Source organism: Dromiciops gliroides, chromosome 5 (genome assembly GCF_019393635.1).
Source record: "Dromiciops gliroides isolate mDroGli1 chromosome 5, mDroGli1.pri, whole genome shotgun sequence".
NCBI classification, from domain to species: Eukaryota; Metazoa; Chordata; class Mammalia; order Microbiotheria; family Microbiotheriidae; genus Dromiciops; species Dromiciops gliroides.
The window spans coordinates 217,764,566-217,873,738 of record NC_057865.1 but is presented as its reverse complement, the minus strand read 5'-3'; the positions used below and the strand labels follow the sequence as shown (position 1 = coordinate 217,873,738).

Below are 109,173 nucleotides of genomic sequence, written 5' to 3'. Positions count from 1 at the left end.
GCCTCTGCAAAAAGGTTTATTTTTATTATGGTAGCGTAAACAAAGCTTGATGTTACTACCCACACTCCGGAGATTAAATAAGGATGGACCTAGAATACTCTGTTTGAGATTGGTGCAGAGAGACTTGAGTGAGGTAAGAATGTATTCTTTGCCAAAACAGGAAGTGGCTCCAACACCCATTTTCTACACTCTAAAATGTTATTTATCTTTTTTTTCCTCCTGTTTATTTTATGATTTGTTTTTTTTTTAACCACTCACCTTAAAGTTTCTTCCCTTTCTTCCTCACTCCTTTTCCTTAACCCATCTTACCTTTAAACTTCTAAAGTTACCAATTACCTGTATAAGATCTCTATTTATAAGATTAAGTGACCATATCATGTTATCTTGGTCTTTCATTCCATTTCCTGAATAATTCTTTTTATCCCAATTCATTTTTTTCCTTTGACAATGAATATAGGTTTATTCAGAAGACCTGTTTGGTGGTGTGGGGAGAAGTAGATGTGGATCTGTGATTCCATCCATCCCTGTGAGGAAAATTGATGTACCCATGCAGAGATCAGTACCTGCTCTGTAATTTAGAGCCTTATGGGGCACTGAAAAATTAAATGACTTGTCCAGTCACACTGCTAGTATGTCAGAGGCAAGGATACAACTAGTTTATATAATTTCATCAAAAAGTGTTATTAAATGAATTCTAATAATCATTCTATTTTTTATCTTGTATAAATCTGTATTTTGTTTGGTTTAGAATAGGAATTCCTTGTCTTTTTGTCTTATGGACCCTTTTGGCAGTCCGGTGAAGCCTATGGATCTCTTCTCAATGAAGTTTTTAAATATATAAGACATAGGATTGCAATTATAGTGAAACATAGCTATCAAAATATTTTTTAAAAGCAAGTTTAGGGTGATTGACTACAATGGCAAAACGTATGGTACCTACTCTGCTGGGCTATTGTGAAGAAAATTCTTTATCAAGTTTAAGGTACTATATAAAAGTTATATGAACAGGATGCTATCAGAAAAACCTGGAAAGACCCCACATGAACTGAGGCAGAGAGAAATGTACTATGTACAAAATAACAGCAATAGTGTAAGATGATCTGCTGGGGAGCACATGGTTTCATAACTCTGAAGGACTTATGAAAATTGCAGTATACCTACAGAGAAAGAACTGATGGTATCTGAAAACAGACTGAAACACTTTTTTTTTGACAACTCCTTAATCTGAAGTATTGTTTTTATTTGTTTTCTCTCACAACCTAGCTAATGTAGAGATGTTTTCCATGACTACTCATATTTAACTTATATTGAATTGCTTGAGTTCTTGGGGTGGGAAGGGAGGGAGGAAGAGAAGTTGGAACACAAAGTTTTTAAAAATTGATGTTGAAATTTGCTTTTACATGTAATTTGGAAAATAAAATTCTAAAAAAATAAAAAGCAGGGGCAGCTAGGTGGCCCAGTGGATAAAGCACTGGCCTTGGATTCAGGAGGACCTGAGTTCAAATTCAGCCTCAGACACTTGACACTTAACTAGCTGTGTGACCCTGGGCAAGTCACTTAACCCTCATTGCCCTGCCCCCCCCCCAAAATAAATAAAAATAAAAAGCGAGTTTAGGGGGCAGCTAGGTGGCATGGTGGATAAGGCACTGGCCCTAGATTCAAGGAGTACCTGAGTTCAAATCTGGCCTCAGACACTTGACACTTACTAGCTGTGTGACCCTGAGCAAGTCACTTAACCCTCATTGCCCCACCAAAAAAAAAAAGCAAGTTTATAAGCCCCAGGTTAATTCTTGGCTTGGAGTAATGTACATATACTGTTGTTTGTTTGTCCTTTGTTCTTGAAGAAGACCATGACATCAGGGTAATGTCATGCACTTGCATTGAATTGGATTTAAGTGAGGGAGGGCTGTGCAAGGTCACCCAAACCTCACTCTCTCCTCTAGAGCCATCCGGATCCAGTGGCAAGATAGATAGCAGGACAACTGGTGACAGCCCTGGATGTTTAAGGCAGTTGGGGTTAAGTGACTTGCCCAGGATCACACAGCTAGTAAGTGAGATTTTTTTGGATTTTGAGGTGAGATTTGAATTTAGTTCCTCCCAACTTCGGGGCCAGGTGCTCTATCCACTGTGCCACCTAGGTACACCCACTCACATTAATTACTGTAGACTTACCTCTTTTCCCCAGGAACTGACTTTTGATTTTTCATTTAAGAATAGTTAATGGTTTTTTTCCTCAGGATTCTCCATTAACTTTTTATTTTACCTTTTCATCAACTGCTTGAAACCCCCTTTCCCTCACCCTACCAAGCCTCATCTTCCTATTTTTCATAGTCTAACAGGATCTTATTCAGTCTTTTGATAACTCCCTCTCTGGAGGCCATTTAGTGTGGCTTCTCCAAATGATTTTTTTTTTGGCCTATCTCCATTTTAAATGTGTGATGATATAAACCCCCTTTTCCTCCATTAATTCAGCAGTCACTGACAACCTTAAGGATCCTTGGCCTTACCAGCTGTCCCTCTTCTACAACTTCAGAACTTCTTGGCCTTCAAACGAACTTTCTTTGTATTGTTTCCCCCATTAGAGTGTGAGCTCCCTGAGAGCATAATAGAGGGACACAAAATGTTATCAGAGTTCATGGAGGGGATGAAAGAAGGCTTTGTGTAGGGTGTGGCATGGGGTATTAATAGGATTGAGTCCAATGTGATATGGACAGACTGTGTTCAGGGAATAGCAAACATACTTCAAATGAAGTGTTGGATATGTAAAGAGCACTAGTGTGAGATAAAATAGTCCTACCCTCCTGTGCTAGGTCCTGAATGTCGAGCTAAGGCATTCAATAATAACAGTAGCTAACATTTATATAGTACCTTCTATGTGCCTAGCACTGTGCTAAGCAGTTTACAATTATTTTGTAATAGGTATTAGAGAATTGTTGAAGGTAATTGGACAAGGAAGAGATGACATCTATGACAGAGAAGCACCTAATCTATAATCAAAAAGATCAGCTAAAGGTTATTATAGTAGTCTAGGTAAGAGGTACTGAGATTGTAGACTAAAGTATGGCCCTGTGTGGGATGCAAGAGATAGTGATAGAATTTGGCAGCCAATTTGATAAGAGCCAAAAATGGTTCCGTTAATTTACTAAAGTCAGGGGTCAAAAATGGCACCATTTCTGTTCATACCATTTAAATCTTGTTGTCTTAGTAAATACAATAGAATCATTCTGATACCTTACCTTTTCCCTCCAAGTTGCTCAAAACATATCAACCTTTATCTCATTTGTTTTCACATATGTGTGATTGTATATTGTCCGTAGGTTAAAAAATAACAAAAGACTTTGAACATCTGCTAAAAGCAGAGCATTTTGCCTTTCTGGTAGTTAGTTTCATTTTCATAAGGCTGGGATGTTTATGAGGGGAGCTACCATTCTGGACCTGATTCTGACCAGAAAAGACCAAGATCAAGAGAAATGACTGGAAACTTAGGAGAGGAGGCAGTGACTGTGCCATCTTGGCACTTGTAACTAGGGAAGGGAATGTTGGTCATTGTCTGTCATGTGCTTTAAGGAGAGCTGATTTTAAAAGAGTTCAGAAATGGGCCAGGTATCATTCCATGACATGAAATGATACTCCAAAAGAGCAATTGGTAAAAGGGATGGGAAACACTCAAGAACAAAATTTTGGCAATTTAGCTGCAGATAATTCTGATCAAGAGATAGTGTGCAAAGAAACTGATATTCGGTGCAAAGGGGAGCTCAATTAATTTGAAATTATAAGAGATGGAACCAAAGGTAGGTAACAGGATTAATTCAGAAGGTGACCAAAGTCCCATAACAATGTCAGAAAAACTAAAATAATACAAATTGAGGCTTGAAATAAACGTATAGAATAAAAAGAGTTCTGTGGGTTGTTTTTTTTATGCTATGATGGGAATGGAGAAATTCAAGGAAGGAATAGCATCCTACTTGAATTCAATAGACATCCTGCATAATAAGTAGAGAATGGAATTACTATTTTGCTTGTTTTCCTTACCAAAGAGAATGATCTTAAGACATAAGGGAAGATGTTTAGTGGAATTAAAACTCTAAATAAATTAGACCTAGTTAAGGGCACCTAGCTTCTCACAAAGAGTTCAAGTCGCCTATCCTAGATGAATTATATCTTAGAATTTGTGGATTTCATTGCTGAACTTTGAGAAGTTGTGATGGCCGTATTACAGTAAGCAAATATCCTGATTTTCAAGTCAGTCAGAAGAAGGTAAGTAGTTCAAATGTGAGGCCAGTGAGGCACATTTCCAGTATCCTAATACAAATTGAGATACTTGGTTGAGATCCTCAGATGAATCATGTTGGGGCCCGTTAATAATATAGTGATAAACAGCCTCTTTTTTAATAAACGATTATTAAAGAAAGGCATTTGTATAAGTTTCACAATATCCTTGTGGACCAGTTGAAGAGATGGTCTGGATGATAGTAAAAATTAGTTAAGTGATTTCTCGTAACTTGGATTAGAGCATGCTTATCAGATACGGGGAAGACGTGAAGTTCAGGAGGATAGCCGATTCTTTGGATAAGAGAAATCTGCCCAGCGCAATAAGGATAAGTATAATGCTTAGCAATTAGTGCAGCTATATGTTTTAACCAAAGTACAGACTGGGAAGTGATAGTAGAAAACAAGGTGAAAGAGACCTAGAAGTTTTGGTGAATTGCAAGCTTAATAGGATTAGGAACACCTTTGGCCACTGAAATCGCCAACACTATCTAAAGCTTCTTTCTTAGTGGTGTTGACAACCTAGGAAGTAACTGCCCTACTATGTTGTTTTCTGATAAGACTCCCGCTGAAGTACCATGACCAGGAAATCCCATTTAGAAGGGAGCTGGGGCGTGTCCCGGAGGTGTATCTTAGAGCTGCTTAAGGGGCTTGAAGCCATACATTAAGCTTGGAGAAGAAAATACTTAAGGGAAAAGATAGTTCTTTTCATATTTGAGGAGTTGTCACGTAGGAGAGGGATTAGATTTCTTCGCCTTGCCACTGGAGGTAATAGATGGGAATGATAAGGAAGTGGGTAACTACAGCTGGCCCAATGCGTTCCTCCACTACTTAAGTTCAAGTGAATACTGGAGGGCATTTGTAGGAGATGTACACCGGCATCAGACTTGGGGTAGAGGTCGGGCTCTTTGTGGCCACTTCCAACTTTAAGATGATATGGGCTGAGGCTGCCTCTTGTGCTGAAAAGCCTGCAACCGCAGCAAACTCGTCTTCCCAGAACCCCCTGCGGTTTAGAATCTATTTCCGAAACTCCCTCCTTCATATTTTATGACTAGTCTGCACCTTTTGCAGACTCCAACTCCCAGCATTCCAGTCCTGAGTAGCCTCGGAGCAGACTGCATCTCCCAGCCTGCCCCGGGGCTCGGCGGGACGTGCCGGCGCCTATAAGAGCGGGGGCACAGCGGCCGCAGCCTATTGTTAGTTGGAGCCGGGGCGGTTCTGGGTACTCGCAGTCGAGGGAGCAGGAGCCGCCCGCCCCCCGCCGCCGGCCGGCCCGCCCGCCCTCCCTCCCTCCCTTCCTTCCCCCGCCGCCCTCGGAGCTCCTGGACCCGTGGCTACGGCTCCCGGGGCTCGCTTTCCCCTCCCTCCCTCCCTCCTCCCCACCCCGGGCCTGGGCGGCGGCGGCAGCGGGGGCGGCGGAGACCTTCGCGGGAAGCGGCGGCGGCGGCGGCGGCGGCGGCGGCGGCGGCGGGGTCGGGCGGTAATGGGCCCGAGGGCTGCAGGGAGGAGCGGGCGAGCGGCCGCCGGGCGCGAGAGCGGGAGCTGGGGAGGGGGCGGGGCCGGCGGGCGAGAGGTGGGTGTGGTGGGAGGGCAGGTAGGGGTCGGCGGGCGTGGAGTGGCGACCGGAGGGTCCTGCGGGCAGGGAGGACACGGGCCCCGGACGTGGGGGCAGGCACAGCCCGGCCCGGCCCGGAGGAGGGAGCGGGGTGGGATCGAGGGGCCCAGCCCTGGGAGCGGAGTTGGGGGGGGAGGGGGCTGAGGGTTTAGGGAGTGAGGTTTTAGAATGAACAGGAAGGTGAAGGGGTCATCGGAATGCCCATTGAGGCCAGTGTCCATCAGTTAGCCAACTAGAACTGGTTCAGTGCCCCCTTACTGTGTGCCACGCACTGGGCTAAGCTCTGGAGCGCTACGTTTTCCTAGAATGAACTGAATATGCTTCCAAGTGAAGCTGCAATATTCGTTTTCCTAGTCTGTAGGTAACATCAAGTTGACCTGGTTATTAACATCATCTTTACCCCCTTCCCTGCTTCAGCCAGGGTTCTCATCATTCCATCTGTGTCCACCGAAGTCTCTTGTCCTCCCTTTTTTATGACTTATAAGAATACCAGTTTCATAAATGAGCTGTTGAAGTTATCCTCGTGAAAAGCACAGCCTTTGTGCTGTAATTGTTAGTTAGGTCAAGTTAAAGCCACAGTTGACAGGGATTCCCCTCCTCCTGCCTAACTGCCCATCTTGCAAGGCCTCGGAGCTAGACTGTTGTGCTGTGCCATAGTTAAGAGTGGGCCTTGAGGCTTTAATGGTTTCTGCAGGAGCCCACCTCAACTTTCCCACGAAGAACCTTTGCTCCAAAGACTAACCATTTCAGAGATAGAGATAGAGTTCCAACTTTGATTTAGAGTGGAGTGAAAGAGAATGACCGACCCCTAGCTACAAAGGGATTTCAGTTTGGAAATGAGAAGGAATGAGAATAGATGGTTCCCATTTAAATGCCCAGTTTAGGCAAGGGAAGAGAAATGGTTTGGGCGTCCAATAAGTCACCGGGGCCTCAGTTTCATTTTCTGTAAAATAAAAAATTAAATGGTTCTTCCAGCTCTGTCAGTGATTTAGGATTCTTCTGGCTCTGAATTTCTGAACATCATTGAACCAGAGGGGCAGGTAATCTTCAGGAAAGTAACAATAGGTTGAAAGAGAGTCATCCGGCTTCTAATTCTAGCTGGAATAAGGTCTCAATGAATGCTTTTCTGGTGCCATGAACTTTAAACCGAAAGCTCATCACCATCCAGAGACTATCCTACAAGGAGCAACTTTCCTTTAAAACGCTGTGTCTTAACAAGAAGAAAATTCTTGAGGGCTTTGTAGCCCAGAAATAGGTCAATTGCTTTCCTGATTAGGTTTAGTTTTCTTAAGAGAGCCTCATACATCAGTCTTAAATATAGCATTTGTTATCTCAAAAAATGTTTTCCTCAGCATCGCATACCCTTACAAATCCATGTCATATACTTAGTGGTAAGGAGTGAGCTTCAGAAGCCTGAAAAGGAGTATAGTCCTTTTTATATTTGAGTCTTTATTAAAATTCAGACATAATGAAACCCTGTTTTTATTTAGTTTCAGCTTCTTTCAGATCTCAACCTGTGCTGCTTCATGCAACTTAGCAATTAGACTGGTGGGAATTTTTGTCATAAAAGATCTTTAAAAGCAACATAGAGAGTGGCAAGCATTTATACCAGTTGCCCTGTTAGTTTGTCTGCCATTTTAAAGTTCCTATAAAGAGTTTCAATGTTTTCGTCCAAAATCATTATGTTTTGGGATTCAGTCATTTTGATATTTTAACAGACTAATAGGTCTTATCCCTGCTGTTGGAATTGAAATTTATTTCCAATAGTACACTGACTTATTTGGGTAATTGAATTTGTATGTGTATGTCCTGAAGAAGGCAGGAAGAGACCGAAGAGAGATGGATTTCTACATAAGGTTTAGAAAGATGAATTTGGTGAGGTTGAAAGGAGAATTTAGACCTTTTCTTTGCCAAGTAATGCAAAGAACACCCATTTCAGTTTATTTGTAGAAGTGTCAAGCTCTGAGATATTGGATTGGGAAGATTTAGTGAAAAAAGACATGGTCAAGATGTGTTGAAAATTAAGGCTGCAACTGGTTTTAGTCTAGGATAGACAAAGTCATTAGAATTAGTTAAGTAACCAGGATAAGATAAAAGATTTAGAACAGCGTATTTAGAATTTTACCAAATACTTCCATCTTGGTGTATGAAAATAGTTTAAAATACCAACGGTTAATTTGCATATTGTTTCGTTTTCAGACATTTTCAAATAAAATGTTGTTGCTCCTCTATAAAGTTTTCTCCTGTCGAAATTGGCTCAGAAAATCTTACTCTGGAAGTATATAACAGAAAAGAAGAAATACTGGCTAGGGGAAGAAAAGAACTTTCTCCCCACAATTGCCACTTCCCAATCTAGATAAAAATGACCTGAAGAGATGAGCCACAAGGGTGGGTGGACTAAGACACCGATAGCTTTTTGAGGATTGCATGGAATTCAAAAGTAGGCAAAAAAAGTGTAGGGAAAGACCCCTCACCTATACTGCAACACCCAGCAGAGTTTGCTGTGAGTAAAAACCTCCCAGGCTTGCTGTTTAAACCTCCTTTCAGAGGAAGGTGAGGGGGTTTCCATTTAATTTGGTTTCTCTTGTAGGCGAGACCTGGCATTTATTGAATGTATCAGGAAAGAAAAACATGATTAGTTTCCATTGACAATAGTGTTTCTTGTCTCATCCTAATATGTTCATGCATGCTTTGAATGTGAAATTTTTAGTGTACTGTTGGTAATAGAGTGGAAATGGATGCTTAGGCTTATGCTCAGAGCTGTCATAGGATCTCAGATTTAGATCTGAAGAGGGCCTCCAAGTCCTGTGTTTTTATAGTTGCTGAAATGGAGGCCTCCGGAGGTTAAATGAAGTGCCCAAGGTCACAGGGGTCATCAATGGCGGAACCAAGATTTGAGGTGAGGGCTTCTGACTTCAGTCAGTCTGCTAGCTGAAATTTTCTTAAACTCATTTATTCTTTCCTGTGTCTTAGCCTTGGTAGATCTGGTGACATCTGAAATCTGAAGAACAGGGTTAGTAGGACTGTGGGCTATACTTTCATTTTAATTAAAATTCTTGCTCATCTGGAGCCTAATTTTTTTGCTCCTAGTCCAGTTTCTTTAGGCATGTGCTCATTTTATTGGTATACCTGAGATGCCTGGTTAGCTGAGGGTTTCTGGGTGAGCTCTACGTATATTTAGGGCTCAAGTCCTCGCGAGAGAGCACGCAGAATTTTGATGAGGCCTGATCAAACCATAATAAGCGCTCTCTGAAGCCTTCTTCCAATATAGAACCTACCAAACAAAGCTGGATAGATGTTTAAGCTAGTCCCTCCCTGTCTGTGTAGGAAAGTGTGTGCGGGCAGCTGGAAACCGAGCACAGCATTTCTTCTTTTCCTTAGGGACCATCAAAAACTTGTGTGGGCTTTGGCGTTTGTTGGTAGGGTCATCCAGTAGGTAGCCCCTCAGCAGGAATCCCTGATGCCACAGTGTGTGCAGCTTGGTCTTTCTGGGCACAGTTGTTATTTCTGATGCATAATTAGCAACTAGTGAGATCACAATATGGACAGTTTGGGCATTAGTGATTCAAAGGCCTCGGAGAGCCCGTTCCCAGGCTCTGTGAAACAAAGTCCCATCTTCCAGGAAATTGGAATCCAGAGCTGGAAAGGGAAGATTATTTGTACTCTGGAGGTGACTGATGCAGCCCTACTTTTCTGTGGAGTGCTTGTGTGCTCATGAGACAAGATCGTTTCAGGCTCTCTTGATGTGCTCTTTTCCCATGCTGGTTCTTTCTGGGTCTCAAAGGATAGTTTTGTGCACAGGGTGATAAATTGTCGTGATCAACAAAACATTTACGAAGCACCTATTTGTAGGATACTTGCAGATACAATAGCCAAGAATGAAACACAGTCCCCTGACCTCAAGAAGCTTTGGTCCTCTCAGGGGGGGAGGACATTGATGGAAAGTAACTGGGGGAGCTGTGGACGACTGGAGCTGGCACTTGAATCTTGAAGAGTTTATAAAGCTGGAGAGAGAGGTAGCCTGTACCAAGCCCCTGAGATGGCAGGGTGAGCATGAGGGAAAAGTAATGGGGGCAGTTTGCTGAACAGTAATGTTGTAAAGGGGAATAATGGGTAATAGGGCTTGAAATGTAGGTTGGGACAAGACTGAAAAGGGCTTTAACTGCCATGTGGAAGATACTGCAGTTAATAGAGAATCATGGAGGTTCATGGTCAAACCTGTGCTCCAGGAAAATCACTTTGACCTCTGCTGGGAAGATGAATTGGAGTGGGGAAGAGATGAAGTGAGGCACCTCTATTGCAGTAGCCTAGGGAGAGGTATGAGGTCCTGAATAAGATGGTCACTGTATTAGCAGAGAGATGGGGAGATGCAAGAGAACAATGGAATGACAATGCTAATGCAGAAATAGGAGTGTTTAGGGGAAGAGGGAACCTGATTCTGTTGTGGATGTGGCTGAGTCTGACATGCAAATGTCCCAGAGGACAGCTATTAATACAGGACTGGTCCTGTGAGTTCAAACCCGCCTCAGACACTTTCTAGCTGTCTGACCCTGGGCAAGTCACTTAACCTTGTTTGCCTCTTTTCCTCATCTGTTCAAATGAGTTGGAGAAGGAAATGGCAAACCATTCCAGTATCTTTGCCAGAAAATCCCCAAATGGGGTCATGAAGAGGTAATACACAACTGAAATGACTGAACAACAACATTGCCCAGACACTGTGCATCTTGATCCCTACGTGGGACCTTGTAAGAAAATCTGACCGGACCAAGGAAAGAACATTCGTGGCTAGTAGCATCCCAGAGAATCGAGAGCCTAAAAAGTCCCCTGGGAAATATTCAGGGACAAATGAGGGCTACACCAAGTCTATTTCTGGCTTTCTCTTCTACTATCACATGTAGTGCTGACCCAGAAAGGGTGGGGCATCTGACTTGAAAACATTTAAACTGACAAAATTTCTGACTCCAAAAGCCAAGGAACAGAGGCCCTAAACTTTGTATTTCTGGAGAAGCCACTTCGTCATTTCTAAAGGGCAGTGGCTTGAATTCTGGTCCTTCTGATCATGGGCCTTCCCTTTGGTGGGGGCCATGGGGCTGGTACTTGTGGGATATCATAAAAGATTTGTACTGTGGAGATTACTGACTCAGGCTTCATTGTATGTCAATGTGTATATGAAATAGTTTGTGCTGCTGATGTGATTAGAACAGAATTGTCAACCTGTTCTGTGTCTCTGTTCCTATTCCAGTATTTTCCATAAGGCAAAATATATGAGGCTGTGGGGGCTGAGGGAAAACACAGAAACAGGAAATCGTGTGGGATATTGGAGAACAACAAGGAAATGAATGGCCTAATCTTTGGTGACCAGATTCCATTTCTGTAGAGAAGATCATGGAAAGAAAAGGGAGTTGAAGGGGCTTTTGATAACAAATGGAGCCATCTTAAACTGGTTTAGGTCAGACTCGAACCCTGCCCATTTAGGGGCCTTATACTTTTTATCCATTTGGTCGAGGGCGAGGGACCCTGATATATGACTGGGTTTCATAAGAGGAGTGGTGTTAATCCCTGTCTCTCCCCCCTTCCTTTCTTTCCAAGCAGAATCCTCATGAGTCTGTCTAGCTGGTGGTGAATGGGGGCTCTAGGGCCTTTATAGTAGGCTCCCCAAGGAAGCCTCTTCAAGACCAATGGATGCATTCACGAGCTCGAGTCTCAAGAGGAAGTTTGAAGATGTGGATGTGGGCTCTTCCATTTCTAACTCAGATGATGAGATCTCTAGCAGTGACAGTGCTGACAGCTGTGACAGCCTTAACCCTCCTAGCACTGCAGGCTTCACCCGTGAGTGTGCCAGCCCTTCTTTGGACCTAGACTCTGCCCAAGCTGTAGAACCAGGGCAGGTGATGGAGGGAGCTCTTGGCATTCTGTGGGCCCTTGGGAAGACAGCCTCTGCTTAGCGGCAGCTCAGTTCCACACTCATTCAGCCCCATATACAAGATACTAGACTCAGGATACAGAAATGAAATCGTTCTTGCCATTCAGCAGCTGACTTTCTAAAGACAGAATTAATGCCAAGTAATTGGATGATGGAGAGAGCACCATTCAGGCCTCCCTACTTTTTTGTCACACAGTGTCTCCTAAGAGATGTGTGAAACTCCAGAATTCACAGTGTTTTAGGAATCTGCAGCTGTACCAAGATGTAAATGGTGTCTGAGTGACTTGTAGAAATACAAAGTTCCTTGTTTATTATCCTGGCCTCACTTTAAAAAAAATAATAATGAATTGAGTAACAATATACAAAATAATATCCCAAATAAAATGGTAAAAGTTATTTAGGTTTTGATACTTTAAAGATAGACAGTTTTGTCAATGCGGTTCTTCCCTCCACTGACACAAGTTAGCAGCACTTTCTCTTCACTATAGTCAATGAATTTAAATTATTGTAAACCAAATTTCCAGTGATGAGCCTCTCTAAATTTAGCTAGGATTACTGAGCCCATAACTAAAGGCTGTTCTTTTGGGATAGCCTTTGAAAACCGTTGCTACAAATAGGGCATTGGAATAGGATCTTCACAAAAGTTAAATTTTGATGAAAGAAAAACATACTTGAACAAATTTATAACAACTTATTTATTCTGTGATCCATTCACAACTCTTTTTGTGTACTAAAACTCATGTTGCTTAAGTTTTTCAATTGTTTTTTTTCACATGTTCCATTTTATGATTCAACATTTTATTATATTGATAAACTACAATTTATTTGGGGTAGCTAGGTAGCGCAGTGGATACAGCAGTGCGCCTGGAATCAGGAAGAACTGAATTAAAATCTGGACACAGATACTTACTAGCTATGTCACCCTGGGCAAATTGCTTCACCCTGTTTGCCTCAGTTTCCTCATCTGTAAAATGAGCTGGAGAAGGAAATGGCAAACCATTCCAGTATCTTTGCCAAGAAAACCCCAAATGGGGTCATGAAGAGTGGAACATGACTGAAAACAATGCAGTTTAGTTACAATTAATCATTAGACATATTGACTGTATTTTTTTTATTACAAAGATATGAATGCTTTTGCATGGATTTTTTTCTTTTAATAACTTGATCTCAGACAAAAGGCCTAGAAATTGTAAGGGTTTTTCTTTCCTTTTTAATAACGTCCATAGGATATAATCGTGACATTGGGATCTTTAGGTGAAATGGTATAATCGCTTTTGTAGCTTGCGAGGTTGCCTTCCCAAAAGATTGTTCCAGTTTACACTTATATCAAATGTATTGCATGCCTCTTTCCTATCTTTGTTTTACCTTTTTTTTAAATTTGATGGAAATAAGGTATTAGCTTAAAATTGCTTTTGTATAACTATTAGAAATCGAACAGTTTTAAAACACTCTCAACTGTGTATTTCCTATTTTGAAATTGACTGTTGATATCCTTTGAACATTTTAGAAGAGTTGAGAGGGTTAGTGGATGGGTGTTCACCTCCAAACAATATTCCAAGCAATGAGATGGGAACTAGTAATGAAAGGGTAGACACTTAATTAATGATTCTGGGTTGATTGCACACTGTGCTCTGTCCTTTCCTCTCAGCCACATCTATCCTGAAACGGCAGAAACAACTCCGGAGGAAGAATGTGCGCTTCGATCAGGTGACGGTGTACTACTTTGCCAGGCGCCAGGGCTTCACCAGCGTGCCCAGCCAAGGCGGGAGTTCTCTGGGCATGGCCCAGCGCCACAATTCTGTGAGAAGCTACACGCTCTGTGAGTTTGCTCAGGAGCAGGAGGTCAACCACCGGGAGATCCTCCGTGAGCACCTGAAAGAAGAGAAGCTGCATGCCAAGAAAATGAAGGTGCTCAGGGGGAAGGGGAACAGGGGACAGAACTTGAGCAGGTCATTGCCAAGGAGAAGGGAGAAAGACATTTGGGTCCTTTGGTTGTGGCTAAGCCACTGTCCAGTTCTATAACATAACAGTAGTAGAGTGAGGAGCTTTGCAAATAGGTTGACAAGTCTACCTTACCTTCCAAGAAGGAGCTCTTACCTTCCCTGTCCTTTCTAGTTGGCTTACATGTGACCTGGCTTGACAGAATGACAGCTCTGTCATTGTTTAAATTTGTTTTCAAATTTATTGTCTTTGGCCTCATAAAACTGGGTTTTTTTTCTTTTGGCACTCCCTCCCCCCGAAACAACCCCTTGTTTGGTTACTCAAGTATCACTGTATTATTACTAAATTCATTTAACACTCAAATAGCTATTGAGAATACCATAGTTGTGCTCTCACACAACAGAACTTCAAGACTAGGAAGAAGAAGGACCGTGGCAGACCATTTCACCCAGCTCCTATATTCAGATGTTGGCTGCCAACACCAAAACATCTGGGGCTTTGCACTTCCAAGTACAGAATCATGTCTTTGGGATTTCCATCTTAGTTCCTAATTTGTGAAACATTGCTTTAGATACAGTCTAGTTTGTTTTGGGTCCACATGACTTCATCAGATTCAGAAACTCAGTGGGAGGAAAACAAGAAGTATGGTGGGACCAGAGGACTTTAGTCAGCAATTGTCTGTAGGCCTCATCTCGTTTCTAATTCTATGTGAGAGCTATGAGTCTGCTGCCTGCTCGTCCCCCATTCTGACAGGCACAACATTCAGTAGTATTCCCTTGCTTCTAGATGTTCAAGAGCTCCATCCTTGGCCCCATAACTACAATTTGGCAAATAGACACTGATCCATTTGCCATTCAGAGTTTATGGGCTTCCTCCCCTCTCTCCCTTAGAAGAAATGTCCCGGCTCCTGAACCTGGCAGAGGGATGCCCTGCCAGAGTGATTCCATCCTGACCCTAAGGGAGACCCTGGCCCCTGTAGGAGCCCCCAGGGCGAAATCAGGTAAACCTAAGACTTGTTTTGAGAGTTCCGCTTGTTTGCAGGAAACTGAGCCAAGAGCAACTAATGCTGCATCCAATAAAGATTCATACATCAGAAGAGAAATTCTCATCTTTTGTTTCCAATTTGCTCCTTTTTCAGGGGTTTTCCTTCCTTTGGCTTTGTTAATAACAATTTCATATTACAAAATACTTTGCATCTGTTGTCTCATTTGAGCCTCAAAACATCCTTTTGAGACAGGCAATAGAGGTTTTATAGATGAGAAAAGCTGAGTCTGGAAAAATGAACTGACTTCCCATGTCATAGGACTAGCAGGTGGCAAAGCTGGGGGGTTAGAGGTCAGATCTTTTAACTCCCAAGTCTCTCATTAAAAAACAAAACAAAACAAAACAAATTTTCATTATCTTACTCGTCTCTTCTTTTTTGAGGAGGTTCAGTCAGAAACAGTCCTTAGACCTGTCCTGCTATTGGTCTTTGATGTTTAATGTTTTATGGCATTTGCACATGTGGATAAAATCACTGCCTTGAGTAGTAGAATGCTCCCCCAGCTTAGTGAAGCATCCTTGGGACAGCTCCAGGAGCACACAGGACGCAGCAGGGATTATAGACACCTCATCTCGTTCCCACCTTTCTCCTCTGAAAACTTCCCCTTCACGTAGCTCAGAGGTTAGGAGTACTTGGTGACATGATGACATCTCTCAGGATGTTCTTGAGTTTTTATAAATCATTTCTGTTATGTGATTGGGTCTGTGCTCGTGCTCTAATCCTGGACATTTTATCGCTGGACTTTTCCAGGATGCTTTGAGTTTTGTATTTGTAGTGTGGGGATTCTCCAGGAGTCAGTCCCTAAAAGAAAGTGAGCTTCTGATGCATGTGATTCTAGCCATCACATCGTGCCTTGCTGGGCACTCTGTAGAGGCTACGTTTTTATAGCCTGCAGCGACGTGTTGTGGAGTTTCTGCCATTCCATATGTAATCTACATTGAACCGTAAGTCCAAATTCTTTAAGGATAACCCCTCTAAAACTCCTGGTCCACCATCATAGATTCCTCCGCATTCCCAATTCTGCACTACTCAGCTGTGTGTTCTGAGTTCACACAGAAGCTGCCACTGGGGACCTTTTGATTTCATCTCCGCATCTTAGCCATCTCCTATGCTCCGTCTTGAGGTTGTATTTAACAAATCCAGTGGCATATAGTTATCAGTCGTGACTATTTCTGCTTCACAGAAAGTGTATCATCAGTTGGAGTCCGAGCTACTTTAAGAAGGTACACCACTCCCCTTCTTCCTGTTTTGGAAACCCGGTGTTTATCTTTCTACAGCTGCCTTAGGGGAATGGGCCCTGTGTTTTGTTAATATTGTACAGGTCAGGTTTTCGTAAAGTTCTTTCCTGATCTCTAATGGTCCATTTTATAGTTCTAAAAGTGTACAGACATTAAGACTGCTGTTGCATAGGTGTTGTTTTCCATGTATTTTTCCAATTGAGCTTTGATTTCAGGATGCCATTAAGTCTCTTGACGTAATAGACAGCCACAGCCTTCTCTTTGATAGCTTTACATTCACAATATGTCTTGCCAAGTACCAGAGTATTTGTGGGTATTGCTTTCATCCACTGGTTTAATGAGACTTCCAGATTCAATTCAGTCATTAACTTTCCCTGGCATACAATAAGAATTTATGCTTATTGAGTCCGAATGACATTTTGATATCATAGGAGGAAGATTCCACAAAATGAAGGAGCTACTTAATGTACTTTGCACGTAGCAAGCGCTTAATAAATACTATCTCTTTATCTGATTTGCTTCTCTGTAGAGTCGTTTAGCTTGATTCCTGTATCCTGGCTGATTAATAAGATGTTTTGGTTTGACTTGCCCTTTAATATGGAAGCCATACTTAATTCTAATTAGGAGAGATGATTGATACTGAGTTTGAAGTTAGACAGGACCAACCATAATGGACTTGATTTAAACGCCTTGAAAAATGCCTTGTTTTTCTTGACAGTTGTATTGGTGATATGCTTCAAAAGAGAACAGTTTTCCATGTAGATAACAAATGCTTTAACATTCTTACATTACTTGAACCCATTTCATATATTTGCAGTATGTAAACAAGGCATGAGTGCAGAACTGAGTCAGGCTTTGACTCAGTCAATAACAGCAGCATAAACTTTGCAGCACTTTCAGACAGCTTGCTCAGTGATTTCCAAATTAAATATAAGTTCTTTATCCCAATTTTTTTTTTGGTTCTTAGCTGATATATTGTTTTCTTATGTTTATAGATGTTTTGTGTGTCTATAGGCTATGCATGCTTTGTATAAAGTACATAAATAACTGGCCTACATTTGGGAGTGTGGCTGGTGTTCTCATCTTGTGTAATAGTGATGCCTTCTGTTAAGAAAGGGAGATAAGGGGGGGCATCTAGATGGTGCAGTGGATAGAGCACCAGCCCTGGAGTCAGGAGTACCTGAGTTCAAATCCGGTCTCAGGCAGTTAACACTTACTGGCTGTGTGACCCTAGGCAAGTCACTTAACCCCAATTGCCTCACAAAATTAAAAAACAAAAACAAAAACAAACAAAAAAAGGGAGATAAGGTGTATGTCTCAGAGGAAAAGCTGGCGAGGCACCTTGCTAGTAATTCATGTGCTGCTGTGAAAGGCCTGAATGACTGGTTATGGATCTTCATTGGTTTCTGCCTTGACAGTTTAACAGAGAAGCTCCTATTTGTCATCTCCGTTGCTGGGATTGTTCTCTTGTTCACAGTGTTGATGGTACATAAGCTTGCTGTTTCTTGGTTGATCCATTTGTGTTGGACTTCTTTCAGTCATGTAGATGATCAGAAATTCTCCTCCTTTAGGAAGGTTCTCTCTCACCTCTCATTTCTTTACTTCTCAAGAGTTTTTGATTGATGTTGAATTGTTTATTTTCTTTGTGTGGCTTTGACTCCTGGTGTTGCCTTTCCTTTTTGGTTTCTGTTTTCTGGTACTGATGAAGGGAATCTAGAATTTCTGGATTTGTTTTTTGGATTTCTTTCTACTTTGTTGTTGCCTTTAATTAGGGTTTTCTACTATGCATAATTGGCTAGATAGTGACATAATATACAGTGCTTTTCTACAGATTTTAAGTAGCTCTCACAAGCTTCATATGGTGGGAATTGATGTTTTTCTTCAGGAGATAGTTCTACCTTTCTACCTGTGTTTCTTAAATCTACGGCAGTGTCAACCATATATACTGCTGTGTGCAAATCATGAGTTTTGTTTTGTTTCGTTTTTTGGGTGGGGCAATGTGGGTTAAGTGGCTTGCCCAGGGTCACACAGCTAGTAAGTGTCAAGTGTCTGAGGCCAGATTTTAACTCAGGACCTCCTGAATATAGAGCCAGTGCTTTATCCACTGCACCACCTAGCTGCCCCAAATCATGAATTTTTTAAAACAAATTTTGTTGATATGTGTGTGTGTAAATTTTTTACTTCACCAGCATTTTCCACTGTATCCTATTCCTTACCCCCTTTTAAGAGCACTAGTAACATCAAAAAGATCTGATGTTATATATAGTGTTCCATATCCCTAGTCTCCTACCTTTTGCTAAAAAGAGTGAAGAGATGTAGGCTCATTTCTCCTTAAAAGTGAAGATTAGTTATTATAAATACATAGCATTTGGCTTCAGCTTTGTTGTTATATATGTTGTTTTGCTGGTTCTCCTTGTTTCACTTGTCATTTCTTCATATAACTGAAATGTTCTTATAATTTCTTTCAAACACTGTGGAAGAATGAATTCATTCATGATGGTTATAACAGATACCACCATTTCATAATTACTGTTTGTTATACTTGGTCAGCTGTTTGGATTCTTGCCTTAAAAGTAAAAATGAACTTTCAGAATTAGTCTTAAGTATGTCCATCTCATTTTCAAAATCATTTGAGATACCAGTGTTGTTTTTTGTCTGTTTCATTATTAGGTGTAATTTCCAGATTTTCAATGACCAGGTTCTTCAATTTTTCTCTCTTCAAATATTAATTTCTCTTTGATGTTATCTCTTATTTAATCTAATCTATATTTAGGAATGGAGCTATTTTTTATGATTGCCCTGTACTGATCAGCAGTATATGCTGAGATCTGTTTCCAGTTTTGTTATGATGTACAATGAAAGGGTTCCTGTTTTGAGTTCATTTTGTTTATACTCCTGGTTTTTAGTGGTCAGAGTAATATGAACTGAAGCTGTTCTAGCAGATAGAATATTTCTATTTCCAATTTGTTCTAGTGTATCTTGCTTTCTTGTGGTACTAAAATATGAGTGACTGCCACTCACTCTACTGTTCTCCGTGTTGAGTGGATCATTGTCTGTTTTGAGTGGGATGAGCCAACAGCCCTGGGCTGCCCTCTCTCTATTTCTTTAACTCTTAGGCACAGTTGCATCCACTGGCAGGGGTGCCAACCCAGTGAAAGCCTCATTTGCCATTGTTTCAGAGTTCTTGCAGGGCCTTCACAAGAGAGCTGAATACTGACTCACAGCTCATGAAATACATGACTGCCATGTCCCCTGTTCTGCCATTATTCTGTCTCACATTGTGAACTTTGAGGGGGTCATTGAAAGTACTGCATTTTTTACTCAGTTCCACACGCACATCTTATTTCTGTACTGCAGACATATAAAATGGACACAAGTAGATTAAGAATGCCAGAGTATTTGCTATCCGCATAGAAAAGTGTTCTCTGTGTAAAAGATGGCATCTTTCAGGGAGATAATTTAAGCCTATTATGGTAATGCTTAGCCTGAAACCCATCATTATCTCTCCTAAATAGAACTAAGTATGGCTTCCAAGGTAAAGAGGGTATATTACCAAAATATCTTTTTAATCCCTTGATGTACATAAATGATGTCAAGTTATATGACTCCACAAAACAACAACAACAACAACACATTAAACAGCTCCTTCATTTCATAGAGTCTTTGATATCTGATGAGATCACTATGTCATTTGGATTCAGTGAGCGTGAAATTCTTAATGTACACCCATCGAGTGCCGTGCCCTTCTCAGAGAACAGCAGGCTTGGTGCTTCCAATCTGGAGGTAAAATTGAACCATTAGATAAAGGCAGTGCAAGCACTTAGGTCTTGTAAAGCTCTTATCAGAGAGAAGGCTGTGTGTGGCTGTGTATGTCTGGAAACTAAATGGAATCCTGAAATTAAAGCTCATTGGGAAAAACAACTTCAAAGCAATTAACTCATCGTATGCTTTTGGAATTGTAAAATCACCATAACAAATTGGGAGAAAATCCTTGAAAAGTTAATATGGTATGAAGGAAGCACAGCACCATCCTCCTGGGGCAGCTGTGGAAAGAGAAACCCTTTCTTAGAAAAGTAGACAACTCTTCCCTGGGCAAAGGTGGAAGCTGGCATGGGGTGCCCACTGTTGGATTCTTCAGATGTAGCTGGAAGCAGCTTTCCTCTTTGTGGAGCCCATAAAACAACTTAAAGTCAAGAATGAATTCCAGCAGCCCTCAATGGGCAACATTCACATGTAAACGTCTCATCATGTAGGTTTGTGAATAGAAACATAGGAGTTGGTCTTGACAGCCATCATCATGAAAAATTACAGAAAGTTTTTTCCTTAATACTAGTCTTATTGATCAGTGCAGATTGTACAAGGAGACAGTAGAAAAATCACAGCAGATTGAAAAACTACCTATCAAATACCTAGCGAGATACTGCCTGCTTGTTGGAGTTATACATCAGCAGCTCACTGTTTTTTCATGGACTGACAGATGGCCAATTCTAATACAAATACAGACCTGAAAGTATCTGTCAGTTCAGCAGAACTGTAAAAGGAACATTATCACAGACAGAGCTATATCATTGATCATTAAAATGTACATTAAAATGTATCTTAATAGATACCACCATACCAAACACTCACAGTCTTCAGGGGATGTTGAACAAAAAGCTTTCAGAATATAGATAGCGGAAGAAATCAGAATCACGTGGGAATAGGATGAAGCATATATCCCCTTTGTCCTGACAGCTACTGGAGTTCTCCCAAGGATGATTTCACCACGCCTATAGAGGATGTTTATATAAACTTAAAGCTTTTATTCAAGTACAAAAAGTGGGGCTTTTTTTAATCAACCATTCAGTAATCTGTAGAATATTAAATATTTAAAAAGCAGAATAACCTCTTATCCCATTACTATCTGAACTCCTTTGAAGTTGAGAAGAATAACAATAATATTTTAAATCTGTTCACTACTAATGAAACACAGGGCTCATCACCCTAAAGCAGCTACAGAAAGATGAACGTTTCTTTGCCAGAAAGGAGGAAGAAAATTATGTTAAGTAGGTCAGAAACCTACAGAAATACTTTCTGGCCTATGCAGACGCTATTTCATCAGGTAGCACATTTTTTCTCAAATATATCTGGAAGTGCTTTGCCTGTGAAATGGCGGATATCCAAGAAAAGAATCAAAAGACCCTCTCTGGGTGACATCTGCATGACTTCAATTCTAATTTTTGTTGGGGGAAGATAAGCATTTATAAGCACCTGCTCTATTCCAAGGCCCTGCAGGGCTAAGCATTTTTTCCACTTAACTCATTTGGTCCTCATGACAACCCTGAGAGAAAGAGGCCATTGTTATCTCCCTTTTTACCGTTGAGGAGACAGAGACATAGAGGTTGTGACTTGGCCAGAATCTCACTGGTAGGAAGTGTCTGAGGCTGGATTCGAACTCAAGACTTCATTATTCCAGGCCCACCTAAAGAAGTGGTGAACAGTTTGCAGGTTTGTGGAAATGGAAAGGTTTATTTATGATGGCCGTTTAAGACCAGGCCCTTGCTACCAGAAATGACAGAAGGATTATCTCAGACTTGATGTTCAGGTGTAGATTATATAAGGAAACAGTAGAAAGTGTACAAGGGTCATTACAGGCTATAAAAAAAAATCAGCATCCACAAAATCCCTAGTGGGGCATGACCTGATGGCTAGAATCATATAACATAGCGTAACAGTGATCCATAAAAAGAACATTTCTGACAGACGCTCTCATGTTGCCAAATATTCATGACCTCCAAGCCGTGTGTATGTGAAAAGAATTTCAAAATATAGAGAGACCAGACAGAGGGGATGAAAATGAGATGGCAACAGGCCGTCTCCTGCTGGAGTCATCTCCAGGAGGCTCTAGCTAAGCCTGAGGAAGATGAGTTGATATCCCAATACTTTTATTCCACTACAGAACACTAAATATAAAAGACTAATGGGGTAGCAGTGTGAGGTAACAAACCTTTCTTAAATGCCTTCTGTGTGCCTGGCGCTGCTGCGGTAGGGATGGGGATACCAGAAAAGGCAAGCCTGCACGGTCTAAGGAGGGGAAACAACCTACAAGCTACATTTGGGGTAAATTAGAGATAATTGGTAAAGGGAAGACCCTGGTGTTAAGTGAGGAAAAGCTACCTGTAGAAGGTTATTGTAGCTGGGCTTTCCAGGAAGGCAGGAGGCAGAGATGAAGGTGTGCAGGAGAGGCAGAAAGCACCTGGAGTCAGGAGAAGGTGGTGATTTGTTCCAGGAATAGCAAGACCAGTGTCACTAGATTTCAGTGTAGGGGGTGGGGTATGAAGAACTTCAAATGCCAGAAAGGATTCTGTTTGATCTTGGAGGTAACAGGGAGCCACGACGATTTATTGAGGAGGAAAAGTGACATGATTGGATTTATATACAACCCTTGAACCCTTTCTTGGTTCTCCATGGTCACAGGGAGCTGGAGCATTGAACTGAGTCCCTTCCTGGTGATATGACCTTGGACAAGTCACTTAACTACCTTGAGTCCTTATCTGTAAAATGGGGCTAATGTTCTTGGTTTGTTTTTCTTTTCTTTTTTGTGGGGCAATGAGGGTTAAGTGACTTGCCCAGGGTCACACAGCTAGTAAGTGTCATGTGCCTGAGGTTGGATTTGAACTCGGGTCCTTCTGAATCCAGGGCCGGTGCTTTATCCACTGTGCCACCTAGCTGTCCTTCTTGGTTTATTTTTCAAACTGCTATCACCACCCACCATTCAGTTGTAAATGTGATACACCTTTGGGCTTTCTCCTTCTGGATCTTAATCTGATAGGAAGGCAGAAGGGGAAAGTTGGTAAGGCGTGGGCCCACTTGTGGGTCATTTGAGTAAGATAATTAGGAATCAATAAACATTTGCTAAGCCTGGAGATACAAAAAGAGGCAAAAGATAGTTCCTGCCCTCGTGGAGTTTACAGTCCAACTGGAGAGATGATATGGAAACAAATGTATACAAAACAAGCTATATACAAGATAAAATAGAAAATAATTAAGAGGGAAGGCACTGGAATTAAGAGGAGTTAGGTGGCATAGTGGATAGAGTGTCAGGCCTGAAATCTGAAAATTCATCTTCTAATCCAACCTCAGACACTAGTTGCAAGACCCTGGATAAGGAAAGGGCAAACCACTCTAGTACCTTTGTCAAGAAAACCCCAAATGGGGTCGCGAACAATCCCACGACAGAGGAAGTGGGATTTTGGTTGGGACTTGGAGGAATAGGCCCCCATTACCAAATAGCTACCATTTGAGTCTTTGTGACCTCCACCACCATCTGGACCACAATTTGAGAGACATTGTTAAGCGATAGCAGTGGCATGGTGTGGCTTTGTTACCCTGGTATGGTAGGCAGGCTGACCTACAAAAATCACTCAGTGAACTCTTCTTTCTTTTCTTCCTCCTCAGTCCCCACCCTTGTATGGTTCTTTTACATCTGTTGCAGCATCTGTTCAGGGGTGTGTTTTTTGCCTGGACTCCTATGAAGTCCTGATAAAATAAGTCAACTACTTAAGTCACTTGGCTTTCATTATGACTGCCACCTCCAGGGCACTTGGTGTTATTTGGATTTTATTTCTTTGCTTAGCTAGCTATGAATTTTCAGAATTCACTGCCTCTCAGTTTCCCAGATCTCACTTGTTCTTAGATCAGAGAATCCAAGATACCTATAACCAACACATTCACAGTGTGCCATACTCCTCTTTCGCCAGGTAGATAACTCTTGAAAATTTATTTTAGTTTATTTTAGGCCAGAGGTTTAAGTATATCCTGTAATAGCTATAGCTCATTTCTTTTCTCTCCCTAATAGAAGGAAACTGCATCCATGTGTGTACATCCTTGATCACACAAAGGCACTCAAAATATATCAAAGGGGCCCGAGGTTAGATTTCTGCTATACGTCAATATGTAGTCCGCCCAATTCTGAGTGAACCCTGGTTAGATCTCATAAGCCTGCCCTGGAATGAATTTGAGAAGTTCCACTCACAGATAATGTTGCCCAGTGGAAGTTTGGGGTCTCCACTGAACTGTGGATTGAAAGATCTTTTAGAAGCTTATCTAGTTTTGTACTCACATTGATCCCTTGCAAGAAGCACTCAGTCACTGCAGTCCCTTGTCCACCCCTCCACATTTCACAACAAGCAGGAAGGCCAGAGGGCAAAGCAATCCTATGTTAAAGGAGTTTACTCGGGTAGTGAAAAGTGTCCACTAGATGGGTCAGTATCTTTCCTGTCTCTTTCCTCTCTGATTCATCTTTAGCCTAATAGTTGAACCACTTCTTTTTTTCCCCAAAATTTAATTGAATTTTTAAGATTCTGAATTTCAAAATGCCTAAAAATGAGCATTTCTTTACATGCAACAAAATATAAAAAGGGAATTGCATTTGAAACAGTGAATCTCCAGTTCATATTACTTGCTTTGTAAATATACACATGATTAATTCCACATGTTACTTTCAAAACTGTCTTGCTTGTCTGTGCTTCCTTTCAAACCTCCATTTGTATTTTTTAAAAGATGTTTCAAAGGCCTTTTTTTTTAATGGCATCCACATCCTCTATTCCCCATTTAAAACCAAGAGAGAAAAACACTTGTAAAAAATAACCTATGCCAAGCAAAATTAATCCATGGTGGCTATATCCTTGAATCCATCGCCTCTCTGTGAGGAGATGGGTAACATGCTTCACCCTAACTCGGCGCGCTGATTGTGCCCACAAGACTTTCCCGGCTGTTTTTCTTTGTGGTATTGTTATCCCTGTGTAAACTGGTCTCTTGGTTCTTCTTTCTTTGCCCTGCAAGTCTTATTGTCCAAAAGTTTCTCTTTTGTTTCTTGGGGTACGGTAATATGTTGTGACACTGCTTCAGCCCCTCCCCAGTGGATGGGCGCTTTGCTTTGAGGTTTCCCCCTTTCATCCCCACCTCAGGATCAGAAAGTTAGTTTGTGTTTCGCTGTTCTTTCCCCAGCGCCCCATCCCTGCTTTCTTCCCTGAAGAGATGGATGTATTTCTACACTAAACTGTTTGCATGTGTGTAGTTAAACCACCTCGCAGAGGTTGACAACTCATAATAACCGATTACTCAGTATGTTTTCCTCTCTAATGTCTTTTCCATTTCAAATTAAGGGAAGAAAGGAATCGGGCTTTTGAGAAACTAACAAGGCGGGGGGAGGGGGGTATGTGAACAGCTCGGTCACATAGGCCACTGCCACCGCCACCGCCCTGTTCTGGACTTTGCCCAGACCCTGCTGCCATCCTGATGGTTTTGTTCCCTGGTACTCCCCATAAGGTGACTTTGCTCATCTTTTGGCAGCTGACCAAGAACGGCACCGTGGAGTCGGTGGAGGCTGATGGCCTGACGCTGGACGACGTGTCCGATGAAGACATCGATGTGGAGAATGTAGAGGTGGACGATTACTTCTTCCTGCAGCCTCTCCCCACCAAGAGGCGCCGGGCCCTGCTCCGGGCCTCCGGTGTCCACCGCATAGACGCCGAGGAGAAGCAGGAGCTTCGGGCCATCCGGCTTTCGAGGGAGGAGTGCGGCTGTGACTGCCGGCTGTACTGCGACCCAGAGGCGTGTGCCTGTAGCCAAGCGGGGATTAAGTGCCAGGTGAGTGGGGGGCCGGGTGGCATCTGCAGCACAAGCAGGCTACCGTTGGATATGGATAGATCAAACCCACCTAAGAATGGGAAATGTCCCCTGAGGCCTGAAGCTCCCCGCAGAAGCAGGCTTTGAACGGCGCCCAGGTCTCTTAGGGTGACGGCAGTAAGTGAGGAGGTAATGATGTCCAGCATCCGTTGGTTGCTCAGAGACTGTTGGGATGCTGATATCTTTCTTCCCTCCATGCTTATTGCTGAACACCCGGATATTGTGGCGACTGCAGCCCATTGTATAAGGAAGACTGCCCTGGGGTAGTTGGTGGCGCAGTGGATAGAGCACTGTCCTTGGACTCAGGAGGACCTGAGGTCAAATCCAGCCTCAGACACTTCCTAGCTGTGTGACCCTGGGCAAGTCACTTCACCTTGATAGCCTCCAACAACAAAAAAGAAAAGAAATATTATTCATCCTCTCTAATAAGAGCAGAAGCAACGTGTGCCCTGACTGAGAGCCCAGGAAGACCTTCTTGAACCTCAGATTCTTCATCTATAAAATGGGGATAATCATGCCCGTAATACTTGGTTAGAGATCTCTTGTGAGGATCCAATGAGAATGATGTCTTTACAGAACTTCAGAACCCTCTCTATGACAACAGCCTGTCATTGTGGAGAGAAAACTGGCTTTGGGCTCAGAAGATGCTGCCTCCAGGCCCACCTCCTGCCTGGTCCAGTATTGTGTGTGATGCTGGAGGAGTCTCTTCATGCCCCAGGCAGCTAAGACTAGAAATTACAGGGCACTTGCAGAGCTGCACAGATAGGCAAAAGTTTCCTTACCCAAACAAATGAAGTCATAGATTCAACAACTCTCCCCTATCCCCACCCCCACCCTCAAAAAACCTCCTCATGTCAGCTTTTGTAGTTAGATGACAGGGGAGACAGGTGACAGGTGGTATCTTCCTTTGGGGAAGAAATCTTTTGCCTTGAAAGGGCCATTTCTTACCTTATTACCAAAAAAAAAAAAATTTACTATAAACCTGTCTTTGCAGAGTCACGTTTGACTATTTGTAACCCATGTTGGGGTTTTCTTGGCAGAGATACTGGAGTGGTTTGCTATTTTCTTCTCCAGCTCATTTGACAGATGAGGCAACTGAGGCAAGCAGGGTGAAGTGACTTGCCCAGGGTCATACAGCTAATGTGTCTGAGGCCAGGTTTGATATTCCTGACAGACACCAGACCCAGTGTTCTAGCCACTGTGCCACCTGACTGCCTCGCAGACTATATCTTTGTCAGTTAATCTACCTAGCTGCCCCCTCCCTGTGTATTTTGGGGGCCTTGGGTCTCATCTTTTGCCCTGTCCCTTCTTTTCCTTCCTCCTCAATTCCTCCCACTCCTCACAAGGTGGATCGCATGTCCTTCCCATGTGGCTGTTCCCGGGACGGTTGTGGAAATATGGCCGGGCGTATTGAATTTAATCCAATCCGGGTGCGGACTCATTACCTGCACACCATCATGAAACTGGAGCTGGAGAACAAGCGCCAGGTGAGCCGTCCTCCAGCCCCAGAAGAGGAGCTGCCTCCCGCACCCAGCGGCGACTCAGAGACGCAGGACTTTCAGGAGTTCATTGCTGAAAATGAGACGGCCGTGATGCACCTGCAGAGTGCCGAGGAGTTGGAGAGGCTCAAAGCAGAAGACTCCAGCGGCTCCAGTGCCAGCCTGGACTCCAGTCTGGAGAGCCTGGGTGTCTGTATCTTAGAGCAGCCCCTTTCAGTCCCTGAAGAGCTGTGCCCAGGCCTTACTGCCCCCATCCTCATCCAGGCCCAGCTCCCCCCGGGCTCTTCAGTCTTGTGCTTTGCTGAGAACTCTGAGCACCCAGCCGCCCCGACGGTGAATGAACCCCCTTACTTGAACAGTGGCCCTGTGGTCTATTACCAGGTGGAGCAAAGGTCAGTCTTGGGAATGAAGGAGGAACCTAATTCAGAAGCCTCTGAAATTCCCCCTTCATTTCCCATAGACAAGGATTTGAGTGTCTTTTCTCTCCCTGCTACCTCATTGGTGGCCTGTAGCCCCACAGACCCAGCTGCCCTTTGTAAACCAGAGGTGGGGAAAGCGCCCATTTCAGAATCCTTACCGCCAGATAGCTGTAACCCAGAAGGGCCCGACTGTGAGGATCTGCGCCCTGCCTGGTCCCCCCCAAACCTTCCGTTCCACACAGACAGTGAGGAAGGCTGTGGGCTAGATCAGGCCTCAGACGGGGTCTGTGATCAGGATCAGCCTCCTAAGGACTCTTCTCTGGCACTCCCTCTGCCGGTGTGACCCGAGGGACACTGTCCCTCTCCCAGTCTCTATTTATTCACTTCTTTTATCTAATACTATTTTAAAACAAAACTGAAAGAAGCCACTGCTGCTCCCATGTTATTTTGTTGGGGTCTGTGGAGGATGGGGGTGGAAGGGATATGTGGGGGTGGGGGGTGGGAGATGGGGTTTGTACAGATATTTTAAAAGACAGACACAAGGAGACCAAACTCCAGCTTTTGATCCCTTGAAGGGTCTTGGTGCCCAGGGGACTGTGCTGTCTTCCAACTCTGAGATTTCTGGGCCATTGGCAGGAAGAGGCTGAGATGTCCCAGGAAGGACTAGGTTACTCAAGCCCCTCTTCTTTCTGAGGGGATCTTGGAACAGCCCCTTCCCTTGAATTTCCCTTCATCCCAAGGGGGCCAGATAAAAGCTCATTTCCATCCATTGTTGGTCCGACACTTCTTATACAGGAGCCTGATATTACTGATTTGAATGTCGTGTGGTTCCCCATTCTAAGAGAGGAAAGGGCCAGAGTGGGCCTTCTGCTGTAGGAACCTCCAGCAGCCACCTCCTCCCCAAATTGGAGATCCCTGGTCCCTCATTCGAATTGTTTTTCCTGTAGGTCCTAGAGGGGAACTGACGTTAGGACTTTTCTGTCCCTGCCCCACCTTTTCTCGGGAATCCTCTTTCCTCTTTGTCTAACGCATAACTTTGCCAGGAAGCGTTAGGTTGGGCACCTTTGTTTGAGGAGGTCTCTCCTGTTCCCCTGAGCAGCAGGACCAAGCAGTTAGTTAGGCGCTTTCTGCATTCTGGAAGAGCAATGCCTGAATTTGTACTATGCTTATCTACTCGGTCAGGTTTTTCTTTGGGGAATGTGGTGCTGTTAATGGAGCGTAGAATGTGGCCAGCAAGGTCTGCAGTCAGTTTCCATTCCCCCTTTTCTACAAATAGAACACTTGCCCATCTTGGGATAAGGGATGAGGAAAGAGGAAAGCTTTTACACTCCAGTCCCGTCCCCCCCCCCCACACACACACACCCCCAGGGATTAAACTTCAACTGTCCATTAGGCTTAGATGCTACTTTAACTCTTTTTGTAAAATCTCAAATGCTAATAGTTCCAGATTTGAAAGGATTGGAGTTGGAGACATTTTGTAGAGTTGTCTCCTGAGATCTGCAGAGTAAGGCTTAAGTTAAGTTAAGTTAAGGTCCCTTGCTGAAGCAGAGGATGAAATGGCTATTTCTGTCTCTTTTGCTCCAAGACCTGCTCCTTAGACTACCAATGAATCCTCTTTATAAATGATAATTACCTCTGCTTTCTTTTCTTAAAGAGTAAGAAATAAAAATATTACTTTGGGCTCAGTTATCACCTGTTCCCCTAACGTAACCACATAAGCAAAGGAAGAGTATGAAGAACATGCCACACACCAAGTTTTGTCTGCCTGTCTTCTTTCAGGGGCTGGTGGTTTCAGTGGAATGTTTATCCACAGCATTTCAGCTGTGACCTCTTACTTTGGCTGTTAACTGAGTCTGAAGCACCTGAATTTAATAATTCTGCGCATTTCAGCCCATTCTGCAATTTTCTACAGTCTTCATTTTTTCTGCCTGGTCTAACCAAGTGTGGCATTCCTTCCCCGAAAGAGCATTTCATCTCCTGGCACATTTTCCCCTCACAGAGTTAGGCCTAGAGACTAGCCAACCTTGAGCTCCTTTCTCCGAAGCCATTGATTTACTGGGTCACAGGTAGAATTTTCTATCTCTAGAAAAAGGATCATTCTGTAATTTCCAATGCCAAGTTTAGGAGGCAGGGATCTGGAAAACGGTTTTTCATCGAGATGCCAGTCCAACCCAACCTGCATCCCAGGGCTTTTATCTGGAAATTCCTTCTTCACGCAGTCCCACTTGTTTTGCCCTAAACCAAATCCTATCTTCCTAATCCACGTCGGCCCCTTCACTTTTGATGGCCACATTAACTGTCTTGCTGAGCAGTGAGCCTTGTCTACCAACCAGCCCATCTTGTTTCTGGTGCTACTTGAATTGAACAGAACAGCTGTGGCTCACGGTTGCTAGGCAGCTAGGTCACTGACTGCAGAAGCAGATGGCTTCCTCTCTGCTCTGTCTTTACCTATTCTGAAGAAGTGACTCTGCAACCCCCCAATGATTCTTTTCAAATTTTCCCCCTGTATGCAGGTAGTATTTTCAATGTGAATCCAAAGCAGCTTGTCTGGTTCTTTGCATTTGGGGGGGTTGGGAGGGGAGGAGGGAGAACTTTTAGGTTCTTTACATTGTGATAATGCTGTATTTAAAGAAAATATTTAAATGTAAAATTAAAACAAATGCTCAAAAGAGTGGTGTGTGATGCTTTTTCCCTGGCAAAATTCAACTCCATTACTTTCTATGGGGAAAGAACACCTTTCCGGAGGCTCTCTTTGTAGAATGATGGTATGAGAATTAAGTTAATGTCAAGACCAGGAACATTTTACAAGGGAAAAATCCTTTATTCTATTAGAGCATCAATTACTATTGTCCTTCCTCTAATTTAACATGCATATTGTCTTTTTAGCTTAAGTTCCTGGGCCTTACATTGTTTCCTTTCTTGGGATCTTTGTCCAGCTGCCATTTGTTTTAGTTCTACAGATTTATTCATGAACTCCCTCTATCCACAATCAGGACCCTGAGAATTATTTTTCTTAAAGCACAATTTTAGTCTGTAGCTCTTTTTCTACATCGTAAGTCACAGAACTTATGACAGAGCAGTCTCAGTTATAAAATGATTACATTTAAGTAATTTGTAGCCATTAGTTTAATTAAATCTTTACTTGTGCTTGAACATGTTGGTTCATGCATTTACAATAATTTACAAGTCACTCACATGTACACATACAAACCAAACCCAATTCACAGACCTTGGGTGCAGACCTTCCCATGGATGGATGCACTGAGCCAGGCACTAACTGGTATTTTCCTGGTGTTATCCATGGCCCAAACACACGGCCACTGTGACAGTGATAGGTGGCTATCAGCAACACAGTGGGAGAGCCAGGAATCTTAAGATCCACAGGGGCTACAAGCCCAGAAATTAAGACAAGGTAGGTGAATCTGTAAACGTGTGAGGGAGAAGGGCAGGACGGGGGAGACATTCACTTCAAAGGAAATACTTCCCTTTTTCCTTTTCATTACAGAATCTCAGTTAGAGTTATTGTGAGGGATAAACTTAGAAAGGAATAGGGAGAAACAGTGTTCTTCTCTGGCTACTTTAGAAAGGGACAGAAGAATATTCTGGGGCATAAGTAAGTGCTTAAGTTTAAGTAGTTTTGTTCCCTATACGGTTTAAGAATTTAGTTCATCGGAAAACCAGCCAGAAAGAATATAGCAGCAGATAGGTACTTAAGGAACAAGAAATAGGCTGTGTCTCCTAGGCTCTGAACTTGATTACAATCACAAATGGGGGTCCAATGCCCAGGGCTGTCATCAGAAGATACTGATCATGGGATGAGCCCCACAGCACTTCCATCACTCGAATGGACTTTCACTTCTAGCTGGAAGGGAAATAATAGCTCTTCCTCCTACTTCAGGTACCACACTGCAAGGCCTGCAGCATTTTTTCCTCTCTCTGTGGGTCCGTGGCTGATGTGTGCTGTGTGGTTCCAGGCGGCATCTCCAAAAAAGATATGGGATAGTCTTGTTCTTTCTAGCAGCTCCTTCAGTGCCTTGTCCCAGGGAAGTTGGTGGAAAATAAGACCACGGCGTGCAGCAAGAAGGACACATCAGCATCTGAAAACGGCAGTATTGGTCCTGCAGTAAGTTAAGGTCCTGGCCCCAGGAGCCACAGCTTCCTGGGGTATGGAGTGGAAAGGATAGGAGGTACAGCAAGGTATATAAACTGATGTCAGAGACCCGGAATAGGGGGATGAATACTAGTGGTTTGAAATCAAAGGTCCCAGGAGTTTCACCCACTCTTATGCTCGAGTTTCCTCCCATGCCCTAGATTTCTTAATCTAGTGAGATAAGGAGAAGTTTCATTAATCTCTTGGGATTCTGCCAGTTCTTGAATTCAGCAGCAGACACCAGGGACATTTGTGGCTTCCCACCTGACACTCAAGGGCCAAGGCAGTTCAGAGCTGCAGAGTCCCCAGCAGACCCCACACTAGGGGAGTTGAGATCATAGCACTCTCAGCAGAGTACATAGAGAGATGTAAGTCTTACCCGTCAGACTAGAGGAAAACTGCAGCCATTCTGCTAGCCATATTCGGCACCAGTCCTCAGGAAGGTGGGTGGAATCCAGGCCTCGGAGATAGCAAGCCTAAACTCGCCCAAAGAAGAGTTTCTCAGTAGGCATGGATGGGGGCAGAGAGAACTGGGATAATGGAAATGGGTGATGGATCTGAGAACCTCCTTTTAGTAAGTTAGAATATCCCCACAACACACCTTTACCAGAGCAATTTAGTCTGGTTTGAGTTTCTCACATGCTGGTTGAGGAGCCAGTGAGGGAAAGCTGCTAAGAGGAAAGACAAAGGAAAGTCTGAACCCGGGGATATATAGTACATCGTCTTCAGACCTGGCACCCCAAATGTCGTGCCCAGTTTGTGCACAGTCACAGCTAAAACAGGAATAAGGGACTACTCGAGTATGGTGGTGATAACAGCTCCCCAGTGGCTTAGGGTGATCACTAAAACCCAGCTCTCACCGATTTTACTTCCTGAGCAGTCAGCTGGCCAATCCCCAGTCTTTTCAAAGCTTTGTCTAGCTGGTGAAGCACAGTGGTGTGTTTATTCAGACGGTATCTCAGCAAAACAGAGGGTAGGTGAGGTGTGAGAAGCATGGCCCGACTCAAGGCTTTCTGTGACACGGCAGCACACAAGGACAGGGTTCAGATGTCAGTCTACCAATTAGGAAGGGAGGTTCAAGGTAAGTAGGGGTTGGGAGGGAAGGAGAAGAAAAGATCCAAAAGACTTACCACGTGTGGAGTAGAAAGATGAGACATGTCCAGGGGATAGACAGAAAAACACTTCTTCAAAGGCAGCAGATCACCAACACTTGGGTGAGCACCTTTCTGAACCTTGCAAAAGCAAGAGATTGGTGGTGGTTAAATTCTGACATTATACCTGGGAGGAGAGAAATGGGACCCTGAGTGACCCCTCCATCCAGCACCACTATAAATCTGCTCTGTTTGGCAGCTGTTTCAGGGAAATTCTTGGGGTTTGCTCCTAAGGAAAGGTAAACCTGGAACACACCTTGGTGCACAATGATGTAAAATGCCGTTGGAGAGCTGCATTGGAGAGCAAAGGTATGGCTCTTTCCAAGCAGTCGAGGATCTCTGGATGGGACTGCTTTCGTCGTGCATGGTAGATGTCCAAGAATTCCAGCTGCTGCTTTGAGGTCCAGAAATGATGGATCAGCAGTTGCCGGGGATATAAGTACCTAAAGAAAAAAGTATTTGTCGGTATCAGCTTTTCATAAACTAAAGCTTTTGGAAGACATTGATACTAGGAAATGGGAGGGGATGCTTTATTTCCTTAACTGTTCCCTTCTAGATGAGTTTCTGACTAAGGAATAAAAAATACATTGAAATAAAATTTCAAGAGTAGTAGACTACTAGCCTGACACGCAGCAAACAAATGGAGTGAATTTTTTTGAACCAAGATGAAAAACATGAGTCAGAGTTACAAATGGTGGTTGATGCTGCACAGGAGAGCTGAGGCGTCCACCTTTAGGAACCATGTGTATGCACACAGCATAGAAAGAACTGCTGGGTTTGTGTATCAGTTTTGAGAGTCATTCATCCATATGTATGTTCTTCATTAACAGTGGCATCTGATTATAAAGGACAGCGATAAAATAAATTTATCAAAAAATGCAAAGCATAGTGTTTTCTTGGGGGAAATGGCCCCACATTGCTCTGCCTCTTTATGATTAGGCCGCTGCCTCCAGAACAGAGTCAAGTTGCTGCTCCATAAAACCCTGCTCAGCCCATCCAACCCTGCTTGCCTTGTTCTCTCAGGGACCTGCTGAGGAGCTGAGGCAACCTTCCAGAGGAACGAAATCTGAAGTGGCTACTTACATAAAATACACCAAGATCCAGAAATGAAATGCTTTTAAGTTTTTCATCAGAAATTGTGGGGTATGTTATATGGCATAAGAAGCAGCAAGGAAAGAGTACTGGATTTAGAATCAGAGGTTACGGGTTCAAATTCTACGGTCGGCCACTTGCTACCTAGATGAACTTGGGTAAATCTTCTCTGGGCCTTGGTTACTTCATCTGTACAATGTGGGGAGGAGAGGAAGGGAGGTTCTGCACTAAGGCATGGTATGGAAGCCCCTTCCAGCACTAAATCTATGACCCTGTGATCTCTCTAAAAATGCTGAGGCAAAGAAAGCCAGAGTCTATACTCACATCAACAGGAAGACCAGGTAGTTGGCAAAGGGTGGGATGGAAATGATGCCCAGGAAAAAACACTTGGCGACATCTCGTCGAAACTAAGCAGAAAGTAAACAGAGCTGCTATTTCTGCTTAGGAAGAGCCTTCCTACAGTGGGCTTCCCCCATCCCACTGAAGAAAGGGCTCCTCTCACTTCCCAGGAAGGCATCAGATGCCTTAAACCATCTCAGTGGATGTTGCTCATCTTTTGCTTCAAGGCTATTTACTAGTTTACTCTTACAGGTGTCTTCCTTTGCTTTGTATGTGTAGCAAGCCATTTGGATTTTAATGTTTACTTTTGTTGTTGTTGGGAAAATGGAGGTTAAGTGACTTGCCCAGGGTCACACAGCTGGTAAGTGTCAAGTGTCTGAGGTCGGATTTGAACTCAGGTACTCCTGAATCCAGGGCTGGTGCTTTATCCACTGCACCACCTAGCTGCCCCTCTTGCTGACCTTTTAATCCCTTAAAACTATCGGTGGAGGGGCAGCTAAGTGGCGCAGTGGATAGAGCACCGGCCCTGGAGTCAGGAGTACCTGAGTTCAAATCCGACCTCAGACACTTAACACTTACCAGCTGTGTGACCCTGGGCAAGTCACTTAACCCCAATTGCCTCACTAAAAAATAAATAAATAAATAAAAAGAAAACTATCGGTGGATAGAGCACCAGCCCTGGATTCAGGAGTATCTGAGTTCAAATCCAGCCTCAGACACTTGACACTTACTGGCTGTGTGACCCTGGGCAAGTCACTTAACCCCCATTTCCCCACCAAAAAAAAAAAAAAAAAGAAGGCAGGCCCTTCTGTAAAGAAAGGTTCCTAAAGCTCCAAGGAGATTTGCCCTAAAAAATAACTCTGACTCAGTCCACCCTCATCTGAACAGGAATGGCAGACTGCTGGTCTCATGGCCAGAACAGAAAATAAATCGTCTGATCTGTTCTTTAAGGAAAACCGTATGGAATATATTCCACCCCATGCAGCACAATTCTCTGGCCCCTACCTGTCTCAAATGTTCCATGTCCCGGTATGAGAGTTGGTGATACATTAGTTTTTTCTGGTTCATAAATGTCTTTATTCTTCTGGCTTTTTTTGCATCAGCCAAAAGCATCTGAAATCCTGCCTCATTAAAAGAAGAGCACAGAGCATAAGGTTATATCCAGGTTGGAATCCTATCAACCCCCTACTTTACATATATATTTACCCTTTATAACCCTATCATCCTATATCCAAAAAACAAGTGTTTAAAAAGGGGGGAGGGGAGGCAGCTAGGTGGCACAGTGGATAAAGCAGCAGCCCTGGATTCAGGAGGACTTGAGTTCAAATCTGGCCTCAGACACTTGACACTTACTACCTCTGTAACTGGGCAAGTCACTTAACCCTCATTGCCTCGAAGCAGGAAAAAATCCCACCTTTGTTACTAACAAAAAACAAGCGTTTATTATTGAACCCTCTTTTAAGACCACCCTAAATCTCCTCTCTCATCCTTTACTTTCCACTAGCAAATCCCTTCCTTTCCAGTCAGACTAGTTCCGTGACTTCTGCACCATGTCCTGGCACAGCTTGCTTAATTTTGTCTAATGAACTTTATAGGTTTTAATTTAAATCATGACCCATGGGCACCTTGACTTTTTTGCCCCATGATGTCTCCAGCAGTCATATTTCTGTCGACCGCGCCTATTTGCTGTTGTGCTTTCCTAGAGGGATCATGCCTAATAATCACTTCCTACCAAACAAGTACTAAATGCCTAGTGGACCAGCTTCAGACCTGGGCTAGAAGCTGGCAAGGAGATGTGTGTCCTCAACAGACAAGGCACAGAGTCTGAAGAACACTATCTCGTGTGTTACGGGGACTCTGCTACGATCCGTTTGTGTGGCCAAGAAAAGGACTTTAAAAACGGGAAGCCCACTTGTGTTGGAGGCGTGGCTGCGCATTTCCCCACCAAGACGCTCGGTGTCTGGGTACCTCTGGGTCCTGGAGGTCCTCCTCGGGGGCATTAACTTTGCTCGGCAGGCTCTCCTGTCGGTCTGACTTCCAGGGTTCAGCCTGTGGCTGATGTCCCTCATTCTTACCCTTGGGCGGCCGCGGCCACTCGCAATCTTGCCTGGTTTTTACCTTTAAAGAAGAGCGAGTACACCGCGTAGAAGCGGGGGAAGCGACGCTCCAGGAAGCGATTGTATTTCTCATTAACCACCTTGGTCTTGGCCACAAAGGAGGAGACGAGGCTCTTCACGTCTCCCTTTGGGGAGAGGTGAAGCCGGGAAGATCTGCAGGGGGGAGAGAACGCAGACTCCTTTTAACTGCGCGAGGTCCGGCCTTGACCAGGCTTCCCTTTAGCTGTCAGGTAACCGCCGGGGCCCGGGAGGAGGGGGCGCTGGATACCTAGGCAGAGGCCAAGGAAGGGGAGCGGGTCCAGGAGGAAGGGCGCTAGGGAGGCGGGGGGAGGGGAGGGCGCTGACCACCCGGGGCCGAACGGTTGGAGCGGAAGGGGCTGGGGCCGAGAAACTGAGCGCGGGAAGACGAGGCGGGTAGGAGAAAGGCCTCGGGGCGCTGGGAACGGAGGAAAAGTTGGGGCACTGCCCGGAAGCCGGGCCTGGAAGGAACAGGCCCGGGACCCGACGCCCGTCAAGTCCCTCACCTAGGAGGCCCCCAGGCCGGGCTCCGACGCCCAGGCTGTAGCCGCAGAGAGAGGAGGTGTCCTGGGGGAGCGCCCGCACCGCCCAGGGAGACGCGTCTCCAGTAGACCCTGGACAGCGCCATCTTGACACTGCCGGAGGGAGAAAAGAGGCCGCCGTGGGGTCAAAGGTCACCTAGGGGTCGCGAGTCTATTTGCGCACGCGCCTCCCGTGGGAGAGGATTGGTGTCTCCAGTTCTCCCGGCGCTGGTCCCTTAACCCGCCAGGCTCCAGTCCAAGGAGAGAGCTCGGAAAAGCTAGAACCTCGAGAGAGTCAGGACTGGGGCTCTCCGGGAGGGAGGGGAAGGGAGGAAACAGCCTTTCGGAAGTGCTATAGTTTCCGCAGGCAGGAGTGCAAGCGCAGTGGTCAACCTTAAGGGCCCTAGTGCTCCCGGAGGGCAGCATCTTAGGACGCCGCCCGGTTCCAACATGGCAGCTGCCAGTACTTTGGACCCGGGGCGCTCCCTGGCGACCCCTAGCGGACCACCTAGGTTCTGCGTGGAGATGGGGGCTGGAAGCGTCGTCAGCCTGTCGCTGCGCCGCATTCACCCTCAGTTGGTGGCCGCGACCCGGGCTTGTGACGAGTGTAGCTTGGATAGAGCTCTGGGCCTCGAGTCAGGAAGACCTGAGTTCAAATTCAATCTCAGACACTTCCTAGCCGAGGGACCCTGGGCAAGCCACCTAATAAAAAAAAAAAACCTGCCTCAGTTTCCCCGTCTGTAAAATGGAGACATACCAGCACCTACTTCCTAGGGTTGTGTGGCTAAAACGTGATAATATTTGTAAAGCGCTTAGCAAAGTGTTCTGCACATAGTAGATGCTTAATAAATATTTCTTTCCTGGAACAAGTCCCTGCCTCACTTTGGGCCTGAGTTTCTCCCACTGTACAACGAAGGGGAGGAAGAAGAATAAGACAGTGTGATTTCACTGGGATAGGAAACTCCCGGGTGAATAACTCCCTCTGCCAATGCAGCTCTGAACCTTAGCCTAGCCCTAGAACACCAAGAGGCCAGGTGGGGACCCAGGGTGGCCCAGGCAGGACTCAGTGGCTTGGAGGCTGGTTCTCTATACACTACATGGCCCCTACTCCAAGTAGCGAACTTGTACAAACACATATACAACCTCTGACTAAATCCGTGCTCTTGCTGTTGGTGTTGGAATTAGGATCCCAAAACAATCTTGCCAAGCTGAAATGGTAAACCAGAAGGCATAAGATTAAATGTAACCTTAAATTTTAAATGTAATTTGATGTAATTAAAATATAAATAAGGTCCTACGCCTAGGTGCCAAAAAGAAAGAAGAAAAAGAAGAAGAAGAAGAAGGAACCACCCAACACTCCTGAATAGACAGGATGGATGGGAGAAGGACCATATTTGTGATCCTTTATATAAAAAAGTCTTAAGAATTTTAGTTCCTTTATAGCAAGGTCAGACTATCCCGGAGATAATGGGGAATATTTACACTTGCCCCTAACCTGGCTATTACTTTCCTACACTCTTTCCAACAGAGATGGGAGAGAGTCATGGTTTGCACATCCAGCCGTTGCTTATGAGTAGGGTTATAAGTGAGTCTACTAGCTTGCGGTTAGGGATATTTTTCCAACCTAGCCCTCAAAGGAATCCAGGAGAATTTCTTTCTAATAATCTCTGAGGAAAACAGGTGGTTGTTCTTGTTGTTTTTAACCTCTACCTCTCCTCCCAGACTTCAATTCTTCTTTACTTATCCCCATTTTTCTCCCCATTTGTCCCTGTGTGATATACCTTTTAAAAATTAAATATTTTACTAAAAATTTATCAAACATTCCTTCATTCTCCCAGAGATTTGGGGGTCGGGGAAAGACAATATTTTACAGAATGTGATGTCTGTTTTCTGGGTGAACCATATGTATTGGTTTTGTTTGTCAGACTCCCCATTCCAAGACTCCATTTTACTATTAGGAAAACACTCTGTTTTCCAGAGCTATGGCCCAGCAAGCAAGCTGTGCCCCTGAGGCTTGGCATAACAACAGTCCTTTGAGCTCACCCTCTGGATGAATTCAGCCACAGCAAAATCCCAAAATTGTTTCACACCAAGCACCAGGTGGTCCCTGACCTTGGACAAGCACCTGCAGGAACCATGTTCCAATCATGAAGCCCTGCTTTAAATCAAACTTGCCTCATTGTTGTTGTTACCCCATCATTGCCATGGCTACAGCTCGATGTGTGTTTGTCTAGCCACTACTTATTTGGAGATGGATACTATATGTCAAGGCTGAGCCTCACTGCAGTGGGTCTCCTTGGGCTTAGAGGACATCCTGGCACATTGTCTAGTTTCTCTCCTCTAACAGAATAAAGAATTTTATTGCTTATAACCACTGTTAGCTCTTGTTTTATTTTATTCTATTTTATTTTTCAGAATTTTAACAGTTGGTATATAACCTCTGTAGTACTTTGTTCATTTATATTCTGGGGTTTGACATGCTAAATGTTTTTCTTCATTAAAAAGGAGTTCAGGTGGAGGAGCCATTAAGAAAAAAAATACTTTGGGTGTAAGAAACAACAGATATTACATAATTTTTAAAAATATGTTTATTAAATGCATAATAAGTGGGGCAGCTAGGTAGTAAAGTGGATAGAGTGCCAGGTAGAATCAGGAAGACTCATTTTCCTGAGGTCAAAACTGGCCTTAGACACTTACTAGTTCTGTGACCCTGGGCAAGTTACTTAATCTGTTTACTGTCATTTCCTTGTATAAAATGAGCTATAGAAGGAAATGGTAAGCCACTCCAGTGTTTTTGCCAAGAAAACCCCAATGGGGCAACAAAGAGTTGGACACTGAAAACAACTGGACAACAACAAACATAATAGGGCTACATCACCCCCCCCCAAAAAAAACCCCAAACCAAAACAAAAATCCTCAGTCATGGTTTGGGCTGGGGCTAGAAGGGAGTGGGGATGGGGAAGAATAACTACCCCCTGTTCTAGGTACTCTCCGGGTTCTTTTTTGTTTTGTTTTGTTTTTTGTTTGTTTTGCAGGGCAATGGGGGTTAAGTGACTTGCCCAGGGTCACACAGCTAGTAAGTGTCAAGTGTCTGAGGCCGGATTTGAACTCAGGTACTCCTGAATCCAGGGCCAGTGCTTTATCCACTTCACCACCTAGCCACCCTCTCTGGGTTCTTACTCCTAAACTACAACTCACACACACATACATCTTTACCTTTAGTCAGCCAGTAGACACAGTTAGCTCAAAGCAAAATATTTACTCAAATGCCATCACAAAAATAATAGTAACAAGACATTCTCCCCCTAAACCTAGGGCTCATTATCCCACAAATACTGTGTGAGTAGGTAAATACATAGAGTACACTGGTAGTAATGAAGGTTACACTTGTGGAGAATCCCCTACCCCTACTATACCTCAGCTACACTCCCTCAGCTTGCTCCCATCCACTGCTTGACCCCCAACTAGCAGAGCTAATGTTCTCTTGAACTCATAGCTGACCCAGCTGCCCTTCCAATGGTCATGCTCCTCTGAGTAGCCTCTGATCCTTAAGATGCTAGGAATAGTGTCTCCTATTAGTTGAGTAACTCTATTGCAAGATGTCATGCCCTATGGTGAGGTCCAGGGGGTAGTTGTTTGTCCTTTGTTCTCAAAGAGGACCAATTACTTTGGGGTGATGTCATGACTTGCACTGAATTAAATGGAAGGGCACCAACCTCCCTCTCTCCTTCAGAGCCATCTGGGTCCCAGTGGCAAGATATTATATCAGGAGACTGGAGATGGCCCCGGATGTTTAGGCAATTGGGGTTTGTGACTTGCCCAGGTCACACAGCTAGTAAGTGTCTGAGGTGAATTTGAACTCGAGTCCTCCCAATTTCACCACCTAGCTGCCCCTTGAGGGGCTTAGAAGTATGGAAAAGAAGCTCCCCTTCCCCCAGCTGCCCTCTGGTGGAGGGGCGATGGGAAAGGCAAAGAAGATGCCCTCTCAAGAGTTCTTTCTTCATAGCTGGCTTGGCCCATAGACTACCAAGGGTCACAGCTTCATCCTGCCAGTCTTAGACTTATCTTTGTACTTAATTATCACCTACAATCAACTTGAGAGGGCAGGGAAAGAGGAGAGGAAATGTTGATCAGGGTTTCTTGACTGACTTCCCTGCTCAGCCTCACACACACAGTTTAATTTTTTTTTAGAGATATCAGAATATCAATATAAATTACTAAACTTCATCAGTAGCTGTTTATATTATTTCCAGCATATAAAATACCTTGATTTGTAGTTACTTCTTCTAAATGCCTGTCAGGGGATTTATTCATTGTCATTTTTTTCTCTCATGGTAGTATGTACTCCATAGTTTCGCTGTATTTACATCAACATAACATAAAACAAATATGAACAAAACGATAAAAAGATAGAAGAAAATGGAATAAATTTCTCACTTATGGATAAGATTAACTTTTGATTCAATAAATAGAATGATTAGGAAAAAACAGCTCTGTTTGACCACATTAACATAAATTTCTATGCAACCAAAGCAATATAAAAGAAAAATAGCAGAATGACCAAAAAATTTACTGCAAATATGACAGATTAAAAACTTGACATCTAAAATTTATTATAAGGCACTACTAAGAAATAACAGAGGGAGCAGCTAGGTGGCACAGGGGATAGAGCACCAGCCCTGGATACAGGAGTATCTGAGTTCAAAATCTGGCCTCAGACACTTGACACTAGCTGTGTGACCCTGGGCAAGTCACTTAACCCCAATTGCCTCACAAAAAAAAAGAAAAGAAAAATAACAGAGGCAATATCTGGTCCACAATGGTTGTATGGTCAAAGATTATAAACAGAATTTAAATATATACACACATAAATATGTATATCCTAAATGTATATATATAAGAAACTTTTCATTAAACATCATTACAAACAATTGTACTTATTCAATAAATAAATTTGTTTCAATACATAAAGTATCAATCATTTTAAAAGTTTTCTGACAGTTTTCAAAAGGGGTAATAAGTTGATAATAAATATTTGGGAAAATATTCAGCCTTTGGGGGGCTCAGGGGAAGGTGTAAGGTGTAAGAAGACTGTAAAGATTGGGGTGGCAGATGATAGGGAGCCAATGGAGCATAGTGTCAGGGAGGGACTGGGGTAGGGTGGGAAGATGTGTAATGTGGTCAAATCTTCTACTAATAGGTTTTCTGATCCATCAAGGATCAGGCCAGTATGAGCTAAGGGTTGTTGTCCATTCTGAAAGAAGACCAAAATAATAGCACTATGTTAGAGTCTAGTTACAGTGTGTCCCACTGTGGCTGATCAGAACAATGCAGGCTTCAAATGCTCCACCACAGGCATAAATAGTCCATGTGAACATTTGGGGTGGATTCTCTAAATTTGCACCTATCAAGTTTCTTTTGAGCTACTTGGCACATCATGCCACTGGTCCTGTGCCGGTGTCTCCCAAGTCACACAAAATCAATTTAGGCCAATATGGGCTAATAACATTCAAGTTGAAGAAGTTTGAGAGGTTTCCTAAGGGTAAAACACTCAAAGTTAACCTTACTGAACAATCCACGTACTTTGAAAGATATCATCCCATCAATCAATATGGCAACCATCAAAAGATCATTTGTTAAGTACTTACTTACATTCTGTTCACTCCTAGGATTCTAAATTGAAAATCGAGGCTAAGGTAGAACACAATTGCTAACATTCTATGAATGCACAATTTAAGATCCTGTGACATGGACAGATAAGGCAAATTGCATATTGTAGCTAATAAAAGTCTCAGTACTGCTGGAGTATAGTAAAGTATTAACATCAAGCACCTGCAACCTTGGGGTGAGGGTAAGTTTTATCATTATCAGCTTCGGTAGGATCATTAGGGCTATTCTAAGCACAGGCAGGACAGGGAAATCCTGACTTGATCAATCCATGAATCTTTCTTTTGACAATTCCTCTCCTTCACTCCTCCCTGAAACCAAAGGTACTACTCCGCCCCAATTACTGACCTCACCCAGGTCTCATAACTTTTTGCCAAGGCCTGAGATCAGAGGAATTTTTTTCTCCATATGATGCATCGGCTCTAAATATCTGGACCTTTACCCAGCATTGGCTTGGAACTGACTACCTTCAGCTACAACTCAGTTGTGCAGGCTGGCACGTCCACAGCAATTATGTCAAAAGAATAGAGTTTTAAAATTCTACAAAGGGCAGGACTTTTTTTTTTTTAAGTAACACCTATAGATAGCCTTCTTAGTTTTTACTACCTGAATTATTAATATTCGGCACAGCACAAAGAACATTATTTATTTAGAATGACCCCTGTGGGCCATTACCCCACTCTCCTTTTTTCCCCATCTTGACCACATGATGAACCAGTTCAGCTCTACAATGTCCTCTTCTCTTTGACCTTGACCCCTTAATGAGCAAATTTGCCCTTCAAAACTTCAGCCTTGGGGCAGCTAGGTGGGGCAGTGAATAAAGCACTGGCCCTCGAGTCAGGAGGACCTGAGCTCAAATCCAGCCTCAGACACTTAACACTTACTGGCTGTGTGACCCTGGGCAAGTCACTTAACCCCAATTGCCTCACCAAAAAAAAAAAATAATAACTTCAGCCTTGGATCACTCCCACCATTACTTCACTTCTATACATGTTCTGCTGAATAAAATCACTTCTCCAACAACCCTTTTACTTCTCCCTAATTAATTCACTATCCCATTTAACACAGTTGCCCTTCTAAACCTTTTCATCCCTCCTCAAACCTCACATGCTTCCCCCTCCACCCATCCTCTAAGCTGAGGACCCTACCTCATATTTCAATGAAAAAACCAAAACCACTCACCAAGAATTCCCTCTTCCCCTCCCTTTTTCATCTATATTACCTAACTACTGCCTTCTGCCACCATTTCCTTTACCCCATCTCAAATAATGCCTTGCTAAGGCAGACCCATCTGCATGCACAAGTGATCCTATTCTATTTTCATGTTCTTCATATGCCCCTTTCTAGCCTCCCATTCTTTCACTTATCTTCAATCTCTCTCTCTCTCTCTCTCTCTCTCTCTCTCTCTCTCTCCCCCCCTCTCTCCTCCTGCCTACCCCACTGCCTATAAAGATGCCCATCCTCAAAAACTTCTCACTTGATCATTCCATTCCCAATAGCTATCATTCCATAGTTCTCTTCTCTTTGGTGGCTAAACTCTTTGAGATGGCCATCTAGAATAGATGTCTCCCCTTCCTCTCTTTTTACCCTCTTCTTAATTCTCTATAATCCAGTTTTCAATCTCAACACACACACACACACACACACACACACACACACACTCACCTTTGCAGTCTTTTTATGTCATACATCCCCACGCTCTATTGTACTGGCCTCCTCACTGCTCCTTGAACAAGATATTCCATCTCCAGGATCCGGGTATTCTCACTAGTTGTCTCCCCCATGCCCAGAAGGCTCTCCCTTGTCATCTCTACCATTCAGCTTTCCTGACTTCCTTCAAGTCCCAGCTAAAATCCCACCTTCTGTAAGAAGACTTTCTCAATCTCCCTTATTTCTAGTCTCTTCCCTTTCTTGATCATTTCAGATTTATCCTGTATAATACGGCTTAACTGGGGCAGCTAGGTGGCACAGTGGATAGAGCACCAGCCCTGGATTCAGGAGGACCTGAGTTCAAATCCGACCTCAGACATTTGACACTAGCTGTGTGACCCTGGGCAAGTCACTTAACCCCAATTGCCTCACCCCCCCAAAAAAAATTTAAAAATAATAATAATATGGCTTAATTGTAAATAGTTGTTTACATGTTGTTTCCCCGTTAGACTGTGAGCTCCATGAAAGCAGGGACTGTGTTTACCTTTCTTTGCATTCCCAGTGATTAGTACAGTGGCTAGCAAGTAGTAAACACTTTAAGTAATGTTCATTTGACTCACTGTCTAGTACTAAATAACTTCAGAGAAGACATAAGAAAAGTTTCTCAAGAGCTCCCAGACAAATGAAAGAATATCATACACACAGATGAAATATAAAAATGCAAAGACAAAAATTATTCAAATTAACAAAGCAAACTCAGGCATCCTTTGAGGCAATTATAAGCTAGCATACCACAAAGAAAAAATGTTGTGTTTTTTTTTTCTGAAATGTATATGTATACACTTAAATGTTTGGGTTCTTTGGAGCCTTCATTTTTGTAAAGGCAAGGTAAGATGATAATATAAACATAAATCATATCTAGAATGACATTGCTGAGGGAAGCTAGGTGGTACACCAGCCCTGGATTCAGGAGGACCTGAGTTCAAATGTGACCTCAGACACTTAACACTACCTATGTGACCCTGGGCAAATCATTTAACCCTTATTATCCTGCCAAAAAAAAATCATTAAAATGACATTGCTTTCGAGGCAGCTAGGTGGTACAGTGGATAGAGCACTGGCCCTGGAGTCAGGAGGCCCTGAGTTCAAATCTGGCCTCAGACACTTAACACTTGCTAGCTGTGTGACCCTAGGCAAGTCACTTAACCCTAATTGCCTCACCCCCCAAAAAAATAAATAAATAAAATGACATTGCTGTATGATAACTCTGAAGGACTTGTGAAAATTGCATTCCATCTACAGAGAAAGAATTTTTGAAGCATATATTTTTTTTACAATTCCTTAATATGAAGTTTTGTTTTTGTCTGCTTTCTCTCACAACCTAGCTAATGTGGAGATGTTTTCCATGACTGCTCATATATAACTTACATTGAATCGCTTGAGTTCTTGGGGTGGGGGTGGGAAGGGAGGGAGGAAGAAAAGTTGGAACACAAAGTTTTCAAAAATTGATATCAAAATTTGTTTTTGCATGTAATTTGGAAAATAAAATTCTTTTTAAAAATGACATTGCTTTATTTGAGCAGTATGAAATTAAGAAAAATAGAGGTAAGTAAATAGCAAGCTGGACAGAGCACTGGCCTCCAGGGTGATGAATCACATCCAAGTCCACCTAGTCCATTACTCTTGAGTTCCCAGAGCACTTATTATTCAGCAAGTTATCCCTTGAAGGTCTAATTAGTGCAAGTTGATGTGTTGAAGATAATACAATCATGTCTCTTCCCAGTCACAGACTCAGCAGGAAGTTTCTCCCTTTGGTAGTTTTCTAGTAGTTCCCAGAAGATGGTTTGTGTTTTTTTCTCTCATCCATGGCTACCTTGGAATGATCCTCTCTCCTGTCACTATAACATCTGCCCTTTCATGACTTGTCTCTTGTCTACCTCTCCTTTCTAATAAGCTTCAGTGGTCTGTCTCCTGGATCTTCTGATTCCTTCCGGTATTAAATTTCTCTTTGCTTTCATAGTTATCTTTTGACAAATTTCCTCATCTGTAAAACGAAGGATTTGAATTAGATGACCTCTGAGGCAGAGAATCTATGATCCCTGCTGAGATAAAATCATTTGGTTAATCCTTCAGAATATTTGGGTAGGTGTGATACAGGGACAATGAGCTTGGCCCAGAGTTGAACAGGTAAGAATATCAGCATGTGTTGAACATGGAAAATGGAAAATTTGGAAATTTGCTTACAGTAACCCCAAGTTATTCTTTGCCTTGAAATCCCACCAGATCTCCTAGTGATGCTATATGTGAATCATGAAAAGATATGGAGAGGGTTCAGGCTCGACCAGAAGAGAAAGGACGTATGTTGATGAGAGTGTGGATTCATCAAAAATATCAAAGTCATGTCTTTATTCTTTTCCTATATTATACAACAGCTTTCCTGATGTACAGAGACCCTTTCTCCCCTTCCTCCTTAGTGTGAATATTATCTTAGTTCTTCATCAGCCACTAATAATAATTAATAATAATAAGATGGTATTTATAAAAGTGCTTAGCATAGTACATGGCACATAGTAGGTGCTTAATATATGTTTGTTCCGGGGGCGGCTAGGTGGCGCAGTGGATTAAGCACCGGCCCTGGATTCAGGAGGACCTGAGTTCAAATCCAGCCTCAGACACTTGACACTTACTAGCTATGTGACCCTAGTCAAGTCACTTAACCCCCATTGCCCTGCAAAAAAAAACCCAAAAACAATATATGCTTGTTCCCTTCTCCCCACCCCACCCCCACCCTGCTGCCACTGGTTTTGTTAGAATTGAATCTTTTTTCCATCAGAGGGTGATCTTGACATTGTCTAGTAGAAAGACTGCTGGCTTCATCTACTATCTGTGTGCCCTTTGGTAAGTCACTTAAACTCTTTGAACCTCTGTTTCTTCAATCTCAAAATGAAGTCATTGTCCAAAATGACCCTGGAGGATTCTTGCATCCCTAAACCTATGTTCTTATGATCCCTCCCTCTTCTGATGTTAATAGTGACGGTGTTTTAGGGTCACTGTCACCTGCCCTAGTCATGTGGAATTAGAAAAACAAACTAAATCCTTCTAGCAGCCTTAGTAATAGTAAGTAGTAGTGCAGCATTTGGGTCCTTGATTGTCTGGGCTGGCTTAGCAGTGGAAATCTACAGACCACTTTCAAGATCAGCTATTTCCAAACCACATGTCTGAAACAGACGCAGAGTCTGAATAAAACACATACTGTTGAACCATAGGAAATGGTGAAAAGGATGGATTCAGAGAAACCCAAGAGGATTTTATGAACCGATGTAGAGTGAAGTGAGAGGAACCACATGATCACAACATTGTAAAGGAAAACAAGGGAAATAGCCAAGAACAATAATCACGACTTCAGAAATGATGATGAATCATTCTTTTATTCTCTGTCATTCAAAGCCCTTCATAACTTAGCAGCCCCCTCCTAACTTTCTAGGCTTCTTACACCTTACTCCTCTCCCCTCTATTCTTCTATTCACCGACACTTCCCTCGTGACTATTCTATGAACAAGATACACTATCTCTTAGCTGTGGGCTTTTTCTTTAGCTGTCCCTTATGTATGGAACACTCTTCCTCCTTGGATCTGACTACTGATGTCCATGGCTTCCTTTAAGTCCCAACTAAAATCCCATCATGTTGGGAGTCAGTTAGGTGGATCAATGGATAGAGCACTGGGTGGGGAGTCAGGAAGATCTGAGTTAAAATTCAGCCTCAGACATGTACTAGCTGTGTGACCCTGGGCAATTCACTTGACCTCTGTTTGCCTTAATCCACTGGAGAAAGAAATGGCAAACCACTCCAGTATCTTTGCCCCAAAAAACCCCAAATCCATGGACAGTAAAGTCCACAGGGTCATTGTGGAGAATCAGGCACAACTAAAGAACAACAAAATCCTACCTTCTACAAGAAGCTTCCCCTAACCCCTCTTAATTTCATTGCCTTCCCTCTTTTTTTATCTTTTTTTTTTTTTTTTTAGTGAGGCAATTGGGGCCAAGTGACTTGCCCAGGGTCACACAGCTAGTAAGTGTTAAGTGTCTAAGGCCGGATCCGAACTCAGGTACTCCTGACTCCAGGGCCGGTGCTCCAACCACTGTGCCACCTAGCTGCCCCTGCCTTCCCTCTTTTAATTACCTCCTATTTATCCTGTATAGAACTTACTTTGTATAAACTTGTTTGCATGTTGTCTCCTCTATTAGACTGTAACCACCTTGAAGTCAGTTACTGTCATTTGCTTCTTTTTGTGTTTCCAGTACTTAGCACAGTGCTTGGCACTTTAATAAATGTTTATTGATTGATTGATGATTGATTGATTGATTGATTCTACCTTCTTGACAGAGAGGTGATGAACCAGGAAGAATAGAATGAGATACACAGTTTCAGGCACAGCTAATGTTTTGATTTATTTTGTGGGACTATTCTTATTTATTACAAGGAAAGGTTTTTACATTTTTGTGTGTGTGAGGGGGAAAAGCTATGAAGAGAAGTGTGAGAGTAGTGATAGCAATGCCAAAAATAAAAAAGAGAAGAAAGAAAAAAATCAGTGAAACATTTAAAAAAAATAAACAAAGCAGAAGGAATTTCAGAAGGGGACATAGGTGAGGGGGACAGTGCTGGTACTTCTGAATTAAAGGTGTCATACACAATCTACATTTCCTCTTCTTTATATAAGGAAACATTCGTTATTGCTGATATTTATCAAGTTTTATCAATAAAAACACTTTCACTCATTCTGTATAATTCATAAATGTGTGTATGTCTATATGTACACATATGTATATGTCCATGTATATACCTACACACAAATACATATATGCTATAAGGAAATGTTGACAGTAAAGACCAAAAAAAATGAAAAAGTGTCTTTTCTCTCTCTCTCTCTCTCTCTCTCTCTCTCTCTCTCTCTCTCTCTCTCTCATTCCTTCCCTCCCATTGATAAAGTGAAATTCTTGTAAACTTTGGAAGGTTGGAATATCTGGAGTTCCTCTGTAGCAATATCTCCTGGATCCAGTAGCAATGTCCCTGGATCAGCAGTGGCCAATGGCAGCATCTACATTGGAAGCTGAGAATCACATTGAGAACAAATAGGAAAAAGTAACTTCAGGAATAAAAGGGATCTCCCCGAGAGCTAAGCAGAACTTCATTAGGACTCCATGAAATGAAAAAAAAAAAAAAACAAACCCAACAACTTCCAGTAAAGGAAGGCTTTAAATTCGAGCCCATTCTCCCCAGTGACCTTGTGTGTGTTCAAGTAGAGAATGCACAAGGTTTTATTTTGGTGGGGGGTGGGGGGGTGGGGGGGAGGGAATGTTTCTGTAACAACTATCCTTGCTATACTTCTTTAGTAAATGCCTTTTCCAAAAGCTAATCGGCTGATAATCAGTGGAAAGGGCACCAATGGGGTTTTTTTGAGCCACACTACCAGGAAACCTGGCTTCTCATGTAGTAGTAGCCAACCACCCTCTGGGTATCCAACGTTTCAGTGTGAGTAAGAATGGGAAAGTAGCCCCATAGGGTACTTTTAAACCTGTTGTCTTCTTTTAGAATGTAAGCTTCTATAGGGCAAGGACTGTTTCATTTTTGTCTTTGTATCCTTGGCTCTTGGCATATAGTTTATTGAAATGTTTATTGATTGGCATAAAGTCAATTATTTGTTAGTTAGATTGATGCCTTAAAGTATGTTTGTTGGATTACATGAACAAAAGAATGAATGAGTGAATGTATTGCAACTCTTGTCTTGAACACAATGGTAATTCATGAAAGGAGCCCAGAGAAAATTCGAATGAGCACCAGGTTAGAGCTGATGATTTATTGATGCTAGTAGGGAAGAAAATCTAGCCTTTTGGAGTACTCTTTCTTCCCCCCCCCCCAATCTTAATAATATTTTTTCCAGTTACATGTAAATATAGTTTTCAACATTTGGTTTTTTTTACATATAAGGTATTTTATTTTTTCCATTACATGTAAAGATAGTTCTCAACTTTTGTTTATACAAGCTTTACAATTTCAGATTTTTCTCCCTCCCCCCTCCCTTAGACAGCAGGTAATCTGATATAGGTTATATCTATATACATATATATATATACACACACATATATATACACATAATAACATTAATCCTATTTCTGCATTAATCCTGTTATAAGAGAAAAAAATCAGAGCAGTAATGCAAAACCTCAAAATAGGAAAAAAAACCAATAGCACCCAAAACAAAAGAAATAGTATGGTTCAATCAGCATCTATACTCCACAGTTCTTTTTTTTTTTTTCTTGGATTTGGAGATCCTCTTCTATCATGAGTTCCCTGGAACTCTTCTGTACCATTGCATTGGTGAGAAGAATATAGTCCATCACAGTAGGTCAACACTCAATGTTGATGATACTTGTGTACAATGTTCTTCTGGTTCTGCTCATCTCACTCATCATCAGAACATGCAAGACCCTCCAGGTTTCTCTGAACTCCTGCTCATCATTTCTTTTCTTTTTTTTTTTTTTTAGTGAGGCAATTGGGGTTAAGTGACTTGCCCAGGGTCACACAGCTAGTAAGTGTTAAGTGTCTGAGGCCAGATTTGAACCCAGGGCCTCCTGACTCCAGGGCCGGTGCTCTATCCACTGCGCCATCTAGCTGCCCCCCCCTCATCATTTCTTACAGCACAATAGTATTCCATTGTATTCATATACCACAACTTGTCCAGCCATTCCCCAATTGATGGGCACCCCCTCAACTTCCAATTTGGAGTACTCTTTCAAGGACTTTCACTTTTCAAACCAACTCTGCTGCATCCCATAAGGCTTCCCATTACCTCTGATTTGGGGGATCCCCAGGGGATCAATAGGTGATGATCTTCCGTGTCCTTAGATCCCACTAAGAATTAATTAATTCAAATTGAATTAATTAAACTATCAGCATATATAAGTTATTTGAATTTGATTTCCTTAGTGTGAAATATTACTTGCGGGAATTCCAAGCTTATGGAACCAAAACCCCTTCCTAAGTCACCACTCTCCACCCCTACCAGGAGCCCCTTACCACTGATGAACAATAGATAGGTAAGCCCAAGGATGATGGCAACAGCATCTGCTTAGCACAGTCTTTTGCACTTAGTAAGCACTTAATAAAGGCGGTTTTTGTTTATTCATGTGTATCTTCTCCCACACTTAGAGTTAAGCTCTTTAAAGGCAGGGACTATTTTGTTTTCATATTAGTATCTCCTGTGTGGTGCTTGGCATATAGTAAGAGCTTAATACATGATTTTTTCCTTCATTTATTTATTTATAGGAACGTAAACAACTCATTCACTAATGCTTACTAGAAGCATTAATGAAAGCACAAGGCAAAAATTAGTCAGTTGTCAAGAGAACACTAGACCTGAGTCCCAAAATCCTCTTATTTACTAGGTGTGTGACTAGGGTAAATTACATCATCTCTCTAAAGGCTTACTTTCCTTATATGTTCAATAGGTACAATGTATTTGCACTAGCCTATTGCATCAGGTTATTCTGAGGAAAACACCATCAAAAATTTTATATCTCTATATAAATGTTTTAGACATTTTTTTTTTTAGTGAGGCAATTGGGTTTAAGTGACTTGCCCAGGGTCACACAGTTAGTAAGTGTTAAGTGTCTGAGGCCGGATTTGAACTCAGGTACTCCTGACTCCAGGGCTGGTGCTTAATCCCCTAGCTGCCCTTTAGACATCTTTTGATGCCTTAGTTAAATAACTCTAAGAAGAGTCGTTTCAGTTTTAAAATAATGTCTTTGCTCATTATTCTGCACTAGAAACCCAGGTATAAACCCTTGATAGAAACATAGACGAAGGACTAAGCTCGGTGGTGCAGTGAATAAAGCACCAGCCCTGGATTCAGGAGGACCTGAGTTCAAATTCGACCTCAGATACTTGACACTTACTAGCTGTGTGACCCTGGGCAAGTCACTTAACCCTCATTGCCCCGCCAAAAGAAAGAAAGAAAGAAAGAAGGAAACATAGATGAAGAAAATGCAGACCTAAATTTAATGAAATACCTATGTTGGTACCAACATCTTGGCTTATATTCAGAGAAAAGTAAGTGGTAGGGGCAGGGGTAGGGGCAGGGGTGGGGGTGGGGGTGGGAGAGGCAAAGATTTGTGTGATGTGGATTTCTTAAACCAAGAAGACTTTGTGGAAGACTTGAGTCAGGTTTGAAAAGAAGAGAGGTAACCGGAATATTGTTCTTGCAAGATACGAAGTCATGGGACTGGGGAGAGGAAAAGAGGGATGGATGGAAGTGTCCCATGTGAAGACAAGGAAAGACACATAAGAGAAGGAAGCAGTGGGGTGTGGCATAAACATTCCATTATGAGTAACCTATAGTGTCTCAAAAATTGCTTAACTTTCCTCCTTGGAGTCCTCATTTCCCAAATGGCTTCACACATATAAACATTACCTGGAAGAGAACATTCCCTGTTTGGTATAGCAATGGTTCCACAAGGGTTCAGAGCAAGACCACGTGGGTGGTTGAAATAAGCAGGTCCCTGAGTTTAATGATTTAGAATTCTACTTAATACAGGGTCCTTGGATGGAGTTCCCTGGGCCCTTTTTAAAAACCCTATGGCAAACCTGGCTGGGAACAGTAATAGGTCTTCCTGATTAGCATAACCTGTTTGATCACTAATTCATAATATATCGCAACTGTTTGTTGGGTGCAGTAGAAAAAACATTGGAACTAAACATCTTATGACTTGGGGCTGCCATATGGCATAGTGGATAACAGGGTGCTGGTCCTGGAATCAGGAGGACAGACCAGTTCAGTTGCTGTGTAACTGGGCCATTCACTCAACCTGTTTGCCTCAGTTTCCTCAACTGTAAAATTGTGGAAGGGTTGTTGTGGGGAATCAAATGAGATAATATCTGTAAAGTGCTGATCTGGGGGATCATTTGGCAAGTCAGTTGGGCATCAGTTTCCTAATCTGTAAAATGGGGCTTTTGACCAAATGACCTCTAAAGTCCCTTTTCCAGTTCTATCTCTATGATCTTAGGAACTTTATCCTGTGCGGCTTTCCTACATGCCTTTGCTCCCAGAGGAATTCCCAGGGGCACTGATTGCTTTGGATCTCCCTCCAGTGGCCAGTGCAGGGCTCTAGGAGTTTTCATTCGACACTGGCTGACTAAAAAAAGGGGACAGGGCTTCATGATTTGCTTTTTGACTATCTAAGTCACTTCCCTCTGGCCCCTTCACAGCAAATCATATCTTCAGACTTACGTTGAAAGGCACTGCCTATCACCAGAGAAAGAACTGGTGAGGTCTGAATGCAGATTGAAGGGTACTTTTTCACTGATTTCTTTATTTTTCTTGTGTGTGTGGGTTTTTTATGGTCTGTATTTTCATTCACAGCATGACCTACATGTATAAAATCAAATTGCTTGCCTTCTCAATGTAGGGGAGGGAAGGGAGGGAGGGAGAAAATTTGGAACTCGAAATTTGAAAAAAAGAATGTTAAAATTGTTTTTTACATGTAATTGAGGAAAAATAAAATATTAAATACTTTTTTATCTTTTATTCTTCTTGAAACTGGAGGAAACCCCTCCCCCCAAATGCTGCGTTGGCTGGGGGAATGGCAACCTCCGTGTTCTCTTTCTGCATTCTCATGATTACAAATCTGGGCTCTTAAGAGATATGTGGCCAGAAAGAAAGCTTACAGATTGATACCTCGTAATTTTATCAGTGATCCACTCATCTAATGGAAAATGCAAGTCGAGTACCTGAGGTTAATTATCCCTAACTAACCTTCTTAGGAAACAGAGGTCTAATAGAAAACCCTGACACTAGTGACAGACCAGTCACTCTTCAGTGAACCTAATGGAGGGTTGTTTCTAATCCATTAACTGTGATGCCGGTGTTGATTCAGAAGGAGAGCTCCCGCCCCACTCCCCACCCCACACTAGTGTACACGTCCCGTTTCAACTCTGGCCAAATGGCACAGAAGATGACTTAAGAATAAAGATTTCTTTACCTAATTAATAGCTCATTAATATCTAAAGATGACAGGTATATGATATCTATCTATTTTTCTATAACAGGTCAAAGATGAAATTTGATTGTGCTTGGGAGCCAAAGAGGGTGTGGGTCAGTTTTTTGAATTCACATCTTACACTTTTCTGCCTAAGGCTAGAATCTGAAGTGCTTTTATCTTATCTAAGGAGTCGGCTCAGGTCTTATATAGGTGGAGGAACACTCGTGAGAGAGCAAACCAGTTCTGCACCATGGGGAAGAAGCAGGCTAAGAACGAGGCTGCTCCCAGCTGTGAACTAAGTAAGTAGCAACAGCAGAAGACAAAAGACACTCCTAAACTGAACCGGCAGGAGTGGAGGGGGAGATAGATTAAATCTTTTTTCTCTGTTACCTCCAGTTGGTTTTGGGTTCTCCTTTCTACCTCAATTAGACATATCTGAAGAAAAGGCTCCTATCCTAGGAAAGTTGAGGCAAACTTTTCCTGAATCCCAGATGGCTGCAAAATTTTCCAAATCATCTGATTTCTATGCTTTTCTCTTTTCTGATTTCTATGCTTTTCTCTTCTCTCCAGGAGAAAATTATTTTGGAGGCTAAAGTAGTCTTAAGGCTAATTGCGGGGTGATTCGATTTTGTTTGTCTGGTCTGCTCCTTTTTTCCCCCTGCTTTACTGCTTCCCTCCCCTCTCCTTTTGAGGTTCGTTCCTAACTAACGATCTTGCTCAGAGCACTTTGTGTAAGGCATACCAAGCAACAATGAACAGAAAATGGAACAATTCGATTTTTCCTGCAATGGGTATGCCTCCAACCTTCATTTTTCCTTAAGTTCTCCCCTCCCCAACAAATAATGCTTTTTAAAAATCCTTAAAGAGAGCATGTTGAAATTGTATTTTATTAGATTGCTTATTTACTCGTCCCAAAAGATGACCCAGAAACCAGCTGGTCTCTGCTTCCCGCCCCTCTCCCCAATGTTTCTGGGTTCACTTCTCCGTCTTTCCACTCTCAAAGAAGAACCGGACAACCGAGGTCAGCTATCGATGGAGTGAAACTGAATATTGGAAAGTAACGAGAATAGGGGGCATTGTGTACGGGCGAGGTGCAGGAGTCCGGACTAGTGAACAAAACAAGAGGAGGGGGCCGAAGTACAGGTGCCCGGTGCGGTACCAGATGGCTTGCATTCCTCTCCCGGGTGGTGGAGGATGACACTATGAAGTGGCAACACTGACGATTAAGGCAGGCGGGAGAGTTGGTTTGTTTGTTTTTCCACCCTCTTCGGATGGAACAGCAAGAAGTGGCGTCTTGAAGACATCCCTGTTACCAAAGTTCACCGAAGTGCTTGCAGTGGATGGAAATCCAACGTTTACGGTGGAGTGGGGACTCACCTTACTCCCAAGGAGAGCTCCGGCCCCAGGAGAGCTCCCGCAGGAGCCCGCATATCCCCAGAACGGATGCTCACCCGGAGAATGCCCGGACCTCGGGCGCTCCAAAGCCGGCTTTTAGCGCCGGGCGGCACTTCACTTGTGCCTCTTCCCTCCGGACGCAGCGGGGCGCTGCTCCGAAGGGCCACGCGTTGTGTCTTTCGCTTCGCCACGCTGCACAGCTAGGAGATCCGGCCAATGAGAGTGCGCGTTCGCGGCAGCGCCGACCAATCGCACTGGGGGGGCCGCGGGGGGTGGGGGGGAGAGGGACTGTCCGGACTTTGAGCGTGCGGGCTGTAATGGAGATACCGGGCCTGGGAAAGCCTGTTTGGAAAGGGCAGAGGTGCAGGTGAGTTTCGGATCCCTCGGCCGCCGCGAGGTCAGAGGTCAGGCAAGGCTAACGAGGCCCAACTTTACTTGTTAAACCTTCGTGCGCCCCTTGCGGCTCGTGAGGGGCGGGTGGTGGGGTGGGTGAGGGGCTCCTGAGTTTCCCGGGAGTTTTACGGGGCGGGGGGGGCGGAGGGCGGAGGTAAAGGAGGGGGTCTTCGTCGCTCCCCTTTTTCTCCCCCCGCCAGGGGGTACGCGCGTACCCCGTGACCCGCAGCCTGGCGCCGCCGCAGTGGATCTCGGCCCCGGGCAAAGTCTCCAGTTTACAGAAGCCCCTGATCCGGGCGAGCTCCGCTGCCCCGGAAACCCGGCCCGCCTCGAGGAGGTGCGCAGACAGGGATGCGGGCGGGGGGCGCGCGGAGCCGGGGCGAAATCTCCCCGTGGCCTCCGGGAAATGGGTCAATAACTCCCCCCGCCTTCCCCCGAAGCAGTAATGGTAACGATAATGGCAGCCGTCATCTGTATAACGCTTTGAGGTCTGCAAACAATTTGCAAAAAATTATCGTTTTATCCACTCAAAGGGAAGCCTGGGGGGGGGAGGGCGGGGGGAACCTGTTACTTTCCTCATTTTACAAATGAGGAAATTGAGGCAGGCAGCGGTCCGGAGGTCGGATTCGAACTCGGGTTTTCCCTCGGCGCCGCCTAGAGTCTTAAGAGCTGGGAAGCACATGAGGCACCACATCGAGGGCATTGGGTTCTTTTCTTTTTGGCGAGGCAATTGGGGTTAAGTGACTTGCCCGGGGTCACACAGCTAATAAGTGTCTAGTGTCGAAGGCTGAATTTGAACTCAGGGCCTCCTGAATCCTGGGTCGGTGCTTTATCCACTGTGCCACCTAGCTGCCCCTTCTCTTTTCTTTTTTTTCTTTTTCTTTTTGAGGGCATTGGGTTCTTAATCACGGACGATATGATAGACCGAGGCCCCGGGCTTCAGTGTCCCCGTCGGTGAAATGGCAAGCTCGAGGACAAGAAAAGCTCTTTGAGAGTTAGTTCTTGTTTGTTTGTTTTAAAGGAAACTACAAGAGAAAAGTTACTGATTCGCTGTTGGGGAGGGTTTGTTGGAAAAGGAGTTTTCTTTGGCTCAAGAGGACAGAACCTGGAGGGCATCAGTGGAAATTTAGAGGAAGAACATTTACACCCAGTAAAGGGGAAATAATAACTGTCCAAGAATGACATGGGCCACCCCGGGGAATGGCTGTTTCCTGGTCATTGAAGGTCTTCTAGTGGAGGCTGGGGGGACTTCCTGGAGGAGAGGGTTCCTGCTAAAGTGGGGGAGGGGTTGGAATAGAGCCCCTTCCAAGGTCTCGTTCAGCTTCAAGGTCTTGTTACGTTTCTGGGCCAAGGAGGGTTTGACTTTGGAACATCAGATTACTGACCTTTCCTACATCCGCTTAGTCCCACTCCCTTCACCTCCCAAATGAGATAGTTCGCAATTCTGGCTTTTCTTTTCATTTTAGTAGATCTTTGAGAGAGACCTTGGGCGGGAGATTTTCCTGGGTGTTTGATTTCCTTTGTTCCTTGTTACTGTAAATTGATCTGAGTTGGTCTGAGCTGCGGTCACCTGTACTCTCACCCTGGGTTTCTGTCTTCTCCCTTGATCTATTTTGGGTAACTAGCCTAAAGCGTTTCTGGGCCCTTTGTTTCTTTATCAGATAACATCTGCACTTGGTTCTGTTCCACACCTAGGTAGTTTCGGATGGAGGAAGAAGAAAAGCCGGGATTGCAGGCTGTTGTCTCTTGTGTTCCAGGAACTACTTGCTGGGAGTTGAGATTTCCTGGAACAGTGTGACAACATTTCTTAGACTCTGTAGGGGGGAGACTCGGTAGAACTTGCATTGCAGCCCTTTGGATATTGTGTATGCTGATGGGTAGGCCCTAAGAGGAGTGAAGGTCGAGGTAGGATCAGTAGATGTCATCCACACAGTGGAAATAATGTGGCTTTACCCTTGTGTCCCGATCTCCAGTTTAAAGAGTTCATTGACTCATGTTTATCTCATTTGATTTTCAGGGCAGGTAGTATCATTTGTTTTAAGAATTGTAGCCAGAAACAACTGCCATTTATCTAGTGTATTCAGGGTTGCAAATTGCTTTGCATGTATCATCTCACTTGATCCCTTCAAACAACCTGAAGAGAGGCCTTTTAGACATTACTCACTATGCTCATTTTCTAAATGAAGAAATAGGCTCAAAGTGTCAGGAGTGGGATTTGTACCCAAGTATTTCTGCACTTCATGTCCTTACACCAGGTAAGGAAACTGAAGATGAACCCAGGGGTACACAGACCATCAACATGGGACTAGACTGCTTCAGACTTGTGATCCATCCACTTCTGCCTGTCATAGGAAGTGAGGTTATTGACTTGAAGTTTCACATTAAGAGCCATGGGGTAGATGCTCCCTTCACAAAGAAACCTCTTCCTCCCTTCGATATACGCCATCCCTTCTGGGAAGTAAAAAACCCTCTTCTGACCCCTGAAACTCTGAGAGGCCATAATGAAAGACCATTCTGTTGCCTGCTTTTTCCTCCTTCCGAGGAAGTTGCGATTTATATAGTTAACCCCGACAAGAACTAATCCCTAAATGGGGAACTTAGAATTTGTAGAGAACTCATTGCTTACTTGGGCACTTTTCACTGAAATCCACATAACCACGTGGAATTTAGTTACTTAACTCTGGAATAAGGCAGGCAAACTAAATTCTTATGACTAAACGTCTGCTGACTAGCATGATGAGATTGAAAAGCAGTCTCTCCCTGAAAGACGTGGGTGAAGAAAAGGGACACGATCTTTAAAGGGTTGAGTTTATTTGAGGTGAGGTGGAAATTCATTGTAGGCTGCTTTTTGGTGCTTTCTTTGTTCTTCCCCCTTAGACTTTTGTGGTTTGATAAAGGTAGTTGGAAAAGTGGTCAGCAGACAGGCAAAGGCAGGAGCCAAGAGAGACCTCTCCTCAATGGTTTGTCAGACCTCTAGTAAGCCTCCATTTGTTCTGCTGTAAGTTGGGATATTATAATGTAAAAGTGCTCTATGCCTAATTAAACCTTTCAGTTGAAACTGGAGTAGAAGTGGAAAGTGTAGGAACGCACATCAGAACATCGAAGTGGTTTTTGACTTTTTTCTGGGAATGATAAAAATCTAATTATAAAACCCTTGTAACAAATATGTGTAGTCAAACAAAATAAATTCTACATTGACCATATCCTAAAACGTAACATATACATCCCACCCAGATGCTCCTGTCATCTGCAAGGAATTTTCCTTATAAATAATTCTATGTGTGTGTATATGTGTGTGTACATACACACATGAAACAAAAGAGGGGACACCAGAAAGGAGGAATGAGGAATAGAAGGGATAAAGAGGTCAGAGAAAGAGACAGAAAGCTGAAGTATTTCAAGCATCATTTGCTTTTCCAACTCCAGGTCCCTCTGCTGTGCTAGCTAACTGCCTGGGTACTACAAAAGATAATGTTCTCTCTGATGACTTGTTTGTGCTGCAGAAGAGAGGCTCGGCATTTGAAGAGGCAGAGAAACATGTTCTAAGAGAAACTAGCCCTTATTAGGGGACACTTTATTTTCCCCATTTATTCAAATCATACAGAGGAAAATATGTAAGCAACATTGTTAAGGTCAGTTTTGTGCTAGGGGAAGAGAGCCTTTTTATTTACCCCATTTGTTTGAAAGCAAGCTAAATCGGAGAGCCTGTTTGCATGCCAACCTTGGATGGCACAGGTGGGAAGACCTAAGTTCAGATGTGTTACCAAACATTAGCAGTGTGACCATGAGCTTCTTTAACCTTTGCTTGCCATAGTTTCCTCAAAATGTGAAATGGAATTAATAGCCCCTACTTTGTGGGGTTGTTGCATTAAATGAGATGAAGTATTGTAAAATGCTTAGAACAGTGGTAACAGTTAGACCATGGTAAGCCTGCTAGAAATGTTGGTTATTTTTGTTTTTGTTATTCCTATTTGAGAATGACAAACTCATTTTGGTAGTTGAGCTGATGTCAGGGTCAGCTTATTTCTTCTTTTTTTTGCAGGGCAATGAGGGTTAAGTGACTTGTCCAGGGTCACACAGCTAGTAAGTGTCAAGTGTCAGAAATCAAATTTGAACTCAGGTCCTCCTGACTCCAGGGCCGGTGCTCTATCTACGTCAACACCTAGCTGCCCCTGGATCAACTTATTTCTGAAGACAAGGGAGTGATTGGTCTAGGGCAAAGGTTTTTATCTTTTTTTTTTTTTTTTGCAGGGCAATGAAGGTTAAGTGACTTGCCCAAGGTCACACAGCTAGAAAGTGTCAAGTGTCTGAGGTCAAATTTGAACTCAGTCCTTCTGAATCCAGGGCCGGTGCTTTATCCACTGCACTACCTAGCTGCCCCTAGGGCAAAGGTTTTAAAAAAAAAAAAAATACTTGTGACCTGGACCCCTTTGGTCATGTGGTAGAGCCTGTGGACCCTTTTTCTGAGTGTTATGGTTCTTTTTAATGTGTAAAAAAAGATGCAGAAGAATAAAAAGGAAACCAATTATATTAATTTTTTTAAATTTTAGATTTTTTAAAACATTTTTTGGCAGGGCAGTGAGGTTTAAGTGACTTGCCCAGGGTCACACAGCTAGTAAGTGTCAAGTGTCTGGGGCTGGATTTGAACTCAGGTCCTCCTGAATCCACTGCAAGCTGCCCCCAGGAAACCAATTATATTGAAATAAAGATATAATTTTCCCTCCATCCAAGTTCATGCACCCCCTGAAATCTGTCCACTGACTCCTTTTACATCTGTGGACTCCAGATGATCAACATCTGGCCTAGAGTATACTGGTAATCTAAGGAACTTCTGGTTCCCTTGGAATCCTGTCGAATCAATCAGCCCTAGGGGAAGGTCTTGAAAGTTGGATTTACAGCCTCTTTGCTAGGATAGTTCAGCAAACCTGGCTATTCTCTAGCAGGAAAATGGTTCTGGTTGGAATGAAAGTACAAGAGGAAATGCATGCTGTGAGGGCTGGGATGAACAAAGCCCTGGGCTTTAGCCAATAAGAATGTGACTATTGCACCGGGAAAGGGAGGTTTCAGAAAGGTTGGGATGTGGTCATGGGCTGCAATATGCCACAGAGGACATGCATAGAGCTTTCGACAGGTACTGGGCCTCTTCATTTGAAGACTCCTTGGTTGGCAAGTGATATTCACTCCCTTTCACCTGATCTGGCCTCTTTCCCCCTACTTCTGACATCTTTGTTATCAGCCACCCTTTCCAGGCACATTGCTTTTGTCGCCCAGCCCTAAGTTCATTTATTTTTGTTCTTGGACTTTTTCGGGGTCAGTTTCCTTGTCACCACTCAAGAGGATAGACTTCTGGCTCAGGTGAGAAACGGGGTCAGCTGTTGGAAGGAGGTTTTGTTTACCAGCTAGGCTGGTAACACAAGTGGTTAATGCAACACAGTAGAGCTCAAGTTAGCAAACCTAAAGAAACTGGCTATACTTGTATCCTAATGACCAGTTGTGGGAGAGAGTGGGCTGACCTTAGCTCCAGCTGCTGTGGGAGGGACCGGCATCCTTAAGGACGTTGTACAATAGCTGGATTGTACCTGGTGAACAGGGTGTGTTTATGTGGCTGTGGGTCTGGGAAATAACTGGTATTGCCCATGAATAAGTGATGCTTCTGCCTTGGATCGTTTTCAGAATGTCATTCTTGGCTTGGATAAGCGAGAGAGTGCCTCTTCCTCCTTCTCCCCTTCCCCTTTTTCCAGTAAGACGAACATATGGAACCCCTGATTTCATTTAGCTATTTTATATCAAGGCTTCTTGAAGAAGAGGAAAATAGAACACTGAAAATTTAACAGACTTTTTAACTGGAAATTTCATGCGGCTTTTCTAGCAGTTTTTGCAAGTGGTCAACTGAGTTTTGGAAAATCTTAGTCTGATTACTTCCACTGAGTATTTTATAGATCCATGACAGAATCAATGGAAGTAATTAATTATTCCTAATAAAATAAAACTAGTTAAGTATTCCTACTTAACAGTACAGGGCACAGAAAACCAGTAATTATTAACATTAGTCCATTGTGCTGCTGAAGGCTCTCTGAAGGAGGTACCTTAGGCTCTTAGGGGCTCAGAACTGTCCTTTATGGAAAACACTTCAATAGATGCCAAAGGCTTGTGAAGGAATAAGATCAATTTCTGCTTCTGAGAATAATGTTTCAAAAGAGGAATGCCTAAAACACAGTGTGTTCTTCAAGGTCAGATGAAATCCTTTTACAGGCAGTCCCTAGCATGGATCTGTGACTTCCTTCTTACAGCCATCATGGGCTCATTGGATAAATTACATGATGGTAGGGGCAGCTAGATGGCGAAGTGGATAGAGCACTGGCCCTGGATTCAGGAGGACCTGCGTTCAAATCCAGCCTCAGACACTTGACATGTACTAGCTGTGTGACCCTGGGCAAGTCACTTAACCCCAATTGCCTCACCCCCCAAAAAATAAAATAAAATAAATTACATGATGGTAACAAACATGTCAGCTAGGCGGCTCTTCCTAAAAGGTCCCCGAAGTTCTATCCTAATAGTATAATAATAATAATAATAATAATAATAATAATAATAATAATAATAATAATAATAATAATATCCTCCTGTACATTATGCCCAAGTCTCAAATGGTCACAAAGTCCAAGGAGCCCTCCTCAAACTGCCTTAGATTTTATTTTATTTTAAGGCTTCGGGAGAGAGAAATAATCTAGGAAGGAACAGCAACTAAAAAGACTGGACAAAAAGAGCAGAACCAAGTGGCTTTTATTCAAATTGTCACAGCTGAAGTTGTTAAATCTTAGAATCAGATATTATAATCTCTAGATTAAAAAAATGTGAGCCTTATTTTGAAAAGGGCGCTAAGGTCTAAGGTGATTTGGGATGATTTTTAATGCCTTTACTAGAAACAGAAATTTATCTTGAGAAAAAGAAAGGTATTGGTTTAGACTTCTAGGCAACTTTTGAAATAGACATGAACCATCTAAATTAGACCCTCAAGTTCTTTCTAAATTCTAAGAAAGCAAGTAGAATTATTATTTAATGTTCATGGTAACTAGAATATTAATTTTAGACTAGTCACATTTATGATACAGTATATTGTGTCAAGATAATGGAATGTGATAGATGAGATTTAGCAGATATTCAGGGGCCCACCTGGAGACTGGTTTAAACTGATTGAATTGGATAAAGTGACTGACTGGATTACTGGTTTAATTCCATTTTACTAGATTGTAAACACATCCGGCTGGTACTTAAGAAGGTAATTATTCTCAGAAGCTAAAAACTTTGAACGTTACATCGAGACCACCAAATAAATTTGGTCCAGTGAACCAATGAATTTGAATGACACTAGCCAATCAGCTTGAAGAACTTCCCATTTCTGGGAGGGGACCGTGAAGCAGGAAGCAGACTCTGAGGAGAGAGTTCTGCGCTTTTTGGTACAAGAGGTCATTGTGGTGAGCAGAAGACTTCAGAAGTGGGAGCTTAGGAAGGTTAGCATTGCCAAGTTATAGGAAATCTGTTCTCAATCTTTCTCTTTCTTTTACTATCTTTCAATAAACCCTTAGAAAACCTAAACTCGTTCATCAGTGATTTAGTCAGTTCCCCCCAAAACTGGGGGGAAAGATTAGATCCCACATTTAGAATTTTAAATTACACAATAGTTTTATTTTTATGTGCTATTATATGTCTAAGTATAAAATAGAAAAACCACAGTATCTTCTGAAATAACTTTTGCCCATTTTAAAAGATTCAGGGCGTAAGTTACATTGCTCTTATAATTTTGTATATTTTCCTGGTTTTGCTTACTTCATTCTGCATTGTATCATAGATCTTCCCATGGTTATTTATAGTCTTCATATTAATCTGTGCAGTTGGTTTAACTATTCCCAAGTTGATGGACCTCGACTTTGTTTCCGTTTCTTTGATGTTTAAAATATTTTGAAGTATATGGAAGCTTTCTTTTTATTTTTTACCTCCATGAGATATGGGATCTCTGGGTCAAAGATTATGGTCATTTTCATCACATTCATAGCACAATTCCAATTTGCTTTCCAGAAAGTTTGGACCAATTAATAGCTCCACTAAGTGTGCCTATCTTTGCACAATCTCTTCATCACTGACATATCATCTTTGCTATTTTTCTGGGTGTGAGGACAAATCCCTGTGGTTTTAATTTATATTTCTTTTTAGTGGCTTGGAGTAAATTTTATGTGGTTGTTAATATTTTGCACTTCTTTTGAGAACTGTTCATATCCATTAGGGGAGCATTTATTTTCTATTTTAAATGATAGACGTTTAGAGTATTAGCTTTTAAAATTTATATCAGCAAAATTCTTCCACAATTATGACCCCCCCTCTACCTTCCCAGAGAGCCATCCCATATACAAACATTCCTTTTAAAGGAAAGGGGGGAGGTGTAGTAAAAGCAGTTTGGGCATTGAAAAAGTCTGACCACTGAGTGGCTTCTCACCTCTTCAAAGGACTTGGGGCAAGGAGGGTCTACCTCTTTCTTTTCCATGTAGTCATGCTTGTTCTCTAATTCTCTAGTCTTCACTCTTGTTTTGTTCTTCCATTTACATTTTTGTGGTCCTTCTATGGTGTTGTGCTTGTTGTTTTCAGGTCTCTACCTACTTCACTTTGCATCAGATCATGAACATCTTTTCATGCTTCTCTGTATTTATTATATTCATGATTTCTTCCCACATTCACGTACCATGATTTGTTTAGTTATTCCTCAGTCAATGGACAACCACTTTGTTTTCCAATTCTTTGCCCAGTTTTGTTTTAAGTGACAGATTTTTGGTTACATTTCAGACTTAGTACAAAATTCCTGATTGCAAAATTGCTTTTCTGGGAAATAGTTGATTACACTTTTCTCTAGCAGTTTATGGTGTACAAAATACTATTGTTTTTATGGCAAGTTTTATTAAGAATGTCACAAAGCAGGGACAGTGAATTTTTTCTATATCTATTATAAATTTTCCTCAGAATTTTCACAGCTGTGTGACCTGTGTTAATAAATGACAAGAGCAATGGTGTCCTGAGAGTCTTGGGTGTGCCTAAGTATGCATCTCTTCTGCACTACAGATAAGAGAAGTAGGTTTCATTCACACCCATAATCATGTTGTCCAGACGGATACATACACCAATTTTTTGACCACCAGATGGGTGGGGAGGCCATGAAAAGTTCTTAGAATTCACTCTGACCATTCAAGGAACCTCTCTGTGAACTCTCTCACTCTCTCTTTTCACTCTTTCTCTGTCCCTCTTTTTGTTTTTCTTTGTCTCTAATTATATGTTTTTTCTATCATTCATTTCTGAATATATTCCACCATCAACCCCTCTTCCCTTCCTAGGGTCTTTCATTGTAATAATCATTTAAAAAGAAAAAAGAGACAGGAGGAAAAAAGTGGCTCCATGAGGTAGTGGCAGAGCTGACTCTGAAGTTCAGAAGCTTGGGGTTAGTATTTCAGGTATTGGAAAATATCTCGATGACCTTGGGCAAGTCAGTTTACCTCCCTGAGCTTCAGTTTCCTCCTCTGTAAAGTGAGAGTTTTGTGCTAGACAGGCCTCGCCAGCTCCAAATTTATGTGATTCCAGCTGGGTCTGATAATATATGCCATATTCCTTACTGGGACTTCACCTTGGCAATGAATGAAGAAACAGGTTCATTTTGTAAGTCTTTCTTTGGGGACAAGCTTGGTCATTATAATTACACATATATCACACATTGTTGTATTCTTCTTGTCATTTATCTTCTGGCAGGTTTGTGTGATTTTTCTGCTTCTTTGTACTTTATCCTTAATAATTATATCAAATTTTAAAAGTCCTTGTGTGCTTAGAAGGCACATGCTATGTTACATGCACGGTACTAAGTGTTGGGGACAGGCAGAAACAGTCCCCGATTTCCAGGAGCTCACACACAGAGGAAGAACTGATCAGTTCAAACAAGTCTTCCCACGTTGCCTTTATTCTTACTCATTATTGCTTATGGCACAGGATGTTTACATGCCACATGAATATAAACTTCAGTTTAGCTATTTTCTTGTCACTGGATCGTTGTTTCCAACTCTTTGCAAACACAGAGTGCTGCTATGGGTATTTTGGTGTGTATGGGACTTTTGTTTTTTATCTCTTTGGGGTGAAGGAAGGAGGGCAAATAGTTCTAGGTGTAGGATCTCTGGGTCAAACTTTTTATATGTTTTGTTCTTTTTAACTTAATTCCAAATTGTTTTTCAGAATGGTTCACAAAACCACCAGCAGCGGGCTGATCTTGTGGCAGACCACCCAGTATTGCCAACTTTAATCATCTCTGCCTCTTTGCATGTGAAGGCACCACTCTATAATTGTTTTAATTTGAATTTATCTTCTTATTAGTGATCTAAAGCAATCTTTCATGTGATCAGTTAGCATTTTTTTAAAACTGTTCATATCCTTTGACTACTTACTTATCTATTAGGGAATGGTTCTTGTTAATTCTCTATAGTTTTTGTAATTATCCTTACCAGATTTTCATGGTGGTGGTTGTTGTTGTTTCTCAGGGCATTGAGGATTAAGTGACTTGTCCAGGGTCACAGAGTTAAGTAAGTGTCAAGTGTTTGAGGCTGGATTTGAACTCGAGTCCTCCTGAATTCAGGGCCAGTGCTTTATCCACTGCGCCACCTAGCTGCCCCTTGCACTGAGTCACCTCTCTCATCAGGAGGTGGTGGGTAGCAGGTTCCATCATTAGTCCTCAGGAATCATGATTGGTCATTATGCTGGTCAGAGTTCCTAAGTCTTTCACAGTTGTTCGATTCTGCAATACTGTTGTCTTTGTATAAATTGTTCTGGGTTCTGCTTACTTTACTCTGTATTGGTTTGTAGAGGTTTTCCCAGTTTTCTCTGAAATCATCATTTCTTATAGCACAATATTATCCCATCTCATTACATACCTTAACTTGTTTGACCATTTCTCAGTAGACTGGCACCCTGTCAGTTTCTAATTCTTTCACCATACAAAAAAAGAGGTACAAATATTTTTGTATATTCTTAATCTGTTTTTCTTTTTCTTTTTCTTTTTCTTTTTGGTGAGGCAATTGGGGTCAAGTGACTTGTCCAGGGTCACACAGCTAGTAAGTGTTAAGTGTCTGAGGCCAGATTTGAACTCAGGTACTCCTGAATCCAGGGCTGGTGTCTATCCACTGCGCCACCTAGCTGCCCCATCTGTTTTTCTTAAGATCAATTGTTCCCTTAATCTATTCTCCCACAAATTCCCCCTTCCTCTTCTTTTCTTCCCCTCCTATTTCTCTGCTGAATGAAATGTATTTCTATAGCCACCTGTGTGCACATAAATTCTTCTCGAGGGTCAGCCTTTCCCCCACCCCTTCCTCCCTGTTTGTATAGCTATATACTTGCTCACCTTGATTATGTGAGATAATTTCCCCCTAATTTTTCTTCTTTCTTTCCATTCATTCAAGATCATTGTGATATGACAGAATTACTCCGAGTCATCCTGTCCAATTAACTTTTCTCTATGACCATTGATCATAATGGAATTCAGAGGGGACACATATTTCCCCATATTAGAATGTAAAGAGTTTGTCCTTTTGACACTTACTAGCTGTGTGACCCTGGGCAAGTCACTTAACCCTCATTGCCCAGCAAAAAAAAAAAAAAGAGTTTGTCCTTGTTTAGTTCCTTGTGATTGTTCATTCATCTTGACTTCTGTGTTTGTACTTCAGAGTTTTTCTACATAAATCAGGTCTTTTCGTTGTGAATGCATAGGAGTCCTGTTTCATTAAAAGTCTGTTCTTCCACCTGTAGGATTATCTTTAGTTTTACTGGGTAAGTTTTTCTTGGCTGTAAGCCCATCTCCTTTGACTTCTGGAATTCCACATTATATTCTAAGCTTTCTATTCCTTTATAGTGTTGGCTGCTAAGTCATCTGGTCCAGACTGTGACTCCTTGGTACTTGAATTCTTTCTTTCCATCTGCTTGTAATAGTCTTTCTTTGACTCAGAAGTTCTGGATTTTGGCTGTGATGTTCCAATGGCTAGTGGACTTTTTTCCCTACTTTGCCTGCTGATGCTACGAGATCTGGGAGGTTTTCTTTTATAATTTCTTTAAATATGGTATCTAGGCTCTTTTGGGGTGACTTTCAGGTGATTCTTACTTTTTTTTCTCTCCTTAATCTATTTTCCAGGCCATTTATTTTTGCTGAGATACCTTATTTTTTTCCCATTCATTCATTTTTTTCATTTGTTTTAATATTTGTCATCATCTTCTATTTGGTTCTTTTTGATTTTCAAAGTTTTTGTACCTGTTGTTCCAGGTTGTTCCTTTTCCAATTCTTTCTTCCATAGCTCTCCTTTTCATATTTTTTCCCTCTAATGCTCTCACTTTTCTTTTTTTTCTTTTCTTTCTTTTTTTTTTTTTTTTTGGTGGGGCAATGGGAGTTAAGTGACTTGCCCAGTGTCACACAGCTAGTAAGTGTCACGTGTCTGAGGCTAGATTTGAACTCAGGTCCTCCTGAATCCAGGGCCAGTGCTTTATCCACTGTGCCACCTAGCTGCCCCTCTCATTTTTCATTCATAAAAACATTTTAAGTCTTAAATTTCTTTACAAATTCTTCCTTTATCTCTTCCTGGAATCTTAGCCAAATTCTCACAGATTCATTTTTTCTCTGAAGTTTTGCTTAGAGTATTTCTTTTTTTTGGGGGGTTCCTTGAGCATTCCTGCCACCACATGATGATGATGGCACTCTTTTTGGGGGTGGCAGGAAAGGGAAGGGGAATAAACATTAAGCACCTACTATGTGCCAATGTGCTAATAAGAAGTTAAGTACTTTACAAATGTTCTGTCAGTTGTACCTCACCCCAGTTCTGAGGCAGGTCCTATTATTACCCCCATTTTACAGTTGAAGAAATTGAACCACCAAAAGATGAAGTGACTTGCCCCGGGGTCACACAGCTAGTAAGTGTCAAAGATCATATTCAGACACAAGTCTTCCTGACTCCAGGCCCAGCACTGTCTACTATATCACCTTTATGACTTTAGGGTGAGAATCTCTTTTGGTCATTTTCCTAACTACTTCCTGACTCTAGACTTCAAGAGACCCAGGCTCTACACACTTCTAGGGGGAATGGCTCAGCTGCCTGCTGTTGCTTTCTTGGGATGTTGAGAGTTGCGTTATTTCAGGATCTCAGGGATAGCTCAGGTTGGTGGGGATCCATAAGCTTTCAACTTGATCTGAGCTCTGGGTTTGGGTCTGAGCAGCAAGCCTGGAGGCTTGCCTTCTTTGGAGCTTCAGTAGACCCTGCTGGCCCCAGCTAACTGTAAAGCTCTACCAGTTCTAGCAGAACCATAGGCTCTGAATTTGTATCCTCACTCCTTATAAAACCTGGGTCCTGTGCACACTCCTTAGTCCAGAATCCCACCTCCAGGTATGGGTCCCACCATCTGTGCACAGTGTAGATTCTCTGTCAGTTTCTGGGCTCCTGGCCCCAGTGGCCACAAACCTTCCTCCCTAACCCAGGACCTTTTTCTTGGATTTCCTCATCGGGATTTAGGCTGGTGCATTTTCTAGGTTTGGGATTGAGGGGGAGGAGGGGAGACGCTCTCTGTCTGTCTTCCTGATATTCTTTGTGCCTGTCTTGGACCTTTATCTATTGTCCTCCTTTTATATTTGAGTTGGGTGTCCTTTTAGAACTTATGGTAAAATAGGGTGTAAGATACTGCTTTAAACTGATTTTTTGCCAAATTCCTTTCCAATATTTCTAGAAATGTTTGTCAATAAGGACTCTTTTCTCAAGTATTTTATATTCTTGGGTTTATTTAAACACTGGGTTATTGACTTCATTTTCAAAGGACATTTATTAAACATATCTGGTATATGCAAAAAAACCCACTAAAAATTAGAGGGAAAGGAATTTCCATAATATAATTCCAGATTATGGCCTCTGGATTCATTCCCACTGGGTACACGTAGACTAATCTTTTGATTTAAGCTTAACAAATGTCGTCCGTTTAGACAGTTTTAAGAGCTTCAGTGATCATTTACATAGAGCTTTATTAGAAAGTTGAACTGACCTTCCCAAATCTTAGCCTAGTAGCTCCTGATGTGTTCTTTTTCATTTAAAAAAAGCAAACAAACCTTTTGCAATCTTGGGGATAAAGTTTAATGATCCCTCTTTCCCTACTTCCTTTTTATCTAGTGTGAACAAACCACCTTTTAACTTTTGGACAGAGATAGGAGATAAACTAGTCACATTAAACCTAACCTTAAATTGTTGTGTTAGGATTACTGATTATAGAGTAATATTTTCTTTTAGGGGTGGAGATGAGAAATGCATTGATGATGGATCCAAAGATCAAAGCTTTTGAGTTAAGAACTCACTGTTTTACAAAAATTGCTGGGAAAATTAGAAAGGAGTTTGGCAGAGGCTAGGTGTAGACCAATATGTTACACCATCCACCAAGATACGGTCAAAATGGGTACATGATTTAGACACAAAGGGTGATATTATAAACCAATTAGGGGAGTATGGAATATTTTACCTGTCAGATTCCTGGATAAGGGAAGGACCAAACAAAATAGAGAGAATATCAGGAAGTAAAATGGATAATTTTGATTACATTAAATTTTTTTAAATTACATTAAATTTAAAAGATTTTACACAAACAAAACTAATACAGCCAGTATTTGAAGGAAAGTGGGAAACGGGGGGGGGGGGGGAATTTTATAGCAAGTTTTTCTGATACAGGCCTTAGTACTTCTATATAAGGATGATGTTGTTTAATTGTTTCAGTCATGTGTGACTTCTTCTTGGCCCCTGTCTGGGAGTTTTCTTGGCAAAGATACTGGAGTGGTTTGCCATTTCCTTCTCTAGCTTATTTTACAAATGAGGAAACTGAAGCAAACAAGATGAAGTGACTCTCCCAGGGTCACACAGCTAGTAAGTGTCTGAGGCCAGCTTTGAACTCAGGAAGATGAGTCTTCCTGACTCTAGGCCTGGCACTCTATCCACTGTGCCACCTGACTACCCTTTAAAGATATGTTTTGACCGTTGATCTATTAGGAAATTACTCTTATTTTTATAAATGACTCTGCTTTCTATATGTGGGGTTGCTAGATGGTGCAGTGGCTAGAGTGCCAGGCCTAGGGTCAGAAAGACTCCTCTTCCTGAGTTCACATCTGGCCTCAGGTGCTTACTAGCTGTGTGACCCTGAATGAGTCACTTCACCCTGTTTGCCTCAGTTTCCTCATATGTAAAATGAGCTGGAGAAGGAAATGGCAAACCACTCTAGTATCTTTGCCAAGAAAACTCCCAGTGGGGTTGTGAAGAGTTGGGCACAACTGGAAAATGACTCAAAGCATACGAACAGGCAGTTTTCAGAAGAAGAAATCAAAGCTATCTATAGTCATAGGAAAAAATGTTCTAATTCACTATTAGAGAAATGCACATTAAAACAGCTCTGAGGTATTACCTATCATACTGACTGACATGATAGGAAAGGGAAATGACAAATGCTGAAGGGGATGTGGAAAAATAGAAATACTAAATGCACCGTTGGTGGAATTGTGAATTGGTCCAACCATTCTGGAGAACAATTTGGAACTATGTCCAAAGGGCTTATAAAACTGCGCACACACTTTAACCCTGCAATACCACTGCTATATATCTGTATCGCAAAGAGATCAAAGGAAAGGGAAAATTTGAAACTCTTATGTACAAAAATATTTATAGCAGCAAATAATTGGAAACTGAGGGGATACCCATCAGCTGGGGAATGGCTGAATAGGTTGTGGTATATGATTGTGATGAAAGACAATTGTGTTGTAAGAAATGAACAAGGGGGTGGTTTCAGGAAAACCTGGGGCAACTGATGCAAAGACTAGGAGAACATTGTATAGAGTAAACAGCAATATTGTAATGATGACAAACTATGAAAGTCCTAACTACTCTGCTCGATACAGTGATCCAAGACAATTCCGAAGAAATCCTGATGAAAAATGCCATCCCCTTCCAGAGAATGAACTGAAGAACTCTGAGTACAGATTGAAACGTTTTTTTCAGTTCGTTTTTCTTTTCCTTTTGGGGGGGGGGGCGGTTGCAATGTGGCTATATGGAAATATGTTTTGCATAATTGTACATTGCTTATCTTCTCAATGGGTAGAAAAGGGAGAGAATTAGGAACTCAATTTTTAAAAATTAGTGTTAAAAATAACTATTTTTTTTTTCTGGGGCAATGAGGGTTAAGTGACTTGCCCGGGGTCACAAAGTTAGTAAGTGTCAAGTATCTGAGACCAAATTTGAACTCAGGTCCTCCTGAATCCAGGGCCGGTGCTTTATCCACTGCACCACTTAGCTGCCCCCAAATAATTCTTTTAAAAAAGAAAAATGCACAGATGTTTTTGCTAGTTTCTAGCTGTTTACGGAAGTGAATCTTGAGCTGGTAGTTGGGACTGTCCCACTGAACAAAACTGTGCAATATTGAATGACTATTTCCTTGTAACCAGATTTGATGGAGGTTCAGGTAGCATTCCTAACTAATCTGCTACTTTCTCCAGAACCCAAAGGATGTAGTTGGGGGATTAATGACTTCAGTGGTATAAATTATAAGTTGTAGTCCAATTTCTCTTCTCTTCCTTCCTCTCCCTTTGAATATAGGAGGGCAATAGATACTCAACCTTGAGTCTGAAGAGAGAAGACCAGTCCCTTTGTACTCTCTTCCACCCTGGTCATAGTGTTTTCTTCTTCTCATAGATTTTTAAATTGTTACTTGCTAAGCTAGTACACCTTCCCAGATGCTGTTTTTGCTTTCTAGTTTATAGAAAAAGCAGAACCTCTGTTATCCAGAAAAGAATATGCTGCTGTAGTTGCCTGTCTTTTCTTCAGTGTCAGTGTTCCTATAGCAACCACACTTTCTGCTGTTTTTCATCTGCCTTAAGATTGGAAATCAAATTAGGAAATTTATTAGAACTGTTATGTAATAAAAACATATGTTCTGAGGGAGGGCCTGTATGAAGCACCTTCTGATAAAGTGCATGAGCTTTATGACCTGTCTCTTTGCACTGTCCAGAGCTCCTTTTTCTCTTTTTAAACTTATTTCCTGGTTCTGAGCTCTGTTTTGGATATGTGAGATGCCAGATAGCTAAAGATAGGTGAGCTGTTAACTTTAATAGACTCAAGACAGATTGGATCTCATAATTCATTCTTTTTATTATTATTATTACTTTTTAAAAAAGTAATAAACATTTTTATTTATAGTTTTGAGTTCCAATTTTTATCCCTCCTTCCTTCCCTCCCCAATAAGCAATCACATATGGGTTATACATGTATGATTATGTAAAATATTCGTCATTCATTTGTAACAGCTTTTTAGAGTTCAGGTCATTTGGCTGAGCACTCTTATTCAGCGGCTGGGCACCAAAATGATCATATGATAATTATTATATATGAATCACTTTGGTGACGTTGGAATGACGGCCCAGCTTAGGTCTGCCAAGGTCACAGAAGATGTAAATAGGGTAAAAAAAAATCTTGTGGCAAAGTAGAGAACTTGCCTATCAGAAACGAGGAAGCTGTCCCTAAGAGAGCTACATAGTGTCAGGGTGGAAGAACAGAACTTGTGAGAGGTCCAAACAATTTATTTAACCTGAAGAAGGAGGGACTAAAATAGGCTGCGCCACACTGGGAGAAGGGAATGCTTAGCAGTGGCCCTTGGCCTCCCAGGACTGAACAGAAGGCAGGAAGGCAGCAGGAACCTCTGATGTAAGAACAGATGTAAAAATCTTGACTGCTAAGAAGGATTTACATGCTGGTGGAGGCAGCCATCTATTTTTAGAGGGGCTGGATTTGGGGAAAGGTGGCAGCTGTACTATTTAAACTCTGAGAACTCTTTTAGATCTATACTTCTCATGTGATGCATGTTTTCTTGCACAAGGAGCATTGTTTGTTTTTTGGTTTTTGTGTGTGTGGCAATGGGGGTTAAGTGACTTGCCCAGGGTCACCCAGCTAGTAAGTATCAAGTGTCTAAGGCCGGATTTGAACTCAGATCCTCCTGAATCCAGGGCTGGTGCTTTATCCACTGTGCCACCTAGCTGCCCCCCATAAGGAGCATTGAATAAGATCTTTTTTGTAGCACTGCAATTGTATGACTCTGGGACTCCAATAATAGAAGATAAACTTGCCCCTTTGTGATCATTCTCTTTACTTCTCCAGGTTGTGAAGCCTTGCTAACAGAAAGATTTCTTACAGAATTTAAACTCCTCTTATTTGATTAGATACTGGTTTGATCACAGTCCAAAAAGAGTTTTTAAAACTATCTCACGTTTGTCTGTGACACTGTTCATGAAGTGGGAGTCACGCTGAATTGTAAGAGCGGGAATGTTGACAAGTGCTGATCCTTTGCTTGTGAATTTATTCTTGTTCATTTTCTCTCCTTGTTTCTAGAATCCTATAAGTCCTCAGATGTGCCTGCATCCACCATGACGTTGAGTTCTAACCAGAAGATGCCTGCTGGTAATGTGAAACTTTGTGTTATTTATTGATGATGTTCTAACCAGCCTTGTGAATCATCTCCTCTGTCCCATTCCAGAATTTTTTCTTCTTGATATAATAGTGATGTCCACAAGTTTACTCTGCTTTTAGGCATAGCTAGTAAATTCCTGAGGAAGTATTCAAATCAGGCAGGTCTTCCTGAGTTCTAGCCCAGTGTACTTTATCCATTCTGCCACTCAGAATGAGAGCTTTTCCTTAACTGCCTCCCCCACCCCCCAAAACCCCACCCCAACCCTCGAGGTTATAGGGTCACAGCTGTACTCCAGGCAAACATGTGGGCATGGTGGTGGCTTTGGGAGCCTGGTCTTCTTATGAATGGAGTGAGCTGATTGTCCCTATGCCCCCTCCCCACCCCCCCAGCCTCTGCTCCCTCCTCTCTAAGATAATTGCTGAATGGGGAAGGAGTATAGATAGTAACCTGCTTTGAACTAGCCTGTCCTGAGGCCTTGATCAGCATGTGACTGCCTAATGGTGACTGAGTCAGGAATAAAGGGGAGACAGAACACATGGGAAAATTCTGCACTCATTGACTTTCTTCTGCATTTTGTCCTGAGTGTCAGAGTTCTGTAGAGTTGTTGTTATTATTATTAATTTCTGGGAAGCACCTGAACCTGAGACATAATGGTCAAGGAGAATCTTCACCGTGAATCCTGCCACTTTCCTGGCTTGATTGATTTCTTTAAATGTTAGGAATTTTCTGCTGAGGATGAGGTGGCCCACAGAGAGTGAGGTTTGCGGGGAAAGTGCATCATAGCAAATAAGATATTTTTTGCTCTTTGGGTACTGGAGGAGACATAGGAAAGTTCTTATTGACAAGTGCCATTTTCCATGATTGGTCTGGCTGAGTTATAGGGCTGGGCTGCTGCTTTCTCTTCGGGTCTGTATGTCTCCACATCGAATTTTTGTGCTGATCACAATGATGTGATGGAGTACTACGGTTTTTGGGGGGTGGGCAGAGGGTTTGTTGTGAATTCCTCCCCAAACGGATTCTTTCCATTTTCACATGAATTTAGAGGAGGGTTCTGGAGACCATGGGGATACTGCCAGCCTGGGTGCTGTTAACACCATCTACAGCAGTCCCTTCCCTTCACAATCACCTGCATTTCCAGAGGAGCCCTTCACCACCTACTTTGATGAGAAGATCTCCATTCCTGAGGAGGAGGTTAGTAGAGAGGACACGGAGGCAAGGCCTCAGGAGCTCCCAGGATACAGCCTTGGCTCCCTGCAGGGGTAGCTCATTAGCCTCCTGCTCAGTGAAATCTGAAGGTCGTGCACTTTGGCACACAGTCTCTAAGGACTGGACTTTGGCCGTGTGTGACCTGGCCGGGAGACAAGGGGCTAGATTGCTCCCTTCCGTGGGCACCTGTGTCTCTGTCTGTCTCATGGTGGCTCCAGGGCTGTTTGGATTTTACTTGATTGGGTGGTGTGTGTTGGTCTAGTTATAGGGTAAGGGTGGTGGGAATGATCGGGACATTCTTCTTCTGGGCGTGTTGTGAGACCTATTCACCCCAAAGGGAGGTGCTGCAGCCATCATCAGAGTGGGAGGGAGGCGGGGAGGACCACCCAAGGCCCTTCTCTTTTGCTAAGGTTAACAGGTGCTAGTGCCCTTCTGTGATAATGGTTTTGCAGTTTTCAATTTGGAGCAAAGCTCTATTTGTCCTCCTCACATCTTGTTTCTTGTGTAGTATTCTTGTTTTAGCTTCCGCAAACTCTGGGCCTTTACAGGGCCTGGCTTCCTCATGAGCATCGCTTATCTGGATCCAGGGAACATAGAGTCAGACTTGCAGTCTGGGGCTGTGGCCCAGTTTAAGGTGAGTCTCCAGCCTTTCCCCTTTCTGTGTGTCACACACACCCTTTCTGCTCACAGCATATCAGGATGGAGGGCTATTGGCAGTCCTTAACCAGATGCTGGAGAAGCAGCAAGAGGGGCAGGTACCAGAGGTTCAGGTCCTCCCTCAGGGGCCATCTCTCTGAGACAGGGGCTTCAGGGAAGGTGTTGCCTGCACTGGGGGGATCATTTCCTGCTTTAAGAGTTCCCTGTCCCAGTGAAATCTCAGGACCAGTCCCTCATCCTAACCCTAGCCCTACCCTTTAGTGTTTCAGAATCCAGAATTTTAGGGGAGCCTGAAAAAATCTGACTCCTTTCAAGTGCAGAACACTTTTCCCAGCAGGCCTTTCTCTGTTCCTCTAAAAAAGGAGGGGGTGAGGCTAGAGTGGGAAAAGCTGAGACACAGGGACAGGGCTTTGCTCAGCCTGGCCCGGCAGGTCGGCTCTGGGGCTTTGTGACTGAGAGGAAGGAAGGTCTCTTGGGATGCTCTAATGAGTGTGTCCCCCATCCTGGGGGAATTCTTTTTTCCAGCTGCTCTGGGTTCTCCTCCTGGCCACCATAGTGGGGCTCCTGCTGCAGCGCCTGGCCGCCAGGCTGGGCGTGGTCACAGGCCTGCATCTGGCTGAAGTCTGTCACAGGCAGTATCCCAAGGTCAGTGAGCTGGGGCCCTGCCACTGAATGCCAAGCCTCATTCCTCCCTCCCCTCCTTCACCACAGGGAGACTCATTCCAGGAACATCCCCCACACCAACTGCATTCTGTAGTCCTTCCTCCCCCCACCCCTGCCTGCCCTGCCCTTTGTCTGCACTTCCCACCAGGCTCTCAAGTTTGGTCTGCTGCATTTCCCCTGAAATGGGCCTGTGGTCCCATGGGTGTAGAAGTTCTCCTCTTAATGATGAATGACAATAGCTTGCACTTACATAGCACTTTAGACTTTACAAAAACACCTTGGAAAGGTTAATCCTGTGAAGTGGGGGGGGGTGGGGGTGGGGCAGCAGATAAGATTATCTTCACTTTAAAGGAGAGGAATCTGACCGGGGTCTTTTGCCTGCCTCCTGTCATCCCCTGAGAGGTCTGGAGAGCAGTAACTGGCCCCAGTGCAGAGATGACCCTGAGTGTCTGCTTCACATCTGTAACAGGCCCCCCGGACCTTTCAGGGCCAGCACCTCACACCTTCCCTCCTTCCTTCCAGGGCCCATTTTCCTCTTGTATTTCTGGCATGTGGAAGAAGAAATCTCTTTCTCTGTCCTTGCAGGAGTTTTGCCCTCTGGCTTGCATAGCCAGGTCATTAGTGTCCTTTCTCTCTCTGTTGCTACCATTGTTCATTCTTCCTTTTTCCAACCAGACTGGACTCCTCTTTATCTGCCTTCTCTTCCCCTTCTGCCTTTGCATGCACTTTTCCCTGGGCCTAGGATATTTTCCCTCTTTGCCTGTTTCATTTCTATCTACCCTTTAAAGCTTCATTCAGATACTGCCTAGTAAGTGTTAAGTATCTGAGGCCAGATTTGAACTCAGGTCCTCCTGACTCCAGGGCCAGTGCTCTATCCACTGTGCCACCTAGCTGCCCCTGCATCCTCCATCTCAATAGAAATCACATGGACCTCACAAAGCCACTGGTTTTGTACCTCTCTAATATTGTGGATTAGTCATCTCTATGTGTAGCTTACCTGTCTTCTAGACTGTAATGTCCATGAACGTAGAGACCTTGTTTTACCTCAACATTGTCTTCCCCAGTAACTAGCACGGTGCTCTGTAGGTGCAGTGGGAAGATGCCTTTCCTTCCTCTCCATCTGCTTTATGTCTCCAGTGAGCCAATCAGATCTTCCCTTGGCCCCTTGGCTATTGAGGCTCAGCCTGACCCACCTGGGGGCTCCCTTACTGGAAGGTTGCTCTGGACCTAGGTCCCTAATGCCACTGGACATTGATTTGTTTGCTGGTGGGCCTCTGATCTTTCCACATTTAGGTGTGTTTGGCTTCTGAATTAGATTTCCCCTAAAGGAGGCCCCTTTTCTTCTTCTGCATTGCTTTTATTCATTGCCCTTCTGGCCCTTTTCACTGTACCTGCACACAGTAGGTACTTAATACATGTTTATTGGTTAAATATTAATCCCTTAGACCTTTAGGACATTTTCAGCTGGGCAGGATGGTAAGCCTCTGCCTGTCCTAAGGGCGTCGAATGGAACAGGAATAAAAGCAGCTTCCTCATTAAGTGCCCCACCAATCTCCTTGTCCCCCAATAACAGGAGAAAGAAGCTCACTTGCCTCTCTGTGCTGACTATGGTTTGAAAAGGTCCTAGCTAAGAATTGGAAATCAAATGAACGCCCATCAATTGGGGAATGACTAAAGAAACTGCTGTATGATGGTGGTGGAATATTATTGTGCTATAAGAAATGACAGGCAGGATGATTTCAGAAAGGATTGTATGAACTGAACCGATGTATAGTGAAGTGAGCAGAACCAAGAGAACCTTGTGCACAGAGACAGCAATATTGTTTGATGAAGAACTTATGAAGGATTCGACTATTCTCAATAATACAAGGATCCAGGGCAGTCCCAAAGGACTATTGATGAAACATACTATCCACCTCCGAAGAAAGAACTGATACTGATGGAACTGACTGAAGCATGCTATTTTTCACTTTCTTTCATTTTTTTCTTTTAATCATGTTTTTTTGTACAAAATGACAAATATGGTCATTTTTTACATATATAACCCATATCTGATTGTTTGCCACCTCAGGGAGGGGACAAGGGAGGGAGAAAAAGAGGGACAAAAATTGGAATCCAAAACTATAAATAAAAAAGCTAAAAAAATAAACAAGCAAATAAACAAGTAAATAAATAAAAGAGGTCTGAGAATAGCACGGAAGGGACAGGTGGGGCAAAGATGCGTTACTTGGCTACATGTAGCTGGGTAGCTTGTAGCTTTGCTCACAGGCCTGTGCCAGGGTATAGGGTGTGCCAAGAGTCTTAGTGCAGCTTTTAGCTTTTCCAGCTTTAATCTGTTAAAAACTGCACTAGAATTTGGGGGACAAACCCCCAAGCAAGTGTGATCTGCAGTGGCAATTTAATTTTGAACCGTGTCTCTCCACGCTTTGTGTTAAGGTTCCCCGGATTATTCTGTGGCTGATGGTGGAGACGGCCATCATAGGCTCTGATATGCAAGAAGTCATCGGATCAGCTATTGCCATCAATCTCCTGTCTGCTGGAAAGTGAGTGAGTCCCCCCATTGCCAGCCCTTCCCGGAGCCTCCCCAGATGAAGAGAGAAAGGCAGCCAAATGGAGGCCCGTGGGGAAGTGTTGCTGAGAACCTCTTAACAGTGAAGTCTTGAGCAGGGCCAGGGTAGCCATGCAGTGCAGGGAGGAGGGCTTTCTGTCCTCTCCCTGCCGTGGCATCTCCTCCGAAGGAAGAGGCTGTCATCTTCTCTTCTCAGTGGCCACTGTGCTTCTCCCACTAGTGGGTGCCTGGCCCCCTGCCCCCTCCACAGTTTGGCCTGCCTGGGGCTTTGGGAGACGTGGGTTTTCCACCCAATTCCCCTACCTCCCCTCATCTTCATTTCTCTTCTCTGGCCTAGGATTCCTCTGTGGGGCGGAGTTCTCATTACCATAGCAGATACCTTCGTATTTCTCTTTCTGGACAAATATGGTAAGGAGGAGTTATGGGGGTGGGCATGGGGGGGCGGAGTATTAGAGAAAGGGTCACGTTTCACCTTAGAAGCAGTGTGTGTCTCATTAAGGAAACTGTCCACGTTTCTTTCCTCAGGTTTGCGGAAACTGGAAGCATTTTTTGGCTTTCTCATCACCATCATGGCCCTCACATTTGGATATGAAGTAAGTTTCACAGATCGCTGCTTAGCTTCTAAAAGCCAGTTACTTTTTAGAAAGGGGAAGTCAGCCTTGGATGATTCAGTACCACATGTGGAAAACAGAAGCCAGTTTGTAGCTTGGTCAATCCTGAGTAGACATGGTCAGTCCCAGAGGTCCAGAGGTCCAGAGATCCCTGCACGCACGCCAGACCATCCTGGCACGTGTGGGGCTTCCCGGATCGATCAGAGCCTGGACCAGAGCAGACTTCCCTTGGGTCTCTCTCCCAAAGCAGCAGCTGCTCTCACATTCTGCTCCTCCTTGGGGAAGGGACATCAGCTGCCAGGGTGGGCCTTGGATAGCAGTCTAGCTTTAGCTTCCTGGCTGCTGCTTGTCACTTAGGGACAGAAGGGATCCCAGATTGATATTGGAGGGGCAGGAGGCCTCATTGTTTGTGCCACAACACATGGACCCACGGAGCTGTAGAGGCCACTGTTGGGATGGGGTGGCCAGGGCAGGGATGGGTATGTGGGAGAGGACAAACGGCCCCTTCTGATTCTGGTTCCCAAGTGATTGCAGGTGACTGGCCTAGATGAACATTAGTTCTCAATTACATGTGGATTAGCCCTCAGACTTCCAAGCCAGAGGAAATGTTGAAGGAAACACCCGAGTCAGATGGAAATGATTTTTCTTAGATTATTTATTCTTTTTGCCTCCATTTGTAACCCCTGTGAGGCTGCTGACAAGGTTAAGGTCCTGGGCCCCTTCTGTCTGTCCTCCAGCTCTGTGCTCCTCAGGATGGTTGTCAGGGCCAAGGCTGAAGGCCTGCCAGGGCTGCTGCCCTGAGGAGCAGAACATGGTTCCCATCAGGCTAGTCAGGAACAGTGGGGACTCTAAGGTCAGCTTGAGCCCAGCCTCGGGCTCCCGTTTCCTTCTGGTCCTTGGTCAGGGCCAAGCACGAGTCGTCGATGCTAACCTCTCTGATGTTGGTGTCCAGTATGTTACAGTGAAACCCAACCAGTCCGAGGTCCTGAGGGGCATGTTCGTGCCCTCTTGTTCAGGCTGTAGCACCCCGCAGGTCGAGCAGGCCGTGGGCATCGTGGGGGCTGTTATCATGCCCCATAACATGTACCTGCACTCTGCACTAGTCAAGGTAAGTGAGTGTCCCAGAACTCACTTTGTGAGGGCTTTTCCTCTAGTCACAGGTGAAGCAAATTTCAATTAACTTGCCCATTTCCTCTTCAAGGGTCAGCTTTGCAGGTTTGGAAGGAGCAGGACATCCTCTCTGTGCTGAAGGTCTGTTTTACACCTGCTCCACAGCAGAGGCTCAAGGGCTTTGTAAAAAGACTGAGTGTGTCCTGAGTCTGAGGGGCCCTAGGGGAAAAGGCTCCATTGTGAAGACAGGACCTCTTCTCCCCCACCACCCCCAGTACATCCTATGTCCCCCATCTGTCCCTTCATGGGCACGGCTAGTCCTGGGTGCCTACCTTGCTTCCCAGGACAGTGGTCCTCCTCTTTTGCCCCTGGACCCTCTAGAAGAATGAAGTGAAAGTGCTGGGGACCCTTGTTAACAGGCCAGCAAAACGTTTCCTCCCCTTGGGGGTGAGGACAGGTTTGGGGGAGGAGGCTTGTGGGAGATTATAAATGAGAAGCCAGGGGTCAGGAAGGTGACCTGGGCTGGCTGGCTGTTGGCCATCGCAAATTGGGAGACAAAGGCCACTTTTCTGGAGCAACAACTCCTGGTTCCTTAAGGCATAGATAGCCAGAGCGACTGCAAAGCAGAGAACCTGTCATGGTAAGAATTCCCCCTAGCACTTATCACACAGCAGAGAATGAGAAGGGAATGTCACCTTCCTGATGCACAAGAATTCTAGTAAAAAAAAAATGTCCTCAAAAGGATTTATTCCACCTTCTCTTCAGTCTTGAGGTGAAGGAGGACTTGAATTCAAATCCAGCCTCTGACACTAGTTTTTTATGACCCTGGGCAAGTCATTTGGCCTCACCTTCCTACTCTCAAGGATGTGAGGATCAAAAGAAATAATAATTATAAAATGCTTAGCACAGCACCCAGCAGGAGCTCTATGAATATTGTTCTCCTCCTCAGATTGGAGGGCATTGTGTTAGAGAAAATCCTTCACATTTACAGAGCAGTGGGCTGATTGTTCTTTCTCTTTCCTTACTTCTTTCTATCTCTTTCAATTTTCTTCCTTTCTTCTATCAGAAGAGAGTCATTCTGACTTTATTGGTTGGTTTAGCTCAGAAATGTCACATGCAAATAGGAACACTGAGTGTGAACTTAGAAAACCACAAATTAGCATTATCTGTGTTTATGATGTTTTGATTTTTGTTAGACATTTCCTAATGACATTGTACTGCGGTTTTGTGGCTGCCTGGGGCTTGCCTGAGAGCTGGACAGCGCTGGTTTAGAAGGGCTCTAAAGCCCTTCACAGACTGGCTCCTTTCTCTGACACAACTTCTTGTTCATCTTGTGTGACTGAGCCTGGGCCTGGGATGCCCTCCCTGCCTCCTCCACCTCTTGGAATCCCTGGCTGCCTGCCCAGCTTAGCTCTGGGTCCTCACCTGATCTCCCGCCTCCCCCGTTTCCACAACAAGGGGTTCTTAACCTTTTTTGTGTCATGGACTCCTTTGATAGTTTAGTGGAGCCTGTGGACCCTTTTCCAGAAGAATGATTTTAAATGCAGAAGGTAAAACACATTGGCTTACAAAGGAAAGATCCCAGTTCTAATGTGGCCTCAGTTTGGCTGTTATTGTCTGTGTGACCCTGGGCAAGTCATTTGACCTTTCGGTTTTCTAAAATGAGGACAAATGATAGCACTTACGTCATGGGGTTGTTGGGAGGTGAAATGAGCACTTTGTAAACCTTAAAGCCCTACGTAAATGATGGCTATAAATATTATTATATTGAAATACAGTTATCAAAGTGGTTTTTTAAGTTCATGGACCCCAGCTTAAGAACCCTTCTTTTGGTGCCTTCTCCACTAGTGGTTACTTACCTCTTTTGTACTTGACATATTTTATCTATGTGGGTAAGTGTTTTTTCTCCTGGTAATGTGGAAGCTCATTTTTATCTCTGTACCTAGTGCCTACCTAGTACTTAGTAGGTGCTTACTAGTTGCTTGGTTGGTTTTTTTTGTTTGTTTCTTTTGTTTGGTTGTGGGGGTTTTTTTGTTGTTTTTTGTTTTATTTTGCAGGGCAATGAGGGTTAAGTGACTTGCCCAGGGTTACACAGCTAGTAAACGTCAAATGTCTGAGGTCGGATTTGAACTCTGGTCCTCCTGAATCCAGGACCAGTGCTTTATCTACTGCACCACCTAGCTGCCCTTTGTTAATTGTTTGATTGTGTTGCTGTTGTTCTGATAAGAAAGCGCCTCAGGTCATTCACCTGCCAGATCACCAGATCCTTCACTTAGCCTGGTGGGTCCCTTGGCAGGTCACTGAAGGCCGCTTCTACTGACCATGCTCATGGCTACCTCTGTCCTCTCTAGTCCAGGCAGGTAAACAGAGCCAACAAGCGGGAGGTCCGAGAAGCCAACAAGTACTTCTTCATCGAGTCCTGCATTGCTCTTTTTGTCTCCTTCATCATCAATGTCTTTGTCGTCTCAGTCTTTGCTGAAGCCTTTTATAATCAAACCAATAAGCAAGTGGTGAGTGAGTGTGGGCCAAATAGGGTGGGGGAGTGGGCCAAATGATGAAGAAGATGTTGGGATCAATGTGAAGGGACAGTCCTGGGCGGGGGATCGGGAGAAAGCAGCAGGAAGAACAAGGGCCAGAACCAGGAGCTGTAGGAGCCAAAGGGGAAGGGCAAAGATGCCTTGAATCTTACAGAAGGAATGCCAGGCAGGCCCTGGCCTCAAGAAGTCAATTCTAAGCTCTCTGGAGACCAATCCCAGGGCCTTGTTTCTGTTGTTGGTGCCCCCCATCCTATCATGTTCAGAATTTCCGTCATCATTGACTTTTCCGTCTTCCCCTCCCCTTTAAGCAGTTGCTAAAGCGATTGGATCTCCATGCTATGTTTGGCATCTGTCCTCTTCTCTCCACTTATACTACTACTCTTGATCAGATTTTTTTCCTTTTTGCTTGGATTATTTTCCTTCACCTCCAGGGTCTCCTTTGTCATACTCATTCTTCACACATGTCAACATAATCTCCTGAATGAACAATACTGAACATGTTAACACCTCCCTTTGTTCTAGTACCCCCAGACCTTTAGCAGCTCCCTATTGGGAGTATCCTGTAAGGAGCTAAAATTCTAACTATACTATCTAAAATCTAATGAGTGGTCGCCAATAAATGATAAACTTTAGCAAGAATATTTAAGTGTTAAGTATTTATTAAAGAGCATTAGGATCAGAGAGAAAGATAAAAATCTAGAGACCCCATCATCTAATCCGCCATGGCGAGGTCAGGAACAAAAAGGACCCCAGGCCTCCTGTGAAGCTGGGAACATTCCCCCCCCACCCCATGCACACACAGCTCGAAGCTAATTGGCTGGTAGCTTTGATAGCACCCACCAGCAAACATCACTTACTGACTCCAAGGACCTGACCACATGGCTTGCCCTTAGACGCCTTCTCCTCATGGCGGAGCTTTCCTACAGTAGCTCTCCAGCAGATGGCGTCACTCCAATTGTTACAATCCTGACCGGCAGAGAAGTTGGGAGCTCCCACCACACTTTTGAGACTGGCCACACACAGCGGAAGGCCTTCTTTTGACACCTAGGAGGTCCGCTGTCCTGCCGAGAGGAAAATGAAATGAAACATTGATTTTAGGAGAGATGGGATCTGAAGTACTGTCAGGCACAGAGCTTGCGGGGTTGTGTGGGGGTCCTTGACAGAAACAATTTTGGAGGCCTACACATTAAATAAATATTTCTGAGGATGGTAATAACTTGGGGGAGCGAGGCCACCATTTGGAGGGGAGATCTTGTGAGCTGGCTGCTGATCCAGGCTTAGTTCCCGATCTCTAGCTGTAATCACCTTGGTGCCCCTGCTGTAAGGGTCTGCCCTTTCAACCCTCCTCCTCTCATTTAATCTCTTTTGTCTTTTGGACTCCAGCATGAAATCTGCGTCAATAATAGCAGTCCTCACAGTGACCTCTTCCCTCAAAACGACACCATGCTGACTGTGGACCTCTACAAGGGGGTGAGTAACTTCAAGTAAGGTCAGGAGTCCATAGGAGTAGATCTTTCTGCATGGGCCTCTTTAAGAGGCACTTCTATATTTCCAAAGTACACGTGTCAGGCAGGCTCCTGATTCTTTGGGGAAGATGCGGGGAGCAGCTGGTCAGATGGGTAATGGCAATTTTAATAAGTAGATTTAAAAGAGGGCAAAAAAGAAGCAGTAAGAGCCTAGAGCGAGCCTAGAGCTGGGGAGGAAGGCTTAGGGAAGTGGGAGGAAGCATAAAGTGAAGATTGGTTTTGTAATCAAAAGCTTGGGGCTTCTTTGTTGAAATGTCTTTGTAAGTGCCCAGCCTCTTGGTTTGTGTGGGTGGGGTACATTGGGTCTACTGAGAGGAGGAAACCAGGAAGGATGGTTCTGTAGTTGTTGTGTCAGTGGGACAGGGGCTGAGGCATATCACTGGCTTTCTTCCCTGTCTTCTCTTTCTCCAGGGAGTGGTGCTGGGATGTTACTTTGGGCCTGCAGCACTCTACATCTGGGCAGTGGGCATCCTGGCTGCCGGACAGAGCTCTACCATGACTGGCACCTATTCTGGCCAGTTTGTCATGGAGGTACAAGCACCATTCCTGCTGGATCACAAGGGAGAGGGGGAGATGGGAGGGATGGGGAGCAAACTAGACTCACTGCTTTCATTTCTTCTCATCTCCCCCAGATTCCCTTCTGTTTCTGATTCCTCTCTGATGGGAGTTAGATTTATCTTGGCCTTCTGTTCTTCTCCTCAGGGATTCCTGAACCTTAGGTGGTCACGGTTTGCACGAGTGATCTTCACACGTTCTATTGCTATCATCCCAACACTGTTGATCTCAGTCTTCCAGGATGTGGAGCATCTGACAGGGATGAATGACTTCCTGAATGTGCTTCAGAGCTTACAGGTGAAGAGACAGCCATAGGTGGCTTCAATTTGTGCCTTACCACCCTGAGGGCAGCACCATGTGCCAGGTCTTTATGGGAGAGCCAGCCCACAATTTGGGCACTCCCTGGGTATAGCTAGAATCCTATCTGGCGTGTTGGGAGATGATTCAGATGGGGGAGAGCAAGTCCCTACCATGGCAGTTAATTCTACAGTCATGGAAAGAAGCCCCTATAGTTGGCTCTCAGCCAATCACTGCCTTTCATAGGCTGTCCACCTTCTGAGTGTTGTTTACTTCTATGGGCTTCAGTTTCTTTATCTGTTAAATGAGGATGATAATACTTAGACACTCTGCCTCATAGCATTCTTTTAAAACTGTTTTGAGACCTTGTTTTTTGCATTACATTTTATATCTCCTCCCCCAAAAGCCATCCCTTGTAACAAAGAATAAAAAAAAAAAAATCAGTTGAGCACATAATCAAATCAGTCTGACCGTGTTCCACACTCAGGTATCTCTGGAGTTGTTTGGAGAAGGTATTTTAATACCTTTAATAAGAAGAAACTATTAATTAAGTGTGCCCTATTATAGCCTGGAGGGCAGTCTGGCAGAAACATAGGAAAAGGGACCAGACACATAAAAGAAAAAAATCAGTGTGAACTAATAGTGCTGACCTCAGCAATATCTGTGGAGCATTGACCCGGGTGCATCATGGGGGCTGACAAGGACGCTGGGGATTAGGATAGCTACTGACTTTGCCTCATCCTTGGTGGCAGATGCCCTCCTGAGACAGTGTTTGGCACATAGCAGGCAATTAATAATGTGCTTCTTGAATGGAAGGGAGTGTTCAGAGGGGAGGTGTGGGGGTGGGGCAGGACTGCATTAGGAAAAGATACTTATTTCAAAGATCCTGGGGGCTGTAGAGAGGGGGGTGTGTGTGTGGAGAGACAAGGACAATAGTGCTGGGGGGTGGACCAATAGTAAGTGATTTGTATTAAGTGGTGGTGATTGGGTAAGAAGACTTGGAGGAGTGGGAAGTGGGCCAGGAGATGGGGATGATTTCAGTATGTTCTTCATCTGCCTTTGGCACTTCCTCTCTGGAATGATTCAGGCAGTAGGGCATCTAGGTGGCCCAGTAGATAGAGCACAGGCCCTGGAGTCAGGAGTATCTGAGTTCAAATTCGGCCTCAGACACTTAACACTTACTAGCTGTGTGACCCTGGGCAAGTCACTTAACCCCAATTGCCTACCAAAAAAAAAAAAAGAAAGAAAAAAGAAAAAAAAGGAATGATTCAGACACTTGGGGCCCCTCTCTCATGAGTGTTCTCTCTCTTTTCCAGCTTCCCTTTGCCCTCATTCCCGTCCTCACATTTACCAGTTTGCGTCCAGTGATGAGTGACTTTGCCAATGGACTGTGAGTATGCCATAGATGTTTCCCTCTGGCTCCCCATGGCAGGTGCCAGTGTTGTAGGGACCCTAATAGCATCATCCTGGGGATCAAAGACCTTTTGAGGGAGGAGGGGGCGTTGAGGGCCACCATTTAACATGTTGCAGTGGCCCTGTCCTCCGTGATGGTGTTGGAGAAATTTAATTCAAGGATGTACTGTGTGCAGGGCAGAACACTATGCAGTGTGATGGGGGACAAAAAGATAAAAACAACCCAGACCTTGTTCTCAAGGAGCTTACAGTTTAATGCTGGGGTGTGGGTGGGGACAAGAGCTATGTCCACAGATGACTGTGATACAAGGGGAAAATGAGATGGCCAGGCATAGGACCATGTGAGGAAGTTTGAGGACGAAAGTTGCTTTCATATAGGAAGCTCAGGGGAAGCTTCAGGCAGGAGGGGGCCCTTATTTGTACTTTGAAGGACAAGAGTGACTTCAGCACGCAGAGTTGGGGCCAGGCCAGCCCATTCCCAGCGCGAGGGATGGCATGAATCAGGGTGTAGAAGCTGGAGGAGACAGGACGAGATGGGGTCCCAGAGGGTGCAGTCTGGCCTGGCTGGAAGAGAAGGTATGGGAAGGAACACTAAGGAACCTAAGATGGTAGAGGAGGTAGGGCAGGACTCTGCTGAGTATGTCTGTGAGCCATGGCCTAAGCACTTTTTGACTTGGTTCAGTTGGCAATGGGAGCCATGGAAGTCTTTTTAGTAGAAGAGTTATGTGAATAGTAGTACATTGGGAGCATTGGGGGAGCCCTGTAAAGGAAGGACCTAAAAGGGGTGAAGCAAAGGGAAGAGGGTCTGTTCAGACAGCCTAGTTGGGATGAGATGAGGCCAGAGTTAGGCTGGTTCCAAGGGGAACGGAAAGAGGGAAAACAGGGAGAAGATCCAAAAGGTATCGTAAGGGTAGAATTGAGAGAGTGTGTGGTCATTGATCGGGGGTCTGAGGAGTCAGGATTCTGAGGCTCCCTGCCGGGCTGACTGGGAGAAAGGGAGGGGCCAGTGGGTGGGGGACTAGGATGAGCTCATTATTGGACCTGTTGTGAGATATCCAGGTGGAGTCAACAGTTGCAAATATGGAGCTGGAGCTCTGGTAGTTGGGGGCCATCCCATTGGAAATTGCCTTCATAGGGAATAGCTAGGTGGTGCAGTGGATAAAGCACTGGCCCTGGATTCAGGAGGACCTGAGTTCAAATTCAGCCTCTGACACTTAACACTTATTAGCTGTGTGGCCCTGGGCAAGTCACTTAACCCCCATTGCCCTGCCCAAAAAAAAAAAAAGAAAAAGAGGAAATCGCCTTCATAGAGGTGAAGTTTGGGGGGGGGGATGTATTAGGTTTATCAAAGAGACTGGAGCAAGATGAGGACAGAACTTGAAACGACTCTTCTTTTAAGGAGAATATGGAACCAACAAAGAGTCAAAGAGGTGGGAAGGAAACCTTGGTAGCATCAGGAAGGTGGTGATCAGGAGACCCAACACAGAGAAAGGAAGGAGGTCGTTATTATTAGATTTAGCTATGAGCAAGTTATTAATGATCATGGAAATGAAAATTGACATCAGGGGTGTTTTTGTGGGAGCAATCCTGACAAAAGAACCTTTGCAGTCTCTGCCCAGGAGCCTTGAGCTCGATCGTCCTCTCTCTGCCTTTCCCCAGCAGAAATCTTTCTTGGTCTGAAGGGCTTCCTGCTCAGCTCTGTGCCGGGGAGCCAAGGGTCCTCCTATTGATGGGAGGAAAGCTCCTTTTTTGTTTAGTCCTATCTGAAATCTCAAGATGTCTCATTGCTTCTCTGTGAGGGTATAATGCAGAGCTTTGCTACATTTTAAAAAAATTTATTTTTATTTGTGATATAATTATATTTTATGCATATATCAAACATAGATAGAATATATACATACACATATGACATATATATAATGTAAATATTCTACATTACTACATTTAGATATACCTATATATATTCTAATACATATAACATAGTATTTTAAATCTTTAAATAACTGTTTTATAAATTATGTATACATATCAATTTATATAAATAATATATATGGCAAATTGGTTTAAATATACATTTTCAGGATAATAATAGTCACAGATTTGGGGCTTCAGAAGGTGCCTGTAGGCTGACACATCCAGAAAAGGACAGCCCTTAGGGCCCCTATTGGCCCCCCACAAGAGAGTGTCAGACTCCTTCCTGAAGACCTCCAAGGGGAAGACAGTGTCCTGTCCTGACCCATTTTTGAACAGCTCGAGTAGTTAGAAGTTTTCCCTGACAGGAAACCTCCACTTGTTTCATTTCATCTTCTTCTTTTGTTTTTTTTTCCCCTTTTTTGGGTGTTTTTTTAAATTAAATTATGAAAGTATTTTATTATTTTCCAGTTATATGTAGAGATAGTTTTCAACATTTGTTTTTGTAAGATTTCTAGTTTCAAATTTTTTCCCCTCCCTCCCCCCTCCCCAAGACAGCAAGTAATCTTATGTAGGTTATATATGTACAATAACATTAAACATAATTCTGCATTAGTCATGTTATGAGAGAAGAATCAGAGCAAAAAGGAAAAACCTCAAAAAAGAAAAACAACAACAAAAAAAAACCCAATAGAAATAGTATGGCTCAATCTGCATCCAGATTCAACCGTTCTTTTTTTTTTCTGGATTTGGAGAGCATTTTCTGTCATGAGTCTTTTGGAGCTAACTTGGACCATTGTATTTTTGAGAAGAATCAAGTCTATCACAGTTGATCAACACACTTCATTGCATCTTCTACATATTGTTCCTACTTCTATTTCAAGTACTTGAAAACAGCTTTTGTCCCTCCCTTTTCTGCCCACTTCCTTCACTTTTGCTGCTGCCTCCCTTGAACTTAAACTCAGTGGTGGCTCTCCAAGCGGCAGGCTGCTTTCTTATTTAGAAAAGCAGACTCAGGGGGCAGCTAGGTGGCGGCGCAGTGTATAGAGCACTGGCCCTGGGTCAGGAGGACCTGAGTTTGGATCCAGCCTCAGACACTTAACACTTACTAGCTGTGTGACCCTGGGCAAGTCACTTAGCCCCAGTTGCCTCACCAAAAAAATAAAAAGAAAGAAAAGCAGACTCAGAATAGAATGTTGGACATCGTCAGATTCAGTGCCCTTGTTTTTATGGAGGAAGGTGAGAGCTGTCACTGGACAGTGGCAGAGAGAAGCAGGCCTGGCACCCACGTTTCTGGCCCCCAAGTCCAGTGCTCTTTCTGCCATAGATGCCCAGTGATCAAGCCCTGGGCTTTGGTTACCCTGGCTTCTTTCTCAATTCTCCCTGTCATTTCCCATCCCAAGGATGCTTGGCACCCACCTTGGCATGGGGGGAAGACCCTTCTTTGCTCTGCTGCCTGAAAAGAACGCACAGCCTCTCTCTCTTGGGTTTCTGAAGAATACTGTGGCACTCCAGGAGAACTTGCAGAAGTGTAAAAGTCAAGGGGGCTAGGTGGCGCAGTGGATAGAGCACCGGCCCTGGATTCAGGAGTACCTGAGTTCAAATCCGGCCTCAGACACTTAACACTTACTAGCTGTGTGACCCTGGGCAAGTCACTTAACCCTAATTGCCTCACCAAAAAAAAAAAAGTCAAGGGGGGGAATTATAAAGTGGGTGGAGTTTTTTGGGACTCCTACTTTTCTGTCTACATTTACTGGGAATTAGGCCATGCTCTTCCTCCATTCTCTTTCATGGGCCTTAATATTTGTTCTTGAGTTGTCTAAGATGGTGTTAAGGGCTAAAATTCTAGCTAAACTGACTAAAATATCTAATGAGTGGTCGCCAATAAATTATAAGCTTTAGCAAGAGTTAGACTTTTAAGCATTTATTAAGGAGGATAAGAATTTGGTAAAAAGAGAAGAAAAGGCCTAGATTCCTATCTATTAAAGGGAGAGCACATTTCTAGCTCCCCTCTCCGCCAGAGTCCTAAGGAAAAAGCCCCAGTCAGAGCACCAGGTTCCTCCTTCTTCCTCCCACTAGCAAACATCACTTCCTGATGCCAAAGAAAAGATGCATGTTTTTGCCCTCAAAGACCTTCCTTTCATGGCGGAATTTTTCTACAGTAAGTCTCCAGCAGGTGGCGTCATTCCAATCGTTACAGTGGAATTAGTTGGTCAAAGGTTTGATGTCTCAGCCGTTCCCCATAGCTGTACCTTCACAGATAATCTCTTCCTTCCGGCCTCTAGCTTGACTTCTTGGAGTAGATGTGCCTAAGAAAGGTACTGGGTGAGCCCTTGGACTTGTTCAGCAGAGTAGCTGTCAATTACTGGGTGATTGGAAGGAACAGAGAGTGATCCCACCAAAAGGTGGGTAGAGTCTGGTGTAGAGAAGAAGTGATTTCCAATGGCCAAAGGACTTTGAAGTGGGAGGGAAGTTTCTCAGCTCCAGAGAGGAGGACTGGGCTCTGTACTCTGCTCTTCTCTCTCAGTCTTATCCATGGGGAGAGTGGATAATTGTACTGAGCCCTCATCACTCTTCTTCTCTTCTTTTTTTTTTTTTTTTTAGTAAGGCAAATGGGGTTAAGTGACTTGCCCAGGGTCACACAGCTAGTAAGTGTTAAGTGTCTGAGGCCGGATTTGAACTCAGGTACTCCCGACTCCAGGGCCGTGCTCTATCCACTGTGCCACCTAGCTGCCCCTGCCCTCATCACTCTTACTGTAGTTAGCTCCCTGTTCTTGGTGATGGTGGAAGGTGATAGCATGAATTATTCCAACTTGGGCATCCAGAGAGGCATCTATTAAGTGCCTGCTATGAGTCAGGAACTGTATGTGGTGCTGGGGGCACAAAACAAAATCAGAACAATTCCTGCCCTCAAGAAGCTGTGCATGTATAGGTGTAGAGAATATGGATACAAGGTAATGGGAAATGAGCTGGGAAGACCAAGGCCTCATGCAGAATGTGGAGCTGAGCTGAGTCTGGATGGGGGACCAAGGGACTCTCAGGCACAGGGAAGGGGGAGTGCATCCCAGGATGGATAGAAGAGGGGCATGGAGTGTGCTATTCTAGCTGGGCCCTAGATTTTGTGGAGTAACATGTAATAAAACTGGAAAAGTGCCATTTCTTTATTTGAGGGCCTTCCCCCCACATACTGCACTTTGTCTTAAGAATAATTCCAGCCCTTTTGTAATTCCTATCACCCTCTTGTTGTCTATAATGAGGCCTCAGGGTCCAAAACACTGAGCCAGTGGCCCTCCTGGGCACCTTATCTAGTTTGAATGTGAAAAATCTTCATCTTTATCTGTGACTTTGTTGACCATGACCCACTGTGTCAATTTGACTGTAATGAACGTTTTCCCCCAGTTTGGGAAACTTGCAGATCAGATGGTTGGCTGGGGTGGCACTGCCATTTCTCCAGTGACATTACCCGCTTCTCTCTTTCAGGGGCTGGAGGATCGCAGGGGGGCTCCTCGTTCTTCTCATCTGTTGCATCAACATGTACTTTGTGGTTATCTATGTTCAAGACCTGGGGAACCTGGTGCTCTATGTGGTGGCTGCTGTAGCCTCTGTGGCCTATCTCTGTTTTGTATTTTACCTGGTGAGTGATTTGCGAGGAGTGTGGGGGAAGGAGCCATGGAGGTCCCACTCTCTGTTGGTAGATGGGTCTCACTGCTGGGGGTAAAGTTTAGAAACAGAGAATGACAGGATGACACGGTGTTGCATACGTTGCCCAATCAGGATTTACAGTAAAACTGTCTGAGGAATAACCATGTGTAAAAAAATCATCTACAGGGATTTCTAAGACCTGCCCTTGCCAGCCCCCCCCCCTTGTGGTTCCCTTTCTGGCCCCAGCAAAGGCTAACAGCCTTGAAGGTAAAGACCCCCAGAGAGCTTTATGGAACCCCATCCTCTGGGTCAGGAAGAGAAGCCAGACAGCTTTCTGTCCACTCTCCTTCAGAACAGGACCTGCCCTGTCCATCATGTCCCCTGGTTTGTCTGGAGCCCAGCCTCCGGGCCAGTTCCTTTTGTCCCATAAGGATTCTTTATCTGACGCTATGCCTGGATTCCCGTGACTTTTGAAGGGCCAGAAGCAGTACCTTTATTTTCACTCAGTTGTCATTGAAACGTAGCATGTTCCTCAGTTGGGAACATAAACAGTACATTGTTCTGAGAAGGGTTCCACAAGCTTCAGCAGACCAAGGGCTCAGTGGCTCATAAAGGGTTAAGGACCCTGCCCAACATGAACCTTCAGCTTTCCATCTGCTCTGTGCCCTCCAGGGCCACCCCTTCCAAAGGGTTGCTGCTGCACAGCATAAAGCGCTCCCCTGGCCTCCTGGCTGGGCCCAGCCCCTAGACTGACCCATTCACCAAGTCCATGGGCTTCAGACTAGGCCAGGAAGCAGTTCCCTGTCCTCTCTCCATGCCTGGCAGTGCACCATGACAGACGGCTGGGTGGTTGCCTCTCAGCAGTGGTAGAGACCTTGCTGGGTGTTGGAGGTTAGATCCAGAGGAGTGTCTGGACCATCTGTGCCCTTTGCTGGTATTCCCCTCCCTGTCTACTTCCCTTCTCCCCTGGCTCCAGTCCTCCCACAGGAACCAGCGGTTCTGGGGCAAGCTGAGACCAGATGAGCTTGTGGTGTTTTGTGCTTATTGAATGCCTGCTCTCAGCCTGAGCCCTGTGGAGCACTGGAGTAGCTTACTTCAAAGTCAATAAGCAAGCTTAGGCCTTATCAGGCACAGTTCTGAAAATCCTCCCTGGGGGAAGGAGAATGTCCTCCTTGGATAAGAGAGTCCTTGGGGAGATGAGATGAGGGACACACATTCATGTGAAATAGATCCCAGATATGATACCATGTATGACATGGAGGAGACACGTTTTCTGTAAGGAACAGTCATCTAGATCCCAAACAGCTACCCCATGAAGCCTGGGCTTTACGTTTAAGTGACTAGTGGTCTGCTGTTCATCTTTAGCTCTAGCTAATGGAAGCAGCCACAGAGGTCAGCTTTTCATCTCCTCCCCCACCAACTTCCCATCCTAGGCACCCTGGTCTGTGCAGGCTCTTACTCTGATGTGAAAGACCAGACACACACCAGAGCAGAGACATAGCTAGTTCTCAGAGTTCTAGACTAGGGAAAAATATTAGCAGTGCCTGGGCAGCCTTTATAGGGGGGGTGATGGTTAAGGGTGAGGGTGACTGTGCTGGGAAGGAGGGAGAGGCTGGTGCTAGCAGGGGGTGGTAAGCATGGGTTTGACTTGGAGCTGGACACCAGTGGGAAACAAAGAATGTGGACAAGGCAGGAGTGAGTGACAGTTGTATCTTCTCTTTCAGAGTTGGCAATGTTTGATTGCTTTGGGCATGTCCTTCATGGACTGTGGACAGACGGTAAGAATCACTAAAGCACTGCTGACTGAAGAAGCCACCAGCGGCCACAGTAGCTAAGCAATGGGTTAGCCTGTCTGTCTGTACTAGGTAGCCATCAGAGCCAGTGTGTTTCTATGGTTTACTGTGTGAACTTAACCATATGTATGTGCCATTGCACAAAAGTTCCAGGGTTCCCTTGTTTTTTTCTAAGGTCCATCATGTATCTGGGGGAAGATTGTCCCGCAAAGATGTCAAAAGCATGGAATATTTTTTTAACCTACCTTATGACCTTCCTCTTTTGAACTGTGGATGTCATCTGGGTTTTGGGGAGTTAGATGTGAACTTTAAATTCTGACTTTTGCTGCTATTATAAAAATACTAAACTACTGTCCTGACATTAAGCTACAGAGGAGTCACCCTGAGTAGAGCCAAATTCCCTTGTCTTTCCTCTTGATCTATATTTGGGTGCCCCTTTAACTGTGAAGCCCTTTCATTTGCTGGGTTTTAATTATAAAAAGAAAAAAATAGAATCCATGGCCAGAGCTGCTTACTAGATGTGAAGGTCAGGAAAATGTGCTGCATCCTGCGTGTCTCTCCTCTGATTTCCCCTTTGTGCACAGAGGAAGCAGAGCAAGGTTAAGCAGGATCAAACCTCATCCTGCCATCACCATAACTCTTGTCATAGATGATGGGCAGCAATGAAGAAACATTTGCACATTTCTTTGTATTTATAAGCTTTCAATGGCTTCCCATTTGGGGAGGCTTCTGATTTCCTACCTTTCATGTGAAACTAGGCAGTTCATTCACACTCACTCTTGGGCACCTGAGAGGGGGTGGCAGTATGCACAGCTGTTGATGGTGCGGTGATGATGGACATTAGTGATGGTCTCATCCACTTAGCAGAGGAAGAAAGACTTTTTAAAAATATATAAAATTTTTTCATTGAATAAAAATCAAATTTCTCTCATTCCCCCCTCCACTATATCCCCTCCCTCTAAAAAAAACCCCAAACCCCATATAATGAATGTGCAGTCAAATTCCCACATTGGCTATTCCAAAAAATACGCATTTCCTTCTGCTCCATGAGTTCGAAGGAGACTCTTGAAAGGGTACAAATCATTCTGCCATCACCCTTGGACTGTGACTTGGGAAGACTGTCCTCATCATCTCCCTTTACCCACTGTGTTTCTGTAAGACAAAAAGGGGAAGGAAGTACACTGATGTCCCATATGGTGCATGCTCTCCACTCAGGCACTTTGGCTGATTTTCCTCCCTTGAGAGGTCTGTCTCTGACATCCTTTTTGGTGGTTAGGAAAGATTTGGGATTTGCATTCTTGGAGTCTTCTTTCCAGAGCCCCACTTGGTTTCTAATCTGCCCTTGTTTGACTCCAGATAGCATCATTTCTGCAATTTTGCACACAGCACCAGATACAGATCAGAGGGGTCATCAGTCATGTGATACTTGCACAGTTAGAACACTAAGGAGAGCACCTGATGCTGTATACGGGCCTCTGAGCACAGCTCAGGCTTTCCAGTCATGGAGCATAGCACCCCCTCACTCCCACCCTCTGAGGATCCGGGAGGTGTGGGTAGTGGTCACCGAAAGGGAGCTCTCAGTGGAGAGAGGTGTTTACTCTGGATGGTCCAGTGAGCAGCCTCTTCATCACCTTGTCTGCCTCAGCTCCTTGAGTCTTGAGTTTCAGTCACAGACATTCAGGAGCCCAAAGAAAAGCTGCTGGTAATGAACTAAAACAAATGCACACTTAGATTTTTGATGGGCAGAAAACTCAACCCCCAACTTAAATGAGAAAAACTCATTCCCAAACAATAAACATTTAAGTCAAGTCTTCCCAAACCCAATGTGCAAGTCACATTTTAATGAGTGTGTATTTAGGGCTGGAGCTGTTGTAATTTATGTACGTGAACCATATGTATAAGCCCTTTGAACACCGAGACTGTCTGATTTTTGTCTTTGTCGTCCCCCAAGCGCCTCCTATGGTGCCTGGCCCACAGTAGACACTTAATAAATGCTCTTGTGTTCGATGATGTTCCCCCCACCCTTGTGTATCTGAACATCCCTACCCAGTGGTCTGTGATGGGGGAGACTGTCTGAGAACAGTCTGGGATTTCTTGTGGGTTCCTAAGGAGGTCCCTGGCAGGCAGGAGTTTTTTCTGTGAAACTTTTAGTGATTTTATCGACCATGAAACACTATGTAAATTTGATTTGTAATTAAATTTTTTTTCCAATTTGATTTCTTGGGTGTGTTTTTTCCACCATGATAATTTATTAAGAAGCCTTAGTAATAACTCCACATCAGTGAACATGCTCTAACTATTTATTATCTGAAATAAAGCTACCTTCCTTTATTTAGAACTGGTAGAGAAACCTGGCCCATCAAATCTAGAGAAAGAATTGTTTTTGGTCAGCCCCTGGCCAGCCAGGTTGAACTTGCAGATCAACTTGCTACTTGTGTTAAATAAAGTTCTCCCATGCGTGGTTCTACCAAAAGTGAGGCTTCCCCTGCCATGCACCAAGTCTTCTTTTCTGCATCAGTATGAAGAACTACATAGATTAGCAGGCATCTTGATCCTATACAAGATGTCAAAAATAGCAAAGAACTTCTTCAGATGTATTTTAATATTCTCTCAAAGAAACCTGATACAAATAAATTTCACTATTTGCACTGAGAAGTCAGTGTGGAGAGAACACTGATGTTGGAATTCAGACATGGGTCAGATCTCAGCCCCAGCTATTTACTAGCTATGTAATCCTGGTTACGGTCACCTGCACCTGTTGGGGGCCTCAATTCTTTTCCTGTAAGACTGGGATAATCCTTACTGTGTCCATGTCACAGGGTGCTTGGCGATCACAATGTGCTGGGAAAGAGGCCAGGATCTTAAATTACAGGACCCAGGCTTCTGCCTTCTACCTATGTGACCTTGGATACTGGACCTCGATTTTCTTGCTTGTAGAGTAAGGGCATTGCCCTGTTCCGAGGTCCCTTCCCTGCTAATTTGAATTTTGTGATCACACTATCAGTAAGAAACAAACATAGTTGCCCTAACAGCAGAAGATCCATTTTTCCCACTGTCTCTGTGACCCACTGATATATCCTGTTTTTCTTACAAAAGCTGGGTGTTGTAAGTGACCCCAAAGGGGAAAGCCTCAGGAAAATGCATTCCTTTTTCTCTACTTGATTGACTTGTGGTTTGAGTGTGTCTCCTAAGAAAACATTCCATAAAAACTCTCAAATTAACAAGAATTTCACTTGAGACATTTTCTGGGGTGCTTCCCCATAGCATGCTCTCCACCCCTCGCTCCTTAGCTACTTAAAAGGGTTAGAGGACAAGGCTGCTGGCCAGTGTTGTTAGCCTGTCTTCACCTGTGAATGCAGCAACATCCATGAAATACAGGCTGATGCCTTGATTTCAAAACAGTCAACTGTTTAAAGGCATAAAATGACTTGAAAATTTTTTTAAAAGCAGGTATAAAAATAACTCCAATTTTGAAAGTCCTTTACAAAGCATTTCCTTATACTTTGAAGTAGGCAGTGCGTACGATATTGCCATATTACAGATGAGGAAGTTGATGCTTACAAGTAAGGTAACCAAGTTCCTATAGTGGCATGGTTCTGCTGAACTGGGATATATTCCGGAGTCTCAATCCAAATCGGAACTAGTTCCGTTACACTACCCCACGTGCTAGTTATCACATATTGGATCATTTGCTTTATGTTGTGGCTAATGGGAAGCAGCCAAGGGTACACAGGGAACCCCATGCACTGTCAGAAAGGCCTCAGTTTAAATACTTCCAACACGACGACCCCCAAAACTTAGTCTCCCAAGCTGTGGATTCATCACCTCATAAGTGTGAGGATGAACAGAGATGTGTATGAAATGCTTTGCAAATTTGAAAGCATTATAACGAATGTGTGTCACCCATTCTCCCAGGCACTACCTGATGTTAGAGGTGCTCACTTTTTTTTTTTTTAGTGAGGCAATTGGGGTTAAGTGACTTGCCCAGGGTCACACAGCTAGTAAGTGTTAAGTGTCTGAGGCCGGATTTGAACTCAGGTACTCCTGACTCCAGGGCCAGTGCTCTATCCACTGTGCCACCTAGCTGCCCCGGTGCTCACTTTTCAATGACCTAAAAGGAGTCCATGGCCCAAACATTCCCCTTGACTATTCGGGAGCTGCCTGATGGGATTGAGTCAGTATAGTTCAATGAACATGTTGGTGCTTGACACTATTCCCCACCCCCCTCCGTCCACACACACACACACTGAGCCATCCCTACCATATTTATCAGCATATCCCTGTGGAAAAGACAATTCACTCCATATACATCATGAACTCACAACCTATTTCAACCACAGTTGACCTGATCAGGATAGCATTATGCTCACCAACATCCAAATACCCTTGTAGGACCACCGTTTCTATAGCCCTCAGTACCTCCAGCAATATCTGGAACTATAGACAGTCAATGAGGATAGAAGAAAGAAAAGTAAAGAAAAGGGGGGAGGTAGAAGAGGAAAAGAATTAGGTAGGGGGTAAAAACATACCCAAGCGAACAGTTACCTTTCGGTGTGACCTCTAGATCTCTCATGCTTGGCCTCTCTGTGAGTTACCCAAGTGATCCATCAAGGCTCCACCTTAAAAAGAAAAATGGATAAGACCTGCAGTAGGCAGGTTTACTGATTTAGCCTTTGTAGATTCTGGTTTCTTTGAATATACCTGCACAGTAAGCAGACTAGAGTCCCAAGGCATCATGAGAGTACTTAAGATATTCATTCTGGGGGCAGCTAGATGGTGCAGTGGATAGAGCAGCGGCCCTGGAGTCAGGAGTACCTGAGTTCAAATCCAGCCTCAGACACGTAACACTTACTAGCTGTGTGACCCTGGGCAAGTCACTTAACCCCAATTGCCTCACTAAAAAAAAGAAAAAAGATATTCATTCTGCTAATAGCATTTCTAACCCAGTCATCTCACTTTTGTGAGGCACTGGAATGCTGCTCTGGGGGAGGGCTGGACTTGAAGTCAGGAATACTGAAGTCTCCATCTTGCTTTGGACACTAGCTGTATGACCCTGGACAAGTTACCTTCCTTATCTGTAAAATAGAAAGCAGGGATTGGACTTCCAACTCTAAATAACTGTGTTCTCTTACCTTTTGCTCCTTCTTACCTTCTGCTGTTATCTAAATGTTCACACGTCAGAAACTTTCCTGTCTCCAAAATTCATTTTTCTCCTGAGATTAGGGACAGACACGGTGTGGCCATCCTAGAAAAGGACTAGGCTGATTCATTGATGACAATCATTTTAGGAAGTTTCCCATTTGGGGTGATGCCTGGTGCTGGAAAATGTCTCTGACTCCCCTTTTGTCTCTTTGCCTTTAGTTACACCTGGGACTGACTTCCCATCCTGAACTCTTCCTCCTGAACAACGTCGATACTGATTCCATCCTCTCCAGATGACAGCCTTAAGAGACTATTGAAATAGTATTTTCAAAAACCCTCATGCCAAGTGACCTGTTGTGTAATAACTATTAGTTCAGAGGTGAGTTTTGTTCAAAGAACTTGAACAAAAAACAGAGATTTCCTTATGGGAAGGCTATTAAAAGCTGACTGCTGTAAGTGGAGGGCAGAGAACCACCCACCTTGTAAAGGTGCAGTCTTGAGACTGGCTTATTTTGGCCCCTCGCCCTATGGGCTTGTGTTTGATTTCTGGCATTTTTTAAAAGTTGTAATTTATATAATTATATATAAAGCTATAAATACTTATTTGGGTGGGATTTTAAAAGTTTTATATAAATTGATGACTTTAGGTGGCACAGTGGATAAAGCACTGGCCTTGGATTCAGGAGGACCTGAGCTCAAATCCCACTTGACACTAGCTGTGTGACCCTGGGCAAGTCACTTAACCCTCATTGTGCCGGAAAAAAAAACCCTTATTAGATCTCAGAGAAATCAGATTACACTGAACTCTGGATCAAAGGTGAGAAAGGAAAATTAATGGTTTTTTTTTAAAGCCGAATCCATCAAACAGAATCTCTTTTAAAATAATGCTTCATATACGATGTCAAAGTGGACTGGTTAAAGACCAGACCATACACTTGATGTTTGAAAAAATATTGTACCTAATAACTAGCACTTCTCTTTTCCAAAGAATGTCTGCTACTTCTTTTTTTTTTTTTTTTAGTGAGGCAATTGGGGTTAAGTGACTTGCCCAGGGTCACACAGCTAGTAAGTGTTAAGTGTCTGAGGCTGGATCCGAACTCAGGTACTCCTGACTCCAGGGCTGGTGCTCTATCCACTGCGCCATCTAGCTGCCCCAATGTCTGCTACTTCTTGCCTGTTCGATTTAGGCTTTAAGCTGGAAAACAGCATAGCGTTTGCTAAGGTCTTTAATTCACTACTTCCAAATGTCACATCCAAGTTGACCAACAGCTCATCATCAGTCTTTTTTTTTTTTTTTCAAGTTTCTGGTCAAAATTCAAAAGCCTTAATCTTTTAACTTGCGAAGGAAATTTCTGCTGTTCTTCGGACCTGCCCACCATTTCAAATATTTTCACCTCTTCATGTAAACAAACACTCCAAAGAGGCCCAAAGGTCTACTTCATGTGGTTACTCGTGTTTGTTTTACCAAGTGCTAGGCATGATCTTAAATGTAATCTTTCAGGAGTGAGATCTGGTTTCTGGGCATTGTGGCATAATGGACATGACACCTGGAAATCAGGAGACTTCGGTTTTAGCCACAGCTCACTTATTTTTGTGACCTTTACCTCTGACTCAGTCTTCACATGTAAAATGAAAGACTTGAATTCCTTCCAGCTCTCCCATTCTCTGATTCTGTGATTATCACTCCAGCCACTGTGAAACTCCAGGTCAATCTTCTACCTCTTGACACAGGAGAACACTGTCTGACCCAAGCCCCATTCAAAAGTTTGTTACATTTCAAGTCAACATGTTAATAAAGCATCGTCTAAATTTATTCACAATTTTCTTTGTTATCTAACCAAGAGCCTGGGCTTCCCTTATCAGGATTGTAGCTTGAACTTTGTTTTAAGCTTGAACATTCCCTTACATGTCAGGAATTCTAGAAATTCTGGAGCATTTGTAGCATGCTGGTTGTTTTTCAACAGTAGAAATAGTATGGAGAATGAGGTTGAAATTTACCAAGTGTTTGAACCATTTATGTTAAGTCTTTCATTCTGTAAAATATTTACTAAATGCCTGTCGTGTTTCCATGACCCCATTAAACCTGGGGTTGAGCCTTAAGATGGGGTCTCTGACCTCGAGGAGTTTCCAATCTAGTAAACCATAATGTAAAATTGACTCTGAATTGGTCTTTTTGAGCTCAGAGAGTTCCTTTGTGACAATTTGAGTACGTCCATTAATTTTTGAAAAGTTTTGATCTAAGTTGTTCATTTTTATAAATGTACATGTTTCCTTTGTTAAGTTGCTCTTCACTACTTAGCCAAAGAGTGGTCGGAAAAAAGCATGAGATGGAGAACATCAAAACCACCAGGCTTCCTATTTGTGGCTCTTATAATAATTGTTTTTCCAACATAAGGTTTAGGGAATTCCTGTCAATTCCGCCTGTTTTCCATTGGAATGGATAATTAAGAATAAGTCTATTTTAGTGGCATACCTCTCATTTTACATAATGACAGAATTCCTTGTCATGGCACTTTTTGTAACCTGAATCATTTCAAATGCTCTGGAATTGTAGAATCACTTGGGACCTTCCACCCCTTGCCAAACTTCTACAATGTCCGTGACTGGCATCCTACAATAAATTACTACTTCCAAAGGCATCTTGGACAGCCTTAATTGTTATAGTCTTCTTTATTTTAACCTGAAAACTGCTTTCCTGCTCACTAGGGGTAAATCCTATTCTTCTTTCAAGTGATAGACCCTTAAATACAACCATGAATCCACAAACATTTAAGTGTTTACTATCCCAAAGACACAACCAAAACAGCCCCTGCCCTGTGGGAGCTTACATTCAAATGGGGGACAAACCATGTATACACATTCTAACCCTAATTCCAACACTAACCTTAACCCTAACTCTCACCCTGGTCCTATTCTGTCAATACAGAATATACGTAACACGATCACATTTTCAGGATGGGCTACACTGATGCCTGGCTGATGGGACCAGGAAAGGCTTCCTGAAGAAGATACCTCTTGAGCTGAGGCTTAAAGGACACCAGGGATTCCCATAGGCAGTGATGAGGAAGGGAATCAATTTTATTCATGGGAGAGGCAAATGTAAAAAGTTTGGCTGTGGGAGATGGAGTAAGTACGGCATGTCTCTCAGTTCACAAGTCCTGTATTGAACTCCTATGTGCCAAGCCCTGTGCTAAGCACCGAGGATACAAAGAAAGGTAAAAGAGAGCACCTGCCCTCAAGGAACGCACAGTCTAATGGGGGAGACAACATGCAAACAACTGTATACAAACAAGATAAATGAGAGGTAAAACACTAGAGAGGTGGCACTTGGGTTAAAGGAGGGATTGAAGAAGCTTTTTTTTGAGGGGGGAGGGGAATGAGGGTTAAGTGACTTGCCCAGGGTTACACAGCTAGTAAGTGTCAAGTGTCTGAGGTCAAATTTGAACTCAGGTCCTCCTGAATTCAGGGCCAGTGCTATATCTTCTGAACAATATAGCTGCCCCCTTGAAGAAGCTTTCTTACAAATGGTGAGAGTTTATCCAAGCCAGGAGGATGAAGATGAGGAGGGAGAGAGTTCCAGGCATGGGGTTGGGGGGAGCTGGTGAAAATACCTAGAATTAGGGGGCAGCTAGGTGGCGCAGTGGATAAAGCACCAGCCCTGGATTCAGGAGGGCCTGAGTTCAAATGTGATCTCAGACACTTGACACTTATTAGCTGTGTGACCCTGGGCAAGTCACTTAACCCCAGTTGCCTCACCAAAAAAGAAAATACCTAGAATTGGGCACTGGAGGGGTCTAGTCCACGGAACAGCACCATCTATCTAAAGGCCACTATGGCTCGAGTGCGAGTGTGAGGAAGAGAGAAAAGTGAAAGAAGACTAGAAAGATAGGAAGAGGCAAGCTTGAAATGTCAGACTGAGGAGTGGAATGTCGAGGCAGCAGGGAGTCAGTCATTGGAATTTATGGAGAAGGGCAGGGATCAGACCAGTGATTCCCTAATATACATGTAAATATGAGTGTCCGTATGTCAGGTTTTCTGAAAACAGGGTACAGCCTGCATCCGATGTTCAGACTGGGTCAGTAGCCAGGACATGCTTATCGGCAGGCACCGTTACAGGGCAGTGGTTATCACTTGCATTCTTTCTCAAGACCTCTCAAGGTCAATGAAGAACATAGTAAAATGTGATTAAACAATCAAATGGTGGTGAATGATTTGGGCCTGTGTATAAAAGTCTCTAGTGAGCCATATGGGAAATAATAAAGTGGAAACAGGCATTACCAGGAAACTGTATCAAGTGTAAAAGGGTTATTCAGATATCTTTAGCTTTCAAAAACTATGCACAAAAAAGGAGCCACTAAGCACTAAAACTAATGGGCCGGGGGGGGGGGGGGCACAGCTAGGTGGCACAGTGGATAGAGCGCTGGCCTTGGATTCAGGAGGACCTGAGTTCAAATCCGGCCTCAGACATTTTACACACTTACTAGCTGTGTGACCCTGGGCAAGTCACTTAACCCCAATTACCTCACCAAAAAAAAAAAAAAAAACTAATCGGGAGGTATAGTGGTAGCTGTAATTGTCACGATGAGTGGCAGAAAAAATGAGCACTGAACGAATTTTTCTCATAAGGAGTAAGGTAAACTGAAATAATCTGTTTCTGAACCTCAGAAATGTCACATTATACTTGGAGATTTATAAATTGGGGGTTTTTTAAATACAAAGCCTTAAAACATAAATTTTAAAAAACTAACTAGAAAAAGTAAAATAAAATTTAACTTCACTTTACCTGTACTGAGAGGAGTTGATGGCCTCATGAGAGGGTGGTGAGGTAGAGGAGGAGGAGAGAGCTTTTTGCTTGGAAAGGGAATCTCCTTCCAATAAAACATCAGACATTTGTACAGGGGTTCTTTCTCTTTTCTGTCTCAACACCACTGAACCCTGCTGGAAACTCAGATTTAGGGAGTTTCACTAGAATCCTATCAAGAGAAACTTGCTTCTACCTAGTTTCCAGATATTTTTGAAGTGAGATATTGTTTGATCATTAAACAAGTCCACATTTCAGCTCACTAAAACTTTGTCAGGGTGATACTTTTCTTTTTTCTTTTTTTTTTTTTTTTGCGGGGCAATGGGGGTGAAGTGACTTGCCCAGGGTCACACAGCTAATAAGTGTTAAGTGGCTGAGGCCGGATTTGAACTCAGGCCGTCCTGAATCCAGGGCCAGTGTTTTATCCACTGCGCCACCTAGCTGCCCCCGGGGTGATACTTTTCAACAAAATTTTGCAATTCCACCCATTTAGAACACATTTCTTTTAGCAGTACAGTAGGGGCTTCCTCCCTTCCCTCTTCCTCACCTGAAGACAGTTCCTTGGCCACTCTCTGTTGCTGCTCCCTTTGAAGTTCCTGCAGCTCCTCAGTGCTGAGCTCTTCTCTGTGCTTCTCCAGTAACTCTTTGATGTCTTCATCACTGACCTCCAAGCCCATGGACTCATCCAGAAACACAGTATCCTGTTCAGCCTCAAAGCCTTCAAAGCCCCTCAGAGTTACAACTTCTGGCCACAGCTTCCTCCAGGCAGAGTTCACGATCTTGTAAGAGAATGCACACCAGGCCTTAACTGTCAGTGAAAGATATTGAAATGGTCACCTCAGTATCCAAGGTCACTTCAAAGCACCTTGGGAAGAAGGCCTTGGTATACAGTTTTCTAAAGTTTGAGATGACCTGCTGGTCCATGGGCTGGAGCAGAGGAGTTATGTCAGGGGCTAGAACTTCACAATTATAAAATTAACCCCTCCAGCAAGTGGTCTTCCAAGCCTAGAGGGTGAGCAGGCACATTGTCCATTATTGACAGAGCCTTCGGAGGCAGTTCTTTTTCATACAAATATTTTTTTACACTAGGGCCAAACACTTCATCTATTCAATGAAGAACTGCCTGGCTTTGTTGATGGCCCTCCACATTACACTTAACGGGCTTTTTATTGCATTTTCTCCCTTGAAAACTTAGGGGTTTTCACTGTGATAGACTAGTAAAGGCTTAAGTTTTGTTTGTTTGGTTTTTGGTGAGGCAATTGGGGTTAAGTGACTTGCCCAGGGTCACACAGCTAGTAAGTGTCAAGTGTCTGAGGCCGCATTTGAACTCATGTCCTCCTGAATCCAGGGCCAGTGCTCTATCTGCTGCACCACCTAGCTGCCCTGAGGTTTAAATTTTAAGTAAATCTTAATTTTTTTTTTGTAGGGTAATGAGGGTTAAGTGACTTGCCCAGGGTCACACAGCTAGTAAAGTATCAAGTGTCTGAGGCTGGATTTGAACGCAGGTCGTCCTGAATCCAGGGCTGGTTGCTTTATCCACTGCACCACCTAGCTGCCCCCAAGGCTTAAGTTTTAAATCCCGACTAGCATTCCCACACAACAACAGAGCTAGCCTGTCCTTCATCTGCTTGTGCCCTGGTAATGCCTGCTCCTCTTGAGTCATGTAGGTTCTGTTAGGCATTTTCTTCCAATCTCATCGCAATTGAAGATTTGTTGGGGGATAAAACCCTCAGTCTCTACATAGTCATGATGACTTGTAAGAACAACAAGAAAACAAAAAAAAAAATTAGCTTGAAATGAGAAAAAGCACAAGAAAGTGCACAGCGAAACATGGGGTTCTGCACTGAGCAAGAAGTACCATGAGATTAAAATGTTGGTCTTTGCTTTGTCTGGAGAGAGTGGAGGCTTGGAGATGTCTTGACTCACACAGGTTTTAGCAAATGCTATGAATGAATGCTAACCAAGGATCAAGTGCTGAAGCGTTTTTTCTTGTTGAAATGCATCGAATACCGAATTTGATGGGTTTAGAAGCCTATGAGTGCCGAGGTACCACTGTATTTTTCGATTTCACGAGTATCACCTGTTCTCCAGGTTCCTCTGCACTGTTCCTTCCACTTGAACTGGAGGAGGATTTGACTCCAAAAAACAAGAATCTTCAACTGCTTAACTTTTTCCCAGTATGATTTTACAGTTGAATTTTAAGTTTGCCAGTTCTCCCATATGTCCAATATCTTCTATTGAAACAACTTGCTGCTTGCTGTTCAGCCATGTCTGACTCTTCACGACCCCATCTGGGGTTTTCTTGGCAAAGATACTGGAGTGGTTTGCCATTTCCTTCTCCAGCTCATTTTACAGATGAGGAAACTGAGGCAAACAGGGTTAAGTGACTTACCCAGGGTCACAGAGCCGGTAAGTATCTGAGGCTGGATTTGAACTCAGGAAGATGAGCCTTCCTGATTCCAAGCCTCATGCTCCATTCACTGCACCACTTAGCTGCATACCGAAACTACTTATTCTACTTTAAATGAAACAACAACAAAACCCGAATCCAGGAAGAAATTATAATTGCTCCCTTTAGATAACATAGGATCTTACCTGGGGTCTATAAATTTGTTTTAAAAAAGATTTTAATAAGTACATTTCAATATAATTGGTTTCCTTTATAATCAATATATTTTATTTTAGACTTGGAATAAGATTAAGAAGAAATTCTGTAACTTTACTGAATTTGAAATTACTGTGCCAAAAAATTTATCAAATCTTAGCATTCTATCCATCCATCCCTCATCTATCTATCTATCTATCTATCTATCTACCTCTTTATTTGCCTATCTGTCCATCCATCCATCCGTCTAACTAGCCAGCCAGCCACCTATCTATCTTCCGGTCTGTCTTTCTGTCTTTAGTATGTTGAGTCTCTACTGAGGGAGTGGAATTTTCCTGGCACTTGCTTATGATTCGTCATCTTTCATTAATTGTACCTTTTTTTTTTTTTTTACTTGAGAGTTCTTGAAGGAACAATTTATTTCCAAATGCCACTTAGGCATTTGTCTCTGGCAAACACGTGCTAGTACATTTACTCTAAGGGAAATCAAATGACTCGTTGCATCCCTGGCTATTAGGGGTTGGTGTTGGTGTGTTTTCTCTTAGGGACTTGAAGGAGTTGGTTAAATTCCATAACTACGGCCCAGAGGATGGAGGCTCTATTCTCTAGTGATGTCATAGCTGTGCTTGATACAGGTGGGAATATCTCTGTGCAGTTAACTCTTGATTCCCTGGAATAATGGAGGGGAGAAACATAGAATATGGACCAAAACAATAGATGTGACTTTGGAATACAGAACACCAGATATATACACCCTCATTTAGCCCTTCCCTCCTTCCTTCCTTCCTTCCCTCCCTTCCTTCCTTCCCTCCCTCCCTCCCTTCCTTCCTTCCTGTCTTCTTTCCTGGGTCCTTCCTTCCTTCCTTCCTTCCTTCCTTCTTGGTTTGCAAAGTCCTTCACATTTGTTAACTCATTTGATCCCCATAACAACTCTGTGATGTAGGTGCCAACCATTTTACAGATGTGGAAGCTGAGGTGCATCCTTTTTTGGCCCTTTCAGACTAGACTCTCTCTGTATCATTTGATTCCCTTTCCAGGGGAGGCCCTGGTACTTTGCCCACCTATTTCTTCTAAGTAATGCTGCCATCCAAAAGAATGATGAATGGGCGAAAAAGCATTTATTAAGCTATTACTTAGGGCAGGACTCTCTACTAGGCACTGGGATAAAAAAAAAACACAACAGTCCCTGCTGTCAAGGAGGGATATTCTAATAGGGGGACAGCCCAGGTCCCAGCTTCCAGTGAGTTGGAAAAGTCCTGTGGTCCTTAGAGTATAAAAACAAAGTAGGTGGTGATAAACCTTCTTTGATGTTATTTTTAAAATTTTATTGTTGTGTTTTGTCTTTACAAACATTTACTTTACTTTTGGAAAGGCCTTTTGTAACAAAGAAAAACAATTATGTAAAACTAATAATGCAGTGACTTCATCTGACAGTGCGTGCAACAATACACATTTGTA

General features: G+C 43.4%; 3 protein-coding genes across 14 annotated transcripts; 2 read left to right on the top strand and 1 right to left on the bottom strand.

Annotated features, from left to right (window-relative positions):
* Positions 1-5,576: 5,576 nt before the first annotated feature.
* Positions 5,577-28,090, top strand: CSRNP2 (cysteine and serine rich nuclear protein 2). Of its 6 annotated transcripts, none has more exons than XM_043965795.1 (6): positions 5,577-5,749; positions 11,127-11,333; positions 11,477-11,713; positions 13,456-13,715; positions 25,362-25,658; positions 27,044-28,090. In XM_043965795.1, exons 3-6 carry the CDS (start codon positions 11,563-11,565, stop codon positions 27,956-27,958), a joined length of 1,623 nt encoding a protein of 540 aa, XP_043821730.1. In that variant the 5' UTR covers positions 5,577-5,749; positions 11,127-11,333; positions 11,477-11,562; the 3' UTR covers positions 27,959-28,090. The 6 variants fall into 6 exon arrangements, with proteins under 6 accessions (XP_043821730.1, XP_043821731.1, XP_043821729.1 ...); XM_043965794.1 differs by lacking the exon at positions 5,577-5,749 and adding an exon at positions 8,484-8,783; XM_043965793.1 differs by lacking the exon at positions 5,577-5,749 and adding an exon at positions 9,717-9,900.
* A 2,633-nt stretch (positions 28,091-30,723) lies between these two features.
* Positions 30,724-37,442, bottom strand: LETMD1 (LETM1 domain containing 1). 2 transcript variants are annotated; one of them, XM_043968791.1, is made up of 9 exons: positions 36,989-37,428; positions 36,466-36,617; positions 35,353-35,468; positions 34,333-34,415; positions 33,173-33,359; positions 32,896-32,997; positions 32,626-32,778; positions 32,145-32,241; positions 30,724-31,712 (listed from the first exon to the last, which is right to left on the bottom strand). In XM_043968791.1, exons 1-9 carry the CDS (start codon positions 37,108-37,110, stop codon positions 31,642-31,644), a joined length of 1,083 nt encoding a protein of 360 aa, XP_043824726.1. In that variant the 5' UTR covers positions 37,111-37,428; the 3' UTR covers positions 30,724-31,641. The 2 variants fall into 2 exon arrangements, with proteins under 2 accessions (XP_043824726.1, XP_043824727.1); XM_043968792.1 differs by lacking the exons at positions 33,173-33,359; positions 35,353-35,468 and having other exon boundaries at positions 36,989-37,442.
* An 18,571-nt stretch (positions 37,443-56,013) lies between these two features.
* Positions 56,014-102,960, top strand: SLC11A2 (solute carrier family 11 member 2). Of its 6 annotated transcripts, XR_006353224.1 has the most exons (18): positions 56,014-56,117; positions 74,599-74,667; positions 75,720-75,868; positions 76,392-76,517; positions 77,066-77,185; positions 79,640-79,746; positions 80,110-80,180; positions 80,298-80,365; positions 81,336-81,491; positions 83,845-84,003; positions 85,414-85,500; positions 85,968-86,087; positions 86,259-86,408; positions 87,725-87,798; positions 93,213-93,366; positions 95,099-95,152; positions 100,529-100,688; positions 101,611-102,960. XR_006353224.1 is itself a non-coding variant. In XM_043966027.1 (17 exons), exons 2-17 carry the CDS (start codon positions 74,634-74,636, stop codon positions 100,604-100,606), a joined length of 1,707 nt encoding a protein of 568 aa, XP_043821962.1. In that variant the 5' UTR covers positions 56,014-56,117; positions 74,599-74,633; the 3' UTR covers positions 100,607-102,960. The 6 variants fall into 6 exon arrangements, 5 of the variants coding, with proteins under 5 accessions (XP_043821962.1, XP_043821965.1, XP_043821963.1 ...); XM_043966027.1 differs by having other exon boundaries at positions 100,529-102,960; XM_043966028.1 differs by lacking the exon at positions 56,014-56,117 and adding an exon at positions 56,346-56,480 and having other exon boundaries at positions 100,529-102,960.
* The last annotated feature ends 6,213 nt before the right edge of the window (positions 102,961-109,173 follow it).

What these genes read in the sequence shown, in the direction of transcription:
- SLC11A2 (XM_043966027.1), top strand. Translation starts at nt 74,634, where the DNA reads ATGACGTTGAGTTCTAACCAGAAGATGCCTGCTG. An exon ending in GTCACAGGCAGTATCCCAAG is followed by an intron (nt 77,186 to 79,639) that starts GTCAGTGAGCTG and finishes CTTTGTGTTAAG; the next exon opens with GTTCCCCGGATTATTCTGTG. An exon ending in TGCACTCTGCACTAGTCAAG is followed by an intron (nt 81,492 to 83,844) that starts GTAAGTGAGTGT and finishes TGTCCTCTCTAG; the next exon opens with TCCAGGCAGGTAAACAGAGC.
- LETMD1 (XM_043968791.1), bottom strand. Translation starts at nt 37,110, where the DNA reads ATGGCGCTGTCCAGGGTCTACTGGAGACGCGTCTCCCTGGGCGGTGCG. An exon ending in ATCTTTCTACTCCACACGTG is followed by an intron (nt 32,779 to 32,895) that starts GTAAGTCTTTTG and finishes GCCGTGTCACAG; the next exon opens with AAAGCCTTGAGTCGGGCCAT. An exon ending in CTGCTCAGGAAGTAAAATCG is followed by an intron (nt 32,242 to 32,625) that starts GTGAGAGCTGGG and finishes GGGCGAGTTTAG; the next exon opens with GCTTGCTATCTCCGAGGCCT.
- CSRNP2 (XM_043965796.1), top strand. Translation starts at nt 11,563, where the DNA reads ATGGATGCATTCACGAGCTCGAGTCTCAAGAGGAAGTTTGAAGATGTG. An exon ending in TAGCACTGCAGGCTTCACCC is followed by an intron (nt 11,714 to 13,455) that starts GTGAGTGTGCCA and finishes CTTTCCTCTCAG; the next exon opens with CCACATCTATCCTGAAACGG. An exon ending in TGCATGCCAAGAAAATGAAG is followed by an intron (nt 13,716 to 25,361) that starts GTGCTCAGGGGG and finishes ATCTTTTGGCAG; the next exon opens with CTGACCAAGAACGGCACCGT.